At 41.5% G+C, this 140,858-nt stretch overlaps 4 protein-coding genes across 4 annotated transcripts; 1 reads left to right on the top strand and 3 right to left on the bottom strand.

Moving 5' to 3' along the window:
- Positions 1-22,474: 22,474 nt before the first annotated feature.
- dedd1 (death effector domain-containing 1) lies at positions 22,475-36,518 on the bottom strand (the record flags this gene model as incomplete). Its single annotated transcript, XM_083894502.1, has 6 exons — positions 36,463-36,518; positions 35,876-36,084; positions 33,532-34,055; positions 33,299-33,415; positions 31,536-31,685; positions 22,475-22,893 (listed from the first exon to the last, which is right to left on the bottom strand). The coding sequence occupies exons 2-6, from the start codon at positions 35,914-35,916 to the stop codon at positions 22,475-22,477; spliced, it is 1,251 nt and encodes a 416-aa protein (XP_083750628.1). The 5' UTR covers positions 35,917-36,084; positions 36,463-36,518.
- A 796-nt stretch (positions 36,519-37,314) lies between these two features.
- rabac1 (Rab acceptor 1 (prenylated)) lies at positions 37,315-40,118 on the top strand. The gene is made up of 6 exons (XM_083901504.1): positions 37,315-37,358; positions 38,152-38,281; positions 38,377-38,589; positions 38,769-38,866; positions 39,096-39,197; positions 39,398-40,118. Exons 2-6 carry the CDS (start codon positions 38,160-38,162, stop codon positions 39,484-39,486), a joined length of 624 nt encoding a protein of 207 aa, XP_083757630.1. The 5' UTR covers positions 37,315-37,358; positions 38,152-38,159; the 3' UTR covers positions 39,487-40,118.
- Positions 40,119-42,956: 2,838 nt separating this feature from the next.
- Positions 42,957-66,844, bottom strand: atp1a3b (ATPase Na+/K+ transporting subunit alpha 3b). The gene is made up of 23 exons (XM_083887653.1): positions 66,752-66,844; positions 66,516-66,610; positions 55,460-55,537; positions 54,854-54,913; positions 53,782-53,985; positions 52,704-52,817; positions 51,420-51,554; positions 51,154-51,271; positions 50,708-50,976; positions 50,340-50,538; positions 49,995-50,239; positions 49,684-49,876; positions 48,473-48,648; positions 48,211-48,347; positions 47,965-48,115; positions 47,240-47,408; positions 46,941-47,095; positions 46,444-46,567; positions 46,089-46,234; positions 45,784-45,914; positions 45,555-45,656; positions 45,352-45,443; positions 42,957-44,276 (listed from the first exon to the last, which is right to left on the bottom strand). The coding sequence occupies exons 2-23, from the start codon at positions 66,519-66,521 to the stop codon at positions 44,248-44,250; spliced, it is 3,033 nt and encodes a 1,010-aa protein (XP_083743779.1). The 5' UTR covers positions 66,522-66,610; positions 66,752-66,844; the 3' UTR covers positions 42,957-44,247.
- A 33,174-nt stretch (positions 66,845-100,018) lies between these two features.
- LOC310931321 (uncharacterized protein) lies at positions 100,019-108,391 on the bottom strand (the record flags this gene model as incomplete). The annotated part of the gene is made up of 5 exons (XM_083894449.1): positions 100,019-100,228; positions 101,841-101,942; positions 103,387-103,444; positions 104,849-104,984; positions 108,325-108,391. 5 exons carry the CDS (start codon positions 108,389-108,391, stop codon positions 100,019-100,021), a joined length of 573 nt encoding a protein of 190 aa, XP_083750575.1.
- Positions 108,392-140,858: the final 32,467 nt, after the last annotated feature.

The raw sequence follows: 140,858 nt of genomic DNA, 5'->3' as shown, positions 1-140,858 counted from the left end.
AAATATTCTAAAAAGGTTTTTCATCAGCGTGATTCACCTGAAATCTTAAACGCAGCCTCACCTGAGGATGATCTAGTGTCCATTTTCCCCCAGTTCCACATCACATCACATCCCGTGGCTCGTCTTTTCTGTGGGGGTGTCTGTCTTTAAGGGTCAAAGGGGGGGCGACTCAAAAATGACTCTGTGTGGACGCCGGCCTCGCTCTAATTCAGGCTTCATGACCAGCACCAGCCTCCATTAGCAAAAGGATGGAGTATGTGAGTGAGGGTGGGTGTGTTTGCTTGTAACACGGTGCCACATCGCGGGGACACTTCCATACATAGACGTGGACGCCGCATATAAATTATTTTTGAATATCTTGGGCTGTCAAAGTGTAATATATATTTTGCAGACTGCAAATCATGTTTATGTTTTGAAATAATTTTTTGGGCATGTGGCGCCACCTACCGCCATCTATATATATGAATAATGTTCATATAACAAACTGAACTCACCAACAACAACAGTACAGCCAAAATATTTGCATTAAAAATATATATTTTGCAGACTGCAAATCATGTTTAAGTTTTGGAAAAAAAATTTGGGCATGTGGCGCCACCTACCGCCGTCTACCAATCATTGCAGTCAGTAGAGTCTCAGCTGCCGAGCAACCACGGGTTGCCAGTTACGTCTGAGCTACAATGACGGAGAAAACAAAACCTAAAGACGTCGGTATTTTGAATTTGAGTGTAGCAACCGTTTTTGGCCACATTCTTACATATGGCGCCTTTAATTTACATACTTTTTTTATATACAAATACGGAATAGTTCTTCTTCAAATATTCTAAAAGGTTTTTCATCAGCGTGATTCACCTGAAATCTTAAACGCAGTCTCACCTGAGGATGATCTAGTGTCCATTTCCTCCAGTTCCACATCACATCACATCCCGTGGCTCGTCTTTTCTGTGGGGGTGTCTGTCTTTAAGGGTCAAAGGGGGGGCGACTCAAAAATGACTCTGTGTGGACGCCGGCCTCGCTCTAATTCAGGCTTCAGCCACCGTTATGACCAGCACCAGCCTCCATTAGCAAAAGGATGGAGTATGAGAGTGAGGGAGGGTGTGTTTGCCTGTAACACGGGGCCACAGCGTGGGGAAAACTTCCATACATAGACGTGGACGCCGCATAAAAATTATTTTTGAATATCTTGGGCTGTCAAAGTGTAATATATATTTTGCAGACTGCAAATCATGTTTATGTTTTGAAATATTTTTTTTGGGCATGTGGCGCCACCTACCGCCATCTACCAATCATTGCAGTCAGTAGAGTCTCAGCTGCCGAGCAACCACGGGTTGCCAGTTACGTCTGAGCTACAATGACGGAGAAAACGAAACCTAAAAGACCTCGGTATTTTGAATTTGAGTGTAGCAACCGTTTTAGGCCACATTCTTACAAATGGCACCTTTAATTTACATACATTTTTTATATACAAATACAAAATAGTTCTTCTTTAAATATTCTAAAAAGGTTTTTCATCAGGATGATTCACCTGAAATCTTAAACGCAGCCTCACCTGAGGATGATCTAGTGTCCATTTCCTCCAGTTCCACATCACATCACATCCCGTGGCTCGTCTTTTCTGTGGGGTGTCTGTCTTTAAGGGTCAAAGGGGGGGCGACTCAAAAATGACTCTGTGTGGACGCCGGCCTCGCTCTAATTCAGGCTTCATGACCAGCACCAGCCTCCATTAGCAAAAGGATGGAGTATGAGAGTGAGGGAGGGTGTGTTTGCTTGTAACTTCCATACACAGACGTGTACGCTGCATAAAAATTATTTTGAATACCTCGGGCTGTCAAAGTGTTGTGATAATGATCAGCAGACTTCACAGTCACCAGCTCTTAATACAACGGTGATTAGAGAAAAACACAGCACAGAGAAGCCGATGTGTGATTTAAAAAAAAATATATAAAACGTCCGTCAAAAATCATATTAAGGACAATAAATTGCTCCTTTTTTCGTGCCAAAACACCTCACTCCTCAGGAAGATAAAATAATATGTACCTGGCTCTTAAAAGGAGCACTACACAAGGATCATTTTTCAAAAATAACAGCCTGACTAGCTTTCATCCCTTACTTTTGAAAGCCCTCTTGTTTTCCGAGATTGCCTCTCCTTCCTCTGTTCTTCCTCCCCTCCCTCCTCTCCCTCTCCGTTCTCCTTCCCCTCTCTGTCATGTTTTAGTTTTCATATGTTGGTTTTGTTCTTCCTCATTTTCCCCTTGTGTAAAAAAAAAAAAATGAAAGGCTGAAAATGGGATGAGTGAGATGGGGGGTGGGGGGGGGGGGGCGAGGAGGCAGGAGGGGAAAACACAAGCCACTGTACGTCGGTGAAATCACCGTCTGCAGTGCTGAGACACTCGTCTCTGCACTGACAGTTACGGACTACAATGCAGCTCCGAACCCACATCCATATACATCACACGCTGCAAAAGCGAAGCCCTAACCGGAGTCAATGCAAAATGCTCCCTTTGCCCCAGCGCTGAACACTGGAGACTTTCCTGCATGAGCATTGAAACAGCACTGATCAGTCAAAGGCAGCTGCATAAAAAAAAATAGCCTGTAAATCGCATTCAGATGTACAAGTTGTTTGAAAGGCTAAACCCGGGGCCCATGCATGTTTTTTTGAATTAGTTATCAGCCGTGCACATTGTAGTGTGACAGGCGCGGCAATGCGAGGATAACCGTCTGTCCTTTTCTCATCTCTTTTTCCCTTGCTTCTTGACATCCTTTCACCAATCCTTTTTCACACGTTAAAAGCACAAAGAGAGTGAGAGTGAGAGGCGTGCGAGCCGGAGTGGATTTTGTGGGGGGGTTTTTTTTTCTTTCTCTTCATAGCAGTTATTACCATGGTTGACCCAGCGTGAGGGGCAGGCAGTCATGGCATGATTCTACATTTAGGCCTAATCCACACCTCTTCCTCCACACTGTCGTGGATCGTGATGGAGTCGGAGCGAGAAAGTTATCGAAAGAGAGAGAGAGAGACTTAGAGAAATGGGGAAGTGCATTGTTGAGATGTCCAGGCAAGTCTGGATGCATTGGTTCCGTATAACGTTCCTATTCCACTTCAACAGGCGGATGCGACCATTCCGAGAGAACGCTGTCCCGATTTCCTCGCTCGAGACCCAATATCTGCACCATACAAATGGGAGGATATGGAGGGAATGCGATACAGACTGTATGGAATATGGCTCTTTCTTCTTATCCCGCTCAGCCATATTGATGTTTTTTTGAGCCTTTCACTGCTCAGCCAAAATGAAGTCTTTCAGGTCCGGAGCTATTGACAGATTAAGAAAACATATCGTATTTTGTAGGGACATGACAGAGGCTCTCTTGTTATCTGAATAATGTGAGCAGTGCTGAGGTGGCACAGTGGAAACACAACATTGTGCAGTTATAAACTCCCAGACTCCTGTCACAAAAAAAAAAAAAAAAAAAAAGGCAAACTGTCGAAGGGAAACAACTTTTTCAGCGTGCTACAATGAAGTTACCTTTTTATTCGGGTCCTTTTTGTTGTATAATTGTAAAGTCGACCGTGATTATGCTCCAAAAGAGGAAACACTGATAATCACAGTCACACAACAAAGAACCTGAGGAGCTGTAAAAAAAATAAAATAAAAAGGTCTGAATCAAGATTGTTATTATGATTTAACAATATTTGATCTATTGTCTGATGTTGCACCGTAATGTGAAAATGTAATGTTCACTTTTGTTCAGATTAAAGGTGCATTATGTAATAAATCTAAAGCAACCGGCCATAAAATGTTCCTACTATGTCACAGAGACTCAGGAATAATGTTCATATAACAAACTGAACTCACCAACAACAACAGTACAGACAAAATATTTGCATTAAAAATATATATTTTGCAGACTGCAAATCATGTTTAAGATTTGAAAAAAAAAATTGGGCATGTGGCGCCACCTACCGCCGTCTACCAATCATTGCAGTCTCAGCTGCTGAGCAACCACGGATTGCCATGTTCTGAGCTACAATGACGGAGAAAACGAAGACCTCGGTATTTTGAATTTGAGTGTAGTAACCGTTTTTGGCCACATTCTAACATTTGGCGCCTTTAATTTACATACATTTTTTATATATAAAAATACTGAATAGTTCTTCTATTAATATTCTAAAAAGGTTTTTCATCAGCGTGATTCACCTCAAATCTTAAACGCAGTCTCACCTGAGGACGATCTAGTGTCAAAATCAGACCAAAATAAAGTGTCTTTAGTAATAGAGTAAGTGTAAGTGTGTGGGCTCTAACTCTTTTTGAACTTTATATTCTGCGTTTTCTAAAGAAAGGCTGATGTGTGTCTAATTTCCTCGATCCATAAACGCAATTTGTGAACACAACATTGCGTAGTTAAACAACAGCGTCTCGCAACGACAAAATAAAAAGACAAACTATGAAAGAGAAACTAGTTTTTCCACAGCGCTTCTAAAGACAAAATTACCTATTTTTCTCCTTTTTCAATGACCACCTAGCAAAAAGGAAAATAGGTTCATTTTGTTATATAATTGAAAACCAGTCCACGATTATGCTCCAATATCCGCGAGCAAAAGAGGAAATGGTTTAAAAATGTCGAGCTGCACGCGGCAACAACGGAGAACCTGATGGTTCTGCAAATCACTCACGCCAAATCACAGAAAATAGATCACATCCAACAAAATGGCCGCAGTGACGAAAATTGGTGTGAGCTTGAGCTCGGCTCGGGACGGGAGGGGGGGGGGGGGAATAATAATCACCGGCTCCTGCAAAGTGAGAGCTGATTGTTCCTATGCAGTAAAATGACCGTCGTAGTAGAAAAGTCTAATGTTTGTATTTTTTTTGACAGATTATGAGCACATTAAAATCAGGCATCAGAGTGGACAGAGACGTGTGGACACCAAACAAAGGCGGGGGGAAAACAGAAGAAGCTTGAAGAAGAGATGAAGGACAGAAAATAAGGTGCGCTGCAGTCATCTGGAGTGTGTAAAAGGGTTATGCTGAGAGGTGGCATGTTCAGATGCGATAGACTGAGAGGAGGAGGTGGGGTAACAGAGAGGTTACAGTGAGAAAGAGAAAAGGGCCTGCGAGAGAGAGGGAAGAAGAGATTTGGGATTAAGGAATGAGTGTGGGCTAAAAGGAGGAGGATTAGTGGTTCTGGTGAGAGGAGGACAAAGTGAGAGGAAACACCAGGTGAAGACACGGAGAAAGAGGAACTGCACATGGGCTTTTGACGGAGAGAGAGCGAGGGGATGAAAAGATGTATTTTCCCGCTTCCTCTGTTGTCCTCCCCTCTCCTCTGGGTAACTTCCCGCTGCTCCCCCCCCCCCCCCCCCTCTCTCTCTTTCTGTTGCCTTCCTCCTCTGTCTGGCACAGTGTGAAGATAGGTAGGAAACCCTAATGGAGCCAGACACACCGGCTGCTCTCTGCTGACACTCACAGGCGGAAGGCGGACACTGCAAACGCTGCTGACCACACCGGTCCATGATCCAGCTCTCGACTCTCAAACGCTATACAGCGTACCCATCAATCCACTACAATAGCCTGGAGGAGGCCGAGGGATGTGGGATGAGAGGAAAGGGCATGTGCTCCTGTGATACCTCGATGGGTAACCCACGCCTCGGACACTGTCAAGAATACGGGGCTGTGATTTGTGAGGACAGGGATAAAGTGCTGTGGGTGAACTGTGACAACCAGAGCACACACTGTCCTCTAAATATGGACAGAAGAACGTAAATCCTCGACGATCTGATCAGCTGATCGGGAAATAAAATGTAATTGCTATTGATTGCAAATGTAATGTGGAATAAAAACTACCAAACACATGCTGTGTTAGACTTTCAGGACCTTGTTCTCACACTGCAGCGTAACAACTTTCCTTATAGTATTTGTGATGACTTTTATTTTTGCATCATCAGTTATTTAAACTCACTTTTAAAATATATAATCATTATTCTCTGTTGTTCCTTTATGCCTTGAGATTCCACACGTAACCTCTGCTTTTAATGACTTTGTTCTACACAGTGACAAAAAGGGCTTGAGTCTTTTTTTTTATATATAATGTATTATAATATTTTAAGGATGAACCTGATTTTGTGAAAAACTAAATATGAATTAAACCAGTCAACGGATGATTTAATTGTGGCAGATTTTTGGGAAATTTGTAAAATGTTTCATGACTTATTGTGAAATTGTGTTCAAATAAACCAGGGGTTAGGGTAAGGCATTCTAAATATCTGTATTTTTATATCACTCTTATGATATTATTAAATCAGCATGGATACCGACTATAGTGATAATGAATTAATGAATATTTATTTTGACAGATAAGAATACAAGGCAAAGGTGTCTGAAAATCGTCCTCTCGTCCTTAAATAACCAGGTGGTTTCTCATATATTTACATCTAAATAAAATCATAATATACAAACAACTTATCCGTAGCTTAAGTGCAGCCCAAAATAAGAGAATAAACAACTCTCCCACATTTATTTACAACCCAAAACTCCACTACAATCCACTGATGATTCAGTCTGCAAATGTTTCCAGGCCTCTGACACCTCAATTCACAAATTTCTGAAAAACTTAAATGTGTCCCACACTCTGCATTCGTACGCTTTCATTTGGAGTAAAAAAAACCTCTACGGGCACGGAACTAAAGCTGTGGGTCATGAGTGCAGCGAGGTGTCAGGGTGGGAGAACATCCAGGTCCAGAGCTGTGGCAGCGGGAGCCGACGCTCGGCTGCAGAGTCCTGCAGGTAAAATGGATGAGGGTCAGTGTTTGGGAGGAGGAGGAGGAGGAGGAGGTTTGAGTCTCTGTGGTCATTGTGTGGGGGGAGGTGGTCATTACACACTGACCGTTATGGTGACGAGCAGTGACACACGCTGAGGCTTCACTCTGGGGAATTTGGACGGTGGACGGACGTGCAGAGGTTGTGTGGACGACGAGGACGAGGCTGCATTGTTCTATTTTTTATTATTTTACTCTACATTAAGTAGCTGTGTGTGTGTGATTGTGATTGTGATTGTCTCTGTGTGCGACTGTGAACCTGTGTGTGCAGGCCAGATAGCACATATTTGCTAATCTGCAGGGGGGGGTTGCAGGAGGACGGGGTTTAGGGTCATAAGCCGGGGTCAGGTGTTAATTCACTGCTTCAAACCAGAGCCGAGCACCAAAACCAGGGGGGACCAGGGCTGAGGAGAGAGACAGAAACCACATGGATGCAGTGGAGGTGGTGTCTCTCGTCCTGCCCATTTCCTCTCACCTTCCCTTCCTTCCGTCCATAAGTTTGCCTCCTCTAATTCCATCTTTTGCACCTTTCTCTTGAACCTCTTCCCTGGCCAGTCCACTCTGCTGCTTCCTCCCCCAGCTGTTAGATCCTCCCCTCCGCCCCCCCACCCCCCCCCCCCCCACGAAAAAGAGGTCAAGTCCGTGTGCAGGGTCATCAGTCTGGGATGAAGCTGAACTTTGACACCTGAGTCCTTGATGTATTCCAACCACAAAGCCACAGACACACTCACGTAATGGCCATGTGTGGTCTCACAAGAGCCCCCCCCCCCCCCCACCCACCCTGCTTTCATTGTGGTCATTTTTGATCAATTTATCACTTCTCCTTTGTCACTTATTGAAGTCCTGTCTGTGCTGGTGAAGCCTCGAGGTCTGACCAAGCCCTGCTCCACACACACACACACACTCAAACATAGAGGGCGACGACGCCTTTTTCGACGAGAAGAACCCGCCATTTATCAGCTAATCAATGCGGCGATGATTGTGAATTGTCCATTGATTATATTCAATAACGGCGATCGATGGACAAGAAGGGACAAGGTGTTTCCACGAGGGAATCACGAGACCGAGCTCCACGTTAAACACAACAGGAACTGGGCCCTAATTTGCAGGATTTCTGTCACACAACGTGACCTCTATGGAAATATTAGCGTTTCATATTTGCACTGGATTAATGTGCAGATAGATAGATAGATAGATAGATAGATAGATAGATAGATAGATAGATAGATAGATAGATAGATAGATAGATAGATAGATAGATAGATAGATAGATAGATAGATAGATAGATAGATAGATAGATAGATAGAAAATAAATATTAATATGTGAAATACAAGAGAAAACACAATCTATTTAGCAGAAAAATATAAGGAATATTAAAAATGAGACAATTCTTACTGTTTTTTTTAAATGTTGTGCACTTTGTATAACAAAGTTCAGACGTGGATTCATACATTACTCTTACACACACACACACACACACGCGCACACACTCCGTCACTGCTGCTCCCTCCTTATCACAGAAACGATGCATCGTGCAACTGCAATCTTTCCGCCTTAATTGAGGAACTGGCCAAACGACCTTTGACCTGCTGGTCATTACCGCATTGTGCACCGGGCGCAGAAAACTGCCACTCTGTGTGTGTGTGTGTGTGTGTGTGTGTGTGTGTGTGTGTGTGTGTGTGTGTGTGTGTGTGTGTGTGTGTGTGTGTGTGTGTGTGTGTGTGTGTGTGTGTGCGTGTAGTGGGGGTGTCGTGTGCAGAAAATGGATTAATTTCGTATGTGGCCCGTGGTGATTTGACACTGACTGGACGTGTGCACGAACTAAAAAAAATAAAAAATGAGCAGGGGGGAAAGAAAAAAAAAAGACGACTAAGAAGAAGAAGAAGAAGAAGAAGAAGAATCCCTGAAAATCATGAAAGGTTTTAAAAAGCAAAATAAACCGTTTACAGAACGAGCTTCACACAGACTTTAACATAAAGCAGAACATTGAATGTATCGGTTGCGTGGTCTGTTTCAAGTTGATAAGGTGCAGGACACACACACACACACGCACACACGCACACACGCACACGCACACGCGCACGCGCGCACACACACACCCTATTCCTATATAAAATATTACCAATAATAATTGAAGGGAAACTGAGCTTAGATACGATCAGACTGTTTTTTTCTTTTTTAAATAGGAATTTAAGGTGATAACTGGTTAATCTTTCACAATTGTTCTATAATATAATAATATTTGTTTACTTTTGTTGCGTGTCAGACCTTTAAAATAGAAGTTGTGTGTGTTAGAAGCTGAATGATTTGTCCTAGATCAGGGATCAATTTGTCTGAATCTGAAATCAGAGAATCATAAAATAAAAACATCAATTTGAATCCAAATGTGCTGTGATTCTAAAGCCGTTTCAGTATTTTCCATGATTTGACTTTGATCACCTGATTAAAAATAAAAAAGCTTATATAACTGCAGGAATCATAGATTCAGCCTCGTCCCAAACATTTACATGAGACATTTTACCACCATTTTACCAACAATATAGAACATTGCACGTATTAAAATGTAAGTTAAATCATGTATAAACGGTTAAATATCTAACATTTTCTACTTTACTGCCTTACATGCGCATCCACTTTTTATATTTGATATATCTGAATGAAAGCGATATTTTAAAATTCCTCCAAACTTTCTAACACTGTTAAAACTGATTAGAATTAAACACGCGCATTAAGGCCTGCTGTTTTAACACAGTCCTGAACTTTAAATAACATTTGACGCACACTGACGTTTATAATATAATAAGTTTTACCTGAAACAGGATGCAAAAAAAAAAAAAAAAAAGAGGGCTTCATTTTCTTACATTTAAATAATAAGCATATAAATGGATTTAAAGCTAAATGAGAGGCACGAACAGCGACATTGAACACGAGCGCAGAAATAAATCCAGGTCATATACATATGCAAAAAAAAAACATGAATAATAGCAGAAATAAATATGCATTGATATTATTTACATGTCGTCTCTCACGTGGACTGTCAACTAAAATGAGGACTCGAGGTAAAACAGGTCGAGTGTGATCGATATCTGAGGCGGAGATGGATGTTGTTTCAGTTACGAGCGATTTAGGAACAAAACAAAACAAAAACAACTTCTATAGATTATAGATCACATCCCGGCTACAGCAGAATTACACTTTAATTTAAACTCATTACATGTCAAATTCAATTTTTAAAAACAAATGCAAATCACTACAAATATTCACATTCATTTACGCAGATGTTTTTCAAGTGGATTTCTTACTAAAGCGCGCGCGCAAACACACACACACACTTAGGTAAATTGATATTAAATTATTAGTTGAATTATTACTATTATTGCAGATAATATGGGAATAAAACTCAAAGCACAGCTATTGTTTTTTAAATGTGTAAACTGTAAATCCATGTCACTCACACACACACACACACACACACACACACAGCAAAACCCAACATTTTCATGACGCCAGCAATAATGAAACATTTGGACAAGTCCAACAAAAATATGCAGGTTATTATTATCATTCTTGTTATTTCTGTTTAAATGTACTTGTTAATTGATAAACACCTGAACTAGAGTTGAGAGTAACTTTCTCACTGCAGCAGCATCGTGAATAATCAACCGAGTGAGACTTTCCTAACAAATAAAGAGTCCATTATAATGTAAACATTTTATAAATGTGTGTGTTTTTTGGAGCTGCATTATGTTACGAGAACTATGGCAAACACGTGAGTGAGTGAGTGAGTTAGTGAGTGAGTTAGTGAGTGAGTGAGTTAGTGAGGGTCTCAACTGCACCTTAGTCACTATGATGACTTTTGACTGCGACTCTTTTTTCTTACATAAGTTAGATATTTAAAAGGGTGTGATGTACGCACGGGTTCATCATTATCCTGCAAACGCTAAATGACCTAAGTGTTTAAAAACAAACAAGAGTTAACCTCCATAAATGTCACTCTGGGACACTCAGGCCCAGTGACAGCTGTTGACAGAAAAAACATGTTTTAATTATCTAAAATGTAAAAAGTCTATGGTGGAGCAAACATTTGTGATCAAATTTTGTTTTTTGGCACAAACACGTGATGGAAACGCACTTTGCACTGACGTGTGTGTGTTGTGTGAACATATTAACATAGTGTAGCACATGTTTAAGTGAGACTGCGGTGAGCAGCAGTGACGGTCAGTGTTGGTCAGTGTTGTGTTTGACTTGTGCGGTCAGTGAGCAGCGCTGCAGCGGCCAGGCTGAGAGGAGAGGCGGGGAAAGGTGTCCACAGGTCCGCTCTCCTCTCCTCTCCTCTCCTCTCCACTGCGAGCTGCGAGCTGCCTGCCCGGCCTTATATACGCCATAGATCCCCCCTCCTTTTAATTGATTTTCTCATAATTAACTCAGTGTGTTCATCGATTTCCCTTCTGCGGCCGATCAGCCTCTCGCACGGAGCTGAGGTGTTGTTGCGCAATGATCTGCGGGCAGCGTCAGGACACCGAGCGGCAATTGTCGACAACATTGATTTAAAAACCTCAGAGCGCGCGCGGACTGAATTATACTCTCGTTATTAAGACACAGGTTGCACGTGAAGTCACCATCCTGCAATGCATGCATGCGCGTGCACACACACACACACACCTGTGCGTAAAAACCCAAGCCACGCTCTTTCACAATTAAGTATTCGAACAACAAAAGAATGACGACAAAAGCAACAAAACCACGTCTTAAATCTGTGTTTGTGTCTTCGGTGAACAGCTCCACGCAGACACATGCGCATGGATTCAAATGCGTGCGCCATTACGCACGGAATAAAGCCACAGCATTCAGCACCGACGACAACAGACGCAGTCACACTCGTCATGAGGCACAAAATGATGATGATGATGATGATGATGATGATGATGATCGTGTACGTGACAATGGCAGACGCTGAGAGACATTGTCCGGACACTTCCGCATACGCAGAGCGTGTTCCAAATCAAATACTCCCGCGATAATATTCAACATGCAGAGCAGAAGAGAGAACACCACGCTATTCGTCCACGAAGCAAAGGAGCAAGGGAGGAAATAGAGAGAATAGAGAGAGAGAGAGAGAGAGAGAGAGAGTCACAACACCAGGGTTACCCCTCTGAATTCATTTCTTTCTAATCAATAAAAAAAAGCCCAGCCTCTCACAAACCAAAAAAATCATTAGGAGCGACATTTCTCTGCCACTCTGCCTTCACTGCACGAGGAAAAGTCTGTCACCTGACGCCAAGTGGACAACAAGAAAAAAACAACCTGACAGAGAAGAGAAAGAGTGTGGTTTGAGAGAGAGAGAGAGAGAGGGAGAGAGAGAGAGAGAGAGAGGGAGTGCATGATCCAGCTGAGGAGAGGAGAGCTTGGAAAGACACATGGAGGAAAAAAAAGAGTTCAGTCTGCAGCGTGTGTATATCTGAGGAGCCCCCTCACACACACACGCACACGCACACACACACACGCACGCACATGCCCTCTAGGTCCATTCTCTGTTTGTGTTGTTTGTGTTTTTGTTGTTGCATGTGAGAATTTACCAGTGCTTCCATCGGTGAACGTCTCCATCCCCGCCATGCGAGCAGCCCGTCTGGACAAGAGAGGGATGGAGAGCAAAAAGATGGGGGGGGAGAGAGGGTACGGGGGGAGGCAGAGGTGCATGTAAGGGGGGTGGGGGGCAGTGTGTGTGTGTGTGGTGATCTAGGGTTGGGGGCTCAGCATTAAAGTGAGGGGGGGGGGAGGGGGGGTTAGAGGCTGTGGGGATGTTTGGGGGCATATGGTTACACCCTAACCTTTCATGTCCCCCTTTCCCCTCTCTCTCTCTCTTTCTGTCCCTTTCTCTCTCTCCATCCCTCACCCTCGACGTGTGTCTATCAGCGGTTTCCATGGTGACCTGGTGGCTGTGGTGCTGCTGCTGAGGAGAAAGAGGCGCGTGAATTAGAGGCAGGGACGCAGGGTGAGACCATGGTTGTTCCATAGAGTGTAAAGGAGGGTTATTTGTGACACAAACCTGATGTCCTCTAAAGACGGTGTGTCCTCCTCAGGTGAACTCTTAACGCTGGAGGACTCTGGTTTGAAGGTGAAAATGAGCCTGAAACAAAGACGTCATAATAGTGATAAAGAACAACATGAACACGCTGTTTAAGTTAAATTAAATTAAATTATTAAAACACCACCAGTTTGTTCCAGGAGGAGGCTTTAAATCCCCGCAACTCTGTGTGACATAACACGTTTCTGACATGACTGTGGATATTAGGCATGAGCTCAGCTGTTTTGAATATGAGGCCTCACTAAAATTTATCTATGCTGCCACCTGCAGGCCGCAGGAAACACAGGGCTTCCTGAGTCACAATGAGTAATCCCACTCAAATCAGCAGTTGGTTTGCATTTCAAACAGTGAGCGACTTCACACGATTGACCTCTATATATATATATGTATATATATATATATATAAAAAAGCACGATGATGGGTTAAAGGTCCAATATGTAAACTTTTGGATGTTTGACTTATACTTAAAATGAAAAATAGTTTTATTTCCGTAGACTGCATACTGTGTTCCCGATCCACCGAGAGCCACTTCACATTTCTGCATAGAGTACTCTTCATACTTACAGGTGCATTATGTAATAAATCATAAAATCCTCCTAATATGTCACAGAGACTCAGGAATAATGTTCATATAACAAACTGAACTCACCAACAACAACAGTACAGACAAAATATTTGCATTAAAAAAAATATTTTGCAGACTGCAAATCATGTTTATGTTTTGAAATCACGTTTTGGCATGTGGCGCCACCTACCGCCGTCTACCAATCAGTGCAGTCAGTAGAGTCTCAGCTGCAGAGAAACCACGGGTTATATCTGAGCTACAACGACGAAGGAAACAAAACCTAAAAAGACTTGGGTATTGTGAAATTAGTGTACTAACAGTTTTTGGGCACATTCTTACATATTTAAACAAGGCTCCACCTCAGTCTAGCACATGAGTACTTGATATCACATTTCACTCCAGTAGCAACTCATTTTCTCCTGAAGAAACATTGTGATACACGTTGGTCGTCCTCACGCGGTAAACTAGCAAATTTCCACGGCTTAAATGAATATTAACAGCCATAACTTAGGATAAGACACAAACTAGGCAGCTTTCAAGGCTCCCTCCATTGATACCAAAGCACCAGGCATCTGAACCGGATACACTACTACACTCAAGTCTTACTAACCATATCAGACCTGGCACGCTGCACACCAGAATCTGTGATGATACCTCACTGTTCATTGTCAGGAGAATGAAAAATCTCCCTAACACTCCGTGTTTACAATAATACTTATATAATAATAATAATAATAATAATACTCATATAGTGTCATTTTTTTATAAACCTAGTTTGGCCTTTGTTGGGACCGCCTGCTGTAACCACTGTGCAGAGATAAATCAAGGAAGGAAAAGAAGCCAAGACGGCTTTAGAGAAGCTCAACTAATCTAATTTTTTCTACTCAATAAGAGCTGTACAATTTCCCCCATCAGAGGGATGTACCATATGCTGCAGGGTATACATACAATAACAGCAGCCCCAGTGGACCAGCGCAAGGCTATAGTGTCTATCAGCTTTAGATGACACGTTTTGATAGGAGACTGATTTAGGCCTGAGCTACCACAAGATGACTTGAGTCTCCATCCAATCAAGGAGGTGTGAAGAACACCTGCGGACAGTGGAATAAAGTCTGCTGGATGATGATGACCAGTGTCCTGCCACACCAACCCAGCATTACATTATCTTTTCAACACAATACAATTTGCACCAGGGAGCACAAATCCACCTCTGATGTCTCTATGAAGTGTTTTAGGCAATAAACTGAACATTCACCGCACCAAATCTTCACATTGTGTTAGGTTGTTGAAAAGATACGGCTCGTCTGATGTATTTTGCTCCAAGTTATTCCCTGCTGAAGGTAATGGAAAGTGAAAACACACACTGAAACACATTTATTCATTAAAAAAAAAAAAGAAAACAATTTTTTTTCCAATATTGGCTTCACATTGTTTACCTCTTGCCATGTCGTCCATTGGCCATTTGGTCCCCCCCCCAGCCTTTGACATCACAAGACTACTGCCACCATCCTGTTCCTGCTCCATCACCATAGCAACGGGATCTTTGACCCTCGTCTGTGGAATCTTGACCTGGATGTAGATCGGTGAGGCACCAGGGAATTTCTATTGGCTGGACACTGCTGCTGTGTTCAGGCTGCAGAGGAGGGGGTGATGGTGGTGATGGCTGCATCCTGGAGTCTGTCTGCAAACAGACGGGTGTAAGTTATATAATGCATCTATGAAACAACAGTGTGAGCTTTTTGGGAAATAACAAACACAAATAAAGGAACTAAATCGTTTTTTTGGTTGTACGAGTTCTTATTTTAAAATATATTTTTGGGGTCTTTTTTAGATAGGACAGTGAAGCATGAAGGGGCAGAGGCGCAGCTTGTGAGGCAGGCAACTGCTTGGGGCCCCGAGCTGATAGGGGGCCCCCCGACACTCGGAGCCTGAGGGCTGTTTTTTACTGAAATGTGCAGTGAGCAGCCTCCTCCCCGTCCCCCTTAAACAACAATGACATGTCAGTAGTAAACCTCCCTAAAGAGGCCCCACCTCACTTTAACCTGTGTGAAGTTATCGTTCTGCAAGTTGGAAAATGAAGAGGATTATTTACAGTGTAATGCATATCTTTAATACTCAGTTTATATATGTTTTTTTCAGTTATTTACAGTATTTTATTGTTCTATATATTTATATTGTTTTATAATGTGGGTTATATACAGTGTAATGTATTTTTTTTATAAGTTTATATAGTTTTTAAAAAGCTATTTACAGTAATTTATTGTTCTTTTCATTTATATGTTCACATACTTTTTAATTACAAGGTTTTTCCATGTTATTTCATTCATTTTGAAAAAAAAATTATATTTTGAACTCATACATTTTTCGTTGATGTCAGATTATTTGTAACATAATGGTGATGAACACTGGTTGGAAGGAAGGGCCCCCTTGGAATTTTTGCTTAGGGCCCCTACAGACTCTAGAATCGCCTCTGTGAAGGGGGTAGAGACACAGAGCTGAGGACCACAGGTGGAATCAAACCCGGGTCACTGCAGCGGGTCCTTTGCTCTACCAAACTGAGCTCTCTGGCGCCCTCGTTGTATGAGATGTTGACACATTGTCGGCACTAACTTCACCGAGAGTGCATCACTGAGAACCAGCCAGGAACACAGACGCACTGTCGCACTGAAAATATGGCTACCAGCAAGAACACAAGGGGAATAAACACAGATTTAGTCATTTAACAAAAGGTTCACCTGATAAAATCTACATGTGCTTCATTCTACGATATCTTATGATCTCTTGTCAGATAACACATTCTGGCTGGAAACTAAAGATTGTAAACTGCCAACTCTCTCCCACCAAAGTCCACAGGGAAAATCAGCATTTTTAGCCTGCAGTGACTTGTGAGATGCTGGTACTGCTGCTTTATTTGATTTTGAAGGTGCATTATGTAATAAATCTAAAGCAACTGGCCATAAAATACTCCTAATATGTCACAGAGACTCAGGAATAATGTTCATATAACAAACTGAACTCACCAACAACAACAGTACAGACAAAATATTTGCATGGAAAAAAATATTTTGCAGACTGCAAATCATGTTTATGTTTTGAAATCATGTTTTGGCATGTTGGTCAGTAGTGTCTCAGCTGCCGAGCAACCACAGGTTGCCAGTTACGTCAGAAAACGAAACCTAAAAGACCTCGGTATTTTGAATTTGAGTGTAGTAACCGTTTTTGGCCACATTCTTACGGCACCTTTAAGTTTGTGTCAGTAAGGTAAGTCCGAGTGAAGCTTTTCAAACACTGAAGTCACAAAATAACATATTTAAACTAGAGGCAGCAATTGATCAACAGCTCCTCTGCACTGCTGTGTATGTACATGAACATTGGTAAAGGACAGAGGGGTTGACAGTTAGAGAATGCTGTCTGCTGTGAGATGAAGAGGAAGGGTCATTTTAAGATATTACAGACCTGAATGAGCATAGGTTTTATCAGGTGAACCTTTAATCAAGTGGTTTAAAGGCGCCATATGTAAGAATGTGGCCAAAAACAGTTACTACATTCAAATTCAAAACACAGAGGTCTTTTAGGTTTCGTTTTCAGACGTAACTGGCAACCCGTGGTTGCTCGGCAGCCGAGACTCTACTGACTGCAATGATTGGTAGACGGCGGTAGGTGGCGCCACATGAAGCCAAAACATGATTTCAAAACATAAACATGATTTGCAGTCTGCAAAATATACTTTTTAATGCAAATATTTTGTCTGTACTGTTGTTGTTGGTGAGTTCAGTTTGTTATATGGACATTATTCCTGAGTCTCTGTGACATATTAGGAGGATTTTATGGACAGTTTCTTTAGATTTATTACATAATGCACCTTTAAATAAATAAATAAATGTGTTTTTCCTTTATCCACTGACGGCAAAGACAGTACTTCATACGACCACACCTCCAAAAAAACCATAACCACCTCTTCAAAGACATGAAATAAAGATAATAAGCAAGTTTGACAAAGCATGGAGTCATTACATTTACCTCGCACAGTCAGGAAAAAAGCACATAAACACTAATTTTTGTACAGAATAATGAATCAAATAAAGAACACGGTTTTTAGTTCTTACAAAATTGGTATCAATCTTCCTAACTTTTGGCAACGCTTCAAAGTGTCTGCCAAAACAAGCCTTTAAGCATCCTCACATAATGGAGACTGAGTGGAAAACTTGCTAGCCTTTGCACAGATCTGTTTTAGGAGACACGACGTCGGAGGAACAGAGGGGGCTCAGTGATTGCCATATTAACTGGTGCAGCAGCCCAAATAAAAGTTTCACAATATAAAATGAGAGGGGTATAGAGAAATGCCAGCTGTTGTGGAAGTGGGACCAGGACATAGTAATCCAGTTGTTCAAGTAGTTTTCTACTTCAGAGACAAGACCTTCAGAGGTCTGATTCTGTCTGGGAGACAGCAGCACTCTAATGGATGGAAGGGTGTGGGTGTTCTATATGTGCCACAATTTCCTTGACAAATAAATCTCTCGTGATGGCGCCACAAAGAGTGGGTTATTATTCAGGAGGGACACGGCAGCATCTTTGGAGTTCGACCTCTGTAGGTTTTGCAGACTTCTCTGAAAGAGTGCCTCGTTCCTCCCTGTGGGCATCACATCGCTGGTCTCGCTCTGAGGCTGGGTGTGGTGAGAACTGAGCTCTCCCAAAAAAAATCCTCAATTTTCCCCCAGGCAGACCTGGGGCAGTTAAGCTGACCATCAAACAAGACATAGTCTGAATGGGGGAGAAATAGCCCTACAAAGGTTTTTCTTTCCCTTAGATATCAGGTCAATAATAAAACTCTATTTCTACACTTGCCAAAATATTGCAAAGGTGGTTGTGGTCAGAGGACACTTAGCTTAGTTAAAGGTGCATTATGTAATAAATCATAAAATCCTCCTAATATGTCACAGAGACTCAGGAATAATGTTCATATAACAAACTGAACTCACCAACAACAGTACAGACAAAATATTTGCATTAAAAAAATTTATTTTGCAGACTGCAAATCATGTTTATGTTTTGAAATCATGTTTTGTCATGTGGCGCCACCTACCGCCGTCTACCAATCATTGCAGCCAGTAGAGTCTCAGCTGCCGAGCAACCACGGGTTGCCAGTTACGTCAAAAAACGAAACCTAAAAGACCTCGGTGTTTTGAATTTGAATGTAGTAACCGTTTTTGGCCACATTCTTACATATGGCACCTTTAAATATGGTGTCACTATATTAACGTGCAACAAGGAAGCAAGAGCGTCCGCAACAAGACATGACAGATCTGACAGCAGGCAAAAAGAATGGGCCTCTTACATGCTAAATCGCTTTAATTTGTGAGCACAATTGGTTCAATAATATATTATAATTTCTCAAAAGATATACAAGCAAATCAGAAGTAAAGTCTTTATTCCCTTTGGGAATAAATCTTGGTGAATACCCTGAGCAGTAGAGACACTGTTAAGGTAAGAAGTGAATCAGAAGCAGGTTGCACAATACATTTTTCCTATTAATAACTACTACTACTACCTTGGTCCTTATTAATAATAATGATAATAATAACATCTCCAAATGATATATATCTGGACATACGTGACCTAACCATGAACAGCTTGCCTAAAGCCCATTACAGTGGCAGTACAGAGTGATTACGTGGTGACTTTTCACTGTGCCCTTTCGCCGACATTTACATTATTTATTCATGTGCTTGAAGATCGTGATGGTCCACATCAGAGGACTTAATTATGTCCAAGGAGGTCGGTCCAGTGAGTCGCTGAGACCACTTTCCATCGCGGGGACTCAACACTTGCGAAATCACTGCTTTATAATGTAATTATCAGAAATATAATATATTATGGGGCCTGCAGGAGTGAGAAACCCTGCCTCACGACAAGAATGTTGCTGGTTTGCGTCCTTTTGTGGAGTTTACATGTTCTCCCTGTGTGTGTGTGTGTGTGTTCTTGTACTTGTGGCATACTGAGGACCAGTGAGGGTTTTTAACCAACAAAGTGAGGTCATTTTTACGGAGTGAGGACATTTTGGCCAGTCCTCACTTTGTATTCATTGAAATCACTTGCTTAGGTTGCTATAACATGCTATACTCAATTTGTCAAAAAAATATATATATACATTTTGGATGACATAGTATAGTATGACTCTTTCTCAAATTTTGGACCAAAATTTTTTTTTCAAAAAGGTTTTTCACATTTTCTTTTCAAAAAAGTTTTTCACATTTTCTTTTCAAAAAAAAATTCACAATGTTTTTTCAAATTTTTTTTGTCACATTTTTTTTTTTCAAAATTTTTTTATCAAAAAAGATTTTCTAAAAAATTTTTAATTTTTTTTTTCAAATTTTTTTTTCACATTTTTGACAAAAAAAATTGGGTCAAATTTTGTACAAAAAATTTTGGGTCAGATTTTTTTTTTAAATTTTGGTCGGCATTGTATAGTATGACGTTTTTGTTAAGTTTTGGACCAAAAAAATAAAAATAAATAAAGAATCAAAAAAGATGGCTAACATGCTATACTCAATTTTTCAAAAGAAAACATTTAATTTTGGATGACAGTTTAGTATGACTTTTTTTTTCAAATTTTGGACGACATAATGCATTATTATTATATAGTACAGTATGACGTTTATGTCAAATTTTGGACCAAAAAAAAAAAGTTTTCCAGCCCTTCTTGCTCTGGGGCGCTACCACAGACAATTTATGGTACTGCAACCAGTAGTTCTTTGTCATTCATGAAGTAAATATTTGTAATTGTGTTGATTTATGAAGTGGAAAATGCTGGTCCTCACTTTGTCAGCAACCCGGTCCTCAGTATGCAGCAAGTACAAGAATGTGTGTGTGTGTGTGTGTGTGTGTGTGTGGGGGTTTTCTCCAGTACTCATGTTTCCACCCACATGTCCAATAAGATACAGAGGTCAATTGAACACTCTAAATAAGGTGTGTGTGTGTGTGTGTGTGAGAGTTGTTTGCCTCTGTATGTTGGCCCTGCGTTGCACTGGAGATCATTTCAGGGTGTAACTCGCCTTTCACATGGTCAGCTGGGATTGGTGACCCTAATGTGGAGGATAAAGTGGGAGACAATGAACGAATGAATTAATGAATGAACAGCAAGTCGGAGGCTATTAACAGGGTTAAACAAGAATTACACATTTGTAGGCAGTCATAAAAAATATAATAACATATAACTGCATTTATAAAACTTACATTTGTACGTACCATCTGTGAGAAACTAGTTTTTATAATACACTGTAGTAAAGTGAAACGACAGGGAAGAAAAGAAACGGCACAAAAGGCAGTTAAATAAGACATCTCAGGCACTCGTTACACCGTCTTCTTGCCGACTGCTTTGAGCAAAGAGAAATAATTAAGGATTTGATCCACGGTGACCTGCATTCGATGGAACCCTTCTAATCGTCCGAGGGCAGGGAGAGAGGGCACATTTCTGCTAATACAGATACAGAGGCTGAAGAACTGTTCAAAACAGACGTTCGTGGTGAGATCTGGGGATTAGGGAATATGAGAGAGGGTGTGCTGGGTTTGAGAGACAAAAAAAGCTACAGACAGCAACAGCTTTAGGCCATCAAACCTTTAATATTCCCCAGAAATAATTTGTAATATGCAGAGATTTCCACAAAAAAAAACAAAAAAACAACCAACTACTACACCAAAAGCTTTTTTTTTTTTGTTTAAACAATTGTCTCTATATTACAGTTATTTCCCCTGACTGAACAATGCAAACACACGCTAATAAAGTGTTTTACAAACAAAAGTTAACACTGAAAAATTGTCCCTCACTCTGTCAAACCCAGAGTGGTCCCCCCCCCCCCCCACCACAGGCAGCAGCAAGTCCGTCTGCTTAAGTCATGCCTGTATGAAGGGACTTAAGAGTGAGGGGTCTTATTGATCGTCTTCTATGAGTGAAGTCCAGGCATTAGTTCCAGCAGGGTGAATAGACAGCTGTCCGTGAGCCACTCTACTGGGCCTACACACAAGGGCTGAGTGAAGCTGGGATGTGCACTTTTGATTTTGATCTCCCAAACATCGCTTCTATTGACCGACGCACACGTCCTGTGCTTTACTTGCTGAGAGAAGCACTTGCTGGGGGCCTCGCTGAAGTCTGGACACGAGCCACCGTCGCATTATCCGAGTCGATGTTGACAAGCTTGTGATGATGAATCCTCCATGGTCTGCTGAGGCCTAGCCTTAATCACTGCTGTCATCTACTGGCAACTGCCATATCCACCGACCACGGCCATCACAATTTACTTTATCATGGTACACGGGGCTGAGAGTCCTTATGTTTGTTATCAAGGTGTTTGTGTGAGGACCAGGCTCTCAAAAGTTAGACCAAAGGTCAATTCTGACTGAGGGAAGCCCACTTTTTCCATTTCTACTCAATCTCACAGAATTGTTAAAGATTAGAAACTTTTATGGCAAGTTTTTAGGTTGGTTAGTCAGAATGTTACAAATCTCCGCAAGCCAAAAAGGAACTAGGATTGGAACAAAGGCGCACAACAAACACTTTTTTCTTTTTTCTTTACAAATGTGGCCCATTTAGTTTGAACTGAGAGTCTCAACGATGATCATTTCACATAATTAGTGGCAGTCGGTATGTTTAAAAAAAAGGGGGCTTACCACTAAATCTTGACATGTCCCTGCTTCATATCCTGGTTCTCCAACCATGTCGCACACGTGTAGAAAATCCAAATGAAAAGCGCATCGATCCATTAAGATTCAAACCTTTTTTTCGAACAGATACGTTTCAGCGACAAACACATTTTGAAAAACGAAGTGCCTGGTGAAAACTCAAACTAATGGCGAGTGCTGCCATCTAGTGGTTCCAATGTGAAGTGAATCTACAAAGAGAAGACTTAAGTGATTGCATATTTGCCAGGAGCTTTTTCCCCCCCCCACCCCTCAATAACTGTCTATGTAATTCTATTCTTCAGAGTCAGTGTGATGCATCCCAAAGAGTGTCCTCTGCCTACACACCCCAGTGAGTCTCTGTGTGCCCACCATTACAGGACGACGACGACGACGACGACAGCCTCTTGGCCCTCAGCACCCGTCGGCCCTCTTCGTAGTCGTCCTGGTCCACGCCGATCAGGAGGCGGACGCCCTCCGTGCCCGCCGCCATCCGCAGCGAGTCCGTGATGAAGACGCCCTTCAAGGCCTCCAGCAGCGCTCCGCTCAGGTAGTCGCTCCAGAAGGCCTCCAGGTTATCCAGCTCTGTGAACTTGATGTTGCAGATGATGGAGCCCAGGTCTCTGGCGCGCAGCAGCGAGCTGGCCTGACTGAACAGTTCAAACTGCCGCTCTAGCGGCTGCTGCTTGTCCGAGGAGACGCTGTCGCGAAGCGCCGACTCGTGCTCCAGGTATTCAGCCCGGACGCGCAGGCGGATATCTGATGATGGGAAAGGGAGGAGCAAGTAGTGATGGGGAGTGGTGAAATAATGGTAGGAAGAGTAGAGGGGAGAAAGAGAATAATGAGGGCAGGGCAAAGATACAGAGAGTTAAAGAGAGGGGTGAGGAAGGTGAGGAGGGGTCACAGAAAAGTGAGAAGAGGCCAGCAGTAGAAGTCAAAATTGGATAGAGCCACATAAAAAGAAGGGTGGGAGGGAAAGAAAAAGGTAGAGAAACGGGAACAAAACAAAAATCATTAAAGGAGAGCCAATTGAAAATGATCCACAATGGAGCATTAAATTAAGCAGACGTTAAAAAAATAAAGAGTTTGTGAGCACGTGGCTCCTAAAAGGACACTGTGAGCAACACTGATTTGTGTAGGAGTGGAAATGATTCAGTGAAATACTTCAGGATGTTTTTGATAAAGGCTTGTCAAAAGAGCAAATATAGCGGTGTAGCAGTGCAGAGCAAAATTAATAATGTCGAGCACCGTGGGGAAAAAAATGGGGAAAAAACAAAAAACTCCAGCAATTTATTGGTGGGCATTCTTTGTAGTAAATGCTGCTGCAAGCCCTTCAGAGTTAGTTTTAGAGGAATTAAGTTCGACATACTGTACTTCACAAGTAAATGGTGGATGTGAGTTTTCAACCCTACATAAATCAAGGCTGTAGAGATCAGGAATTAATCCATTGACATTTCTTTTTAAGCCTTCAGCAAATTGCATCGGTGAGAGGAAAGCAACTTAGCAGTGACAAGCCCCAGAATGGCCTTTGTTCCAGCGCGGTGTGAAAACACAGCAGATTCATTCCGATCAACACGTTACAGCTGCTGGAGTTCCACATTAACAGGATTTGGCGGTCATGCAACAGCACAGCAAGAAAGATCAGAGGATACATACTGTGCTAAGCAAGAGCACCGCTGAGAACGTCCCCCGTGTCATTATTCCCGGGAACTTCGAGTGGAAACCAGCCGCTGACGACTTTTGCTGCAACAAAAATCCTTTTTTCTGGCTCAAAGTCCTTTTGTTAGAGGTAAGCAGTATTTACTATACCAATAACATCCATTCTCCTGAAATACTCTCTTAAATGTTTTATTGCAAAGCTGTGCAGAATTCACTTTTCAAGCAGTTTTGACGCCATGATTGCATCTTCCAGTCTGTAAAAACAAGCCAATCCAAAATACTTTGTACACCCTCCAAACCCTTTAAAAAGGGGGAAGTCACAATATGGAAACGTGCGTCAATAAGAAATCCTAATCTTCTTCCGGCTTCTCCTATTAGGGGTCGCCACAGTTCATCATTGTCATAGATTAAAATTTGTTTTCACGTAACTCAAACACAGATGTTCTTTATTTGTGTTCACAGACTCTGATGGGCAAAACATGACTAGAGTTTCAGTGACAAGATGCATCAAGGCTGCTTTTTTTTTTTTTTTTTTTTTTTTTTTAAATGTTCCCCTTTTATCCATGCTATAAGTGTATTTCTGCAATTAAATAGTAAATGTTTCAACTCATGAGCCAATTCCCCAGAGAGGAAAAGGTTTGGAAAATGCCAATATTAGAAATGCAAATGTTGAATTAAGGCATTGATTTTGCATCTCTTAACATTTAGCTGCCGAGTGATAACCAAACACCAGTTTAACCATTAATGATTCACGCGGCTGTAATTAGATTACTAATAAAACAGAGAACTGGATCAAAGGGGACGCTTAATCAATAAGGTTTAACAAACGTTTACAAAATGCAGAGTTGGAAAAAGGATCCAATGGAAAACACACTTTCAGAAGACTGTTCAATTTACTGTCATACAAAAATAAATCTTCATCAAAAGGCAACATGGTACAATAACATGAAACTCACAGGCCTTCAGAAAAAAATTGAAATTGAACCAATAAAAGATGCATTTTTTTAAAAAAATAATAAAGATAGACATTTGAAAACTTTATCATGCTGTGACTGAAATTCCTTAATAAATATGTCCCTCCACTTTCCATCTTATTTATTGTTTTAGGTGCTGCTTGAGAAGGTAAACGCTAAACTGAACGAGCAAAAATACAGGGAACATCCTTGAGGTAAACCTGCTGCACTCGGCACAAGAACTGTGGCTCACGTAATTTTTTTGGGGGCAGAATAAACCACATTTAATTTGGACACAGGACTATTGTTGTTTTATTCCGCATCAAAATGCCATCCACTGGGACTAAAAATTATAAAATAATTAGGTTTCTACACGACAGCATGACGAGAAATTGGTCAGAGAATGCGTTTAACTGGAGCACTGAGCAGCATGGAGGTAGAGAAAGTGGTCCTGAGGAGAAGACCAGTTAAGAACCACAGGAACACAGTGATAGTCATTTTGTTAGGGTTACAGAGCACTTCACGCTTCATCAGACACAGAGACATCCACTTAGACAGGACATTAGGAAGCACAGCTTTCATTTTCTCACTTTAAACACCAAGCCCTTTTGGCATCTTCCATCTCAGCCCACAAAAAAAAAAAAAAGTTTAAGTACCCATTTACGAGGAGTCACTTGGAAACGGAGAGAGCTTCAACTCTTTATCGATCCGTTTTTCTGCTGAACGACTGACCGAGAGTGGAGAGTTAGGGGAATATTGAGAAGCTCTCCTACCCCCATAGACAAAATCACCTCTCTGTACTGTTTTGCGTAGTTTGAGCATTTTGTGTTCGTTCTGTCCCTCTCATTGTGTGCAAGGACACTTTTCCTGACACACAGGTTGGTCTGTTTAGAACTGCGAAAGGAAAGAGAGAAAAAAGACAAGCACAAGTGGGTTGGATATCTGTCGACTCAGTTGTTTTCTTTTTCAACATCAAGCAGGCATAGGAATAGCTCACGTCTTAGCTGTAATAAGGTTATAGCTTATATGGTTCATCAGCTCAAAAATGCCTTAGCTGTAGCTCTACAATATTACTTGGTAGCGTCTAAGTGGGATGCTTGGGATTACTCTTAGCTTGATCAACCAGCGCTTGCCCTCACCAATCCAATCTATAGCACTAAGACCAAAATGATCTACATGCAGAAAACCGTTTCAAATCGGTATTTTAAGTAATCTGCATCCATACTAAGTTACTAATACACCTAAAAATGTCTATCGCGCAACCATTCAAGAGCTCTGAGCATGTGTGTGCAGGTCTAAATAAGAAGCTGGTTCTCTCCTTTGGAGGCGTTTGCCTAGTTTCAGAGAGTACTACTAATGAGAAAGAATAACAATGGAAAGTTCTGTTATAAGACTGACAGCGAGGTGAAACAGAAACTGAAGCCTATCAGAACCAATCAAGAAGCAAATGTGAGGAACAGTGAAATTATTTTAACGGTCTCCCTTTCTGTCTATCCAGACTAAAACGTCGGCCCTAAGTTTTAAAACCAAAAGGGAGCCAGCGGCGCTTTTAGACGTCTCTGCTTTTGAGGCTTGAAACTGCTGGAGTAAGATGTACGGCAAGCATATCTGAAGTAGAATTTACAGATAATAATAATAATAATAATAATAACAGAGTAGTCTGGACTTACTTACAATAATCATTAATATGCATTACAACAAGCACCCCATTTAGACTGAATAAAACTCCTAATGAGCGGAGGTTAGAAACATCTTATGGGCATTTATAACATTGTCAGAATGCAACTGAGACACTTTACTGAAAACGATCTGAGAGATGAATCAAGGCAAGAAAGAGTCTTTGAAGTCTAAAGTTTAAGTTTAAATGTTGGGGGCCAGCATTGGATTGAACTGCCCTATCTATCTCTGCTCCCTCTTGACAAATGCACACCCAGAGCTCACACGGGGCACAGAGATAAGATACAGCGAGAGCTTCCTTCAGCAGAGCACTGTTTGGTTATTTTCCTCAGAACTGCCTCAGTAAAGGTTACAGTGGCTACCTGCTGGCGGCCATTTTAGGTTATCTCAGACGGAATACTGGTCTAGTATTAATATCTGGACCAAATTAACATTTCAATAACTTGAGAGTCCACAGAAGGTTTAAGTTTTAGCCAGCCAGTATAGTTTCCAGATGAGTGAATCACAATCACTTTAATGAAGGCGCTGTAAGGGCTTCACATGGTGGAAATCACACTTTCACAAACATGACCAGCATATTTCAGTTTTGTCTTTGAAAGTCTTTCAAAGAACGGACTTGTATGGTTGTATGGTGTCCTCCACTAATCCCTAACAATAAAGCCAGATCCGATCTTAAACACAGGTTATCTCTCGCACAGCATTCGATTAACGTCAAGCATTAGTTTTTCTGTTTCTGTAAACTGAACAGTACGGCAGTAGTAAATAATGATTGCATTACTGTTGCAACCTTGGGCAGAGTCACAGCTTCTGTCAACTTCCTCTGCTGTTTCACCACCGTGATTGTAAATGGTGTCGCTGTGAAAAGCTCGGGTAGACAATGACACGCCGATGTTAGAACGTGTAGTATTCCAACTAGAAAACAGAACATAAGAACAAGAAGTACTTAGTTGGTCAGTTTGTCTTTGTGCTCCAGAAACATCAAACAGATCATTTTCTATCATCTGACACTCAATGATGCCAGAAAGACGATGCATTGCACAGTTTTGCATTCCTGTTTTATATGCTAGCATAAGACGCACACCTCTATTGTCTGCTGCTTTAATTGACACAGGGCTTGCCATACTTTTAAATATGCCGCTGTATTTAACTAAATGCATGAACTCTTTAGAATGTAATCATAATAATAATAATAACAATAATTAATTTAATCATGCATATACAATCCTAACACATATTTCAGAAAAAAAACTGTTGGGGGAAAAAAACAAGACAGTCAATGGATTGGAGAAAAGCAACTTTAGTTTTACTTTGAAACCGGTAGTTAAAATGTTTTTTCTGCAAACTGCTCTTGAAATATAATAAAGGTGCGAGGTCCATTAGAGCAGCCATATGAGGCACATGTGTGCAATATATTGTGCATTCTTAAATGAAAAGAATGACCATTCCATGATGCAGATGTGCTACTCCTGCAACCAATGTGGCCTGTTGTACCTTAATGAGAAGACTTTATAGTCTTGTTGTTGTTGTCTGACAAAGCTAACACATGTTGGTCATATTTGTGAAATTGCATCATGTTTCTCAGGTACTATGTAGTATACCTCAAATTGTTTGAATTTGGCTCTGGTGGGATCAAATTAAGCTGAAGACTTATTTGAAATATCTGTGGCTTATGGCTGAGGACTCAATTCTGTGAAACACAAACAATTCTTTTCAGAAATGGATAGATATGAAATTTGAAAACAGAATATATAATCATCCACTGTGCACAGCAATGTAACATTGCAGGATGATTATTTCTCAGAGCACATGATTGTTGATTTTTCTGAGGGACAGGGTAAGGGGCAGCTATAATACGATACACAGGCATCCAATATATAGAGCAACATTGTAGCTTCAACCCCTGCTGTAATGAGGGGGAGAGCCTCTTTTACCTTAGGCATCGGCCCAGACTTGTGAGAGAGGGCATGACTGAGTCGATCACACACCGCAGTGTGTATGGACAGAGTAGAGTGAGAGACTTTTTTGTATTGTTCCTCAGTCTCCATGATCCAATGTGTCTTAGGTTACTCGAGTCACAATCCTGAGTCAACCTGGTGGAATCAAACGTGGAGTCAAGACAGCGACATGTCACAGGTACATCACTCATCTTGAATAACTACGAGGGGGCTGTCTTCTTCGTTAAATGATTTTTTTTTTTTCATCAATTTGGAATCATGAGGACGATGTTGAAATAAGTACTTCTGACCAACAGGCAATGGTGGGTGGTCGAAAGAAATGCTTGAGAGGATCTACATGAACGACTGAGCAAACTTCACACAAGAGCAACTGATGTTAGCAATCAAGAATATTGTATATTGAGAGTATTGGCTGACTAATAAGACAGACATTATTTCAGATGTGGAACCAGAAATGAATGGTTGATTATGCAGTGCAGCTTTCCATATGGGTTTGTTTTGCACAACTGATCACGTCTCGGGAAGACAAGCGACATTTGACAGTTGACTCTTGTGGCAACTTTGTATCCAGCCTGGATGTAAAAGAGAACTCCTCTCAAGACTAGAGTCTTGCAAATGAGTAAGCAAAAGCACAGGAGGCAACCTACCAGTCCACAGCAGCAGCAGCAGCAGCAGCAGCAGAACAGAGTTCAATGGGTTAGACAAATTGGAAATGAGGGGACAACAACGCAAAGAGGGCCAATGAGGAGGGGAAAAAAAAGGGCAGAACATTTTTGACACTGACGGTGATTAGGGCTGCAACTAATGACTATTTCAATAGTCGACTACTTTAATGACTAGTCAGATTATGAACTGCACGAGAAAACATTAGCTAATTATCTTTCCAGTCGAGGTGCGTCTGAATCATCCAAAATGTGTTTCCGCTATTAACGTCCATGCATTGCTGAAGAGGCACCATGGTACACGCGGTTCAGCTTACATTGAGGCTGTCACTTTTTCCCCAAAATAAGTTTGAATGGAGGAGTGGCTGTGACAGGTATTTTCAACACATCTCACTGCGCACGGAAACAGGCAGCTGCAGCGCAAAAAGCGAGGACAACTTGCGGTACGATGCAGCAGTGCACTGCTGACTGTCCTTTAAATGTGATGTGCCCTGCATATATCGCGTACCAACATGTAATAACAGTTTGAACACAAACTTTTAATCCCACGTTCAAATATGCAGTACTGTGCAAAAGTTTCAGGCACCACCAGCTCTGTCAAATTCTGTGATCATTGGCATTTGGAATGAAGTGATTCGAGCTGATCTGATATATTAGCGAGCTGTCAATGAGTTTAACTCATGCAACATGTCTATGTAATGCTCAAGCATGTCTTGAATAAGCCTGGCATAATAGACATTTTTTTACAGCAGATATTTCTTTTAAAGGAAATAGTAGGACAAACACAGGATTTACCGGTAACATTAATTAAGGTTCCACTCCAGTATATACAGAGCTGTGGTATTGTTAAAGTGTAAGGGTAGATCACAATAAAGGATTAGTAGAGGAATTTTTTTATTTTTTTTTAAATGCTTAAAAAACAAAACAAAACAAAAACAACAACAAAAAAAAACTGCATACATATTTTCTAGATGTGTTCCAGGAAAGTGAAATTGAAAATAATGATCCTCTATTGTCGTTATAGCACTGCTAAAACAACACATCTCATGGTGGCATAAGATTTCTGCACAGTACTGTACATTCAAACTTCAAACAAAAAGTGACAGCTGTAGCGTACATATTTTATATGTGACAGTTTTCTTCGTCGTGTCACATATGACATGTTCCCAAACTGTGGACGGTTTTGTTTCTTGTTAGCTTCACTTCAGCTGCCTCCACGCTGATGCTTCCTATTCTGTTCCTGGTCACTGTGTTGTCAGTGCATCAAAGATTTGGGAAAAAGTGAGGTGTCTCACTCGGAGCTACTACAATTGGCTACGGTGAAACATTGTTTAGCTTAGCATTGCTTGCCGTGGGATATACATGATGACGTCACTAACGACCCGTCGACTACTTAATTGTTCGTCAACTAATTTGCCGTCGACTAGTCATTGCAGCCCTAATGGTGATATTACAGTTAAGGAGATGATTGTCAAAGATGTCAGTAAACTTGGAGGAAAGTGACATCAGTTTTATGTTTCATGTATTACATTTGTATCCAGTGTATGAGAAAGAAGTCAGGCGTTAGTGGATTATTAATAAGTAGTAAATAAAGTAGAAGTAAATACACATTTTATACCCAAGCTGTATCATCAAATTCATATTAAAGACAAATAATTACTTTTAGGTTTTAAAGCTGTCAAAATCTGAAAGAATGCTGCCTTAGAATGATGATCACGCCAGAACATTGGTGTGGCTGGTGCAGTACCAGCTGCTATTTAAGATCAAATAATAAACTGTACAGCAATACCAGTCAATTCTGATCCCAGGAATGTCTTAAAGAAAATAAAAGCTTCCTGCAAAACCATTGGTTATCCCAATGTCAACTGTGATCAAAAGACCAAATGGTGATTTGGCAAATTAGCTTGTTGATGAGTAAACCACCAACAGGTACAGAAAAGTTAGGTAGTGTTAAACATTTTGTGGATCATTAAACTGTTGTTGGTCAGTTTTTAGTCCCCCAGTCAACTCGTATATTAATTGGAATCTATGTATCTAAAGTGAGCCCCACTAGAACAACATTAAACATGGAGGAGATTCATATCGTGAGCAGGACATTTTTAAGAACATTTGTAAATTTTAAGTAGATCCTGGACTCCGCAATGGAAGCACAGTTTTAGCGTTTGATCTGTTTCTTCATAAGCGTGTGTATGTGTCGACTTTCTCTCCCGGTATTTATACTTTCCTTTCACCAGTAAATTATGGTTGAATATTTGGTGTTGAAAAGAAATTAAATGTACGAAAAAACAAAACACTTTGCATGCTCAAACTCAAACTGAGGTTCAGCTGAACAAACATCAGATGTAAGATGACAAAACATGATGATGTTAATAGACTGAATCGGTGAACAAAAACAGAGAATGACCTGTAAGGAAGTGGTGGCAGTAGAGCAAAAGGGAAGACACACACAAAAAAAACAAAATTACACAGGTTAGGAATGCAGGAATGACACTCACCACAGGACATCTTATGTGGTGGCGTTGGTGGTGGTGTTGGAAGTAGCGGCTGGGCATGTCTGCTAGCTCTCTTGGGCCTACGGCTCCAGCCGTTTCCCCTTTTCTTCCTCCTCCTCCTCGCTGGGGGCTCAGGCACTGGAGGGTAAATACCTGAGAAAACACGTATGGTATTCTTTAATATGGGTGTTCTTGTCCTATTTAGTGAGTTACCATTCTTTTCCACATTGTTTTGTGCACTTTTGAATCAACAAGAATGGAAAAATAACTATTTCCAAACATTTGACAATGTTTGAGTTTAATACAAGATTTGTTTAACTCACAACATAAAAGTAAGGTTAATATTATAACCTAGATTACGTTATCTTCGGTTTTATCCAAATTAGTTGAAGAAAAAAAATGAGTATGCCACACAACAACTACTACATCTAGTATTTTGTATCACCTCCATAATCTTTAAAGACTTTAGTTTTCTTGGCATGGAATGAACAAGTTGGCGACATATTGCAACATCAATCTTCCTCTTTTAGTGCCTGGATGCTGTATGGAGAGTGATGCTCAACTTGTATCTTCAGAATTCCCCATAGGTGTTTGATTGTGTTCAAAGCAGGAGACATACTTGGCTACTGAATCACACTGTTCTTCACAAATGCAACAGTGGCTGTAGATGTGCGTTTTGGGTCATTGTCATGTTGGAAAAGTGCACGACGACCAAGGGCAATGTAGAGCAGTACATCTGTGAACTCATGATACCATCAATGAAATGCAGCTCCCCGACACCAGCGGCACTGAGGCAGCCCACATAAAGAGCACCAGCACCATTCACTGTAGGTTCCATGCATTTCCACTTGCAGGTTCCACTTGCATGGTGATTTTCTACCACCTTTCTCATCTGACCCTCCCGTTTAGGCGTTAACTTCTGTGGACGGCTTGGACATCTCTGTGAGATGGTTGCCATACCATCTTAAATCGTTGAATGTTTTCTTTAGTATTCTGATATGTAAAGCTTTGCAGATCTTGTAGCCTTCACCTTCCTTGTGTAAACAAATTATTTATTTTCTCAGGTCTTGTGACATTCATATTCCATGTGGTGCCATTGCTGACAACACGAACTGGGAAAGGGTTTTCTTTGTCAAGTAATGGCTTTTACAACTGTCTGCTTTTGTAGTCAACCTTTTTGCGACATGGTTTTGAATTAATTTGATAGGAAAAATACTTTTTTGTGTGAAAATCAACAAATCTTCAACAAAGGGCCCACATTTGTGGGAGTATTTTGCAGTATAGTGTCACATAGAAAATGCTGATTCTGGGAAGTCCTTTCGTTTGTACTCATTTATGCTGAGCAATGTGGAAAACAGCCCCAGTTTAAACAATGTGAATACACATTCATTGATTATTATTTTTATAGTTAGTGAATCAGCTTCATTATGAAATAAAAACTTAAATATTTTAATATTTTGCCTCAATCTCAGGCCATCTCATGTTGACTTTTGAGAAACAATCATCCTTTTCTTTTTTTTTTTCCTTCATTTTACCGGTAATTTTTTTCCATTTTAAAAAGGAGCACAAGCATACTTAGCAAGAAATAGACACTAATATTGATAATGTTAATAAATACATTACAATAAATCACAATAATACATTTTATTGATAAAGTGCTTTTAAATATTCTCACAGTTGCTTTCTAAGAGAAACCCTAACTTACACTTTATACGCAGTTTGGAATAAGTGTACTTTTGGCCACATAAAGAGAGTAGTAGACTTACTGGTTCTCAGTTGCTGTGTGAAATATGGTAGAGGAATGTCTGTCTGTCGCACTCCAGAGATACACACCGACTCCCTGTTCTCTGTTCCACACCTCCGCCTAGTTCTCTCAGGAGACACTAAAAACCAAAAAAAAAACACAGTTGAGTCATAAGACCATTATACTGAGAAGAAGCAGCCACAGCAGTCACCTTGATCTCAAAATATGATAATAATCTTTGTGAAACGCCCTCACCTGTCCTTCTTTTCTTGGGGGACACTAAAGGTAGAAGATCATGACGAGTGAGAACTCTAAGTAGTTGCAGTAGTGGCTCCAGGTTGCCATCACTGAGGTATCCTCGCCTCTCCAGCTCAAGCAACAGCTCAAGGCCACTCTTGGACCTATACGAGACAACTAAGGGCTGCTGGGAGGCCCGAGGCTTTAGACGCCTCCAGGCTTTTAGCAACTCAGGACTCGGGGACATTCCCAAGTCATCTGGATCACCCTCACAAGGATCAACAGTCCAACCTGCTGGATTGAGAGGGTGTGGTGTAGGGTAGGTTTCATTCAGAATGAATGACAGCACTTCAATGTCAGTCTCTGTTAGCTGAGAGCCAACTATTTCAAAGACTTCATGTAGAGACAGCATTCCATAGTAGTTAAGACAGTCGGTTTCATCCCAGTAAAGTGAATCCCGAATGGGGTAAACTTGGTAATGGACTGCGGCCATGGTCAGCGTCGGCTTATGGCCTCTTTTCACACTCCCACCCGAGTCAAGTCTGTTCAGGATAAAAAAAGAAATAAAACACACAAATATTACATTAAATAGTCATGTAAAGGAAACAACACATGACCCTAATGTCCAGTATCTTAGCCTGATGAGACTTACAAACACCAGAACGTGTCAGAACTCAAAGACACTTATATGCAAACAATTAGAAATGAATTCAGTATCACATTGGAAACCAGAGAGGAGGAAATATGCTCATGCCTGTGAGGTCCTGTTAAGAGGAACAGCAATTTTAGATGAGCTGAAGGCCAGAAACGGAATCCTGGCGAAACCCAGCAACTGAGCTAAGTTGTAATAAAAGCAAGCATCATTCATTTTTCAAAGTCGTGTCTCAACAGAATAGATTTGACCTTGGCTATTTGCCTTAATTGTACAAAAGACATCTTTTTTGGAACAGAGCTAATCTGCCTGTTATTTAAAATCACAGTCTATTAGTACCCCCAGGTTCGTAACCATGGGTTTCCTGTAAGGAGCCAAAGAACTGATGTCAACGGGGGCACTGACAGAGGTACAACCAAGAGTTACTTCTGGTCATGGAAACCTTGAACATTTTAAAGCCATTCATGCTGTGACATCATTGAGACACATACTTCATTCCGTTCAAGACATGTTTCTGAAAGAAGAAAAAGAGCAAGACCAGAAGGAGTCAGAGGACTGAACCCTGTGGTACTTCACAGGGAAGACAAGACAGAGATCACCAATACCAACACATAAGCTTCTCTCTACCAGGTAAGAAGTAAACCATTCCAAGGCTGCACCTTTTATATCCCACCCAGCAGCCCAGACGACAGGTGGATACTATGATCTACTGTATCAAAAGCAGCAGTCAAGTCTAAAAGCACAAGTGACAATGAGTTACAAGAGTACATCTGAGACCTTTAAAAGAGCATATTCAGTACATTGCAGGGTTTTATGCCCAAAAAAGTATTTTAAAGGATTTCTGAAAGTAACAGGAGCTTAAAAAATTGATTCAAACAATTCAAACTGATTAAAAACAGCAGAACAGGGGACAGCGATTGATAGGTCATATGTGGGGGATTTACTTTATAAATCATTGGTAGTTTGGATAAGAAATTTCAGTGTAAATATATAATATAGGAGACAAACACAGAATAAATAAAGTTTATATGATTTCCACTTGTGCTCAGCTCTCCTGCGGTGGGAGGGTGGAACCTATGCTGTTGTCACGCACGGTTTAACCAGACAAGGAAATAAAGGCTATGTTCAGATTGTAAGCAAATCAAAAAAAAATTTAAACGGCATCATCATGCTCTCATAACAATTGCTCCGTTTAAGTCACCGAGCAGAACTCCTCTGTGGCTAACTTTGCTGTATCCTAAAGCACAAATGCATACTTCTGGCACCAATATGGACAGTGTTGTTGTCTCATGTTAAGAGTGACTGGTTTTCTGCACTCATACAGAAAAACTTCTGAAATCTGACCCATTTCTAATCACCTCCAAATGGTTTAAATCAACACTGATTTTTTTTTCTTCTTTCTTCTTTTTTCACCTTTTGTCGTGGTTTTTGCCATTTCTCACAAACGGTCACAACAACATTTTAATGTGTAAAATAATCAATCAATCAATCTACAGAGGCAAATATATTACCACAATATTAACCCTTTATATGTATATATATATTAACATATTATCAGTGATTATTATTACTATCTATTTTAAGCAAAGGTCTTGGGAATGAGGAAAACACACATTAAGCTATGCTAACCGCCTTGTAAACTAACCGTGTGTGCTATACAGAATGAAGCTAGTGTTAATGTGTTTGTTAGCATAGCTCGGCAGTTTGTACCTGTTGTCGCCGTTTACCAACGGGACGTTGTCTTGAAACATGCGGGGGAAGAGTCAGCTGTGAATGTTGTCGTCGTCGTTGTCACAGAATATTTACTCAAAAAGCTACGAAGAATGTTGGTTGTTGTTTAGCAGCAGCAGCAGCAGCAGCAGCCGAAACCGGTGGAGCAAATTACCCCTTTGACACGTTACGTAATCCGTCACGTTTCTCTGAGGAAGAAAAAAACAAAAAAAAAACAACACATCAGAAAAACACATTAGCCGCTGTTTAACCGAAGCGACACGCTTAAAAATAACACCCACTGCCCCCTCTTTCCGCATAACACTGTTTAAGTAAATGTACACAAAAAGTGGTACAACGTTTACCACATGTAGAGGAATTCGTATTTAAAGGGAATTAACAAAGCTAAAAGTCACTCGCTAACAACATTGTTTGCTAAAGGTAGCCGTTGTCGGACCTTGATATACAGTCATGGCGCGCGGTTCACGTCGACGTTAATGCAATAAAACAAGCGGATATAAATGTGTTGTACGGTGTATTTGGAACGCGTTATTTCAAATTCAATAGAAGTAAATACTCAACTCTACCTTCCTTGTTATTTACGCTGTCTGAGCTGGGAGCTGCCACCGTCCTGACAGCTGCGTAATCACAGCGACCGACCAATCACAGAGCTCCGCCTGCACGATGACGCGACGTCACGTTTTAGTGCCACTGATCCGAGGTCAGATTTACTCTGCGAGCTCCACAATGAGACTTGAATCAAGACCTGATCCCAGGACAGCTGACTGAAGTCTATTGTCTGAGCTGTGTTGCTGAAAAAATATAAACAGGAAAAAAACAAAACATTTTACTTCGCATTTATTTATTCAAGAATCTCTAAAATATTAGGCACATAAATAACACGCAAATAGAATATAAGCACTAAAAGTGTTAATTATTTATGTTGTGAATATGTGTATATAATCTCCCACTTATGTCATAGATATACAGTCTATTATGCTCTGTTAATAATATATATCCTGTCAATACACAAACATATATATAACTATAACTATAGCACAGTACTGTCTTTCTGGTTAGATGCTAACTGCATTTCGTTGTCTTTGTAACTGTACTCAGCACAATGACAATATAGTAGAATCTAATTCTAATACATACTGTACATATTATAATACTATGTATATTCTAATGCAATGTTTAATGTATAGAGTAATTAAAACAGTCTAATAAATGCATTCGAGTAATTACACCGAGTATTTGTTTATCTGTCAGAGTCAAAAGAGTTAAAGTCTTGTGTTAAAGAAAGACAAAACTTCATTGCCATTCCATTTGCTGTGGTCATCGAGCACTTCTGTAACCCGCCAGTAGGTGGCAGTGTTTCGCGTCCAGGCCAGACAGCAGGAAGTTAAATAACATCCACATCATATCCGTCAACGAGAGGAGCAACAACAGCTCTGGGGGAGTCAAAGCAAACTTCTGTGTTGTGAGTATGGTGGCTTTAATGAGCATTATTTGACCCTTTTTTATTTTTTTATTTTCGTCTATTCCGCTGAATATTACACAGGTTATATATATATAACAGTGCCGTGATTTAACACCACGTATGGGACTTTTGTCGAGCACATTACAACGTTAGCAGCAAAGCTAGCTGTAATTGTGTTTATGAACAACCAGCAAACTTCTCTTTATCATACCCAAACACAATGCTTCGTGTTTTGTCTGTGTAATAACGTGCATATTGAAAGCGTATAAACGCGATACTAATGTACCGACATACTGATGAGTGAATTGCCGTATGTTGGCAGATAAAAGCCCGTTCAGTGATGTGGCAGTGACCCAGCCTTGCCTTTGTTGACTAAAAGTTTCCACTCCTCCACATACGCAGATTATGTCTAAGTTTATAAGCTTTTTAAATGTTGTCTCGAGGGAAGTGTTTCTTCATATTAAATATTATGAGTCATTTTTATCGTATATACGGATTGATAAATAAACATTTACGGGTAAGTTAGTTTGTGAATACATATATTAATGCTCATTTTTATTGTTTTGTTATTTGTCGAATAATCAAACTTTCTAATCATGTTTCCAATAATAATCACAACAAGCAACCTCTCGCCTGCTATTCAGTTTATAACCTGCCTGGTTTTTAGTAAAAGCTATGACTGATGGCTTTATCTGAATTTAGGGAAAATAGGGAAAACATTTAACAGCTACTCAAAATGTATGCTCATTATATACATGTTTGTATATAATAAGCTCTCGCTCTGCGACAACAGGTCTTTCGATGTCATCTGGAGCTCCAAAGGGGGAGAACTGTCTTGTGGACATGGACAGTAAGGCTGGTGATATGTTCAGTGCTGAAGATGCTCATCCAACTGGCACAGGTGGAGGTGGAGTCCTGGCAAAGTAAGGGCTCGCATCTTTTTATTTTATGTTTTTTAAAGTAAATGCCAAACATTATCTCTTCTGTAATAATATAACATCTATATCTACATTTCCAGGCTCTGGCTCCCTAAAGGCCTCTCAATAACAATGGCTAAAGAATGGATCGACAAGCGCCGCGTGTCCATTCGACCATGGGCCAGCTTTGTGGACCAGCGAAAGTTCTCGAAACCCCGCAACTTCGGAGAGTTGTGTCAGAGGGTGGTGAAAAATGTGGAGACGTTCAACAGCAACTATACCTTCATCTTCATGGGTCTCATCCTCTACTGCATGTGAGGGTCATAAAACAGTTGATGTTGTGCTGTTTTTGTCAGTCTGAATATTTTCTCTTGCTGATTCTGTGGATATAAATAAGTAATCACGACAGAAACATGATAAAACAATTAAAAATGTTCACTGCGGCTCATATTGGCACCAGATTAATTAAGCTGCCGTTGTCTCTTCTCCTCAGTATCAGCTCTCCCATGCTACTGATTGCCTTGGCTGTGTTCGCTGGTGCCTTCTACATAATCCACCTCAAGTCCCTGGAGTCGAAACTGGTTGTCTTTGGTCAGTAAAATTGTAGCAAATTTAAGCCGTATTCGTAAGGGGTTTGTCTGTTGAGAAAAAATAAGCCCTGAAGCATTTACATGGGCTCACTCTGACATTTTCTGAAGATTCTAACATAGTTAGTTTCTGCACGTTAGCCCAAACTGGATAAGAAATGCTGTCAAACTGCAAACAAATGTAGTATCATGCATGTCATTAACTAAAAGAAGGCATGTATCTTGTCAAACAGGTAGGGAGCTGACTGTCCCTCACCAGATGAGCCTGGCTGGAGCTGTGTCACTTCCTGTGTTCTGGTTGGCTGGAGCTGGAGCCGCAGTCTTTTGGGTTCTAGGTAAGTCAAACGGCATCAGTAGTCTTTAATTATTTATTCTGAATTTCTTCATAAATTAAATAATGTTCTGCCGTTGAACGTAATGAAAGAGTGTTCACTTAATTATATAAATGTGGTTGTAAATGCAGTCTTGTACGGACACTAAGAACAAAACCTTTCCCGTCTCATTCCACTTTTCCATTTGTTACGTCTCCCGTCAGGAGCTACACTGTTTGTGATCGGCTCTCACGCTGCGTTCCGGCAGCTGGAATCATCCGACTTGGAAGAGCTCCTGATGGAGCCAGTGTGAGGAGCTGGCTGAACTCTCAGCAGGGATCAGTCTGTATTTTGACCTTGTAATCACGTCAGTCTTGGGGAATCGGGGGGAAAATGCCTCCGAGTCTGTTCCTTGACTACACAATACACATGCATCCTGTACTCCCTGCATTTTTATCATTATCAGCAAATCAAGTAAAGCACCTTGTCCTGCCTCTGAAATAATTGTTACTGTATAGTTATAGTATCGTTTTGGGCATTTAAGCACATTATGTAAATCATTCCTTACACAGTTGGCTTATATATCTGCTATAGTTTGTTGTCAATGTCTCGGGAAATGGCTTTTCTTATGTGAAAAAGTATGTACATGCAATGGTCACACTGCTAAGAAACATTTTTTTTTTTCAAAGTGCCATAAAGCTTTAAAAATGTCAGATAAAATGAAATGCTTTATTCTACCGGATTCAAGAAAACTAATTTGGTAGGTAAGGCTAAGGTCAGTGATGGTGTTTTATGAGGGCCATGATGCTGACAGTTTACATATTGATGAGCTCTGTTTTCAATATTCAGATCTGTAGGTCATGCTAAAATCATGAGATATTTCTTTTTTTGAAATTACATGTAAGGTGTTTTGTGTATTTAAATGACACTTTGGAAGTGCAATAAACCTCTGATGTAAAGAAACCTGGCTGTCTTTTCATGTCCAGTTCTTTGTTTTCTTGCGCGCCAGTCAACACTACAGCTGATTCACGTTTGTGCATGCATGGTACGAGTTGCGCTGAACTCAGTGGCTTTAGGTACTTAGTTTGTACATTTCTTCATTATTCTGCTCTGGTCTGAATACACAATGGAACAGGACAGTTCAACCCTCCTGGCTCCTCTTCTTTATCTGTAGTACACAACACTGCAGTGCTCACCAACCCCCTCTTGTCCCCCCGTTTCATGTGACCCCCATGACCTGTGGTCTGTGACAGCACAGCGAGAGCACCCCATGCTCAGGTTGCTATGGCAATGACCTTGGAGGGGCCCAATTCACACACACACACACACACACACACACACTCGCTTACACACTGCGGCAAAGGCAAGCGATCGATATTCTATTATACGGAGGGAGGCGAGAGAGGAGAGTCGCACTGCAGTGAGCTCACTGCAGAGACACAGGGGAAATTAGAGAGAGGGTGAGGGTGTGAGTGTGTGGGTCAGTGAGTGACAGAAAGTGGGAGTGTGTGTGTGTGTGTGTGTGTGTGTTCTTGTAGTTGCGGCATACCGAGGACCAGTGAGGGTTTTTAACCAACAAAGTGAGGTCATTTTTACGGAGTGAGGACATTTTGGCCGGTCCTCACTTTGTTTTCATTGATATCACTTCCTGAGTTAGGTTGCTATAACATGCTATACTCAATTTGTAAAAAAAAATTCAAATTTTGGACGTTTTTGTCAAATGTTGGACCAACATTTTTTTGTCACACATTTTTTTCAAAAATTTTTCAAAAAATTTTTCAAAATTTTTTTTCAACATTTTTTCAAAAAAAAATTTCAACATTTTTTTCAAAAATGTTTTTCAAATTTTTTGTCAAACATTTTTTTCAAATTTTTTGTCAAACATTTTTTTTCAAATTTTTTGTCATTTTTTTCAAATTTTGGACCGAACATTTTTTTCAAATTTTGGACCAAACATTTTTTTCAAATTTTGGACCAAACATTTTTTTCAAATTTTGGACCAAACATTTTTTGCAAATTTTGGACCAAACATTTTTTGCAAATTTTGGACCAAACATTTTTTTCAAATTTTGGACCAAACATTTTTTTCAAATTTTGGACCAAACATTTTTTTCAAATTTTGGACCAAACATTTTTTTCAAATTTTGGACCAAACATTTTTTTCAAATTTTGGACCAAACATTTTTTTCAAATTTTGGACCAAACATTTTTTTCAAATTTTGGACCAAACATTTTTTTCAAATTTTGGACCAAACATTTTTTTCAAATTTTGGACCAAACATTTTTTTCAAATTTTGGACGACATAGTATAGTATGCCGTTTTTGTCAAATTTTGGACCAAATATAATAATAATAAAAAATAAATAAAAATAAAAGTTTTCCAGCCCTTTTTGCTCTTGGGCTCCACCTGCAGACATGTTATGGTACTGCAACCAGTAGTTCTTTGTAGATGTCATTCATGAAGTAGATATTTTTTAATTGTGTTGATTTATAAAGTGGAAATGCTGGTCCTCACTTTGTCAGCACTTTTACCTGGTCCTCAGTATGCAGCAAGTACAAGAATGTGTGTGTGTGTGTGTGTGTGTGTGTGTGTGTGTGTGTGTGTGTGTGTGTGTGTGTGTGTGTGTGTGTGTGTGTGTGTGTGTGTGTTTGTGTGTATGAGCAGGAGACACTACATTTGTCATTGGACAGCAGTAGACGAGTGTCCAGAAAGTTTTTGTGTCTCTAACTCAAAGGGACGCGTCCTAAATGTTCACTGGATGAAGCACAGTGTCCTGTAACAGTGCTTGGTAACCGCTCTCTCAAAGTGTAGAGCAGTATGTTGTGTATGATTTATTTCACTCGGGCACTAGAGGGGCAATAAAAGGTTCATTTCAAATGAATTAGCCCTGTGGCACAGAGATGTAGCGCACGATTGCACCCTGTTCCCTTAGGATAAGAGATTCTTATTATCCTGTTTGCAGAAAGCCATTTTAGAAATAGCAGCTTTTAGCAATAACAAAATGTACCTTTTTTTTTACCTTTACAGTTAATGCAGGTACTTTTATTTTAATAGTGTTACTGAATAGAGAATGATTCTGTATGTGCTGACGGAAAAGGAATTTTGGTGCATTTCCTTGGGCTCCTGCCAAGTCCTTTTCCTCTGGCGGTTAAATGCGGTGTGCAGGTTGACATGCATAATTAAGTCATGACACTAGGTGGCATCACACCATCATGTTTCTATTTTGTAAGGTTTTTTTATCAGAAATATCGCATGACTCACACAGCTGTAAAGTGTCATTTTAGATATTGTGAGATAATGAGACTGATACTCGAAAACACCTATATGAAGCATATGAGATATGTTGTTTTTGCAGGCCTCTGCATATAGATTATTATTATATGTGCTAAATTGGGTACACCGACACAGACTAGAGTGAGATTAAATATTGTGTTTCAAAAGACAAAAACAGTGACAGAAAGGCACAAACACAGTCTACGTTGTATTAAATGTTCTAAATGTTTTATTGGTGTTGGTTTCATTTATTTGACACACATGTTCTACTAGTTGTGTTTTTATTTTTTTTCTTCTTCTTCTCTTGAATTGCAACGTTCAGCTGTCTGAAGTTAAACCCAGCCTGAGATTGCTGGCCCTTCACTGGTCTCCATCACACACATACATGCACACAGAGACATGGAGTCAAGCGGACCTGGATTTGATCTAAGAATAGGCTCCAGACACATGGACGCATCATCCACCCCCCCCCCCCCCTCACCACAGCACAACAACACACTGCACCACATCATACCGACACACACCTGCAGTGACAGGAACCTGACATCCTTAAAAACACAACCTGAATCCTCGCTCTGCTCAGAGATAGTCGAGACAGTCTCCTGAAAAACCAGCAAAAATTAACCGAAACCAAACAAAACACAAATCGAGAGACACACACACGCATCTCTCATTGTTTCCAGTCTCGCCAACATCTTTAATGTTTTGAGCTGTTTTTCCAACATTGTTTTTTTTTCATTTAAATTCAATTCAGAATTTTATAGATTTCCTAGAGCACACAGAAGAAAAAAAAATGAGTTGCATTTACCAACTTGGGTGTACTGTTATAGTTATTAACAAGAACAATGGTTCACACAGTGCACACAGAGACAAATGGGGCAGGAGGGAGGGGGAGGGAGGGGGAGGGGAGGGGAGGGGAGGGGAGGGGTGTGAGAGACGGAGGGGGAGAGAGGAGGGACAGGACCCCCATGGGATGTGCTTAGTTAGGCCTAAATGAGGAAAAGCAGCTCTCACAAACCCACCCTCCTGTTTGAGAAATAAAAAAGACAAGTCAAACCAGTGATACCCCCCTTACCCCAACCCACATATTTAAAAAAAAAAACAAAAAAACAACAACAACACTGTGGCCATTGAGAACAGAAAAAGAAGGAAAATGGACGCTGTGAGAACAAGAGGGAGATGACCACTCCACTGGTCCTCCACAGACAGGAAACCACGGCAAGAGGTGGCAGTTGAAGTGGTGTCGGTGCTGGGATCTCACTGTGTCATCTTTATATATGTGTGTGTGTGTGTGTGTGTGTGCGTGATTGGAGGACAAGCAAAGGGTTGGCAAGGAGGGATAAGAGAGTGGAACAAAGGTACAGAGAAAGAGGGAGAGGAAGAGGAAGAACAGGGCGAGGAAGGAGCAGGATGGCCCTTTTTGCAGAGCATAGACACTCCATTTGTATCCTTAGCTCATTCAGATCTACTTACACAATATGCAGCTGCCGTTTGGTAGATATATTGGTTTATGTACACAGCTGTGAGAGAACACATGCAAAGAGTATCATAGGAGTTGGGAGAATGTGGGGGAGGAGGGTGGGGGGGGGGGGGGGGGGGGCGGGGTCAGTGTACAAAGTTGTAAAGGTGCTTTTGCTGCTTTTTAATCTTTGGGGCAGTTGAGATGAAAATTGCTTGAAAGCCATTTCTGTCTTTAAGGGGGCAGGACATCCGGAGGCGTGTCTTGCCAGGGATGAAGTGATGGGAGGGAGAAATAAGAGGAAGATGAAGAAGGGAGTTTGAGCCAAGTTGCTCCATCGATCAATAGTATGTCTCCCTTTCCACCCAACCTGGAGTGAAACAAGAGGAATACATTATTACTATCTTTTATTATTTTATTATTTTCTGGACACATTATTAAAGGTGCATTGTGTAATAAATCTAAATCAACTGGCCATAAAATCCTCCTAATATGTCACAGAGACTCAGGAATAATGTTCATATAACAAACTGAACTCACCGACAACAACAGTACAGACAAAATATTTGCAGACTGCAAATCATGTTTATGTTTTGAAAGCCCTCATTTAACGCGAGTATCGCTTGAATATGAATTTACTCGCATGTAAAAGATGACATATGCATAATTATATTCTCTTTTTTTATTTGACTCAAGTGAAAGAAGAGGAGGGAAGCATGCAAAAAAAAAATACCTTTACATATTTTAATAAATGTTTGAATTATACAGAGGAAAAATAATGGCTATTTTGTGACCTGTTTTGTTTAAAGGTGCATTATGTAATAAATCATAAAATCCTCCTAATATGTCACAGAGACTCAGGAATAATGTTCATATAACAAACTGAACTCACCAACAACAACAGTACAGCCAAAATATATGCATTAAAAAATATATTTTGCAGATTGCAAATCATGTGTTGGCATGTGGCGCCACCTACCGCCGTCTAACAATCACTGCAGTCAGTAGAGTCTCAGCTGCCGAGCAACCACGGGTTCGCAGTTACGCCAGAAAACGAAATCTAAAAGACTTCGGTACTTTTGAATTTGAATGTAGTAACTGTTTTTGGCCACATTCTTACATATGGCACCTTTAAAATGTATGACATAGTCTTGGAGTCAGTTTGCCCTGAGTTCCATTTAGGAATCTTTCATATACTTTACATTACACTTATAAATAAATTTAAAAAACTGCAAAACCTGCAAACCTGAGTCAGACACAGAGGGATGCCCTGAAGCTCACTTACTCACACAATACAACTGATTTTTTTTTTTTTATTCCTATACCTATATGACTTGAAATGTTGTTGTCACCATGAGCTGGTGAGTTTGGCAACAAGCACAGTGGATCAAAACTGAGTTTTAAGGGGTAAAGTAAAGCACTTCCTGCGAGAAAACAACACTCACCTCCAGGGTTGCGACGGATGAGCAGTTTTCGGATTTCATCGTAAACAAAAATGAGGAAACTATAGGGGAATGCGCAAAACCACCAGGAAGGTCTGTGGACGAGACGAGAGAACCGCGTTACTTTAAAAGCAACAAACACTAGAACATGGTCATATCAGAGTGAAAGCATGTTGTGATGAGGGGAAATGAGAACGCTGGTTTACTTTAGAGGATACATCCTCAGTGCCACATCCATGCCTGGACAATAGGACAGGAAGGCAGCCAGAGCGGTCTCTTCAAACAGGCCAAAGATCAAGATTTTGTTCCTGGATAGAAAACACAACATATACATTATATATAAGAAGAGAAATGATGCCCTCCTTCTACTGCTTATGTTGGGTTTACCAACTCTAAAGATAAGACACATCAAAGTATAGCAGTTGCTGGACTCACTTCATGCCTTGCTGGAACACAGAGTTACGTCTGGTCTTGCAGATGATGACGTCGGCCCACTGCACGACTACAATACTGACAAAGAAGGCTGTGTGGCACGTGAACTCCACGATCTTCCTCTGCTCATACGTCTGCGAGGTAAATTTGCAAAAACGTTAAATGAACCGACTCATCGCAACCCGTTTCAACAAGAGTAAATTATATTCTCGCCATTTCTGTGTGTACATTCATTCCACAAGGAAAATGACAAGGTTGCAGTCAGCCCTACTTATTAAATGTAGAAATGTCTTTTGCGAAACACTCACCCACTGTTGTCCATAACTGTCTTCCAGGTCGTTGAGGGAGCGGTCGTCCCAGTTTAGCCGAATGCCTATAAGTCCAGAGGGCAGGAAACCGTTTTCAGCCAAGATGACAAAGTAAGCGAAGAAGCCTCCAAGAGCCTGGATCATACCTGAAGAAGAACATAACAGAGAAAGATTAAGTCACAGATTTCTACGTTTTTTCTAACTTCCTTATCTGGTTTTTACCAAAACACAGACAGGTCTAAAGATAATCCAGACAGAAATAGAAGGGATCGAGTAGAGTCGTTTCAACACAAAACGACTTTCATTGCAACCAAGATCAAACTTCAAGGACATTTCACAGCCTGGATCAACGTACCGATCTGTCCATAGGCGATGCTGATAAGCCTTTCATTCACCAACTTGTCTCTGAATGGGTTCCTGGGCTGACGCTTCATGATGTCACTCTCAGCTGCTTCATAAGCCAGAGAGATGGCCGGAACCTAAGAGACAAAGAGGGGATAAACCATCGTTCAGTGTCATCTCTTTAAAGGCTGGACACACTGATTGTGTCCGTATAAACGTATCTTTAAAGGCGCCATATGTAAGAATGTGGCCAAAAACAGTTACTACATTCAAATTCAAAACAACGAGGTCTTTTTAGGTTTCGTTTCCTGACGTAACTGGCAACCCGTGGTTGCTTGGCAGCTGAGACTCTACTGACTGCAATGATTGGTAGGCAGGCGGTAGGTGGCGCCACATGACGCCAAAACATGATTTCAAAACATTAACATGCAATATATTTGATATTATATTTAGATTTATTACATAATGCACCTTTAACATTAAACTGTGAGTGGATCAGTTAGTGCTCACCATGTCAGTTCCCAGGTCAATACACAGGATTGTGATGGTTCCCAGTGGCAGGGGAATGTTGGCGATGATGAACAACAGGAAGGGTGTGATTTCTGGGATGTTGCTGGTGAGTGTGTAGGCGATGGACTTTTTAAGGTTATCAAAGATCAAGCGGCCTAAAGAGGGAGAGACATGCAGAAAGGTTTCATCACATATGAAGTACATCAAACCCCAAACCTTTAGTCTCTAATAAAAGAGAAAACAAACACCATCCCCCTCTTTATACACATTTTCACGTGTCGTCCTTTGCATCCTCTCACCTTCTTCCACTCCTGTGACAATAGACGCAAAGTTATCATCTAATAAGATCATGTCTGCAGCCTGTTTGGACACGTCGGAGCCAGAGATTCCCATGGCAACGCCAATGTCAGCCTTCTTCAGTGCAGGAGAGTCATTCACGCCGTCACCTGTCACAGCCACAATGGCACCCTGGGAGAGACAGACAAGAAGATGCTTTGAAATTTGGTTTTTATTGTTACAATCTCTGCACGAGGCGGACATTAATACTCTTTTATTCATATTAGCAAAATACCATTATATGAATTAGTTTAAAAACAATAGGACAAATACTACAGTATAGTGTTTAAGTGAAAACCAGTTGTTTTTACAGGAAATTATTATATTTAAATAAGCCATCAAAAGGCTGTTTTTATGTATCATTTAAAATGAAAAAAGTATTTACAAATATATTATTTAAGTGTAAATCTGTTTTTTTTTTGCATTTAACTAATAAAAAGAAAAAACATTGGCAGTATAAATGCAACATAAAAATCTCACAGTGAAACGTTCTTTGTGTCTCACACAGGGAATAGTCATTCAAAAGGTGACTAGCGCCATCTGCTGTTGTCAAAGTATATTGTACTTTTTGTTATTTTTAGTGTGATAATATGAACAAGCCTTCCTGCATTGACACAGTTTGATAAAAAAAATAACATATCATATTTTATTGCCTATAATTATCATCATAACGTTAAATAGTTCCAACCTGTCTCTGGCAACCCTCTACAATGATGAGTTTTTGTTGTGGGGAGGTTCTGGCAAACACAATCTCTGTGTGATTCCTCAGGATGTCGTCCATCTGATCCTGAGACAGCTCTTTCAGGTCAGTGCCGTGGATCACGCAGGCCTTGGCGTCCCTGAACACACACACACACACACACACACATTCAAAGTGTCACGTAGGACTCGTATTTTACGGGTATTCATTCGACCGCATCTGAGCGTTCCATACCTGGGGTTGACCTGGCTGACGGGTATATTGAGACGAGCTGCAATGTCCTCCACCGTTTCATTGCCTTCTGAGATGATGCCCACTCCCTTGGCGATGGCCTTGGCTGTGATTGGATGATCTCCAGTGACCATGATGACCTATAACAACAAGAGTAACAGTAAAGACGACGCTTCTTTGTGTTATTTCTAAGGATATTTTATAAAAAAGTGCCCCGGTTTGTAAACGACCCACGAGAAATAACCAGATGGTAAATGAGGATCACCTTGATACCAGCAGATCGACATTTGCCGACAGCATCGGGCACAGCAGCTCGGGGAGGGTCGATCATGGACATGAGGCCCACGAAGCAAAGGTTATCTGTCTGGAAGTTGACATCATCTGTGTCAAAGGCAAAACCCTTGGGGTACTGGTCTTCTGGAAGCATCACGTGGCAGAAACCTGTGAGGAACAGAAATATTATGTGAGTTAATATTTCCTCAGTGATGCCTCTGGATTACTTCTAATAGTACTTGCACTATATTATGGTAAGAAAGTGCTTTGTTTAGAAAATTTAAATCATCATTTGCTAAAAAATAGAGTGAAAATTGAGTGTAAAAACATTGTTCTGTTCCTTATATCAGACATTTACAGGGACTGGGTTGGAATCCACAGAAATATTTCCAGCCTTTCACTCAAGATTTATGTTTATAAATTATATCTATAATGTGCATGAAATGTATGTGATTCATTTGTCGAAAAAAACACCTCTCTTGATTACGACTGATCTACATATCCAAAATAATTTTTACAAAAAAAATGAAAGTAAAATAGCAAGAAATATTATATTATACACAATTTCATATTGTGAAATTACGTTGTAGAAGTTTGTTATCTTTACAAGGTGAACTGTTGATGGTTTTGATAGTAAAAAAAAAAGTGATTTAAATGTTGACACCAATATATAATTTCTTTATTTAATAATTAATTGTGTCTTGTCTACCCGTTATCTGTGTAGAAAAGTACTGGAAAAAGCCACTAGATGGCACAAAGAGCCAAAAGAACCTACATTGACAAAGCTCTTGCAGCTGAGCTGCACATAAGCTAAGCTAGAGCCGCAACTAACGATTATTTTCGTAATCGATGAATCCGTCGATTATTTTCTCGGTGAATCGATGAATCGTTTGGTCCATAAAATGTCAGAAAATGTTAAAAACGTTGATCAGTGTTTGTCAAAGTTGGAAATAAGGATGTTCTCGATTGTCTTGTTTTGTTCACAAACCAAAATAATTCAGTTTTAATGATTTCTTTGTTATGTGGAGCAAAAGAAACCAGGGTGATATTCACATTCAAGAAGCTAAAACAACCAGAAATCTGGTTTAAATCATGAAAAAAGCTTTGTCCTTCTAGACCTCAGGTTTTGGCCATTCTTATCTTCTATCTGGCTCTTCCTCTCCTGACCTTGAACATCCATCATTACCTCTCTGCACATCTTACCCAGAACTCTCTCTCCCAGTCCTCCAAGCTCCATGTAGGCGTTCTGGAACGCTTCCTTCAACTCTTCATCCATGGGCTGCTCCTTGCCCTGCAGCAGGATAGTAGTGCAGCGGTCCAGGATCCTCTCAGGAGCTCCCTTCATCACCAGCAGGTAGCGGTTGTCGTTGAGGTCCTCTGTCTCGTGCACTGACAGCTAAAAGAAAAGAGCCAAAAATCAACGCTGAGATCTAATAACATCCCAGACTTTAAGACTGCGCTGCATTTGCATCATGAGTTGCTAAGCTTTTGAGCGAGCTCAGCTGTTTCCTTACTTGGTATTTGTTGGTGGAGTTGAAGGGGATCTCAGCCACCTTCTTGTTCCTATCTCTCATCGCCCTGACCGAGCCACAGGACAACTCGATGCACTTGAGCAGAGCCGACTCGGAGGCGTCGCCGGCAACGTCGCGCTTCAGGATGGCCACGGAGTCTTGTCCCGCTTTGAACTGAGCGCGGTTACACAGAGCGGCGACGCGTGCCAGATTCTGCCAAGTCACTGACGTCTTGTCAAATGAGGCACCTGGACAACGGAGAAGGAAGTGGCCACTAATTATTGATCCTTTTACAGTATTTCAGACACTATTAGTGCACGCGTGTTCTGGCTCCTCTCCACTACTAACCAGACTGGTCCTCGGTGGTGTCGGCCTCGTGGATCTGGTTGTCGAACCACATGTGGGCCACAGTCATCCTGTTCTGGGTCAGCGTTCCTGTCTTGTCAGAGCAGATGGTGGAGGTGGAGCCTAGGGTTTCCACAGCCTCCAAGTTCTTCACCAGGCAGTTCTTCTTAGCCATACGTTTGGCAGTCAGGGTCAAACATACCTGCAGACAAAGACGTGGTGTTACTGTTAAGCTACAGGCAGCACGTAGCTAAGAAAAAAAAGTGAGTTTATGGTGCAATTAAATGATACCAAATGATATATGATAGTATGATAATTCAGGCTGGAAAGCGGGGCCCAAGGACCAGATCATTATTAAGCCGTCCACTTACAGTGACGGTGGCCAGCAGCCCTTCAGGCACGTTTGCCACAATGATGCCGATGAGGAAGATGACGGCCTCGAGCCAACTGTAGCCCAAGATGATGGCCAGGATGAAAAAGGTGACGCCCAGGAAGACGGCTACGCCCGTGATGATGTGGATGAAGTGCTCGATCTCCTTGGCGATGGGGGTTTTGCCGGTCTCCAGGCCGGAGGTCAGCGTGGCGATGCGTCCCATGACTGTGCGGTCACCGGTGCAGATAACGATGCCACGTGCTGTGCCTGATTTGGGAAAAAATTAAAAAAAAAAAAAAAACATTAGTTTGTACAATTTATGTCTGTGTTTTGTGGGAAAAAGTACTACTAATAACACTCTGTATCAAAAGTAATGTAATCGGCACCGGCACCGGCACACAAGTTAATGACAAAAAGGTAATGCTATTGCCATGGCGACAATACCTTCCACACAGTTGGTGGAGAAGAAAGCAACGTTTCGGGTCTCCAAGGGGTTGTCATGGGTACAGTCAGGTGACCTGCTCTGAGGTTCTGACTCGCCTGTCAGGGAGGAGTTATCCACCTATTCACACAGACAAGGAAGAAAACATGTTGTACATGAAGAAGATGTGTGTGTCTCTCTGTGTGTGTGTGTGTGTGTGTGTGTGTGTGTGTGTGTGTGTGTGTGTGTGTGTGTGTGTGTGTGAAAGAGTGAGTGAGAGAGTATATACCTTGCAGCCATGAGCAGATACCACCCGGATGTCAGCAGGAATCCTGTCTCCACCTTTCACTTCGACCAGATCTCCACCCACCACCTCTTCGGCGTTGATCTGTACCTTTTCACCCTCTCGGATCACCAGTGCTTGCTGCAGGGAAGACATCAGAGGACATTCATCTCAGTAAGAGCCTCACTCGAGGAGAAAACACCAAGGGTCTTCACATTTAAAGGTGCCATATGTAAGAATGTGGCCAAAAACAGTTACTACATTCAAATTCAAAATACCGAGGTCTTTTAGGTTTCGTTTTCTGACGTAACTGGCAACCCGTGGTTGCTCGGGAGCTGAGACTCTACTGACTGCAATGATAGGTAGAAGGCGGTAGGTGGCGCCACATGCCAAAACATGATTTGCAGTCTATTTTTTTTCATGCAAATATTTTGTCTGTACTGTTGTTGTTGGTGAGTTCAGTTTGTTATATGAACATTATTCCTGAGTCTCTGTGACATATTAGGAGGATTTTATGATTTATTACATAATGCACCTTTAAGTATGTATCTGCCTGTCACAGCCTAACCTAATATGTCACATATACCCATGCCACTTGGACATGGGTATATGTGACACGTTTACATAACAGCAAATATGCAATATGTGTGAAATTGGTGGTGCGTAACTGGCTCTTTGCACTGCGGCCATTTTAGCAGGACAGTATGGCAGTGAGTGAGTGTGTGAGTATGCACCTAAAACCCTGAAGAACAGCCAAAGAAGTGCACTGCTGTGCACTTTTAAAGTTTAAAAGTGCATTATGTAATAAATCTAAATCAACTGGCCATAAAATCCTCCTAATATGTCACAGAGACTCAGGAATAATGTTCATATAACAAACTGAACTCACCAACAACAACAACAGTACAGACAAAATATTTGCATTAAAAAAAACATTTTGCAGACTGCAAATCATGTTTATGTTTTGATAAATATGACAATCATTGCAGTCAGTAGAGTCTCAGCTGGCGAGCAACCACGGTTTGCCAGTTACGTCAGAAAATGAAACCTAAAAGACCTCGATATTTTGAATTTGAATGTAGTAACCGTTTTTGGCCACATTCTTACATATGGCACCTTTAAATAAAAATAATGAATAAACTAAATATTAAATACTTTATCACTGTCATAAACAAAGGCACAATATTAATATTTGAACAAACCAAAAGAAAAAATCTTTGTTTCTTTTGGTGCCTTTTCCACAAAGGCACACATACAAACACACGTCTTTGAAGCAAACACATATTGTACCTGAGGCACCATGTTCTTGAAGGACTCCATGATTTTGGAGCTCTTAGCCTCTTGGAAGTATGAGAAGCAGCCAGTGATGACGACAACAGCTGTGAGCACAATTCCCAGGTACAACTAGAAAGAGAGAAAAAGAGAGGGCAAATGGGTACGGTGTGTGTGTGTGTGTGTGTGTGTGTGTGTGTGTGTGTGTGTGTGTGTGTGTGTGTGTGTGTGTGTGTGACAGTCTAATCAGTTCTCTGAGGTGATGTTTATGTCTCTGTGTGGTGGATGTGTTAATGAGGTGTGGAAGTGCCAGATGTGAATACGCTCTTCGGGAATCTGTGTGACTAAATCTGTTTGGGACTCTCTCTGTGTGTGTGTGTGTGTGTGTGTGTGTGTGTGTGTGTGTGTGTGTGTGTGTGTGTGTGTGTCCTTGTACTTGCAGCATACTGAGGACCAGTGAGGGTTTTTAAACCAACAAAGTGAGGTCATTTTTACGGAGTGAGGACATTTTGGCCGGTCCTCACTTTGTATTTATCAAAATCACTTCCTTAGGTCGCTATAACATGCCATACTCAATTTTTTGGTAATTTTGGACCAAACATTTTGGGTCAAATTTTTAATTTTTTTATTTTGGACGACATAGTATAGTATGACGTTTTTGTAAAATTTTGTACAAACACTTTGGGTCAATTTGTTTTTTCAAATTTTGGACGACAGTATGGTATGACGTTTTTGTAAAATTTTAGACCAACAATTTTTGGTCAATTTTAAAAAAAAAATTTGGTTGACATAGTATAGTATGACGTTTTTATAAAATTTGGGACCAAAAATAAAAAAAAAATAAAAAAAATCTAAAAAGTTTTCCAGACGTTTTTGCTCTGGGGCTCCACCTGCAGACATGTTATGGTACTGCAACCAGTAGTTCTTTGTAGATGTCATTCATGAAGTAGATATTTGTAATTGTGTTGATTTATAAAGTGGAAATGCTGGTCCTCAGTATGCAGCATGTACAAGAATGTGTGTGTGTGTGTGTGTGTGTGTGTGTGTGTGTGTGTGTGTGTGTGTGTGTGTGTGTGTGTGTGTGTGTGACGCTCACGTTGTCTCCCGCAGGGTCGTCCTCAGTGGCTGCCTGGATGGCGTAGGCCAGGAAACAGAGGATGGCGCCTAACCACAGCAGGACGGAGAAGCCACCAAACAGCTGGCGACAGAACTTGACCCACTCTGGTGTGGTGGGAGGAGGGGTGAGGGCGTTGGGACCATCCCTCAACAGGAACTCTGCTGCCCTGGCGTTGGTCAGTCCCTGGAGAGGACGGAGAAATTCAAACCTACTACGTCCTTGTTGTCCACTTTACATTATTGAATCATCTTCTTATAGTATGACTATATGCAGAGGCGATTTTAGAGTCTGTAGGGGCCCTAAGCAAACATTCCCAGGGGGCCCTTCCTTCCAACCAGTGTTCATCAACATTATGTTATAAATAATCTGACATCAACGAGAATTGTATGGGTTCAAAAAAAATGTTTTTCCCGAAATGAATGAAATAACATGGAAAAACCTTGTAATTAAAAAGTATGTGAAAATATAAATGTAAAGAACAATAAAATACTGTAAATAGCTTTTTAAAAACTATATAAACTTAGTAAAAAAAATACATTACACTGTAAAGAACCCACATTATAAAACAATATAAATATATAGAACAATAAAATACTGTAAATAACTGAACAAAAACATATATAAACTGAGTAATAAAGATATGCATTACACTGTAAATAATCCTCTTCATTTTCCAACTTGCAGAACGATAACTTCACACAGGTTAAAGTGAGGTGGGGCCCCTTTAGGGAGGTTTACTACTGACATGTCATTGTTGTTTAAGGGGGACGGGGAGGCGGCTGCTCACTGCACATTTCAGTAAAAACAGCCCTCAGGCTCCGAGTGTCGGGGGGGCCCCTATCCGCTCGGGGCCCCAAGCAGTCGCCCGCCTTGCCTGTTCACAAGCTGCGCCCCTGGATCTTCTTATAGTATGACTATTATATGATCAGTCTGTTTCATTGTTAAACCTGAAATATACCATCAAAGGTACGTCCATGCCACCTAGTGGACAACTGGGAGAACAGCTTCACACCACAGATTTACAGCACATACTATAACATCATCAACTCACCTGCACAATATCAGTCTGGAATTTCCGGCAAACTTCCTCTACAGACATCTTATGTTCCGTCTGAAAACATGAAACACGTGAATAATCAGTGATCTGCATATTTCAGAATGTTTAACCATTGTTTTGCATGCAGGACACAAGTGAGGGAAGTCCAGATTAGAATAAGAGGTGATGTGAATAATAATAACAATAATAATAATAATAATTAAAAAAACAGCTTTGAGGTTTGTAGACTTTTAAAAATATCTATAGAAAATGATTAGAAATTGAGTCCAAGCATGCGCTTCACCTGAAAGACAAGAGTATCAGGGCAGCCAGGTGTAGCCACCCTGCTGTCTGTGTCTCGTGCTGAGATGTGGAATCAAGACGACGACTTCTTGACAACAGGTCAAACCTCTTACCGGCAACAAAGACATTCATTTTGCCTTTATTTACCTTCTCAGTTGTGTTTTATAGAAACAAATCCATGTTCTTTTCTCACACTATTTTACGTGGATGGAATAAAAATCATTTTCGAAAAAAAGGGGCTTCAAATCAAATGATCATACCAACATTCAGTTCAGTGTACAGTATATTCAGGAATTAAAGTTTTTTTTTTTTACTCACAATGGGCACTTCCTTCTTCAGGTCATCCATGTCCTTGTTCGCCCCCTTCTTCTTCTTGGGGGATCGTTTATCTTTGTCCTGTGTGGTGGCAACGCGGTAACTGTCTGATCGGCCATACTACAGACACACACACATGTTTTATACATGCCTCGGACTAGATCGGCTATAGACGGAGCGTGGTCTTTGCCCCTTTGCATGTAGCCTTAGCTGTTCCTTGTACATTGACACTGTACGGACACTTTTTTCCCAGCAGCCATCTTGAACTGAGCCATAATTCATTTGATCATTTATGTACCCCTATGATTTTCCTTTTGTGCTCTGTCAAAATGGCTGCTGTGGAAAACGCCCGTTAACTCTAACTTTGCATGCCCTCTCTGTTCAGAGAGCCGTCTTTCCTGCTATTCTATAACAAAATACTGAGCTGCGCTTGAGATTTAGTATAGTGACACTGCATAACCTGTGAAGTGGCCTTGAGAGGTTGCCTGCGTTTAGTCGATAATGTCAATTCTTCTGTGTTTATGAGGAAGATAAAAAACCTAAGATTAAAAGCATCACTGTGACATGAAAAGGAAACTTCATTACACTGGTGGAACATCTGTTTTTGCTGGACTGCACCTGCAGACCGACTTGACGCAAACCGCTCTGATTTAATCATTCTTGCTCTGATGTCCAACAACACGAACATGATGGTTTAATCTGTAGGTTTAAACTGATTGGTTCCTGTTCCCTTTAATTTAAGAAAAAAACATGAGTGAGGCAGAGCAGACAAACTGAGTTTATAGACTCATCAAAGACTTCTGATTGGATTCTGATGTTTCTGTTTTGCCAGAAACCAGACACTTTGATGCCCAGACCCCCTGCACTCACTTCCTGTTTTACTGCTCCTTACTTTAAAGGTGCCATATGTAAGAATGTGGCCAAAAACGGTTACTACATTCAAATTCAAAACACTGATTTCTTTTAGGTTTGGTTTTCAGACGTAACTGGCAACCCGTGGTTGCTCGGCAGCTGAGACTCTACTGACTGCAATGATTGGTAGACGGTGGTAGGTGGCGCCATATGAATAAACATGATTTCAAGTCTGCAAAATATTTTTTTTAATGCAAATATTTTGTCTGTACTGTTGTTGTTGGTGAGTTCAGTTTGTTATATGAACATTATTCCTGAGTCTCTGTGACATATTAGGAGGATTTTATGACCAGTTGATTTAGATTTATTACATAATGCACCTTTAACAATCGGTCTATTAATAACCACAACTTTCTCCACTGCTGCACATTATAGTTCTTCTTCTCCGACAGTAACTGCAGTCCAGAAGGAGAGCATCCTGAACCACAGAACCACATCAATACAAATGTCCATCTTCAGAGGTCAAAGGTGACATGAAGAGGTAGGAATCCCTCTCTGGAGATCTGAGTGAGTGTCTCCGGAGTCCGGACCAGCCCTTTATTGACACAGCAGAGCCATCAGAGAAACTGCCCTTGGTGCCGTGCAATAATACACCAATACCTGGAGGCGGGGGTTTGCATGCATGACATGGAGGTCACATTTAAAAGTCACAAATTTAGCCTCAGATCAGACGTAAAATGTCAATAACTGTCAATCAATGACAGGAAAAATCTGTTGTTTTGTTTTGAGATTCGAATGCAAATGTTAAAACTCTATTCTGGAGGTTGTGTATCCTGGCTGCGGAATCACAGGGTAGCTCGTGATAAGATAAGCAATACACAGTCCACGATACCAAGTGCTGGTTTTCTCTGCAACTCTGTAACAGTGCCACCATGTGGAGACATGAAGTAGCGGCGAGGGAAACTGCCAGGGACTACTTTGTCAACTCTAATGCTGTGCCGTCCTCACACATCTGTTCATTCCATTCTGAAAGTGGAGTCACTCCTCTTTTTGCTCTTTTTCTCCCCATTGGATTCAAGAGTGTCTTGACTTTGCTTGAACTCTCACTATCAGACGACGTAAACTCTCCCTCTAGTGATACAGTAGCAACATTTTTCCAGAAGTGCAAAGTCTGTTTACTTTCAAATAAATGTCAGTATGTTTGCAAAAGTATGGAGGAGAAAGTATGAACCCTATGAGGACAAACACACCCACACCACACACCACACACAAACATCAACCTCCCGCCACATTTACCACTTGAAGCAGCTCTCGTGCGAAGCTGTTGTGAAATCGTGTGTCTTTTACGCATTGAACGTGCACGAGAACCAGTCGTTCTGGTCTCGATGAAGCAACATGTGGATACGATCTGCGGTCGCACCATCAGGACCTCATCAGGGTTCGGTCGTCAAACAGAAAGAAAACAAAGTGATATTTCAGAACACACTGCTCTGTGTCTGATGGAGGACAACATACTGTCTGTTTTCATTCATCATATCAATCACAGGCTTCACGTGGTTGCAGTAAAGAGTTTTTGGCTCAGAAAGTTAGGTCGACTACCAGTCAGTAGTGTCTGTCATTTCCATGGTCACGCCTCTGTTTACAAAGGCCGGGGCTCGTTTGGGAACGGCATTTTTCGGATGTTTCGGTCTTTAAGTCGCTGCACTGCACTGGTGCCAACTCCCACTCACACGGCTGCTCAGAGACCTCTACTGAATGCGAAAACCAAACAACACGACAATTAGTTTGGACTGCGTGGGGGGGGGGGGGGGGGGGGCAGAGAGTCGTATGTCAGTGGGAGGGAGTGGTCGGCAAACGCACGTACAAGTACACACAAGCAGAGGCTCGCTCGCACACACACACACACACACACACACACACACACACACACACACACACACACATCCCTGCAACAAAAGAGCAGGTGAGCAAACCCTGCTGAAGCAAGACCAGGCAGGCCTGGTGAGACAGAGATGTACCGACTGATGCAGTGGAAAAGTACTGCTGCTCAGCCCTCTGAGACAAAGCCCTCACACGTGTGTTCGTCTATGTATTATATGTATTTATGTTTGATTACGTGAACAATCGGTGCCTCTGTAACTTAATTTGATAGATCAGTGGAGTTTAACGTTAAGGTTTTGTATTTATCTTATCAATTACCAATGATCTAAAAGATGACAGACAGATGACAGGCGTGCGGAGGTGGAAAGTAACGAAAAATACATTTACTCAAGTTACTGTATTGAATACTTTTTTTGTGTATTTTGTATTTTTTAAGTACAATTTAAAATCAGGATTTTGTATTTTACTTGAGTACATATTGACTCAAGTATTGTACTTAGTTACTTTATAAATCCTATCGTGAACATGGAGGGCGCGCTCCAAAATAGTTTTGGATTCCTGAGCCCTTGTCATATTTCTACTACCCTCACACCCCTCGCAAAGTAACTAAGTAACTTTTACTTAAAGGGACACTGTGTAGTATTTATGGGTTTATATAACCCAAAATCCACTTTTTTATACATATTATGTGCTCCTGCATTGTCTAGTCGCTGTATAATAGTTTTTGTTTCATTTTCGTAGTGTTTCAAAAAGTCATGTAAAATAACATGGTCGCGGGCCGCAGTTGCATATCCACTGTTAGCAGAGAGACGCCATGTTTCTACCGGAGCCTGTAAGGACAAACGCGAGAGAACAAATCAAGTCCCGCCTCCACTCTCTCCGCTTCGTCTGCTACGGCCGCGGTAGCTCCGCCCTCTCCCTCGCCTCACGAACCTCATCTGCTGACACGGAGAAAAACGACGAGGACGACATTTGACCGGCTGAGGACACCGTAGCGCTCAGGGAAGGGAGGGGGTGAGCAGAGGAGCAGTTCTTTGTTGTAAATTTCAGCCTCTCCTCTAGATGGCACTATAAACTACATACTTCACCTTTAAAGTACATTTCGAATGAACTAATTTTTACTTCTACTTGAGTACATTTTCATCAAAGTACAATATTTTAGTACTTTTTCCACCTCTGCAGGCGTGTTAACGTATATTCATAGATGTAAAACTGCAACTGCCTTTTCCATAGACGGTGAATGCACGGTGTACAAAAGGTGCGCAGTCAACTCTGTGGCACACCTGCACTTCTCAGCATTCAGTGTGATTGTTTAAATATGAACATGTACACACACATACACACACACACAGACCCAGACAAGAGGGTTTGGTTGGGAGGTGGCGAGGCGTGCCAAAGAAAAAACAATATGCGTTGAAAAGCAAAAGACAAAGAGAGACGCATGCGGTAAGGAGCGGATGATGGACGGCATCGAGCACGTAGAGTTAGGGAGGTCAGGTATCAGGGAGGGCAGGTAAAGAGGGAAAGAAAGGGAATGAGAGTAACTGAGTGAAAGAGAGCGGCCACTCTTCTCTTACGCGTCTAATTAGATATTGATGAGCAGTCTTTGTCTGCCGACTCTGTGTGTGTGCGTTTGACCTGCAGTGACCCCACTCTAATAGATTGCACAACCTCACTAATGTCATGTGTGTCATTTGTCACTTCAAGAACGCCAATAGATTGTACTCTCACTGCAGGTTTGTGTCTTGGATACGATGGTAACTGGATCCTGATAACTGGATATTTGCAGTTATCAGGATCACATGGAGCGTTAAGAAGTTGCTGATTTATCATTATGCGTACGTTTACACTGCGATCAGTGTGTTAGCTTTGCGGGTGTGTGTGTGAGTGTGAGTGTGTGTGCTGTGCTTGCCACTCAATCATTAATGACAGAAGGGACAGCTCACCAAACCTCTCGTTTTATTTAAAGGTGCCATATGTAAGAATGTGGCCAAAAACGGTTACTACATTCAAATTCAAAATACCGAGGTCTTTTGGGTTTCGTTTTCTGACCAAACTGGCAACCCGTGGTTGCTCGGCAGCTGAGACTCTACTGACTGCAACGATTGGTAGACGGCGGTAGGTGGCGCCACATGACGCCAAAACATGATTTCAAAACATAAACATGATTTGCAGTCTGCAAAATATTTTTTTTAATGCAAATATTTTGTCTGTACTGTTGTTGTTGGTGAGTTGAGTTTGTTATATGAACATTATTCCTGAGTCTCTGTGACATATTAGGAGGATTTTATCATTTATTACATAATGCACCTTTAAGTTGTGCTATTTAGCAATTAAAAGCAGTTCATTTTGTTCATGTAGTTGTTATCAGACATAAATATCAGAGGAGTCTGGGTTATATGCAGATAATGAATGATAATATTTTGAAAACAAAATATAGTATATGCTTATAAATAACTTTGAGTTACCATGTCTTCGCACTTTTTCAACATAAACAGTCTACGGTTTCTAGTCTGAAATCTAGACCTACACGTACGTAACAGCTGCAGTTCCTTTGTCGTCTTCATTTTGTGCACATCCGCTACATTCAAAAGAGTCATTTGTAATGCAGACAACATTAGAGGGAGCTCTGTGCTGGTGTCCAGCTGTATAACACAGCTCTGCATAATGTAATGAGCCCCCACTGTCCTGAGAGAGAGGAAACAGAGACCTGTGGCTGGAATTACAGACGCACACAAGCAGCACAGAGACAACACACACTGATGTACAGACACATATCTCACATCATTAGGAAATAGAGTTATCACTCACACCTAGTCAGTCAAATATTAGTTTAATAAATATAAATTCACTAACAAAGAACCTGTGTTTTAGCTTTGATCATTATTATTATTCCGTCAGCCTGCTCTGGGTTAACCAAACTAAAACCTTGCGTTATGTCCTCGTGTGAACAACTCTGATGACTGAGTGTGTTTGGAGGGCAACCGCTGTAACCATGGCGACCAGCACAGCCATCGGCACGGTGAGAGAGCTCATCTGTGGCCCAGTACTCGCAGGATCCCCTGATGTGATCTGTGACGAGAAATAATTGATGCATCTGTAACTGGACGCTGTATTTAGTGCTGTATAATACAATCAGGCGAGTGACTCAAGAAGTGAGTGTGGTTTTTCTGTGTGTGTGTGTGTGTGTGTGACTCATTGTGTCGGCTACAGTGCATGTGCAGCGACTGCATGCATTGCGGCAGAGAGACTGAGGCAGATGTAGAGAGAGAATGAGAGGTATCGCTTAAAACTTAGACTGATTTATGTTTAAAAAGTTAATTATAAGTCTCTTATGAACCTTAATACTACATAGACGATTGGTTATTATGACCAAATGGAAACTACTCCTATGTCCTATTTAGCACATCATGTACCAAATAAGTGGCGTGTTATATAAAAAGGAGTGGCAACGACTGACAGAACTGACGTGGTGGGCATGTTCTCGTCTCAGCAGCGGGCCGAGGCTTGTCCACGGTCAACAGGTTTGACTGAGAACGGGTTGCAGCTTTATTTTCGTCCTCCAGGAACGGAAAGTGGCAATAATTGTTGTTCTCTCTCTAATGTGGTCTTTTGTGTGAGTCATATGAGGAAGTGTCGCGGAGCAACTGTTCCACCTTTTGTTCCAACGTTACCAGGCCACGACCCACATCCTCTTTTTGCACAGCGCGGCCACATTAAGCTTCAAATCCACTGCCCATGTGAGGTCCAACATCACGGCCTTATTCTGTGTGCTTTCTATCATATATGTGTGAATGTAAATGATATGCTACCAGGGGGAAATAATAAAAGTCACTCACAGGATCTCTGAGTAAATAAAGTACTTCAGAGATTCTAAAAATTAAATAAAAATAAAATGTGGGGAACACAACATGAATTAATAATCCAGAGGATGCAAAATGTGTGCTTTTAAGTGTTGTGTGTGTGTATGTTGTGTTGTTGTTGTTGTGCGTGTGACCTTGTAAGGTCACAGGACCATCTGCTGTTTCTTACAGCAGGGGGCAGAGCTTCCGGGTCCCAATAGGGCACTCAGGCTGGGGGAACATGGCAGTTGGGATTAACTAGTCTGATTACTACAGTGGATTAGCCCACTCTGATCATCCCTCACTTTGTCTCTCTATCGCTCTTCTCTCTCTCTAGTTAATGACTAAATTACTCATTTAGTTCAATTCAAAATAAATGCATTCAATCTCGATGAGGTCTTGGTGGTGAAAGGTCTCTAACAAGGGAATGATTCGATGGCTATTATTTTGGTTTAGTTGCCTTTTCAACCCTAACCCTTTTCATTATTTGAACTCTAAATCTAAAGTTTATTGGAGTCTGTGGCAAACAAGGCATCAATTAGGACTCGTCATCAGGGAGCTGGTCACACAGTGAGGTGCAGATGTTTGGGGGAAAAATATATAGAGTTTTTATTAATCTGTAAAATAATGGACAGTTCAACGCAGTGGTTCTCAAAGTGTTGATACCTGAGGGCCAATTTAGGAACCCAACATTGGGAAACAAAAAGGGAAAAAAAACAGAAATAAATCCCATTTTAATGACCAGATTGCAGTTCTGCAGTTTACACTTACTGATCTGTATCCAGTAATGTCAAACATTTAACAAGCTTAGTAGCTCCTGTAATAAAACTATCAACTATAATTCATTGCGGGCCAACAGAAATGTTTCTGCGGGCCGCCATTGGCCCGTGGGCCGCGCTTTGAGAACCAATGGTTCAACGATAAAAAAACTATCATTAGTCTGGACTTACCATTCCTTATTCAGAAATATAATTCGTTACTTTTAATCTAACTTTAGGAATATTTTACGTTTACCTGAATGACTGGATTTAATGGTCATGATATATAAATGAATTGCAGCACAACCCGTTTCTTCTGTTGCTCGCAAACCGGTGTGTTACAGCGACGTGGAAACACATGCTCACATAGTTACAGTCTCACACACACACACACACACACATCTCCACGGCAACGTTGTGAATTAGTCATGTTGTTGTATTGCAGGGCGACCTAACCCCCTCTGAATCGTTCTCAATATGAAACCTAGTTAAGACGTTATTGCTGGAAAACTGTTGGTCTTATCAGTCACAGTAAGACAGATGTGACCTTTACGTTTTATTAGCATCACAGCAGCTGCTTCATGAGTTCAGGCTTTTTTTCCCCCGTTAGTCTCACTGTAGTGACGAGAGAAGCTGCCTGCGGGCTTTTTTTTTTTGCTGGGGCGCAAGAAAAGTGTGGACTATGTCCTTCAGAGACTCTCACTAATGACATTGTCCTCATTACAGTGGATATCTATTGATTAGAAGCCCTCAAAGGGCTTGATGAAGACAATGGATTGGTATTTCGAAAGGGTCACCGTATTGACCTTTGTTGACCCCTGCACGCCACATCGTCCCAGCTGGCTGTGGAAAGACTTTGCTTTTTCTACTGCTTCCTGCAAAGTGTGTGTGTGCGTGTGTGTGTGTGTGGGGGGGGGGGGGGGGTGAGCAGAACAGTCGTGGCAACATCACGCAGCAGGTGCAGTGGGGAGGGATGTACAGCACTCTGCACCAAAGTGAGGGCTGGGCCTCTGCAGAGGCCACACACACATACATCTCCTCAACTACCTTTCACTAACTCCTTCACTTCCTCTGCACACACACACACACGCCTCACCACCAGTGCCAACATGAAAGAACACGCTGTTCTACAAACCTTTATACCAGGTAATTAGTACGTCTAATCAAAATCTTAATGTGAACTCGGTGCAAACAGAAGTTTCTCTTCAGCCATTGTCCTCATCATCTGTCTCCATGACCTCCTGACTAAGCCTCCGTGCTACTACTGCTCATTCGTCTTTCTTAAACATTCCACTGACACCACATCCCTCCATCTTCTCCAACATCACCAAAAATCACCTCTTCTGCTCAACATCCTATGACGACCCTGTCGTCCACCCAACCTCATCCCTCCTCTCGCTAACCCTGACCTCCTGTTAACCAATCCCACAGAGAAGCAGAATGAGGAAACAGGAGCCATGGTAATGTGAGCCTCAGGTCATTATCCTGTAACAGGATATGCAGCCATGGCCGCCCTCCCCCACTATACACCACCCCCCATCACTTTAAATCCCTCTGCTTCTCCTGCAGGCTCGTCCCTATACATCCATACATACATACATTCATTCAGTATCTCTTTCTCTCTCAGCTATAGCACCTTCCTTTCTGTCAGTGTCATGAGTCTGAAGGTGACAATGTCCATGCATTTATCAACATCTTTCTCTCCTGCAGTCCCATCAGGAGCTACATTGCAAAAAAAGAAAAAAGCTGCAATGCAGAGAATTTAGAACAAATGTGTTGTTGTCTGTTTGTTAGTGAAACGATTTCCTTGGAGATGCTCTTTCATTTTTAGTCTCTCTTTCTTTTCTCTCCTCGCATCACTGCTGTCACCTTAACTCGGTCTTTCCTACGTGGCACCGCGTTTCAGCCTATCACAGCCCTTTATTGGGAATTTCCACACCAGAGGCCCCGCCCCCGGTTTGACGCAGGAGTCACGTGACAGCGGTGCCCATTGCGGCCTTGGTGAAGGACAGGCGGCTATGCTACATGGCACAGTGAGTGCGCCAGTGCGTAATTCTGACAGAGTGATTAGGGAGTGCGGTGACCGGCGACGCGTAATGATAAGGTACCCACATCCATCCATCCATCCAACTATTCGCCCATCCATCACTTCATCCTCTCCTCCTCCCTCCTCAGGGTCACCTCAGAGCGCTGCTGAGCGAAAAGGCAAGGAAACACCTTCATATTCTTTTTAATAAGCTACAGTCAGCCTCTGGAGAGCTGAGCCATCTTCCGACATGACTCACGACTCTTCCTCACACTGTGAAACCAAACTTCCACACAGCAGCCGCACATACATACGTAAGCACTTTTTTTTTTTTGCAACCCAATCCGCTTTGACGCAGTGCCCACTAATGCTGATACCGTTGCTGATTTCGTGACACGGAGCAGATCTGGAGCGCCTCTCCCGGCACATCAGCTGCTGTCACGCCGGTTTGCGCTAACATAGAGAGCGGCCGGTGCCTCTCAGCAGCACCGCACGGTCCTCTCTCTGCAGCATCATGATGCTGCACCGCATTATTAAACAGACAGATAGAAAGAGAAGATTGTACAGTACAAGGTGATGGGGGCAAAAAAAAAAAATTGCGCAATAGCCCACTGCACTTTCAAGTGGCGCTGTTTTCCCCCCTCTCGTTCCTGCACTGATGCATTTACATAAGGCTCGTACGTTTATCTTAAATAACTCAAACACGTCCGCTGATATTAACAACTGCTCGCACAGGAGATGACGTCTCACCGCAGACACGGATAACTCAACTATACACGCATTATTTCTGTTTAATCCATGGTGAATTTGTGCGTAAATGTGCTCCCTGTTTGGCGATTACCGAGCGCCCGTCTGTTATGTCACAAATTAAAAGGGGGGAAATAAGCTGATGGTGGTGAGGCGCTTATTCTCGGTAACCGCATTATGACGCATGGGTCAGTGAGGTGCTGAGGATGAGACTGCTCGGCTGAAGGTGGAAGACAGGAAGCATCTTCACCGGAGGAGAGGAGAGGAGAGAGGAGAGAGGAGAGAGGAGAGAGGAGAGGGATGGCGTGAAGGAGGTCACACCAGTGTCCTTTCATTACAGGACAAAGTCCTCTACACATTTGAAGAATACCTTCAAATATGAGAAAAGCCACCGTTAAAGCACAGGTTAGTGATGGGGAGAGCGCCCCCTCCTCCCTCACTGTTCCACACGAGATCTCTCTGTGTGACAATAAACCGATTAGGCCCAACACAGCTGACAAGGTTACAGTCAAAGTACGGGCCTATCTGAGCCTTTTTAACGCACAACCCCCCACAGCGATGACCTTTAAACCTGCACGGACCACTGTCACACCACATTTCATTCATATATCACCTTTTTTTTTTTTTTTTTTTTTTAACATTACGTTACATCAGAGCAAGATACGTCATGAGCTAATAATACGTTCTTCAAAAATGCAATGTTACAACCAGGCTGAAGTCACAGTCACAGTCACAGTCACAGAGACGCAGCGGTTTCACTACCGGCTTCCTCGGTTTTGTCGCAGTCTAACAACACATAGTTCCGCATTAGAGTCAATGTCACTCAGACAGAGCACGTTTTAAAATGGAGGGAAATCGAATAAAAAACCTGGACGCATTCATCAGGCTGTCTCTCCTCAGGCCACTTCTGCAGCGCAGTGATAAAAAAAGTTGCAGCGGTCAGTGAGTCTTACCCCCATGTTGGCGCAGTCACTCTTCTCCTCTCAGGTGATGCACGGCTTGAGAGGTGTCAGCCCCTCACGGTCAATTCTAATAAAAATGCCTTTGCCTTGAAAACAAAGAGAGGATATGCTCAGTATTTAAAGTGAGGGCGGCTGAGGAAATACAAACAACGCAGGGATAAAAAATAGAAAATAAACGTCATAGACAAGAATACTTTTCTGGGGCTTCAGTAAATCGTGTCTCAAACCTTGATAAAGGTGAGGCTACAGTCTCTGGCGTCTCTCAGATGAAATGCTGTGGTCTCAAGCGGAGCATCACGCGGGGACGCGCTTTTCCTTCCGTTGCTCTCTGATAGTTGCGGTGAAAGACCAGACGAATCCACGAGCCGCACTGATACCTTCTCACAACACTCGTCTCCCTCCGCGGCTCGGGTTGCTGCCTACTGCCGCATCACTCCCTCCCTCCCCCTCCGCTCCTCCGCTCCTCCGCCGCGGCAAGAAGCGCCGTCGCCGGGAACAGCGCCCGCCCACCGCGCACACCGTCAGCCAATCGCAGCCCTGAGCGTCTCATTACTGATGTGACCGCCGGCCAACTGCGTCGCGCTCCTGCGCCGCGCGGACCAATAGGGAAGGCGGCTCTGCTCCTCCTGCTTTACTGCAGATTTCCGAGGCTCGCAGCCAAAGCAGCGTCGCGCGAGTCTCTAGGCTGACATTTTTTTTTTTTTTTTTTTTGTAGAAATGGACGCACAAGGTTAGACTCTTAGCTGTCGTGGTTGTGTTTGTTCATCGTGTCGTCGTGTGTGTATGTAACGTGCATACGTGTGCGTCGTTGCATGTGATAAGCACCACCTGTGTTGGTCCTGTGTTGTGTCATGTCGTGCACACACATCCATCCATGCGACACTGGACGACAGGGAGGCCTGTGCCTGCAGCAGCACACTCAGTGTGTGTGTGTGAGGCAATAGAATGGAGTTTAACATGACTGCACATTAGTGGCATGAGCAACCTGCCTGTCTATATGAGCAGGTGCAGCATCAGCACTGTCAGGTGGAGACTTGCACTCAATGGTGAAACTGGTTGTTCCTCAAAAAACAAGGAATGCTTGTTTAAGCTATATAATTACGTCTCTTGGCAAACACTTATTTGGAGTATTTGGAGCTTTATGAGGGGCAGTTAAACACATGTAAGTGTCCACACCGAGACAGGAATGAACGTCTGATGCAAATCAAGTTGCTTCCTGTAAACAGGATGGAGAAGCAGAGTGGGGGAGGGTGAGGGTTGGAGAAATGGAGGCACGCCAAGGACACGAAGAGCGAAAGTAACGAGGACAAAGCGCCGAGGACGGGACGCGGGACAGATTGTGTGTTTTGTTGTAACTGTAACAGTGCTAAAGAACGTGAGAACACAGCTGGTCCGTGTGCAGAGCAGTGAGTTTGCCATCGCAGGCCAATTTGGTCACGTTTTTCCTGCAGCGGCGAGAGCACACATGCAAAGTTGCTGACTTGCATACGAGTGTGATTTGCAAGGGAAAGCTGAGAGTCATGGGTTGTGTCCCTGCATCAGATTGTGGGCTCTGCTTCACTGGCTTTTCTCGCCGTGGAGCCTCAACACCAGGGGTCTCAAACTCAAATGACCTGAGAGGACAATGCACATCTATTGTGGTCAAGAGGGAGGAAAAAAAAACAACTATTCACAATATTGCATCATGATATCACACATATGCTTAATAATAGTATTTATGACGCAAAATTAATGTATTAATATCAAAAATGTATTTTAAATTACATAAATAATAGTGTGGAACTACTTTCGAGCCACTGCCATTCGTGGCTCAGGCCCTAACAAGTGTATTTATATATGTAATTGAATGTTGTATATGATACATTTAATAATGGGATAATTATGACCAAATGTCTTATTATTACTGTTATAAATACATTGCTAGCAAACATATTCTATCACCTCGCTGGCAGCTGTGCCTCAGCTACACACACTGTGTTTAAAAGACGGTGAGGTCGTGGGCCATGTTTTCATTATAACATGATATTGAGTGGGGGGGGGGGGGGCTGCATGTGATAGATTGGGGGGGCCGCATGTGGCCCCCGGGCCGCCAGTTTGAGACTCCCTGCTCAACACTGACCAAACATCAGCAGGAAAACAGCAGAACGGCTTCAGCTTAAGAGTCAGAGCAGAGCCAATCAAAACAAGACATGTTGTTGTGCTGCAGCTGGTTTGTATTAGTTATCTGAAACAGGACAGATGATTAAAAAGGTCAATGATTTAATTTTGTAATGAGTAATAATGTGTGTGTGTGTGTGTGTGTGTAATCCTCTGGGGTTATCAGATGGGGAAGGTTAGTGTCTTTGCCCAATGTGGAAAATCCCTCTCATTCATCATGTTAAATGTTATCCCTGTTTGATCCACTTCTGTTTTCAATAACAGCTTTGAAATGACACCGTTTGTATTCATGTTACTGCAGTAAAGGTACAGTTAACAGCCGTAAGCATTAAAAAAATAAATATTATCTTATTATACATATCTTAGAAATTACAGATTAAAAATATCTAAAAGTCTGTAGCCTTGTTGAAGCATGTGATGGTTTTTTTGTGTGATCATAAGGCTTAAAACTGAAGTGCAGAACATTTAAATACAAACAAATGTCTGTTAAATGCAAACCATTGTCAAATTAGATCACACAAAGCTGATAACGCCTATCAACTCCACACAAGTAACGCTACATACCGACATTACGGCGCTGCACACAGGAAGTGGTTTGATTTATGTCGAGGCAGAGGCGACGACAGCATTGTGCTAGTTTGACTGGCACCCACAAAACAACCAGGAAGTGAATTCTAACTGCTCAAAAAAAGCAGTAATTTAGCAGTTTGTGAGCATAAAGGCTTCTTGTCGCCACCCGCCCTGGGGCTGCTGCAGCTCTAAAACACACAAACACCCCTCCCTCAGTCAGGTGTGATAGTATTGCTTGACAGAGCAGTTGACAGTTAACAGATAAAGGACACGGCGTTGAATCGTTTCTCGTCGCTAACAGTTAGAAATCGACAATAAAAATCACCAAATGTTACGCACTGCAGCTTAAGTCAGTTTTAGTTCCTGTAATATGATCAAAAATCCTCCTGAACATGAACATCTTACAAAGATTTCTGCACTGTAAAAGTGTTGAGACATGTACACCACACACAGACAGTAAGGACTCACTAAATATAGGCATCATTGTATCCTGAGGCTGCCCTAAGGGTGACTTTGTCACTGTGCTGTGCTGCTAATAAAGTTCCTTCAATCTCATTTCATCCAAAATGGCTGCCACTACTATCCTGTCGTGACCTCAGTCGTACCTTAATGTTCCTCGCTCCTTCCTTCCTTCTCTCCACCCCACACACACACGCACACACACCCACACAAGCACACACACACACACACACACACACACACACACACACACACACACACACACACACACACACACACACACACACACACCCCTGCAGCACACGAACAGAGGAAAGGGGGGGAAGGGAAAAATCCCCCAATTCAATCTCCACAGCAACAGCAGTCAGATGACCTTGTCTCCGACTCGTTCTGCTGAGTCAGAAATCGAGGAATGGGTGGGGGTGGAGGTAGTGGTGGTGATGGTGGTGATGGTGGTGGGGGGGGGGGGGGGGGGGGGGGTGTGCAGAGAAGCATCGCAGGTATAGAGAAAGCGAGGCAGCGGAAGATGACACGGAGACAAAGCTCGTAGCTTCTTGCCATTCGCACCGATTGTGCCTCCACACGTGTAGACAGTGCTGTGTCACTCACGCCACTGTCATTTACATAAAACTGATGTGTGTTCCTGGATGAGTGGATGACCACACAGGACAGGACTGTGCCAACAGGAAGAGTCACGATCGTGTGAGTGGATGAATCACGTGTGAGTGGATGGTCAGAGATTTTTTATGTGCGAGTCAGGGCTGCTGATGAGTACACTGTGAATAACTCATGTGAATTTACGGCAGAATGTCAACAGTATTAAGGTGTTTTTGCCCTGAACAAGGATGTGTTGAAAATATTTGCAAACCTTTTGAGGAATAATTTTAATGAATTTTTGAAATTCAGGAAATGACAATTACAGTTAAAAGATGGTAATTTTACAGTAACATAATGGCAACCCAGCTGCCAGTTCTTTACTGTTTTTTTACAGGAACATTTCTGGAAACACTGTCATACACCGTGTGTGTAGGAGGCATGTGTGTAAACTAAAATAGCATGTACACTTGATTCAAACGATTGGGCTCACTTAGAAATGTCCTTATTTTCGAAGGAAAAGCACTTTTTCCCCCAATGAATATAACATTAAATTAATCAGAAATACACTCTATACATTGTTAATGTAAATGACTATTCTAGCTGCAAACGTCTGGTTTTTAATGGAATATGTACATAGGTGTATAGAGGACCATTTCCAGTGTTCTAATGGTACATTGTGTTTGCTAATGTCATTAGAAGGCTATTGGATAATTAGAAAACCCTTGAAAACCCTTGAGCAATGATGAAAAAATGAATGAAAACAGTTTTGCTGGTTCTTTGACAAAAGCAACGTTTGAAGGTCAACATTATTATATTGAATAAAAATCATTATTTCTAATCTTGTCAATGTCTTGACTATATTTTCTATTCATTTTGCAACTATTTTGATGAATAAAAGTGTGACTTTTAATGGAAAACACAAGCATTTTTCATAGGTGACCCCAAACGTTTGAATGGTAGTGTATAATGTCTAAGGTATAAATGAGTATGCATACACTGTGTAACTCTGTGTCACACAAAGAATGTGGAACCCATGGCACGTTGTAACCTGGCTGCAGGGATTTGCTCCCATTTAACCCTCACAAGCACTTGTGAGGGGCTTCACTGATAATGGACGATAAGGCGTCGCTTGCAGGAGGAATTACTGGTCCTCTCAAAGTTGTTAGATAAGGAGTCACATTTCTGTGGCGGGCAAATGTATTTTTGCACCTGGCTTTGAGCACAGGGACACTGAAATAAGATTGCTCCTCGCTGAAACTAATGAGTCCATCTTAAGCAGCGTGTGCGGCACCATAAAGTCGTTTGTGTTAAAAGCAGCTCTGCTGATGCTTTTACGGGGCAATTCAGCACGTTCACTCAGCGCCAGCATCCGTCTGTGAGAGTGATCACTGTTATTGGCTGTTTAACTCCAGACAATCATAAGACGAGGGGAGGCAAATAAATGACAAAGCCAACGAGGATCTCATTTACGTCAACCAACTCTCTCCCACGAGATAAACAAACACCAAATAGTTCTTCTAGTTTTCCTTTTTTTTTAATGATGCATACAGACTACTGCCACCTGCTGGAAAGGAGTTTCCTCTCACACAGGTGCAGAATGTATGTACTGGTTGCTTAACACCTGTAGTTGATGCAGTGAACTGTTCACCAATGCAGCTTCATGGTTGGTCATGGCTGTGTACCAGGCTTTGCCGTGGAAATCAGACCAAACTTAAAATTGCCCCTGAGGGTCAGGTACCGTTCTCTATTGGGACCATTCAGTCCCAATATCCAAAGGCATTTTCTTTCTTTATATTGTAATAACAAAAGTAGTCTAAGCTGGGATATATAAGTCCGATCTGAAATCTAAATTTAGATTTAGATTTAGATTTAATTTAGCTCCCACCGTCCAAAAACATGCAATATGTGGATTAGGTAAATTGGACACTCTAAATTGACTGTAGGAGTGTGAGTGAATGGTTGTTTGTCTCTATATGTGTCCCTGTGATGGAGGATAAAGGATAGATTGATGGATTTAATTTAGATTGTTAAATTTAAATCATCCATCCATCCATCCAATATCTACCGCTTTATCCTACCGCTGTGCCTATCTCAGCTGTCATAGAGCGATAGGCGGGGTACACCCATGGATGTATAATATGAACTGGATAGAGCTCCGCCCCCTCTGCCTTGAAGACAATTTTGACATGGTGGCCACTGTGGGTACTGCAACAGAAAACCTCATGGAGCCCAAAAGCAATTTTCCCATTGACCGCAATAGTAAAAGAGACGCCTGTCAAAGTGTCCACAGGACACCTGGAGACATGGTCACAGGCTTTTATAGATCTTTATATGGTAGTGACACTACTATGCATGCTCTATGGGCCCATAACCCGGAAATACACGCGGAATATATGCTTTTTTGGCATATGCGCTGGGTGAGCAGCTTCATAGGAATGAACGGAAGCGAAGGGGCGGAGCTCTATCCAGTTCATATAAAACATCCATGGGTTCACCCTGGACAGTTCACCAGTCCATCACAGGGACACATATAGAGACAAACAACCATTCACTCTCACTCTCACACCTACGGTCAATTTAGAGTGACCAATTCACCTAATCCCCAAATCTACATGTTTTTGGACTGTGGGAGGAAGCCGGAGAAGCCGGAGAAAACCCACGCACACACAGGGAGAACATGCAAACTCCTTGCAGAAAGACCTTTGTTCCAAAGTTGTTCCTAAATTTAAATCAATACCAGATGAAAATCATTAAATCAAAGCAAATGCATCAGGCTCAGCTGACGTCACATATAAAAAAACAACAGAAAGCCTGTCCAGATTTGGGTTGGGCTTGGTGTGAACTGGTTTGGACCGGAGCTCCTCTGAAGCTAACAGATGAAAGGTGGTGTAGTCCATGATTCTCAGTGGAGCAACTTCATATATCACCTTTTTTTACATTACATTACGGAAAAATCTAAGTACTCAGTAGTACCAACATAATTTGGTCAGTGCTATTCAAAAGTAATGAGTTCAGCACCTAACCCTAGCATCTACATACCTTTGTCCACATTGGAATGTTAAAATAAAGGTGTGTGTGTGTGTGTGTGTGTGTGTGTGTGTGTGTGGGGGGGGGACGAATTTAGATTCTAACCGATCTTTGTGCACAACTTTAAATGGCTTTTTGAGGGTTAAGACCTAGTTTTAGGGTTAGGGTTTGAATTGGGTTTATGTTAGGGTTAAGTTAAGGGTTTTATTAAGGGCATTAAATTGTGGTGGTTCAGGTTATAGGCTAAGGGGCTAAGGCATGTCTGCAAGTGTCCTCACTCAGGACACTTTACAAGAATGACAGAGTGTATGGAATGCGTGCGTGTGAAGGTGATCCGACCTAATCCAGTTGTATAAATTCCATAATCTGTGTTCCACTCACAGCGTCCAGAACAGGGAGAAGGGTGAAAAAAAAAAAAAAAAACAAGATGAGAAAGAGAGTGACATAGAGATAGGAAGAAATATGATGAAACGGCTGACATCTCAGGAGGTCGATGGTGAGGAGACACGTGGTATTATGTACTGTAGGAGGATGACAGGAATAAACCATGGGAAGGAAGGAAGCAAGGGGAGAGGGTGAAGAGGACAAGACATGAGTAAGACTGAGTTAAAGGAGGAAAGAAACAGGTGGGGGGAGGAAAATTCCTCAGGGATTTAGCGAGGAAACAATGACATGGGATTGTCAATGAAGGTGTGGTGATGGTGAAATTACAGATGTGTGTTAAAGGGCAAGAGAGAAGAAAGAGACGAGGAGAAAGGCAGGAAGTCAAGCTAAAGACTGGGATATGTCAATATAATGAACTGTGGATTTGTCTGCTATCAAAATCAATTCTTGCACAATTTTGATATGTGTGTGTGTGTGTGTGTTTGTGTGTGTGTGTCAAAGTCGACAACTCCTGACTGAAATATGTCAGGAACATGTCACAACCTGAAGAAGAACGGCTGAAACACACTCAAATCTACTCACAGTTTTAATGTAATACTTACTTAAAGGCGCCATATGTAAGAATGTGGCCAAAAACAGTTACTACATTCAAATTCAAAATACCGAGGTCTTTAAGGTTTTCCTTTTCTGACGTGACTGGCAACCCGTGGTTGCTCGGCAGCTGAGACTCTACTGACTGCAATGATTGGTAGACGGCGGTAGGTGGCGCCACATGACGCCAAAACAAGAATTCAAAACATAAACATGATTTGCAGTCTGGAAAAAAAATTTTTTTAATGCAAATATTTTGTCTGTACTGTTGTTGTTGGTGAGTTCAGTTTGTTATATGAACATTATTCCTGAGTCTCTGTGACATATTAGGAGGATTTTATGATTTATTACATAATGCACCTTTACACAATTCAAACTGTAGATTGAAGGGATAGTTCATGTTTTATGAAGTGTGAAGTAAAACTGTATTTTAACAAGGGCCAGATTTGATAATGTGAAGACGGTCCCTTCAGACCTTTTATTTATATATATATATATATATATTATAAACCACTAGAAGTTACACACAAATGTAATGTTTCATAATAATCATTAATATAATCATCAATCATAATCATTATTGTAACCAAAACTAATCCATGTATGAGTGAAAAACTTCTGCCTTTCTCTCACAGTCAGAAAAGATGAATGGCTGTCTCCTTACCTAATTATATTATTATTATTTCATACTATATGACTCTGCCCTCTTCCATAAATAATACATTATAAAACCCGAAGCTGGGGCCATGGAAAATCTGAGTTGACTTTGTCTGGCTTAAAGTCTGTAGGATGATTGGCCAGATTTCACCATCAATTGTGTGTGACTTCCGATTTTCGGCTGATTGATACAGATTATCTGTCCAAATGATCCTGTAGTGTGAGGGATTAACAGACGTGATTTTAAGGTCACTGGACGCATCAGAGTCTTTCAAAATCGCAAGTATTAAACATGTTTGATACGTATTTACTAGAGCTGCAACTAAAGATTATTTTCGTAATCGATTAATCTGTTGATAATTTTCTCGATGAATCGTTTGGTCCATAAAATGTCATAAAATGTTAAAAAACGTTTGTCAAAGCTGGAAACGATGATGTTCTCCATTGTCTTGTTTTGTCCACAAACCAAAACGATTCAGTTTGAATGATTTCATTGTTATGTGGAGCAAAGAAACCAAGAAAATATTCACATTTAAGAAGCTAAAACAATCAGAAATCTTGTTTTAATCATGAAAAAAGCTTCAAAATAGTTGGCGATTAATTTAGTAATCGAATAATAATCCATTCATCGATCAATCGTTTCAGCTCTAGTGTATTAGTACATTACAGGATTGCACAGTCAACTATGGTATACAGTGCAGTGTCAGTAGTATTTTCATATCTTAATTCCAACATGGCTGAGGTAAACCTGGGGTGCTGAAAATTGTATGGAACTAAAATCTAAAAATCACAGACAAAAACATGATCATTCAAATGCATCGACTGATATAAACTGTAAAATGATTTGACGACAAAATACTCCATCAGTTAAAAGTCACAATGTTGAGAGCTGAACTCAAAGTCCCACAGTTAAGAATCAAAGACTGTCGTCATCACATGCTGAATATGTTATGATTGCAATAGTTATACTTATATATACAATTTACAGTCAATTCACAAACATGACTTATACTCGATGGCGTCACAGGACGCAGCCTTGGAGCGTTACAGAGCTTTTCCACAGCAGAAGCGCAGGTGTTACTAATAACATCAACGATGACATTCATGCTATTCCAGAGTGTCAGTAATCAAACAGCAGAGGCACAGACGCACAGCTCACTCAGCCCCGGTCATGGTATTAATTACACCTGTGACATGACAAAATGTCTGCCATCAAGCAGATATTCAGACTAAATTGGAGGAGACGACTTTACTTTAAGCCTCATGAAATGTAAAGTGCTTTTGACACATATACTTTCAAATATCAATCGAGTGCACACATAGACTTCAATACAGCGACTCCTCCTCCTCCTCCTCCTCCTCCTCGGTGTGTGTTTGGCTAAAACATTGCTTTGAATTCCACTTAAAGGCACGTTTCATTCATCTCTGCAGACGGCAAAGATTTGGAAACTCGATCTAATTTGAAGCTGCAGTCAGCCTGCAATCGTCCCTGAAATGTCGTTTTTTCCTGCAGTTTAACTATAAATAGCTCACAGATGTTCTTTTACGGACGCATTTCGCTGAAAAATCATCAGCGGCTCTTTCCTCCTTCTCCCATCAGTGGTTCATAAACACCGAGTAATGATTGAAAGACGCACGAGCAAAACTAAAAAGCATTTAATAAAGTGAGTCAGTCAGTCAGTCTGCGAGGCCATTAGGAAGCACTTGTTTTCCATTTTAATGTTACTGCCTTTTAGTGCGTATTCATTCTCAGGATGACTTTGAAGCACAATTCCACTTCCATTAAGGTTTCACAAATGTTTATATGCTAATATCCTTCCATTAAAATGGAAATGAAACCCATATCATCATCAAAACCACCATCAAAATCATCATCCCTGACTCATACAAATGTTGAGGAGACGGCTTTGATAAGAGTAAGAAACTTTACTCAGACAACGCTAACGTAACCAAATCACTACTGCAGCTTTATATCTAAATGTACTAAGTACATTTTGTATTATATATATATATAGTCTCAAGCAAGGTTCTGCTGTGCAAAGACTTGATATCACCATCAACATCTATCTTATATCTTCTAAATTAACTCTGCAAGGAATGACATTAGCTTTTTTCAATGTATTTCCATTGAACTAACAGAACATCTTAAGCTCTTCCAGAGTCACAGTAGTTTTATGTATTTAATGAAATAAATTGCAGTTGAAAATGAAAGATAATGACCACGGTTGTTTGAGTCGTGATCCTCTAGATCACACGTGTCAAACTCAAGGCCCGGGGGCCAGATGTGGCCCGCGAGTGATTATTTGGTCTTAAAAATCTGTGTTAAAATAGGTCTATGCTGCTTTAAAGGCGTGTGTTGACCATAAACTACATTTCCCACAATGCACGGCGATTGCATTACCCACAGTGGTGCAGTGTATCATTGTATATGCATCATGCGATGAGTTAAATTGAATAAGTAATAAATACAGAAAGTTATTTATCAATATGTTACGGGGTAGTTACTTTTATTTTGCATTATATTTGGTTACATTTAGTTACATTTATTCTATATGACAGTTACATCTGACCCTTTGAGGGTAACCATGTTGCTGATGTGGCTGAGTTTGACACCCCTGATCTAGGTTAAGTGTTGTTCTGTTCTCATAGAAAAACGTTGCTCGTAATGACAAAACAAATGAATTATGTGAGAGGAAAAAAAAGCACATTAATTTGTATATATTTATTATATATTATTCCCAAAGGTAAATGAGGTAAACAGCGTTCATCATTGTGATTACTCAGCAGATTAAACAGGTGAACTTAACAAATGAGAGGGTGACTGCAGGACTGAGTGTTGTACTTGAGTTGCGGGGATCAGAAATGTACTCGTATTACGTTTTAATGACCGCTCTTAAATCCTCTTTTAGCTCCGAGGCTGCACATGTGGAGCAGGCTTTGTTCACAGCGGCCGCCATTTTGCCGCTTTGAAGAGTCGAGCCGTTCGTGTGCCTAAGCTTGAATGTCACTTTCTCTCATCGTAAGGGGAGAATCAAATGTGATTTTCTTTTTTTTTTTTTTCGTCACTCTTATTAGTGACCAGTCGACACGGAGAACAGCAGCTCTGATTTAAGAGACAGGAGAGTCTATGAATTTGAGATGTTTTGTCAGCATCTTACATTAGCTGAGTGTCTGTCAATTCACTGCTGCACGTACAGTACATGTGAGCGCGTGTGTGTGTGTGTGTGTGTGTGTGTGTGTGTGTGTGTGTAGAGTACAGTGTGCAGCCTCAGGAGAGACGGGCACCATGAGTGTCGTATAGCGTCGCTGGAGTCGAGCCATGCGCTCGCTTCGTGTGAGAACAGGCCCTTTAATAGCTATCAGCCAATCAGGCGGGGGGGATGCTGGGAGCAGGACGTCCTTGGGAACGACCTTGCAGTATAGGGCCGAGGGATGGAGAGATGGAAGAACAGGGATGGACGAAGGAGACGGAGCTTTTAGTACAGCACAGGGCGCTGGCAATGCAGGAAATTCACAGTTGGAAAGACATAAAGAGGTCACAGTGTGAGATATAAAGGTAATTTTTGCGACTACACGAACGGTTAGATGCAGATGAATGAATGAGGGATAGAAATGTGGAAACACTAAGAGGATTAAAAGTACAGCTGTGTAGTTCTGCCTCCGTCTGGGACAGACACGCACACGTCGACCAGATTAAACTGACATCACACACCACGCTCTTACATTACGTAAGGATTTCATCATGAAAACGATGGAAAAAAAGAGAGAAAAGAATAGAGCTGGTGATTAGAGGAGGTAATAATGTGGAGACAAACATGGTGGTGGGAGACAAACGCAGTCCCATTAAGCAACAATGAGCAGAAGCTGCAACAATGGAGATTATTAAGGAGAATGTGTGATGCTTGCAGGTTTATCCTCGAGGTAAACTGAAGACTGCATAGTGAGAGCTGAGCGGGTAATGAAGCACAGGTGCAACTGATGGGGGAGTGGACTGTGTGCACTGAGGAGGTGAATCCAGAAATCTCCCAAAAGAAACTGATAAACTTAAAGGGATAGTTTGGAATTTTGGACATAAGACCTATTTTCCAACTCAGCCCGTGTGATGGAGACGTCTGGAGACGTTTTCAAGAAATTTCATTCAGTTCTTCTAGTTGCCGAGTTCGCTGGTGCTATGGCTAGCGCAAGTCAATGGTACATGTTAGCATGACATTAGAAACACTCATACCGACTCCACAGTGCACCTGAGGCAAATCAATTGTAACGGCAGACTATTGATGTACATATCTGTGTTGATAGAATAATATTTGAAACAAAACTAACCTCGCATTGCATGGAATTATGAGGGACCACTTTCTCAGCAGCGGAATCAGTCCGCCGCTGCTGGAAGTATGACACGCTGCTGCTGCTGAGACATAAATCCTTCAAATTGCAAGGTTGGTTTTATTTCAAACATTCTATCAACACACATATATCTGCCGTTAAAATTGATTTGCCTCAGGTGCACTGTGGAGTCGGTATGAGTGTTTCTAATGCCATGCTAACATGTACCATTGACTTGCGCTACCATAGCACCAGCGAACTCGGCAACAAGAAGAACTGAATGACATTTCTTGAAGACGTCTCCAGACGTCTCCATCACACCGGCTGAGTTGGAAAATAGGTCTTATGTCCAGAATTCCGAACTAACCCTTTGAAGGTGCCATATGTAAGAATGTGGCCAAAAACAGCAAAAAACAGAGGTCTTTTAGGTTTGGTTTTCAGACGTAACTAGCAACCCGTGGTTGCTCGGCAGCAGAGACTTTACTGAATGCAATGATTGGTAGACGGCGGTAGGTGGCGCCACATGCCAAAACATGATTTCAAAACATAAACATGATTTGCAGTCTGCAAAATATATTTTTTAATGCAAATATTTTATCTGTACTGTTGTTGTTGGTGAGTTCAGTTTGTTATATGAACATTATTCCTGAGTCTCTGTGACATATTAGGAGGATTTTATGGCCAGTTGATTTAGATTTATTACATAATGCACCTTTAAATCAGTGGTTTGATATCACTCTCCTGTGTGTACAACAAGCTTAGTGAGGCATGTACATTGAAAACCAGCCCCTTTAAAGCTTATAAATATCAAATAGATTTATTGTTTAATCCATACAAATCTTTAAGAATTACATGTTGTGGGGGAAATAAAATGGACATAGTCTCCCAGTTTGCCAGATGAGTACAACAGGAAGTTAGAATATATTGGATAGCCACAAGGGAGCGACTCCACTGGTTATAAAAAGAAGTCAGTTTAAATGAAAGTCTGTGGGAAAATGAGCTTTTAAAAATGTGGTTTTTAACTCCAGTAAACATTTGCCTGAGGAGCTTCAGTTCATCTTCAGTAGAACATGATGTTCCCACAGGGAAATATATTATATTGGTGGATATGAGTGGACACCAGTGTGATTGACAGCTGCTTTAACCTGGTTGCAGACGACGCCTTGGAATTTGTCGGGTTGTAAAACCCTGAACGTTAACCTGGCGCCAGGTGAGACGCTTGAGGCTTTGTAACAGCAGCTCAGATTCTTCTGGGTGATGTCACAAGAGTGATATCAGTGTATGAATTAAAGTGTCCCAGTGAAACTCTATATGGACGGTATAACTCTAGATCTGGGCAGAAAGTGAGACTCCTGGCTCATTGAACACATTATTTCTAATTAGCATAGATTATAACCTACATAATCTCGGGGATGTGGTCATTTGCCAAAGTGCCAAGTCAGTTCTCCGAGCGTATGTGACGTCAGCAGCAGCAGCAGCAGCAGACACAGCAGTGCTGCAGACCCAGATGCACCCTGTTCTGTCCCCATTCTGTTCCACATGATAGAGTGAGTCTCTGCTGCTGTGAGTTTGTAATTTGGTGTGTGTGCAAGAGGAGGATAGTAACAACGGAACTGAGAGATTAGTGAGCCTTACTATGTTTGTGTGGGTCAGCACTTCTGTATGCACCGTATGCGTCAGTGTGTTCTTTAGCCATGGGGCTAGTGTGTGTTTGTGTGTGTGTGTGTGTGTGTGTGTGTGTGTGTGTGTGTGTGTGTGTATGCTTGGGGGTCTCGATGCTGCTGGGCCCAATCAGTCAGTGTGATGAAGTGTTAGTTCAATGCTATGCTAACAAGGCAACGTAGATGGTCCCATCCCAGACATGGTCTAACAGTGCTGCTCTATTGTATTTGCATGCACGCACACACACACAGAGACAGACACACAGACACACACACACACACACACATTCTTGTACTTTCGGCGTACTGAGGACCGGGTAAAAGAGCTGACAAAGTGAGGACCAGCATTTCCACTTTATAAATCAACACAATTACAAATATCTACTTCATGAATGACATCTACTAAAATTTGACACAAAATGTTTGGTCCAAAATTTTGAAAAAAAAATTTACCCAAAATTTGACAAAAACGTCATACTATACTGTCATCCAAAATTTGAAAAAAAAATTGACCCAAAATTTTTGGTCCAAATTTGAAAAAAAAAATTGATGCAAAATGTTTGGTCCAAAATAATAAAAAAAAAATTTGACCCAAAATGTTTGGTCCAAAATTTAAAAAAAAAATTGACAAAAAAATTGATGCAACATTTTTGGTCCAAAATGTGAAAAAAAAATTTGACCCAAAATGTTTGGTCCAAAATTTAAAAAAAAAAAATTTGACCCAAAATGTTTGGTCAAAAATTTGAAAAAAAAATTGACGCAACATTTTTGGTCCAAATTTGAAAGAAAAATTGATGCAAAATTTTTGGTCCAAAATTTGAAAAAAAAAAATTTGACCCAAAATGTTTGGTCCAAAATTTGAAAAAAATTTGACGCAAAATTGTTGGTGCAAAATTTAAAAAAAAAAAATTGGACCCAAAATGTTTGGTCAAAAATTTGAAAAAAAAATTGATGCAACATTTTTGGTCCAAATTTGAAAAAATAATTGATGCAAAATTTTTGGTCCAAAATTTGAAAAAAAAATGTTTGACCCAAAATGTTTGGGAGAACCCTAAAAATTGACGCAACATTTTTGGTCAAAAATTTGAAAAAAAACTGGACCCAAAATGTTTGGTCCAAAATTTGACAAAAAAAGTTGTACTTCATGAATGACATCCTCACTGGTCCTCAGTATGCCGTAAGTACAAGAACACTGAAACTAACCTAAACCATAACCAGTTAATGTCTAGCCCTAACCTTAAACTAACCAACCATTTACATCTTATTAACTTCATGCAGAATCTCATAAATGAGGTTGGATTACTGGTCCTGCAAAGGTATATCAGATAACACACACACACACACACACACACACACACACGCACACACGCACACACACACACACACACACACACACACACAATAACATAAAATAAATCAACACAATTACAAATTTATACTTCATGAATGACATCTATAAAGAACTACTGGGTGCAGTACCATAAAATGTCCCCAGGTGGAACCAGGTTTTGTACCAAATTGAGGACCTTAGTTCCCCAAAAACAGACTATATGCATGTTTACGACCTAAGGAAGTGATTTCAGTGAAAACAAAGTGAGGACCGGCCAAAATGTCCTCACTTTGTAAAAATTACCTCACTTTGTTGGTTAAAAACACTCAGAGAAGAAGAACCTCATTATGGAGGAAATGGTTAAGATAAAGGCAAATATTTGAATTATGGTTATGGTTATGGTTAAAGTACCTGGTATTCATTATGTTGTGGGGACCTACATCTGTTTACACAGTCACATTATGGGGACTTATCTTCCATATGGGGATAAAAACCAAGTCCCTATAACATAAATGACTAGATTTTAAGGTGAAGATATGTTTTAAAGTTAGGCTTTAAAGCATGTCTTTAAACAAACAAACAAAGTGAGGACCGGCCAAAATGTCCTCACTTCGTAAAAAATGACCTCACTTTGTTGGTTAAAAACACTCAGAGAAGAAGAACCTCATTATGGAGGAAATGGTTAAGATTGGGGCAAATATTTGAATTATGGTTATGATTAAAGTACCTGGTATTCATTATGTCGTGGGGACCTACATCTGTTTACACAGTCGCATTGTGGGGACTTATCTTCCTTATGGGGACAAAAACCCTATAAGTCCCTATAACATAAATGACTAGATTTTAAGGTGAAGACGAAGAAGGTGTTTTAAAGTTAGGCTCAGGGTCAGGATTAGGATTAGGATTAGGCCAGTCATAATTATGGTTAGGGTAAATCTCCAGGAAATTACGTTAATGGAATGTTCTCGGAAGTCATGGAGACCAGTGTGTGTGTGTGTGTGTGTGTGTGTGTTGCCCTTATTCTGTGCTCTGTTTGGACAGAAAGAAGCTGCTGTGTGCTGCTTATTACTTTAAGACTCTCACTGATTCTGTTCCCTCGGTGTGAGCGTGAAGTGTGTGTGTGTGTGTGTGTGTGTGTGTGTGTGTAAGTGATTAGATAATTGGTTCTCCACTGGCCACTGCTCTGTCCCCCTTTGTGCACTCACACTTACAGTCACAGTCCAAATGGAAGCTGACGGTCCGCGAGCGCCAAGACGTCCGTCTGAATGACGGGCACTGTGTTGTACCGCAGTGACGGCGACTGACACTTTTGTTATTCAACAGGCGAAATAAGTGCAGCGTTGAATAGGAAAGTCAACGAAGGTCGTTAGGGTCAGCCTGACAAATGACCCTGGGGAGTGGAGGAGGTCGTCCTGGCATGGACCACGCCTCCTCCTCCTCCTGCTTCCCATCCCCCTGTTATTTTGCTGATCACTGCGTTACTTATCTGTCAGTGCACATAAAAGAGGGAATATGTGAGATACATGCACAATGTCAACGTATGACATCGCTTTCAAAAACGAGGGAAAGAAGGAGATGAAGGTGTTGATGGATTCAACCACACTCACCACCGCAGACCTTCATCTCGTTAAATCCCTCCCCGGTGATGAGAAGCTGCTCTATTTCATCTCCTCAAGGCTGGACTTGTGCAGCGTACAGTCGGATTCCTGCCAGCAGCCTTCAGTCTGCTGCTGGGATACTAATGAGAGTGTTACCTTTCTCCTTCACCGTAGAGTTTCTGATTCCTATCCCGGCCCGTCACTGTGTTGTATGTATAGAAATGTTAGCGCTCACTGGTCACCTAGCAACTGTGCTGACATGAAACCAGTTTGTGTGGCCAAAAAATGTCCAACCTTGTGTTAAAATGATCTTTTTGACACCTCATTATGAGAAATCTGACCTCTTTTACCTTCTAACTGTTCAAACTATTCTATTTATTAAATTTAATTATTTTTTTGAAAAGCAGGGCTTGAGAGGGCTCTGTTGGATTCTGTTTCTTTTGTCTTTGTTTAACCCTTTAAGGTACGCACCAAGAAAAAAGCAAAAGCATTTTTTATTATTTTATTTTATTTACTTATGACAACAATAATGTGAAATTAGACCCTACAGTATTTCAGACACAGGCCTCTACCAAACGGTTGAGATGTCTGTTCATAATAAACCTTGTTTGCATAATTCATAAAGTACAACATTCAGAACAAGTCACATTCATTAAGTGTTAGTGAGTTCAGCTCGATGCATTTTTTAATGAGATATAGTGACTTAAAGTGTGGTCGACCAAATGGTTGAGTCGTACCTTAAAGGGTCAATTTTCCTCTTAAATTTCAAGGTTATTAATTGAAAGTAACATAATAATGAATGATTTATTTATATAAGGTTAAGTTAAACCAGGGGTGTCAAACTCATTTTCACTGAGGGCCACATCAGCATCATGGTTACCCTCAAAGGGTCAGATGTAACTGTCATACAGAATAAATGTAACTAAATGTAACCAAATATAATGTAAAAATAAAGGTAACTACTCTGTAACATATTGATAAATAACCTTCTATATTAAATTTCACTAATCGCATGATGCATATACAATGATACACTGCGATCAAGTGGCGGTGCCGTCACTTTGCGGGTAACACAATCGCCGTGCATTGTGGGAAATGTAGTTGATGGTCAACGCACGCCTTAAAGCAGCATAGACCTATTTTAACACAGATTTTTTAAGAACAATTCATCACTTGCGGGCCACATCTGGCCCCCGGGCCTTGAGTTTGACACGTGTGGGTTAAACTGTCTTTGGCTCATAAATGATTACAAATACACAATTTAAAAAGAAAGAGCTCAGAATTCATTTCAGAGGAAATTAAACTCAGTTTAACCGTTGCATAATTTAACTAGAACAGTTTAATTGCACCGTGTCACGATTTCTCCTCGACATTGTTGCGTGGATTGTAGAAGTATAAAAAAACGGCTCCCTGGAGGGTTATTACTTAATATTTTATCACGTAAAAAAGGCAAATAATAGAAATAGAACTCTGAGTGCCGAGTGCAAATGGTAGAAAATAGCTTAAGTTGCAGTTTTCCCATTTTCTCCTTGCGTCCTCCACACAGTGTTCCTCTCCTTCCTCACTTGACTCTCTGCTCTTTCTCGTTTGAGTGAATTCATGATGAGTCGGATTAGTCCTAACATGTCAAATTTTACTGCTGCATATGTGCACTTCCATGCCAAACGTGTGTGTGTGTGTGTGTGTACTGATGAGTAATGTGATGAGGAGTGAGATGAAAGGGGAGGTATAGGGGGGACACATAAGTCTCTGGAGACATGTGAATGGTATGACCCCTAATGGCTGATTGGCTCATACGTTGTCCTCTGAGCATCATGGGAAACCACAGAGGAGAGAGCTCCCAAGGTTATGCACGGCAACATGGTGGAACATACAGCGCGCACACACACACACACACATGGACAAGTGAAGCAGAACCTTATCCTTGGCTAAGCCTGGGGGACTGTCACATTTCCATTTAAACTGCCACGGACATGTTATAGCAGTAAATCACAGGTCATCCATGTCCTCATGTCCTCAAAGGAGGAAGGTGACAGACAGACAGACAGACAGACAGACAGACAGACAGACAGACAGACAGACAGACAGACAGACAGACAGACAGTGAGGATGAATAAATAAAGAGATGCTGAATTGGCCTGATGGGAAAACACCCCTGTGTCTTTTCTCAAATGTCTTTCTCCATACTGAACAGAACCAGTGCTGAAACTGTATCTGCTAAAGCAGAGGTCACTAACAGGCGGAGCGCGGTCCGAGTCCGGACCCAGACGCCGTCCTGTACGGACCTGGACCTACAGTGAATAAATTATTCAAGTATTTTAAATGTTGACGAGGTGCTTCTATTTTGACCGGCGCAGCTTCTCTAGACTTTACGGTACTGGTTGAGCGAATCGGGAAATCCACTGACCAATTGCACACGACTTGAGCCATCCCACGTGACGCCACTAAAAGCCAATCAAATCTGTGCATCCCGCTAAATAGCGGGTGACAGAGAGGGAGACGAGTGAGCGATACAGTGAGAGAAAACGGAGAGAAAAGTGCGTTTACAGCGAGAGAAGACACAGAGAGAAAAGTGAGTTTACAGCGAGACAAGACCGAGAAAAGTGCGTTTACAGCAAGACAAGACGGAGAAAAGTGCATTTACAGCGAGAGAAGACAGAGGAAAGTGCGTTTACAGCGAGACAAGACAGAGAAAAGTGTGTTTACAGCGAGAGAAGACAGAGGAAAGTGCGTTTACAGCGAGACAAGACGGAGAAAAGTGCATTTACAGCGAGACAAGACAGAGGAAAGTGCGTTTACAGCAAGAAAAGACGGCGAAAAGAGCATTTACAGCAAGAAAAGATGGAGAAAAGTGCGTTTACAGCGAGACCAGACAGAGAAAAGTGCATTTACAGCGAGAGAAGACAGAGAAAAGTGCGTTTACAGCGAGACCAGACAGAGAAAAGTGCATTTACAGCGAGACAAGACAGAGAAAAGTGCGTTTACAGCAAGAAAAGACGGAGAAAAGTGTGTTTACAGCGAGACAAGACAGAGAAAAGTGCGTTTACAGCGAGACCAGACAGAGAAAAGTGCGTTTACAGCGAGACAAGACAGAGAAAAGTGCGATTGATTATCCCTGTGCTAAAGTAAGTAACTAAGTAATCATTTATCGAAATGGGATACATTTACATAAACAATATATAAACAGATACATATTTTTAAAAGGTTTGAAATCTTTTTATACATATTACTACATATTATATTACATTTACTACTAATACCGTCAAAAACATATGTCAAAGTACATTTACTGGCCTTTTCATGGTATTTCCAATGACATTTCACAGTCTGCTCTGATGTTATGGGTAAGACTCGCGTGATGACTGAGAACAACTGACAAGCATGACATTGAATTTCTTCATCTCAAAATTAAAAATATCAAATGAAATGTTCAAGTGTAACAACATTGACTTGGAGCAGAAAACCCACCGAGCAGCAGCTGTTGTTACTGTCACTGATGTGTTCGCCCGCATGATTGAGCCCGAGGACGCTCACAGTGGCAGAGGTCAATTTGGACTCGGTTCTGCCGCAATATTAGAGTGAGGCCTCTAAATTCAAGAGTTTAGACTCGATCAAAACGACAAAAGAAAAGAAGAGACGTCATACTATACTGTCGTCCAAAATTAGATTTTTTTTTTTTTTTTGACAAATTGAGTATAGCATGTTATAGCAACCTAAGGAAGTGATTTTAATGAAAACAAAGTGAGGACCGGCCAAAATGTCCTCACTCCATTCTTGTACTTGCTGCATACTGAGGACCAGCATTTCCACTTTATAAATCAACACAATTACAAATATCTACTTCATGAATGACATCTACAAAGAACTACTGGTTGCAGTACCATAAAATGTCTGCAGGTGGAGCCCCAGAGCAAAAAGGGATGGAAAACTTTTACGATTTTATTTTTTAAATTTTTGGTCCAACATTTTACAAAAACGTCATACTATACTATGTCGACCAAAATTTGAAAAAGAAATTTGACCCAAAATTTAAAAAAGAAATTTGACCCAAAATTTAAAAAAAAAGTTTGACCCAAAATTTGAACAAAAATGTTGACCCAATTTTTTTTCAAATTTTGACCCAAAATGTGAAAAAAAATTTGACCCAAAATTTTTGGTCCAAAATTTGACAAAAACGTCAGTCTATACCATGTCGTCCAAAATGTGAAAACAAAAAAATTACCCAAAACTTTTCGTCCAAAATTTGAAAAAAAGATTTGGTCCATAATTTGAAAAAAAGATTTGGTCCATAATTTGAAAAAAAAAATTTGGTCCAAAATGAAAAAAAAAAAATTGGTCCAAAATTTGAAAAAAAAAATTTGGTCCAAAATTTGAAAAAAAAAATTTGGTCCAAAATTTGAAAAAAAAATTTGGTCCAAAATTTGAAAAAAAAATTTGGTCCAAAATTTGAAAAAAAAATTATGGTCCAAAATTTGAGAAAAAGTATTCCAAAATTAAAATTTTTGACAAATCGAGTATAGCATGTTATAGCAACCTAAGGAAGTGATTTCAATGAAAACAAAGTGAGGACCGGCCAAAATGTCCTCACTCTGTAAAAATTACCTCACTATGTTGGTTTAAAACCCTCACTGGTCCTCAGTATGCTGCAACTACAAGAACACACACACACACACACACACACACACACACAGCAGTATTTCATTAGATTACACCATCTTTAGCAGCACATGCTAACTCTGTGCCGTGCTGCTTAAACTGCGGCTTGTTTACTTTGACTGAATGATGGATTTAGTCGTTCATTACGCTGTGAAAACATGTTGTTATTCAAGTGTTTCCCTGGCAGACGCCTGCATCGATTGGTGCGCAGTTGTACGTTTGCCCAGAAACGTGGCTTTAGACGGAATGAAGTGAGGCTGATGATGATGAAGAGGAGGAGGAGGAGGAGGGGAGTTTGGACGAGGACTCGAGAGGCACTCGTGTTGTTCAAATGTTGTGTCATCGGGCCGCGAGTGAAACATCTGGCAGTGTTTGTGTGTGGAGGCCTCGACTGGGTGTTTACAGGTTTACATGTTCAGCCTTTATGAGTCGTTGAGTCAAAGATATGATCACATTTTTAGCAGCGATGTAAAGTAGTAATAATTCTGAAGAAGTCATAAGAATAGACCCTAACCCATAAAGACGAGCCAAGTGACATTTGTAATGTGATATATTTCCAAATTTCACAAATTAAATCTGATTTTACACATTTTGAGTACTTTTTGTGTTAATATAGTTGGTGAAAATGATTATTTTTGCGTCAGATTGTCTTAGTTGTGCTGAAATAAGGATATAAGACACTCACTATATATTACAATATATATTCTTATACTGTCTGTATATATATTGTATGTTTAAACAGTAATGGAAAAAATGCTCTGTGTTCTAAGTAGAGCTGAAATGATTAATCGATGAATCGATGACTAAATTAATCGTCAACTATTTTGATAATCGATAATCGGTTTTAAGCTTTTTTCATTATTAAAACAAGATTTCTGATTGTTTTAGCTTCTTAAATGTGAATATTTTCTTGGTTTCTTTGCTTCACATAAACAAAGAAATCATTAAAACTGAATCGTTTTGGTTTGTGGACAAAACAAAACCTCCGTGAACATCATCATTTCCAGCTTTGACAAACACTGATCAACGTTTAACATTTTCTGACATTTTATGAACAAAAAGATTAATCGAGAAAATAATCGACAGATTAATCGATTACGTAAATAATCTTCAGTTGCAGCTCTAGTTCTAAGAGTTAAATAATCTATAAAAATAACTTTTATTCTGTGACGCCAGGATAAGAACTCAAAGATATAAATTGCCTACAACATGTTTCACACTAAATGAACATAGAACAATTCATTTGCAGCCTTTCTGATTTGTAAATTGTGTGGTTAAAAATTACAATTTTAATAAATAAATAAATAAATAGTATGTTTATTTGACTACAGGGACAGTGCACATTAATAACACTGCTGTAAATGCGCCAGAATTAGCCAAGAGGCTGTTTTTCATCTCTGTCCCTAGACAGATGTTAAAGTCTCGCTAAAAACAGAACAGAATATTAAAAATAAGATTAAAATGACAAAGTTACTGGCCGAGGCAACCTGCAAAACACGCACAAGCAGTTAACAAGGTGACAAAAATAACATCATATAACATCAATCAGAGAACACGATAAAAACAAGACCACAATAAGACACGACAGACAACAGCAAGATGGCTATACAAATAAATAATAATGAAAAAGAAAGATCTCGCCCCTTTATCATCACAGGTGTTTGAGTATATAACTGATCATATATATACACAAAAACCTAAAAGGGCTGAATTCATGACATCATCATCATCATCATCATCATCTGCCATCTCGTCCTGCTGATGCAAATGCAGCATATTTCACCTTTGCTCTAAGGCGTTCATCCTGTATGCAAATGTCAGAGGCTGTTGTTTGTGATGACAAAAGGTCACTAAAAAACCTTTGCTTTCTCTTTGTCTGTGTCTCTCTGTGTGTCTCTCGTCTAGGCTGCTTAGCAAGGGTAAGAAGAACACCGAGCACGAGCGTGCACACACACCGCTGCACCAGCTGCATCTGCAGTGCAGACCTCATGTCTGTGACTGGAGAGAGAAGACTGGACAAGAGCCGAGACTCAGCAAAACGTGACCGGAGTAAGAGGAATCTTGTGTTGCTGGGCTTAAATGTAGGGGGGGGACATTTAAACCTGAAATGTAGGCACTGGACATTTCACAGATGAGTGGGGGACAGGAGTCAGGTCACCGTCTCCTCACTGAGACTCTCACGCCGAGTCCCAGAACAGCTGATAATAAATGAGTCACTGGTTTTTGTGGACAAACATCATTTGCTGGACTGGCGACGAGCGTAGATTTTAAAGGGCAGGTTTTGGACGTCTCATCCCTTTAAATGAGGAGACATTTACAAACAGAGAGTCACTGTGCAGGTGGCAGAAGAGGGGATGATGCAACCGGAGCTGACGGCATTAAATATTAAAGCATCACTTTAAACCAGTCGGGCGTCACGACTGGGAAACAAGCAGCAGAATGTCACACACACACACACACACAGACACACACATTCTTGTACTTGCTGCATACAGAGGACCGGGTAAAAGTGCTGACAAAGTGAGGACCAGCATTTCCACTTTATAAGTCAACACAATTACAAATATCTACTACATGAATGACATATATAAAGAAGAATGGGTGCAGTACCATAAAATGTCTGCAGGTGGAGCCCCAGAGCAAAAAGTGTGTGAAACACCAGGAAAACGTGTTTTTGTACCAAATTGAAGACATGTTGCTCTGTTAAAAACAGTATAGCATGTTTGAAACCTAAGGAAGTGATTTCAATGAAAACAAACTGAGGACCGGCCAAAATGTCCTCACTTTGTAAAATTGACCTCACTCTGTTGGTTAAAAACCCTCACTGGTCCTCAGTATGCTGCAAGTACAAGAACACACACACACACACTTTTGTACTTGCGGCATACTGAGGACCAGCATTTCCACTTGATAAATCAACACAATTACAAATATCTACTTCATGAATGACATCTATAAAGAACTACTGGGTGCAGTACCATAAAATGTCTGCAGGTGGAACCAGGTTTTGTACCAAATTGAGGACCTTAGTTAAAAACAGACTATATTTTAACCTATTTTGATGTCCTCACTTTGTAAAAATGACCTCACTTTGTTGGTTAAAAACCCTCTCTGGTCCCCAGTATGCAGCAAGTACAAGAACACACACACACACACACACACACACACACACACACAGATCCATTCACTCACATTAGACCAGTGTCATCATCACTACAGTGTTACACATGAAACACGTGTGAGTCTCTCAGTAAATACGTAATATTATAGACATTTAGTTCATTTGATTTACATTTTTTCCGACAGTTACACGACTCGTTTAAGTGCAGCCTTCTTGAGTCGTGAGCAGTTTAAAAAAAAGAGTTGTAACAGACAGAAGAAAGAAAGAACAGATGAGAAAAGATTATTTCCCTTTCATATTTGCCCTTTATGAGACAAATGATCCTGCCTTTGTCCTTAAGAAACTAACATCATCCTTGCAGCAAATCTAAAAGTCTAAAATAATATATATATATATATATATATATATATATATATATATATATATATATATATATATATATATATATATATTTATATATATAATTGTTGGATTGAAATATAATAATTGTCAGTATTATTCAGTATATTCTCACATTTGCAGATGTGAGCTCTCTGTTTACGTTGTGCACCTGATAACACGACTTGCAGATACAGGAACACAGTGAGCTGCAGGTATGAATTGGAAATGCTGACTATTACTGAACAGTAAAGAACATCCAGACCAGAATAGAAGAAAAACATGAGGATCTGCAGTGCAGATGTAGACAAATATAGACGACTTCAAACGCAGAGGAAACTGAAGACAGATTATGTTCATGTGTGTAATTTACTCCCAGACAGAGAAGCAAAGTGAACTTTAGCCAAGGTTTTCGCTAACGATGCTTTTCCACGACACAGTTCTAGCGACGACACGGCTTGGCTCAACTCGACGACACTCAGATTATTTTGCTTTTCCATCAGTGGAGTGGAGTGGAGGTGGGACTTCTGCTACAAGTAAAGAGACGCTTGATTTGTTCTCTCGCGTTTGTCCTTACAGGCTCCGGTAGAAACATGGCGTCTCTCTGCTAACAGTGTCTATGCAACCACGGTCCGCGGTCATGTTATTTTACATGACTTTTTGAAACACTACGAAAATGAAACAAAAACTATTATACAGCGACTAGACAATGCAGGAGCACATAATATGTATAAAAAAGTGGATTTTGGGTTATATAAACCCATAAATACTACACAGTGTCCCTTTAAAGGCTGTTAAACACGTTTATGTCTCTTTAAAAGAAGAAAAAGTTTCAAAGAAACGTCTCACAAATGTAATGATTTGACGTCTGAGTGACATCGTGTTGAATCACTGTGTTTGTTCACTGTGTGTCAGAGCAAAGTGCTGCTCTATTGAATATCTCTGTCCAACACTGTTTGTTCTCGTAGTTTGTTTGCTTGTTTGTTTGTTTGTGCTGTGGCAAACAGTCGCAAAGACAATGATTAACACGTGTTATGAAATGATAACGGCGGCGTCATCGTGGCCTCATTTAAGATGGCCGCCTCAAGAAGCCCTTTGACAGGTATTCACTGATGTGTTAATGTGAAGCATTCATGTTTACATGAATACATTTGTTTTTATATTTGCCCAAACTTTAACCTTCACCAAGGGAGTTAAATATATCAACAGATGGAACAGCCGACACTTAATCCCACTTCTATTTGACTTTAATTTGGATATTATTGCACTTTTTGTTGTTGTTTTTAATCCTTAAAGTGAAAAGTTCACTTTCATGTTGACGTTTGTTGACTTTTTAGAGAGAGTATTCCTTCCTGTGAGTCACTTCAGATTTATTTGATTGATTTTTTGAGTAATAATTTTAGTGAGATAACCTGTAACTAATTACTATTTGATTAATTAAACCATCTGCTCTTTTAATGTATGTATTTGTATCTGCTATGGAGCCGTTTGTGAGCGTTTAATAAAGTTTGAATTGAATTTAATGTATTGCTTGTTTGATTTACTCGCACACGCTGAGCAAATATGTGCTGCTTGATTTGTTTTCATGTTTTAAACAGTGATTTGTTATTAAATTCCTTTATCGTGAGAGTTTTACTTTGTGCTTGAGCTCTAAAATATGATCATTACTGACGTTTGTCTCACAGTCAGCAGGATTATGTAGAGAGCACTGAAAGGACTTCGACAAGAGAAGAATCCATTAAATGTTGATGCAGGTTCTGGTTTTCATCCCTTTCCTTAACACTTAAAGGTGCCATACGTAAGAATGTGGCCAAAAACAGTTACTACATTCAAATTCAAAATACAGAGGTTACTCGGCAGCTGAGACTCTACTGACTGCAATGATTGGTAGACGACGGTAGGTGGCGCCACATGCCAAAACATGATTTGCAGTCTGCAAAATATTTTTTTTAATGCAAATATTTTGTCTGTACTGTTGTTGTTGGTGAGTTCAGTTTGTTATATGAACATTATTCCTGAGTCTCTGTGACATATGAGGAGGATTTTATGATTTATTACATAATGCACCTTTAAGCGATCAGGATTTTACACATATTTTCATCATTTCTACTGGACATTATGTGAAGATCCAGATAATTTGATGCAAATGTCCTCGTGTGTGTGTGTGTGTGTGTTTTCTCTGGTTTTCTTCCACAGTCCAAAATCATGCAGAGGTTAATTGGACACAATAAACTGACCGTATGTGTGAGTGTGAGCGTGAATGGTTGTTTGTCTCTGTGATGGACTGCTGATCTGTCCAGGATGTATCTATGTCAGCTGGGATCGGCTCCAGCTCCCCGTGACCCTCATGTGGAGGATAAAGCGGTAGAAGATGGATGAATAAATTAATTACAAAGCAACATTGTGAAACTAAGAGTTCACATTTAAAGTAAACTGCTCTGCCCTCTGACCTTCAGTCCTCTTTAATCCCAGAACACCCCCCCTCTCCCTCTCTCTCTCTCTCTTCCTGTCTGTTCTGATCAGTTTCTCCTCTCTTTTTTTCTCTCCATCCCTCTCCAGACTCCCATGTTTCCGTGCTGCGAGGGCGTCTCGACAGTGTCACTCACCGCGGTGCCAGTGTTTGCGCCGTTTGTGCCTCCCTCGTCCTCTCGGTGTCCTCTCACGCAGCTCGTCCTTCTGGCCTGGTGTTTACACCGTTAGATGCGTGGAGAGATGATGGAAAACAAGGATTAAACAAACAATTAAAGCAAAGGTTGTTAAAGACAAATATGGAGGTTTTTGTAGAAACACAACACTTAAAAAACTACTCTACTTTATAAACCCAGTACTTGAAAATCTTCACTTCTTCCTCTAAAAGATAAAGATGCAGCTGATTCAGCTTCGTCAAATCACTGCTTAAATATCTCACTTTGCTTTAATCTATTTTTATTTCCTGCTTCTAAAAATAGACATTCAAGAGCATTCAAGGTTTCAACCTTGTCAGGTTTAGACAGGCCTGCATTTGTGTGCATCGTGTGTGTGTGTGTGTGTTAGGGTTAGGGTTGTATTTGTTACGTCTTTGGGACCTTGTCAGGACCAGTACTCCTCACAGAGACCAAAACCTGGTCTTAATGAGGCACAACCTCACTTCTGAAGCTTAGGACAGATATTTGAATTGTGGTTAGGGTTGAAGTTAGGGATCATGGTTTGTTTAAGTCGTCCAAATGGAAAGAAAGTCAACGTGAGTCCTTCAAAGGTAAGCTGCACACACTGTGTGTGTGTTCTGACATTTTGGGAAAGTGAGGACATTTTGGCTGGTCCTCACATTCAGTCACACCATAAAAACATGTTTTTGAGGATTAAGACTTGGTTTTAGGGTTAGAATTGGGTATTTGCGATGGTTAAGGTCAGGGTAAAGGGGTAGGGAATGCATTATGTCCTCACTAGGAATGCTGCACAAACTTGTGTGTGTGTGTTCTGCTATAGGGTATCTATCAGGGACTGAGGAGGGTGGTCCTCACATTCAGTCACTCCATAAAATCAAAGTTTTTTGAGGATTAAGACTTGGTTTTAGGGTTAGAATTTGGTTAAGGGTTTATTTGCGATGGTTAAGGTCAGGGTAAAGGGGTATGGGTTGCATTATGTCCTCACTAGGAATGCTGTACAAACGTGTGTGTGTGTGTGTGTGTGTGTGTGTGTGTAGTTACTCACCAACCAAGTCAACAGCATGCAGCCAAACATGCTGATCACTGTCATACACATGATGAGCACAGGCAGAGATCGTCCATCAGGTCGGGCCAGGAATCACAGTGAGAACATGAGAGAGAGTGTGTGTGTGTGTGTGTGTGTGTGTGTGTTTGTGTGTCTGTGTGTGTGTGTCTTTAACAGGTCGCCACAAACTTGCTTTAGTGGCAGTTCAAGGTCACCCGGTAAATCCCTGCTTGTCTACTTTACTCAGAGTCGAATCAGTCGTTTCCTCCATCCCCCCCCATCTTTTCCTCTCCATCCCGACTCTCTCAATCCCTCTCTTCTGCCTCTATTTTTAACCAGCTTAGCAGCACTGGAGGCAGCAGAGCTTTATTCTCAGCCTTCTCTCTCACTCATTACCTGGCTGCCGGTTCACAAAGACACTTAATCCTGCAACGCCGCGAAATCGCAGCTGCTCGTCAATCACTGCTAGTTTATGAGGAAAGTAAGAAGAGTTTTTCCCTCTTCACGAGTTTGTGCTTTTCCGTCACTCTGCTCTCCACAAAAACAACACAAACACACGTATCGAATTTTCCTGTCTCCAGTTTGAGTGCTGCACTATAACAGACTGTCCATTCCCACCATAGCAATCCAACATTCCTTCAATCAATACACAGTCATTTGAGAGAGAAAGTAACGCCAGCTCAACTCCCAGATCATAGACATCGATCCAATGTTTTTATAAAGACCTTAATGTGCAGAAAGAAGGCATTAGATAATCACACACGTCATCTTTAACTATTTTAAACAACATGCAACACTCAAGATGTCAGGACTTAACTCGGTATAAATATAAACATATAGTAGAGAACAAAAGTCCTTAGTGAGTCACCAGCTCCCAACGACTCTCTCTGCATTTCCCAGGGACATTCTCACACTGCACACAGGAAGTTAAACGTCAAGACAAAGACTGTGGCCAAAAAAAGAATTCTGCACAAGCTAATTCTCCTGCTGCTCAAACGACCCGGTCGTTCAGCAGTTTCGTCTCTGCCCTAGAGCCAACGCTGTATACACAGAGACGCTGCCTGAGCGAGGTCTGGTAGTTTTGCTGGACGGAGTCAACGTTCAGATGAAGGATGCAACGAATTAATACTGTTACATCGTTACAGAGGCAGAACACAAACAACAACAAAAGAAACATCAGACCCTGAAGATAAATATACTCTATAATATGGAGTTGTTTACAGAATTAAAAGGCTACTTAAATAAATAAAAAAAAAAATAAAAAAAAAACATTTCCAGAGATAAATGTGTTATTTGATCATCAGTGGATCTGAGAGACAAGTCTCATTCCCACAACAACAAGGGGAAGTTGGGATTGGGAGGCTTAAACTGCTTATATAAACAATATATATTATAAACAAGTTTTATGAGTAAAAGATCTGGAAAAAAACTGGTCAAATTCAATCCAACTCTCTCATAGAATGTGAATCAAACAAACACAGCAGCATCGTAATTGTGTTCAGTTTAGTCTTCATTTGACCAAGTGGAAAAAAATGGGTGAAACAGTCCTTTAACACTCCACTGTAATTATTCACAAGCTATTACTTCTGTGTTTTGTGAACGCTTGGGGTTCAGAATTTACTACGATCCGTCGCTCCAATTAAACACGACATTAAAGGCGCCATATGTAAGAATGTGGCCAAAAACCGGTACTACACTCAAATCCAAAATACTGAGGTCTTTTAGGTTTAATTTTTTTTTCTCCGCCATTGTAGCGCAGACGTAACTGGCAACCCGTGGTTGCTCGGCAGCTGAGACTCCACTGACTGCAATGATTGGTAGACGGCGGTAGGTGGCGCCATATGCCAAAACACGATTTCAAAACATAAACATGATTTGCAGTCTGCAAAAAAAAATCTTTTAATGCAAATATTTTGTCTGTACTGTTGTTGTTGGTGAGTTCAGTTTGTTATATGAACATTATTCCGGAGTCTCTGTGACATATTAGGAGGATTTTATGATTTATTACATAATGCACCTTTAAACATGAGCTGCTCCAAAGTGACAAAGAACAGTGGTGAGCATGCAGCTGAAGGTGACTCAGAGGGTTACTTCCATAAAGAAGAGATAGAAGAAATATGACGTGCACATTCAGCTACGACTACATACTGGACAAATCAGAGCTACAAAATACAGTAGGTTAGAAATAAACTAATGACACCTTCAAAAAGAAATCACTGTGTATCTGGGTGATGAGATTATAGAGAGGGAACAGAACGCAGAGTCACGTTAGGCTGATATTCAGGCCTCGGCCTCATCTGCAGTAACACACACAGGCTAATCTGCAGCAGGTTCAGTCAGGACACTGCTGCGCCACGTAGCAATTAATATGGATAAGCTGCAAGACACAAGTGGTTTATTTATACACACACACATATATGAGTCAGTGGTGCAACGAGGTGATGCATGTAATCCGTACATCCTGCATCTGTTTGGCGCAGTCTCACCACCGCCGCCGCTGCGAATGAATCACGGCGATCTAAAAAAGGTCTTCCTCTTGTTAGACGTCTCCGTGGGCTGTGATTGGAGGAAGTTGTGGCTTAAGATAGAAAGAGATGACTCAGGCAAATGTAAAAAAAGAAAAACCAGAGTGGAAGCAAGAGAACTGCCGCCTCTGAATCAGCCTCCAGCTGTTTCAGCCTTCCAAATGTGGAGCCCCCACCTGGACATATGTAGGCAGTGCAGATGCAGGGGTCTGCAGTTACTCTGTCCTCATCTGTCATTTTCTGATAACAAAAAAAAACAACAACAATTGACAATATCCAACAATAACCAAATCATTTAAATAGATTATTCAGTACTGTTTTCTGCACTAGTCATCAGATGATGAGAGTGCTGCTGTATTCTCAGTCCACACTGCGACCGTGTGGTGAAACCATGGAGTTACAACAGAGGTGAAACACGTCAGCGTTTACAGTGACACGACAAAAAACTCTACAAATGAATTAACTCTACTAAGGATCACGGTTAAAAACGTTTATTGAATCGACAAACTGTCACGATCACTCTGAATGCTAAAATCAATCATGATAATAATGAACAAACTCAAAAACCTCAAAATCATTCGTTATAAGAGAAAAACAGACACACACCTGCTTGGCACTGACACACATGCAGACATCTGGAAGGTGATGAAGCATCACTGACCTGTTCATGACGGACACATCAGAACACTGACAGTGACTGAGTGACATCAGCTCCAGGAAGACAGATCTAATCCTGAGATGAATTATTACTACAGGTTTTACCGGCTTAATCCAGTTTTATTCTGATCCGTATCAACACAGTGAATAATAAAAGTATTTTTGAAGTAACAGACAACCCGACTCAGTGTTTGAGGGAGGGTTTTAAGGATGGATGCAAGTAAAAAAAACAGAGAGGGACGTTACAGCTGAGAGGCCACGTTGAATAAATCCATAACGATCTTATTGTTGTTGTTTGTTGCTGTGCTGGCCAGATGCAGAAATCACAAAAAAAGTCTAATAAAATACAAACATTAACACATAAATACAGCTTTGACCCAGCAGTTAACTCCCATTCACTGCAGTTTTACAGCTTTGTTGTCGTCAGGCCTCGCCTCGTCCTCGCTTGATGCCTCGATGTGCCCGAGCTAAAAGCTTTAAAAGCTTCTCCACATGCGTCTGCTCTGCGTCTCGCTTCACGCCCTCGACACGAGCAGACGGCTACAAAGAGGTAACGTCAACAACATTGTGCTTTTGCAAACCGACCCATAATGCGTGCGACAGCCGCGCGTTTAATAATGCAGCGCAGTTTAACGTTCGCTCACGCCGACACCGGTTTTATTGCCCTTCGCCGAAAGAATAACATGCTAAAACATTTAAGTAAGGTTTTTAACAAACTGTTTTGTCTCTGATATATTCCCAGTTTAAGAAAAAAATATGTGCTTACAGTGACACTTTGTATCTTGCTGGCTCAATCTGATCAGGATTTTAAAAACGGTCAATGTCACGAAAGGAAACCGACGCGCTTTCAATCTGCTCATAACTCCATCACGGATAAATATTTACGGAAACAAAAATACAAAAACAGAAATCCCCAATCTGCAGTTCATACCTATAGTAAGTATCAAACGTCCACATTCAAATGTTGTCTCTGAGAAATGAGCACTCACTCACTCACTCACTCACTCACTCACTCATTCATTCATTCATTCATTCATATTTACACAGGTCAGTATCCTCTGTGTCTCCTCACACCTCCTCCTCCTCACACCTCCTCCTCCTCACACCTCCTCCTCCTCACACAAACATGGCGGGGGACACGAAGCTGTCCCCGCGGTCGATGTTGAGGCCTCTGTGATCTCGGTCCTGGACGTCGCGGTTCGCGGGCACGTACGGAGGCAGGACCTCGCTGTCCCGAGGGTCGTCCCAGCCAGAGGGGGCGGCAGAGTAATAATGCTCCCTCTCCTCGTCCTCATCGTCACCATCCTCATGGTAGACATCATGGCGCTGAAACAACAACAACAACAACAAAGAAGAAGAAGAAGAAGAAAAGGGTCAGGACATGACATCACTGGTGTACGATGAAAGGTCAAATGTAGGTCAAGCAGAAAAAAAAAGAAAAAAGTCTCCTTGTTTGGAGCAGAGCTCATTTAAAAAGGTCCGGTGTTTAACATTGAATGACAATGAATGATGAGACTGCAGATTTTTCTCCTCCCTTTCCCAAACACACGGATGAACTATGGTGGCCTTCACATACCAGAAAGGATGTAAAAGCACTTTCCACTCCTCCACCATCTTTCTGTAACCTCCTCCTCCTCCTCCTCCTCCATGAATCATCTTTTATGTGGGTTTGTTTCATTCTGCTTCAAAACGCACGTCTGTTTGTGCTACTGTGTTACACGGTGGCACAAGATGGCGGCTCCGTGAAGCCCTTCCCAAAAGCGCATGTACAAGTCTTATATTCTAACAATAACAATATTTATTCTAAAGGGATTAAACGGGGCAGCATTTTCAATTTCAGCAAATAAACTGCTAAAGTAAAACTAAGTAAACTTACTGTTTAGAATTTAAATCTGTGTGTAATTAATTCTGCCATTTCCAATCTTGGCTTGGCGGGCATCATTTTGAGAGAGAGAGAGAGAAAAAAAAGAGCCAATATCCAAGAGGCAATCAGCATCATTCTCTGAAATGTTCTGGCTCTGGTAAAGTGATGTTGATTGTTGCTCCTCGGGCTAATCAGGGTGTTTGTAACAGTGCAACGACGACACAGTGAGACACACCATTCACCAAAGTTTGATGAAAATCCAATCACGACTTTTTTCAGACTTCAGAATCTCTGCCAAATACGGAGAAGAAAAAATGAAGTCTGAAAACAATCAGAGCGAGAAAGTCCACTGATGACGAGACTGAAGCTGAACTTATTCAGTGTTACTTTATTCTGAGCTGTTCTTGTTCCTGTTAGAAAGAAAACATCTGCAGTTTTACCAAGGACACAAGAAAACAAACAGGACCTAAAGAATAAATCAGGTTTAAAGGTTTTGATTATTGAATAAACCGTGAGATTATTGAAGCAACAAAACACAAAACTAGGTCGTAATAAAACTGTAATGAACTTACATGTAATAGATAAATAGTTAAAGGTGCCATATGTAAGAATGTGGCCAAAAACGGTTACTACATTCAAATTCAAAATACAGAGGTCTTTTAGGTTTCGTTTTCTGGCGTAACTGGCAACCCGTGGTTGCTCGGCAGCTGAGACTCTACTGACTGCAATGACTGGTAGACGGCTGTAGGTGGCGCCACATGACAAAACATGATTTCAAAACATAAACATGATTTGCAGTCTGCAAAATATTTTTTTAATGCAAATATTTTGTCTGTACTGTTGTTGTTGGTGAGTTCAGTTTGTTATATGAACATTATTCCTGAGTCTCTGTGACATATTAGGAGGATTTTATGGCCAGTTGATTTAGATTTATTACATAATGCACCTTTAAGTGTCAGATTCTAAAAGTTGAATGGATAACTGTTTGCAAAAATCAGTGCAACTGTATTATAAGTGGACTAAAACAGTAAAACACATAAAACACCATCTTAAGTTTGTTTTTAAATGCATCACCTCTGTGTTCAACATGTGGTCTTGTTCAGAGGACTCAGCAGTGTTCGGCAAAGGCAGAGCTCTGGTGTTGTCGTTGGCTGCAGCATAAGGTAGAGTTCCCTGCTGAGGACACACACACATATATACACACAGTTCATATACATGAGTCAGGAATGACATTAAAGTAGGGCTGGATAATTAATCGAATTTTAATTGTGATTTCGATTTTGTCTTCTCACGATCACAAAAACATTACAATCGAAGAAAAAACGATTAATGTAAATTCCTATGCTAGAAAAACACCTTGAATGCACCCGTGTTACGTGCAGCTGCAGCGAGCGTGTGACGCGTGGATCAATAAATATGAGGAGCGAACGTTTGAAAACATGGCAGAAAGGCAGCCGTTGGTTGAGAAGGAACGTAGGACAATATCAGTTACCCTGGAAACAGCTTCAATTTGACGCACGTCGCGCAAAAGGAAATTGTTTGCAAAGTTTCTCGCAATGTCGCGACACGACCAACTTAAGTTACCCAGGATTCAAGACGCATGTTAAAGGTGAAGTATGTAGTTTATCTAGAGAAAAGGCTGAAATTTACAACAAAGAACTGCTCCTCTGCTCACCCCCTCCCTTCCCTGAGCGCTACGGTGTCCTCAGCTGGTCAAATGTCGTCCTCGTCGTCTTTCTCCGTGTCAGCAGATGAGGTTCGTGAGGCGAGGGAGAGGGCGGAGCTACCGCGGCCGTAGCAGACGAAGCGGAGAGAGTGGAGGCGGGACTTCAGCTACAAGTAAAGAGACGCTTGATTTGTTCTCTCGCGTTTGTCCTTACAGGCTCCGGTAGAAACATGGCGTCTCTCTGCTAACAGTGGCTATGCAACCGCGGCCCGCGACCATGTTATTTTACATGACTTTTTGAAACACTACGAAAATAAAACAAAAACTATTATACAGCGACTAGACAATGCAGGAGCACATAATATGTATAAAAAAGTGGATTTTGGGTTATATAAACCCAGAAATACTACACATTGTCCCTTTAAGACTTTGGACTAGCGTTAAGCCCAATGTATACTCCTACGTAAAGTGCTCTACGTAAGTTACAGAGACCCCTCTCCGTCGCCGGAGAGCCTGAGGGAGTATAGCACTGTTGTTTTTTGGGGGAAAAAAAAAAAAAGAGTATTTTTGTTTTGATTTTGTGTTATTAGTGTTTTTTGCATCTTGTAAATTTTTGCAAGTTGTGCAGCAGTGCAAGTAGATGTAGAAGTATATGTATTTAGAGTTTTTATTGCCATCATTATTTTTATTTACTAGTATTATTATTATTATGTTATTCATTTATTTCTGGCTGTTCTTTTAAGTTATATATAATATATAGATATATATATATATCTATATATATATATATGTATAAGTTGAGTTTTGGTGGTTTAATAAATACTAAAATCAATGAATAATCGTGTATATTAATCGTGACTTCAATATCAATCAAAAATATAATCCTGATTATTATTTTTGCCATAATGGTCCAGCCCTATATTAAAGTGCAGGGATTCGTGGACGGTGACTCACCCCATTATTGATGTTGTTGGTCTTCTTAGGGGGAGGAGGCTTGTACTTGGGTGGACCCCTGAAAAACAAGAACAGATGAAACACAGCGTTCATGTTTGCTGAGTCACTGCACACGTGTTACACAGTGAGTATAGAAAGCACTCAGGACAAAGGGAATAAAAAGAGAATGTCTATTATGAGAATATTTGTAGATGTGACATATATGTATAGATGCCACAAGGGGGAGCCTGCATCTTCCCAGTCGTTCCAAGACCTCATGATTTAGAATAATCTTTTTTAAGAGTCTTATTTTTCACATTAAAATGCATGTTTTTTCCTCGTTAAAATGAGTTAAAAGTGATTTGGAAAACATTATATCGTTGTCCAGATGTTTACAATCAGAGCGACAACATCATGAATCACAATTACGTGCTCTGTTCAGAATATTTGTGACAGGATGTTTTCATACGCTCCATGTCTAACCAACACTTCCTGTCAATTCCTTTCATTTATTTATACGTCTACCCATCCGTCCATAGCACTTCTCATCAAGGACAGTGGGAGCAGTGACCGATCTAGAATATTTGACACGGAGTTGCAAGAGGTCGTTGACGTCCTCATTTGTAAAGCTTTATAAATCTGACCTTATAACATAAGCTTTTAGTGAAATTGTTTGTATTTTATTCTAATCACTGCACTGGGATTTATACACAGAATAAAAACAAAGCATGTGGTGGAGCTGGAATAAAGGCTGGATCCTCCTGACTCTCCATCCTCTGCTTCTGTCCCTCTGTTTGAATCTGAAACCTTCTCATCTTCATCCATCACACTGACATGTTATTATTTCTTATTTCCTCACATGTTGCTCTCAGTGAACCTTGTTCGACTCTGACCTTCCTGGTCTCTCTACCATTCTTTCTTCTTCATTTCTCGTCTTCCTGCTCATTCCTCACTTCCCCCCCCAAAAAAAACTGGATCCACTTCTAAATGTTCCTTTCATTGAGGCTCTGCAAACTGCAGGCGTCAAGATTTGAAAATCTCAGGGTTATTATTAACGGTATGACAGCAGACATGGTTTATCACGCGTCACACAAGCAGTTCTCTTTAGATTTCTTGTTATTTTCTCAGTAATGATGGTTTAATTGTGCAGCCTCATTGCTGTGACATCGATCACATAATCGATCACTGAAGCTTAAGCCTCTGAAACAGCGACCCTCTGGATTCAAACTGCTCTCGTCTTTAATATAATCAAAAACTAATTAAATAGCCAAAATGTGTGTCAAAATACCATTTTAGATTAAATATAGTCCTGACCTACACACATCTTTGTTTCTCACAGCACAGCATCACACAGTATTAATGTAAAGATGTTATTCAAATGAAAATGAGGATAGTTATATAAAAAGTACCATTCCCTCTCATATTGCCGGTTTATCACAGGACCAACAGACAGAACCACCAAAGAAGAAAAACCACGACTCACTCTCCGCTGAGTTTGTTTTTGCGATGTTTCTTGTACATGGCGATGGCCGTTCCAATGATGGCCAACAGCAGGATGACTCCAATGATGGCTCCGATGATGCTGCCTGTGGTCGCGCCCTTCTCTGGAAGACGAGTGTCTGAGGAAGAAGAAGAAGAAGAAGAAGAAGAAGAAGAAGAGAGAGTGTGTCTGTTAGATGAGCGATCACACAGGTGGACATGAATTCAGAGTCATAATTATCTTTGTTCATTTAAAGTTAAACATGTGGTTCTTTTTGCCGCAAAATAAAATGTCAATGAAGCTGTAATTCAGATCATTTAACAACAACAACAGTGCAGCCAAAATATATTTTGCAGACTGCAAATCATGTTTATGTTTTGAAATCATGTTTTGGCATGTGGCGCCACCTACCGCCGTCTACCAATCATTGCTCTCTCAGCTGCCGAGCAACCACGGGTTGCCAGTTACGTCTGAAAACGAAACCTAAAAGACCTCCGTATTTTGAATTTGAATGTAGTAACCGTTTTTGGCCACATTCTTACATGTGGCACCTTTAACATTATGAGGCAATAATTAAAGGACTAGTTTGACAATTTGAATATCTAATGGAAAGTGAGGACATACAGTATGGCGGACAAATGTCTACCGTATCCCCATCTGTAACGCTTAGCAAAGAAACCAACAGCGAGAACTTCCTGGAGCCTTCAACGATTGCCTGGCAACCGCTCAGAACCCGTAACCAGATCACAGAGTGACATCGATCTTCACTGATTATTCTTTAATGAAGGACGATGAAGACGACTGACCAGTGTTTCGGTAAAAACTTAGGAAACGGCAAAGGAAATGAAGCCTGCGTCCGAAACTTCTGTCACTGCAGTGTTTCTTAAAGGAGGACAAATACATCTGTGCTGGAAACTTAATGAAAGGCGGGAAAAAAAAAGGATTCAATTATCTTTTCTCATCCTCCTCATTTGATAATGGTCCTCTGAACACTTGTTTATTTGTACTTCGCTTAGAAGGAAGGAGCCCCGCCCCTAATGTTGGGAACCACTGTACTGTAAGTCTTATGATTAAGTGTGGCCTTGGTGTATAATGAAGAACGATCAGCACGAGGAATAAGTGTGTGTGTGTGTGTGTGTGTGTGTGTGTGTGTGTGTGTGTGTGTGTGCGTGTGTGTGTGTGTGTCCAGGAAGTATATTGATTAGCGTGTGGCGTCGCACGGCTGATTAGGATGAACCAGAGGAATCATGCAGAGGATCCACTAATGAACCATAACCACAATGAACACCAACCAGCAGTCTCTCTACTCTCTCTCTCACACACACACACACACACACACACACGCACACACACACACACCATGTGTTTACTAAAGGTGCAACCCAGCTCATTAGCCCCCCCCCCCCCTCCATATTCCCAGGGGATTATGCTAATGAGGGGGTGGACGAGGGCAGAGAGGATCTGAAGCTCATTTGATGAGAACAAACCCTGGTCCTTGTAATTGGAAGAGTCATGACTGAATGTTGTTAGTCCCCTAATTAGACTTTTCCTCTAACAATAGACTACTTTGAATAACTAAAATACGTCCCATTCTTTTCTTTAGCGCTCATTAATACTCATGTCTTACTGCTGACCTCACACAAGCTGTGGCTCTTTCTCTCTTTTTGTCATTTTGCTCATGTATAAAAACCTGAATTCGCAGGTTTCTCTGTGTCATGGACACAATCGACTTAAAAAAAAAAAAAGCATCATTTATTCATTTATTGGCTGTATTGTTAATGATTGAATTACAGAAACTGAAAGACAAAAACACAGAAAAAAAGAAAATCTTTTAATGAGCAGAACTTAATTATGTTACTGGAATATATTCTGTTGGGTACAAATAACTTTTCCATTGTTTTTTTTGTTTTTTTCCTTTGTGCAAAAACTTATATTCATCTTATCTTGGGAGCAAAACCAACATGTGGTGTCCTCATTGCATCTTAAGTAGTTTTAAGCTTGTGTAGGGACACAAATTACCACAGCAACACAATAAATGTGTTTTATTATTTTATTCTAAAGGATACGACTCAAACTCTTATTCTGTAGTGCATTTGATGACTTTAAGGGGTTTACTTTATTATTGTTAAATAAGATAAGCTCTACTAAAACACCAAGGAACAGAATTCATTTTGAATTAAAGGCTGTATTGTTTTTTATTGATTAATTGTAGCAGCAGCAGTGTTGTTGATGTGGGATTTTGGTGCATTTAACCACTAGTTCCATAATAACCTCTCAGCATAAAGCAAATCAAGTGACCTGAAGGTGAGAGCAACACCTCAGTTCTCTCTTTACAGCCTCTGCAAAATCTGGCCATCGCACAAGACTTCTCATAGCAGGTCATAGAGAGTGCATGTGCTAAACAGTGGACAGATGGCTTCTCCAGCACCAACAACAACAACTACCTACACACATTAAAACCTTAACAACGGGAAAGAGCCGAAAAGAGAATCAGGCAATAAACGCGAAAACACAGATCAGCAGATCAACATCAGCAGAGTTTCAGTGATGGAGAGGTCGCCTTGTGCCATCTGTCTGTATGAAATCAGCTTAAGATAAAGAAAGAAACACGATCCGAAAAACTTCAGGATTTTAATAACCTGCTGATAAAATTCATCAATCGACTATTTTTTTGTTAAGCAAGCTCCCTACTGCAGCTTTGAAGAATGAGCCGATGTCTGTTTTAATCATAATCAACAACAATAATTAAATCTATGGGATTTGCAGCCAAACGGCTTCAAAAACATCTCTAATGAAAGAGATGAGAAAAAAGCAGCTCCGCTGAGGAAAGTCAAGCTGAGCTGCAGGAAATGAGAAGTGACTATTCGTGTCCAACCGGGGGCTTCAGGTTCAAGTGAGGAGTTCAAAAACAACAATAAATAATAATTAGTCAGATTTTTCTGAGGGTCGTCAGGAAGGAAATAATAGAACATTTTACTCTAAGTCATAATGGTTCAGCAGTGGGAGTTTTATTCATTTCCCATATTCACGAAGGTGATTTACATAGAAACAGAGAGAAATAAAAGGCCAGGGAGCCTTCATTAAATCTCATACAATACACAAGCCTTCACATTGGATGTGATGTGATTTACTCCCTGGCATTCAAGTCTTTATTAGATTTCCAGCGGCTGAAAGTGAAATTTGGCATTAAACACGTCACATTAAAACCACACACAAAAATCAACTGCGTGGCGTGTAATGCGACGCAGTTGCCACATGGAGGCGCTGTGCCACTTTAGCACCAAATCCATACGCCGTTTCGTTCTAAACCCGATACCTGCCTCGTCGTCTCAGTGTCTTGTGTTGCTGCTTCCTCATTCCTCTGCCATGTCTGTTTACCATCACACCATCCTCCTCCTCCATTTTTGGTCTCGGGGTTGTTTTAACACACCACAGAGTCCACCCCCCACCCCCCCTCCACCCCCACCCCCTTATCTCACAGGCATCCATTATCAAACCAGTGCCATTTTCACTCAGCAGGTTCAGGTAAAGCTGCTCTTTCTTCATAGATAACTTCTGATAGAGAAGAACAGAGGGGCAGGAAATTGAGGCCAGTGGAGAGGATTTGATGTGTGCCACTTGTGTGTGAATGACTTGAGAACATGGCCTCCGTGTCGACTCTGGATAGCAGCCATGTCTTGTGTTAATGAAATATCCCAGACAGACAGACAGAGAGAGTAAGAGAGAGAAGGATTGTGTCCGTCAATGCGAACACAGCGTCTGCTCGGCCTGTTTAAGTCCCTGCAGCTTGTAGCCAAGGACAAACCACCAGAGAGGTATTTATCCACATACAGCATGGAGAAAACACCCATGCCACACACACCCATGCAAGCACAAAGTACACACACCCACATGCACACACACACACCAACAAAACATTGTATTTGGAGGTGGCTGCCCTATCCTGTGCTGTGCACTCGTCACTCAGTTTGACATATTTACACAAACATGCTTGTGTGCAGCTTGACCTCTGCCCTACAGCCTTCCCTTTCACAGGCACGCACAAAAGATGTCTGTGTGCATGTTTTTTTTTTTTCTTCATAAGACGCAAAACACGCGCACACATAAAAACACCACCACGTGTGTTTCAGTTCACAGTTCTCAAGCCCAGGTGTTGAATTTTGCTTTACGGTGAATAAGATGGCCCACATTCAAAGCTCTGTTAAAGCGGACCTAGACCGGAAGTTCCAATTAACGCTGTTTTTTAATGTGTATCTGCGTCATTACCTTGTTTAAGAAGCCCTGAAGTTTAGAAAAAACAAACAGTTCAGCCACTGCTGAGAACGCTGTGTTTTATTGTAATCTCTGGCTCAAGCCCAATTTATACTTCTGCGTAAAGTGCTCTGCGTAGGCTACGTAGAGACTCTGCTTCGACGCAGAGACTGTCGAAGAGCCTCTGCGTCGTCTCCGTCTTTCGTGCACCACGAAATATTACGAAATAGTGTCCGTCACTCCGTCAAGGGACAACGGAGACGGCAAGAGCTGCGATTGGTCCTCAGGACAGGCCGAGCGAAGCTGCTCTGTGCCGGCTCTCAGTGCGCTCCGGGCGTCCTGACAGAGGCGGAGCTGATCCCTGCCGACAACGCCGCTGCCAAACTATAAATACGTCATATCTTTACACACACAGCACATGTTTAGACTATAAATGGCCAATTTCTCGCCTCAAATTATCTTAAAACTGCGTTCCGTGACACAGAAAAGTGAGAAACGGCCACTGTTTCAACAACAACAGTCTTTCTCTCTCTTTCTTTCTCGGACGCCATTGCTCACTGTAGCCAGAAGCACAACAACCTTGCGCAGCGACCCCTACTGATCGGGCGGGAAATTGCAGCGAGTGTCCGTCACCACGACGCAGAAGTATAAATGCTCGAGGCGTCTCCGTGGTGACGCAGACGGATAACGCATACGCAGTCGGAGAAGTATAATGTGGCCTTCAGCTAGATCTCTGAAAAAACCCGGGCTGGTTACGTAAACAGCATTCCTCCTGAACAGCAGATCCTCCTGCTCCGGGCACTAGTCCGGGCACATCCGGTTGCGTACATTGAACCGCAGAAGAAGAATAACGTCCGTTGTGGAGGTGTTTCACGAGCGACAGTGTCTTCTGACTCTGGGTCTGACTCTGGGTCAAAGGTCGTCAAAGGGACTGAGGCGGGGAGTCGTGAAGAAGCTATTTTTAAACACTGTTAAAACAATGTTTTGATAATGAGGAGCAGTGCATCCACCGTTCCAGAGGGGGGAGCTGCGCTTCTGAGAGCAGGTGTGCTGAATATGTCACTTCCGGGTAATGGCCAATCACAACACAGTCTGTCTTCTGGGTGTGAGAGTTGAGTCTGAAATATCGTGGCTGAGGAACAGCGTCAGAAAAGACCGATTTCTATCGGCTCGTTTACAGCAACTAGGAGGTTTTTGACCACAAAAACAAGTTAATGTATGTAAGTAGACCTCCATAACTAACATGTGCAACAGGACCACTCTATGTGAGCTTTAAAGGTCAACTCCATTCCCGGCACACAGATCAATGCACGGAGCAGCCAGTCAAATTCACATGTATGCCTTCCTATATGATGGGAGCCCTTCATCGCTCACCCATGCCTGTGTGCGTCCAGCCAGTCAACCATAGGCCACCGCGCTCCCACGAGGCACACGGAGACGAGTGGGAGGATGGAGTGGGAGTGAAGGAGGGAGAGGAGATAAGGCTGGATGGTTGACTGCAACTGTCTGAAATGACCACAGAGCCACTCCGACAAGTTAAAATTACCTGCGGAGTCTCATGAGCAGGAGGACGGATGTGCGGCTGAAACTCTGTTAAGTTTTTCAGTTTTACCTCCGTTTCTCTTCATTTCTGTCTCAGAAAAAAAAAAAAAACTTTTCCAGGAGGCGGCTCAACAACTTGGTGAATATGAGTCACTGGCAGGAAAGCTGAACTGATGAGAGGGCACTCGGCGAAAGAGGATTTATTGAGAAACAAGTGGAGGAGAGACGACAGCTTCCAAAAGAGTAAAGTTGGGGGGGGGGGGAGTGATAACATTGGTAGAGGAAGGAGGTGAGGAGAGAGGAATGAGGGAAGGATATGAGGGAGAAGGGAAGCCAAGATACCGTCGATGAAGGCTGTGATTAGGAGGATGGTTTCAGATAAGTACAGAGGGATTTCCCGGCTGATGCCTGCAACTGGCTGATCACACACTGAGAGGATGAAGGAGAGTGGGAAGACAAAGATCTCACATCCCTTTATTTTCCACTCAATCCCGTGTTCTCTCTTCCTGTGTGTTTACTCCTCTCCCTGAAGGGATTAAGGTTAACACGCTGGCCTATCCTCTGCTTCACCCTTACAGGACAGGCTTTTGCTGCATTTATCACTCACCCTCCTCCTCCTCCTCCTCCTCCTCCTCCTCCTCCTGCTCTCCACCTCCACCCCAACACTACCCATCATATTTCCTGTCATCCCGCTCCATTGCTAGTGTAATTTGGAATTTGCCTGTCTGGCCCCGGTAATACAACAGCGCAAATCTGCAGAGTCTCCCGCTGCATCTCTTATCTCCGGTGCCTAATGAGTCGAGATAAGCCTGTTTTTATTACCCCTTCTGACCTCTTCAGCAAAACTGTCCACACACACACACACACATGATTTTTACTTCATGAATGCCTACTAACCAATCTGAAAAATCACAAGTCCACATCTTTCCCAGAGGGAAAAAACATTCAGATATAATACATATCATTGTCCTCAGGCTTAAGAGATTTCAAGGTCACTGGTAAATAAATACATTTTAAGAAGTATTGCAGCAGGAAATCACATTCATTCTTATGGGTCATGGCTTAACTTCTCTTTTTTAAAAGAGAGGAAACTATAATAAGCCTGAGTCTGATACAACGTCAAAGTCAATGTCCAGTAGGTTTTTTGTTTTTTGTTTTTGTAAATTGCGCAAAGTCCATGACATTGCACACATCCAGAGTTTGATCACCGCAGCGACATTTGAAAGAATAAACACTACTTCATTTAATATTCCCTAGATAATTAGTCCTTTGTTGATTATAGTTATCTAGCAGTGGTTTGCTGCTATTACAGCAGAGTCTAAATGCAACAGGACAAACTGGTTTCAGATGAAATTTGACTCTTTTGAACTCACACACACAGGCTACAGTAACGCCCATGCAGCATGAACAAATAACAAAACAAAAAAAAAACCACACAAGGCTGCCACGGTCACAGCGGAGAGCCTGGAGATGAGATTAGGACAGAATGAATTGACGGTCAATGAAAGAGATTAAGATAAAGAACAGTACGTGTAATCTCATTGCTCACTCAGAGGAGAGAGAGAGAAATCCAAGCCTTTAGTTTCAGAGGTTAACTTGGTTTAACACACAATGTGTGTCTATTGACGTGTTCATTCAGGTTGAGCTGTAACACAGTAACCCAATAATCAAGAGCATGGATAACTGCACAGGATGGAATTGGGGGGAAGATGAGAGAGTGAATGACAGAGTGAAAGGAATGAAATGAAAACAGAAAAATGTAAGAGGGAAAATATATATATATATATTTATATATGAGCTGCAGACCTGAACGCACACACGTCTATGCCTGCACACGAACCTTTAAATTATTCACAATCAATGTGAGTGCCACAGTGTAGAGTGCTGCAGCTATACCTCCAACATTCATTTTATGGTGAGATGAAGCTCCGCTTCTACACCCACTACCACAATCACCGCCGTCACCACTGCTCTCATGATGCCATTACCCTTCATTTCAATAATAAACAAATCACACCGCATTGATTGTGCTCAGCTCAGGACAACAAGACCTCGACCCCGGCTCGCCATGACTGAGAATACAGACTCTGTCGATATGACTGGAGGAAAGTCGGACTGAATATATTTGTGTTTGTTGTACGTGACGCTGTGGTTTTTATGAGTCTGAGCAGATCAGGGATGCTGGTCATCTCTAATCTACTGTGCTTCCCCGAGCTCAGCCTTGTTCACGTCAACTGTGGCTGAACCGAGGATTAAATTCATGTCACTGGCACTGAGGCGGCGGTATAATTTCTGCACCCCGAAGGTGCATTTGTCAGAAAAGTAGCCTGCAGTACAGGGATGGTACTTAACGTGATGAATGTGGAACTCTAAACTCAAAATTAAGGTGCAGAAATCATTAGTGACAGCAAATATATTTGCACTTTTAAACAAGCTCCAGGTACAAGAGGGGAGGACGCAGCGAATCAGTGATCACGGAATCATAATTAGAGAGATGGGTTCATTTAAACTTACATCCGATCTTTGATTTGTGAGGCTGGATGGTAATTTTGAGCTTCATTAATAACTTAGCCGAGTGTGAGGCTTAATGATTTCAGCGTGTCTTTATTTGCATTGTTATTATGCAAATCATAATGGGAAAAGATAATTAAATAGTTTTAATAATATTGGGATGGATCGTGATCATGGTTTTTCTATTCAATTGCCAACAGGCGATCGCCCTCGTGTCATTACAACACCAGCAGGGGTTAGTCATGTTGCCGTGTCATCCGTTAATTTCATTTACGGTGCGCGTTTAATGTGGCGCCCGAGACGCGCGGAAATATCGGTTGTTGAGTTAATCACCGACAGTGACGGGATCACACGGGCAAACAGGAGACGCCACATGACAACCAGGGGACACTTTCATCACATCTGATCACTTTTCATCTCGTTATCCATTAGTTCTCGTCGTCTTATCCGTTCCGTAGCCTAGCAACAGGGAACCGCAAAACGATTGATCAGTAAAAATGATTTGACGACAGTCTTCTCTGTTCCTCGGAAATCACTTATTTATAAAGTTTGTTCTGTTTTCACAGATCTGTGGATATGAAATCAATCTAGGAGAGGAAGACATTTGATCAGAATGTTGAAGTTGTCGATGCGTCGCTCTTAATGACCTGTGATGTATTCATGAGCTAAATTGACTCGGAGACATCAAGCTTGTTATGTTTTGCAGCTACACTGTGCTCTCAGTAGCCGTTTTTAATTTTGTTCTGCTAAACAAGACATTTTCAGAAGCGTTGCAACAGTTAGAAAAAGTAGGCCGTTTGCCTGCAGCCCTGAGCTGCCAGGGCCCCCGAGAACAGCTGTTAATGCTAATCCAGCTACGGCAAACACTAGTGAGAACCTCCTTAAACTCTTTCATTGGCTATGTACATGAGATTGCAACGATGCCGTGGTTGTACACTTCCAAATTATGCCCAATTCCATTAGCATATCTAAGCGTGGTTTAATCTAGTCTCCTGAAAATGCCTTCTGGTAATTGGACTGCTAGTTTTCATTTGATTTTATAGAAGTTTTACGGTTTCACTGTTGATCTGCTTTGCATTCTTTTTCTGAATAAATTGATTTTATGCAAAACTCTGCAGACAGAGAATGGACAGTGAAACAGTGGTTCAGTCCACTCGCAACCAGTCCATTCTCATTAGAGTCAGTGTCATACATTAAGGTCTGCCTGGAACGTACAGTAGCTCCTTCCATAGCCTCATAGCCAAGACTAGTGCATCACTATAATGTCATTTAAGAAGAGAATTTGATTTAGTCAGTTCTCCCTGCACTGAGCATGGAGAACTAATCCAAACACGAGCTTTCACAAATGTATTTTTCAACCTTTTTAAAAAATTGTTTCAGTTTGTCACAGACTCGTATACCTAGTGGCTTTCAGTTGTTCAATAGCACATAATTGGCCGACACTGATGCAATCTTCTGAGATTACAGTGGTGGACCAGCTCGCACAAAAATCATCCGTCGTAATAGTCATTGAAACCTTTCTCGAAAATGTCCACATTGGATGATGCTCGACGCCAAAGAACAAAATAGCAAGCTGTCAAAACAGCAGAGTGTCGTGTGAAATGAGATGTAAAAGTGTTATTACCTCCTCTGCTGCTAGAATCTGCGACCTCCACAGACTGTGAAATAATCTTTACACAAAGCGAGAGGTTGATTTTGTTTGCTGCTGCCTTTCAGCTCGGAATCCAAGTAACGCGCAAAAACATTTTTAAGAAACGCAGATCACAATGGAAGGTGATTTTGAAAGGGTAGGCAATGCACCGTCATTGTAAAGTAAGTGGTTGTGTATGTTCAAAGATGTCAAATTACAGGGGCAAAGGGTCTCTGAACTGACTGGAAACAACTTACAGTATGCTGTTAGAAATATCCTGCAATTCAATTAAATTCTTGTTATGAGGTTGGAGTAAAATGTTGTTTCCCATCATCTTCTGACTCACACATTTATGCCAAAATAAACAAAATATTCTGATATGAATGGACTGTGCCATGTAAACAGCACTATATGATTTGGAATATGGTGAATTTGTTATAAATCACTGTGAGATTAAAACACTGAGTATTCTGACTTTATGCCACATTCAGTGTTTTATTATGGGTTTACGAGAGGAGTAACTTATTGGGGTGTTTGATGAATGGTAGGTTTATATTATTGTAATTTTACTCTACTTTTTCATCCATTGCATCACATTACACATTCCCAGTGGAGCCTTCTGGTGTGTTGCTGCTGCCTAGCAATCGTGTTCTTACGACTTTATTATTTATTTGAACAGGACGCTTGTTCGAAGCTTACCATGTTACAAACGCAAGCTTACAAGTCTCTTTTGACGGCACCAATTAGGAGGACCTTTATACGTCTTAATCAGATTATAAGTTTAGGATCGTTGGACTCTTTGCAGCAGGGGATGTCATGTTGACATGGGTCATAATGGGAGTATGCTCTGTAAAAGTTCTTTTTTCATTAGCCATAAACCTCACAAACACGTTTCATGACCAAACTTTTGGCAGATACATGCTTTTTGGAGTGTGGTTGTGTGATGTCCTTACTGACACATAGGCAGCGCTAACCTGCTTTGAGCAGACAAAATGGGGAACATGGATTTTAAGAACTTAACAAAAGGCAAACAAAAGTTAGACAGTGGAAATTAATCTTTGCAACCTGGATACTCTCCTGCACCAAAATCTGTGCATAGCTCATCGAAACACAAGAGCTGCTGCTGCTTTTGGTAAAACTGTGTCACAAAAGATTTGGAACACCAAAGTGACAAAGTTATATTTGAAGGGGTTCATATTATACACTATTTCTCCAAGTTAACCTAGTTCCCTGGTGTCCTAATGAACATGTCTGTGACATGCTTTGGTCAAAATAGCAAAAGGATGAAGCACCACAGCAGTTCGATCACTCTGCCAAAACAGCCCTGTTCAGAACGCTCTGTTTGTGTACGTATATGAAACTAAAGGGAACAGGAAATGACATCAGCCACAGAGGCTACTGGAAGCTAGCAGTAGTTAGCATTTGGAAAAGTGATCATTTGCAGGCTCTGGCAGGCACATTGCCGTCATATATAACATGTATCCACTGGACGGATAAATCCTTGGAGTTTGTGTAGAACTCTGTGCTGCACTGTGGAGCCAAGAATAGAACTTTTTGCGGACTTCCAGGTTTTCGGATATAGTTGCCTTCATCAGCACTCTCGCATGATTTACAAACAAAGCAGAGCTCCGCGAGAAGACAATTCCAGGAATTTAGCGCATTGTGCCGTCCCAGTGAGCGCGGAAGTCAACATCGCGTGTTTTAGGAGCGAGTCATCTTTTTTCACACTGTGCCGACTGATTCTGCTTCTCACCTTCAAGGCCATCCACAACCTCTCTCCCCCATACCTCTCTGACCTCCTTCAGACCAACACCCCTTCTCGGACACTAAGATCTGGCTCATCTATCAGCCTCATTGTGCCTCCTGCCTGTCTGACCACCATGGGGGCCAGAGCGTTCAGCCGATCTGCCCCCCGCCTCTGGAACTCCCTCCCCCCCAGCATCAGGAACATTGTTTCATTTGCCATCTTCAAATCCCACCTGAAAACCCACCTTTTTAAACAGGCCTACTCCCTCTGACTCTTTAACCCTCTACCCGTTGCTCTTACCTTTTTTTATTTTTATTTTGTTTTTGTACGGCGACCTTGAGTGTCTTGAAAGGCGCCTTAAATATAATGCATTATTATTATTATAGGGCCTCCAGAGTCCCAAATATAAGGATTTAAATGATTAAAAAGTTCTTCAACGAATCCTGTGTGCCTTGATGTAAATATCGATGATTTGAGTGGTGGTTTACAAAGCCACACAAACTTCAGTTTTCAGTTAGAAAAGGCTGACTCGTGGAATTCCTAAGATGTCATCAACTTCAGTCGATGTAGATTTTATTGGGGAACCCTTTAACTCAGTGGCGACAATCTGTTGTGCCTTGCGTCCCTGCTGGCAGCCATGTTGTTAGCGAGAGTGAGCACACGGGGTGCGCACAGTGCAGTCGCCGCTGCCGTCGCTGCTTGGTCCAACCACAACTGAATAAACCTGAGCTACACCTTCAAAGTGTAAATGACACACTGCTAATGAATGGCAGGAATAAAGTGTACGCTACACAGTAACTATGCTACAAGTGTGTTGATGCTGTCAGGATAGATGTGTTTAACTGCTCGGGGGGTTGCATTTAAAACCAGTTAATGAGCGGCTCACAAAGCCCGTACTTCCACATTAAGTGTTAAAACACTGAATTAATCGACTCTAACCCTGCATGTGGGTTAAGCATTTGCATAGTGAGTGTACTTTCTACTCAACCTAAATGAAATGAAGTTTTGCTTTTGTTGCACTCAGTCATGATAAATGGTGAACAGCCTTATGCTTCTCACAGAACAATGCGTTGGTTGTAATGAGCTGAAAAGAGATTCATTTAGATGGGAAATGTTTTTGTTTTTTTATGAAAAGATGCAAAATAGTTGGGAGATCATTTAACAGATTTTGATTTAAAGTTGTAAATAATGCTAATAATATACAATAAATGTGTTGTCTGATAAAGTATTCATTTCCAATGGTACATTTTTGGATATTAAAGGTACATTTTTTGTCAGAAATGTTCTATTACAGGTAAAGTACAAAAATGTACCAATGTTCAAATGAGGTACAGAGCTTGTAACCTTCTACAGCAGCAGCAACAAATGGTTTGTACCCTTATAGATCCATTCCTATACCTTGATTTCTAGGTATGTGTGCACGTAAATGTATTCTAGGGTGTGTGCGCATTTTGATATCTTAGAAAGCTGTATATGTGCGAGCGAGACTCCTCTCTCCGTCTCCGAGGAGACGTCGTGTTCCCTGCCACAGTGCATCAAAGAACACTCAGTTGCCTTGAGAGAAAGCAGGAGCTCTCCCTTTCTTTTTCTCCCTCTCCCTCTCTCCACGCCTTCATCATCCCCTCTCCTCCGTCTCCCTCTGACAAGGTTGCTACTCGCTTTCTCGCTGTCTCCCTGTCAATATTTACAGTCCACTTACACTGGCACTGAGGTAGTTGACTGCAGCCAGCAGAGAGAGCACGGCTGCATTAGCCAAATGTAGCTGTCCACTCAGGACATGAATAATCTGTTGTTCTACAAGCACACGTGTCCCGTTTCTCCTCTTTTTGCTCGCTTTCTCACTCTCTCTCTCTCTCTCTCTCTCCATCCCATCCTTCACGTCGAAAAAAAGGTGGAAAAGCAACAGAGGTGAAAAGTGAGCAGACGCTTCACAGAAGAGGAACGAGTGCTCAAAAAGCACAGGTCAGATTGGCAGCACATTTATAAAAACACATCCAAATTCAAGAACAATTTTAGCACTTTCAAATATCAGACACATTAAACAAACAATTTCATTATTATTATTATTATTATGAACACCTGTGCATCCACGGTAATTACCATGGGAATAATACACAACTCCTTATATGGACATCCTGGGGTGTGTTACTAGGTCACATTCAGGCTTTAAATGTTGTTTTGTTGAGTCAAAGTTAGGATTCATTTTATACAATTATTCTGTAAAAGGTTTGCAAATATTTTATCTCGGAGTGACTTGAAATTTACCATCATAACAGTCGGCATCGCCCTGAACAGGGATCCGTTGAAAATATTTGCAAACCTCTTAAAGAATAACTTTAATGAAGTTTTGAAATTCACGAAATGATCCATTTTCCCTGATGCACTTTGACAGTGAGCTGACTTTCTTCTCGTAAACAAAAAGTATCTCTGAATGACTTGAAATTAACCATAATAATAGTCGTCATCACCCTGAACAAGGATCTGTTGAAAATGTTTGCAAAACTCTTAAGGAATAATTTAAATGAACTTTTGAAAATCCGGAAATGATCCATTTTCCCTGATGCACTTTGACAGTGAGCTGACTTCATAAACAAAAAGTATCTCGGAATTACTTGAAATTTACCATCATAATAGTCGGCATTGCCCTGATATACATTTTTTTAATAATTTAGTAGTGATATAAAGTAACAAAAATTGTGCAGAAGTCATAAAATGGCACATTTTCTTTTCTTTTTGTTTATAAAAAACGAGCCAAGTGAACTTTGAACTTCCAAACTTCACAAATTCAATCCAATTTTAAACATTTTGACTGCTTTTTGTTCAAGTGTGTTTATATATTTGTTGAAAAATACTTCTTTTTTTTCATCAGATTGTCTAGGTTCTGCTGAAAAAAGGGATATAACACACTATATCACACTTTCTTATAGGCTCTGTTTATACTGTATGTTTAAACATAGTAATGAAAAAAGCAGCTAATGCTCTGTGTTCTAAGGGTTAAAGTGGTGATGTGAAACTGCTACACATTGCAGTGTGTTAACATACTGAAAAGGTATAGGGTAATAAAAGTTTTTATCATTAAGAGAAATAACGTTGGCTACTGAGATGGACGTAAGCGATAAAAAGCAAAAGCAAAAGTCCAATGAAACGTGCTGTTAAAGCGTTTGTGTGCATCACATCAGACAGGAATACTACTTCATATTCATTCTAGTTAAAAGAAAATCATAAAATCTAATTTACCGCCGCACTAAAAAGTTTAAGCAATTGACAGTGAAAGGAATACATTAACATTTAGTTGAAAGCAAACATCAATAGCACTCTCATGTCTGTATTATCTTAGCTTAGCATAAAGACCAGCAGCAGCAGGGAAACAGCTGCTTTGGCCCAACATTAAAAACAAATAATCAGACAACAACTAAACTCACTAATTAACATGCTGAATTTTTTTAAGCAGATATGTAAATAAATAAATAAATAAAAAAATGAAAATTATAACTGGCTAAGCAAAGCTAACTGTATCCTGGCTCTAGAACTTCAAAGTTTTTTGTTTTTTTTCTTTTCCTTTTGCGTCTGCATGAAAGTGAATATGCTTCATATGCTGCGAGAACAAAAGTAAGAAATTCATGAGCCCTATAAAGACCAGCGGGTGTCCTACATCTACAGTACGTATAAAAACACAGTTTGTTTGCCAGTCTGTAAGAAGGAATCAGGTTATGCTGAAAATCTCACATTCACAGATTACGGATTGAAGACGAGGGAAAGCAGCCGCTTTGATTGTAAGCGATTTTTAGAAAGGAAAGCTCCGACTAAATACCACACTTTACAGTAATCTGAGACTACGCAGCCTCCTATTTTACCTCACACTGCCTTGAGGCCATTCATCCGTCTTCTTGACCTGGTTTTTCCGTACTCCACCGACCCACACCAGCTCTCTCCCCCTCTCTACTAGTGTCAGCGCAGCCTTGAGGCCAGGCACCAGTGTGGTGCAGCTGGTGTGTTTACCTGCCCTCCTAACCACTGCTAACCTCTCCCTGGAAGGGACTCTCACCTCATTACCCACCACTCAGCCACACACACACAGCCTCAGACTCAGTTACCTTCTCAGAGTTCTACCCTACAGCAGGATGCTTCGCTGCAATACCCTTCATGTACTTGCATGCTTGGTAGAAATGTTAGATATAATGACACATGGGGGGGGTGTTGGGGGTTACATGTAGGACTTGGCTACATATAACCCCCCTCTAAAGTGAGGAGAGTAAGTTTTCCTCTCTTTCTCCCCTCGCTGACTCACATGAGAGCACACTTCATGTCGCCCTCCTACCATGTTCCTCACACAGACTGTCAGAGAGGAAACGACGCGCGGAAGAAGAGACGGAGATGGGGAGGAAGGAAGGAGAGTGTAACATATAGGAAAGAACAGACAACTGAGGGAATGGAAGATTCAAGCTGAAGGGGTAAGAGAAGTCGACTGTGAAGAAGTGTGTTGGAGGGAAAAGAATCAAATCAGGGGGAAAAAGTATTTCTGGCACTGGAAAAATTGAAAATGTCCCCTTGCCTTTTTCGCTTGATAACAAACCCAGTGATCGCTATGCACAATTTGTGTTTTCGTTCTTTTTTTTTTTTTTTTTTTTACATGAAAAGCGGTAATAAATTCCATTTAAATGTTTGTTCCTATTGTATGTTTGACCATAACGTAAGCGAGCTAAAAGAGCCTCGCTCGTGGTCCTGGGAGTGCCGTAGCTGTAATAGGCCCCATTTCCCCCACAAACTGCCTCTCATCAGCTACTGATTAATGACACACTGAGCCATAATGGCCCCGCGTGCTCTCCACTTTCATTCACTTTGCTCTTCAGCCAATGCCCCTGGAGAGAAACCACAACAATGCGAGCTGTCGAGACACCCAAAAAAAAAAAAAAAAAAGAAAAGCTACGCTCTTGCAGAACTCAAATTCAGATGCTCGTTAAGAACGGCGTTTCTTGCATTGCCATTCGCTTATGCACTGCCACTGGGAGCTGGTGGACGCGAACAAAAGAATTCAGGAAGGATGGAAAAGAAGAAAGCATACAGAGTTCAATTTATCTGCATCGACATAAAGGATGGTTTCATTAGTGTTTAAATGTGGTCGACTGGCTGCTGGAGATGGAGCGCTGGTGAGGAATGCATTGGTAAAAAAAAAGGATGCAACCTATATTCTGTCACAAGACAAAGATGGATGCACACGCTCTTACTACGCACATCAAATCTGGGCTTCTGTAGATAAATGAGGTGAGGGGGGAAAAAAATAAAGCAGAAATGTGCATCTCATTTGGGTCCTGCGACTGTTTTTCACGTCAAAATTCTCAAAGGTTATCATTGTGTCTATTGTGCGGCTCCGTGGACCGTACGGCACACGTCAGCGCCGCACTGAGTCACAGCCCAGAATCCTTTGACGTGCGAAGGAAACGTGAGCATGCACGCATGTGCGTGTCGATCCCTACAGGAGCTCACCAGCTACGGTGCGCCCACTCATGTCGTGTTTTTGCTGTACAGTGCGCACGTGCGCGGGTGCAAATGCTCATATTTATGGACGTACGTTACCCCCTCGCATGTCGCGAACGACAGACATTTAGCTGCTGAACGTATATCAAACCACATCGAGGCGAGTGGCTGCCATTAAAAAAACCCTCGCAGCATCAATAATGAATCACACTATATTCTTATCCTCACACGTGTTATCGAGAGCGCTGAAGGTAGAGACGCCGAATACGTTTTTGTTATCAGAATTTAAGCTCCGTTCATCTACCGTTACTCAACTCCTCCTCCTCCTCAGTTTGTCCTTTTCCTGCTCTTCCTCTCTGTGCAGGAGTTTGCCAGCGCGCTCGTGCGTGTGTGTGTTTCACAAACGCTGTATTTGTGTTTGAGAGTGTGTGGGGTAATCAATAGTGTTTCAGTGAAGGACACTTACGGGCAGATTGGAGCACAAACGCTCGCCAGCATGAAAGAAAACATGACAGAAACACTCGGTGCTCCATCTGAAGGAGCTCGGTGCGACATCTACTCTGACTGATGTCGAGTGCACGCACGCGCACGCACATAGACAACTATAAGAGTTGATTTCAAATACAGTTAAAAACATTTACACACTACTACATCAAAGCAGACAAACTAATGAGTTATTGACCGATGAGTCTACACACACACACACTGCAATGCATCCATTTCACACAAAACAAACGTGACTAGGGTCCTTGTCACAATGCAGCAGCACACTATAATGAGAGTGTGTATGTGTGTGTGCACATGCATGCATGGACTGAGCTGACTGTGTGTGTACACAAGTCATTATTAGAGGTTTAGTGTGTACTCACCAGTCAGTCAGGCTCCAGTCAGAGGAGTCAGCTTAAGGGCTGATAGCAACTCCCTGAGGAGACACTAAATACCATCAGCCGTTTAAATCCATCCATGACCATTTTAAATATGCAGCACACACTAACTCCATTTTTAATAAGGGCTCCGAGCAAGACACAGGGAGAAAAAGGAGAGAGAAGAGACAGAATAAAACTGGGGAACAGGGAGTAATATGAGGGTAGAGGAGAGGGAGCAGAGTCTGTTGCATTGATTTCTTGGCAGTTTGGCACAAGGCCCTGATTCGCCTGGAAAAGCCACAGATGTGTCAGAGGCAGTTAAGCACACGCAAGAGAGGGAACACGCATATATACACACATACATACATACATAACACATGTGCCTGAAAGACATAGCTATACGCTCGGAGAAGACGGCAGCCCGCGCTCAAACTACCTGCGAGCATGTGTCGATTACTGCAGTGAAGAGAGAGCGAGAGAAGGCCGGGTGACGCAAGGGGTTGTGATGCGGTTCTGAGAAGAAAAACAGGCATTTCTCTCTGAAGTCAGAGTCAAAGGTAGATACGATTATACACACCTAGATGGGCAGTAAATTCTCCTTAATACCTGGCTTAACTTGGCTTTAAAAAGAAACCTGTCTGCTCAGCTCGGCTTTCAAACACACACCTGACAGCGTGTGTGGAACTGCAGTGAAGCCAGATGTACATTTTCATCTATGGGAGGATGAGGCTCAACGTTGGGGACAGGGGATATTTAACTTATCTTAGCACTGAATCCACGCGCATCCTCCAGACAGACTACCTGATTAGCCAGGCATTCATGGCCTATATTCAGCATTGAAAAAAATGAAGGGAATATTGACGATAAAGCCTGAGGCAGAACTGTATTTCTGTCCTCCTGTAGATCAAAAACACAGCAGTTAATGGCAAGTTTAGGAGTTTAGGTCCCAGTGGTGTCACCTGTGTCACCGCATGAAGATTCATAGATGCTTACATCAAATGATTGAGACCTTTTGATGCCATTTTTGCAAATCATTTGATGTTGTATTATTTATTTTGTTTACAAGACAGAGGACCGTATTTTCCACTGCACAATATCTTTGTTTGACTGAATCCTGAGTGGTCGTGACTTGTTAATATTTAAATATGCAATCTTCGTCCGCTTATTGTGTGTGTTTACGCCGAGTTATGAAAACATAAAGGCTTTGTCTGAAGTTCCTCTTGATTCTAACTGCAGTCTTACTGCTTTTTTTTCCTGAATTTATTGATTCAAAATGATGATCAAATCTTAACTGAAGCCTTCAAATCGTCAGACAATCAGCCCAAGACCAGAGATCAAGACGAGCTAAAGCAAATCCCCGCAGCTCTGGTGACTGGAGCTTGATATCGTTTGGCATCTTTGAATGAAAATTTACTTTGATCATTGATCAACGCGATTGCTGTTGATTACATTTTTTTGGTCATTGGCTAATCGCTAAATCAACAAATTGTTTCTGCTCTTATTGAAACTCACATGGTTAAATTAGAGCATAGAGAATAATTGGATATTTTCAAGAAAAACATGGAACTGTGTTAAAGGTGCCATATGTAAGAATGTGGCCAAAAACAGTTACTACATTCAAATTCAAAATACAGAGGTCTTTTAGGTTCCGTTTTCTGACCTAACTGGCAACCCGTGGTTGCTCGGCAGCTGAGACTCTACTGACTGCAATGATTGGTAGACGGCGGTAGGTGGCGCCACATGCCAAAACATGATTTCAAAACATAAACATGATTTGCAGTCTGCAAAATGATTTTTTAATGCAAATATTTTGTCTGTACTGTTGTTGTTGGTGAGTTCAGTTTGTTATATGAACATTATTCCTGAGTCTCTGTGACATATTAGGAGGATTTTATGACCAGTTGCTTTAGATTTATTACATAATGCACCTTTAATATCCATCTTCATAGACGGTAATGAAAAACTTTATGTATAGTCACTGAAATGACAGGTATGCTAAACACAGTGCGATGTCAGCGAAGCCCTTATATATACAGCTTTCACTCAGACGGACCGATGTCATGCTCCGTCTGTACAGAACACCATTTCCTGCCTCAGACAACACTCACTCACACCCACACTTCCATATGCAGAGCCGCTCGCTCTCTCGCTTCAGGTGACAGGTGTGTCACGACAGCGCGACAGGAAACCGATGATATCATGCGACAGCTTGAATGACCGGTTAGTCAGCTTCGTTGGGCTGACTCACTGACCAAGAGCTCGCTCACCGTCACGCTGGCTGCGCCGTGTAAATGCGGGTGCCGTTCTCCGAAGCATAAAAAGGGGCGAGTGTGTGTGTGTGTGTGTGTGTGTGTCGCCCTCAGTTTGCAGACGGCGCATGTAGAGAATCTCAGACACACCGGCAGCCGAGATGGAGATTAGACACGCGGTGTGTTTGTTACCCTCTGTGGCGCAGACGAAACTCGTCCAGAGACCTCTGCTCATTTGGCTGTCAGTGGAGACACAAAAGGACAGTCGCACTTTCTTTGACGTGCCACTCTGGAATGTTAATCACCGCCGAGGCCCATTATCTTCACATCCTCTCACTCCCTCCCTACGTTTGTCTTCCCCCTACTTTTTAAAACCTGACAAAGTCGCTGCTCGTTACTAAAAAAGTGCCATTGTTTCACTGAGTGCACATGTAGAAGAAGACAGAGACATCAGGCAGAGGAGATAAGAGGGAAGGCAGCGGAGAGAGTAGGGCTGCCTTACTGCTGACATAAATTGGGGATCATAAAAGGTGTCGTCGCAGCATTAATCTGCAAAAGAATGAACAAAGTACTGCGCGTGTGTGTGTACGCGCATGACAAAGCTACAACAATGAAGGGAAACATGAAACACGTAAATTCATCAAACGTGATTAAACGCATGTGTAGAACTGATTTTGTTTATTACACAGTGAAGCTATTGCATATGTATATATATGTGCTATGTGTACTCGTTACCTCTTTAAGACCATTTCTGGCATTGACGCTGACCTTGTCAGTACCAGTAGTCCAAAACCTGGTCCTAACAAGGCAGAACCTATTTTTTTAGGAACAGACTATGTTTGGAGGTAAGATGTAGATTGATGTCAGGTCAGGGTAAGTGGTCATGGTTAAGGGATTAGGTTTAAATTGGGCTATAAAAACGGTCCTAAAAAGGATAGCTGTGCGAACGCGTGTGTGTGTGTGTGTCTCATCTGCGACACGCGCTCGCCTCGCTCTCTGCTACAGTGCCTACAGGAAGTGCCACATATATCATGAATTTTATGCATAAGGCTGAATGTCAACACTGCTGCATAATTTCTGCGGAAAAAAATGCTAAATGTCACCAAACACCAGGCCCCCATTTTAACTGATGTCCAAGCTTGTATCACCACAGGACACGCTAGCAGCCAGCGGTCGCCATGGTAGCGTCACAGCGCAACAGAAAGGCTACGACTGTACTGTACACAGTTGTGGCAGCAGCAGTGGAGTAGGCGACAAGAGGCAATGGGAGACAAGGAGGGTAATGAAAGCAGAGTTGAAGGAGAAGGAGACAAGAGCACTGTTTTTGCATTTCTGTTGACCCTGACCTGCACACACGCATTTGCAAAAGAGGCAAAAGACGAGAAGCGGCATCACACACACGTACATGTGATTTGCGATGCCTGAACACAGACTTATCTTTTTGTTTCGCTGTAAAGCTGCAGTGTGCGACCTCTGGTGATTTTTGTGTTGCTATTATTCTCGGTTTGGTCTTCATGGTCAGAAATGATTTATTTGTATTATGGTTCCTTCATCCAACAATGGGCTGTCAAGAAAGACCATCAGATGACTGATGACTGAGGGAGTGTTAGGGTGAATTCCAATTCCTCGCTTAACCCTCAATCTCAAAAATGTGCGCTCCCTCTAGTCCAAGTGCTGTCCCGATTCTCAGAAAAATTTAGTTGAGGGTCAAGTTTAAGGGCTGTATCGCCCTCAATATTGAGATTTTTTCCCAGACCACCCTTGAGAGCAAGGGCTACCCAGAATGCATTGCGTTATTGTTTACCATCTTTTGTCAAAAGCCGGCCGGTGCGGACAAGCGATGGTTTGTTATGGTTTACTTTTCAATAAGTCATGGTGTGTGGTTACTGTCAGCTGAATATTTGTATGAGTATCATCTTATAACTAACTGACAACCTAATAACTTGACTGACAAACGGATCAGAATAAATAATCGTGACGTAAATGTGTTCTTCTTCTTCAGACTGGACGCAGCTTTCGCATTATTCTGCCCCCTACAGTCTGAAGACGTATCTGCATTTAAGGGGTGTCCCATTTCTGAGTGACAAAATAACCCTCAACACTTGGTTTTGAGGACCAGTTAAGATTAAGGGTTGAGCTTGAGGGTTAAGATAGGAATTGGAATTGGCCCATTGTGTGTATAGAATTAGAATTAGTGAGTTGTGAACACATATCACTTAGTGATAGTGAATTTGAACATCTCTGCATTTAACCCATCCTTTTACACACCAGGCCAGGCACAGTGCATGCAATCAGGGAGCAATGGGGATTTGGTGCCATGCTCAGGGGCACCCCAGCCCTGATCCATTGTGAGATTTGAACTGGCCACCTTCCAGTTTGTTCAAGTCCAATCTATTTTCCTCTTGGCCATGGGGCTGCCATCAAAAGGTCAGAGGTGTTTATCCCATTAAACTTTTTTTGAACAGTAGGAGTCACTTCTAAAACTTTGTTGTGGTCACTTCTTTGTGCTCTCAGTCATACTCCAACCTCTCTGCAGACGTCTCATTTCATTAGTGCAGTGTTGCCGTTTCCTTCATCCGTCTTGACATAAAACCAATAACTTATTGTGTTCATCTTAGGAACGTCGCTGGGTGACCTGAGATCTACAACACCACTATACAGAGAAACACCACAGAGAGTTGTGAAGAGCCGAAAAGCTTCATCAGCATTTCACAATGGTCTGAGTTTAAGAGACTTTTTTTTAATGTTTAAAATTTATGCACTGCTGATTTAAGTATCACAATCTCCTCATAAAAATACACTGAATAATATCTTTAATCTTTCTCCATCTTAAGGGTAAAGGGATTTAGAAAGAAAATACTGAAAGGTAGATGAGAGAATGCATTTTTGGCCTTAACACTCCTGAATACACATTGCACATAAGAGGAGACGGTGAAGAAATAACAAATAAACACTAAACACACAAGGGAAGTGAGGAAAGGGTGAAGAGAAGATAGGGAGCGAGAATAAGTAGCCACTGATTTAGATATACGGCTTAAATCCTTCCTCCAAGGCAGGAGCCCACCAGCTGAGCTCCCCGGATGAAAAACTACACTATTAATATGTATGCGGCGAGCCAACATCAAGCATTTTTCCACACACACACACAAATCCAGAATCTGTGCGCGTCCGCACACACAAACACTTTGCTGCGCAGCAACAGTTAGATAAATAGGTTTGATAATTCTTGCACTTTGTGAGAGATGGTGCTCGTGACCTTTAAGGTTGAAAGAGTGAATAATGAGAAGCGGGACGAGTCAGCCAGTCGAGGCTGCAGCCGAGTGAAGGACGGAGATGGAGGGATGGGTGGGGGAGAGAGAGAGAGAGAGAGATGGAGAGTGAAAAGGGGAGGATGAAAGAAAGAAGAAATATGAAGGGTACTGCCATCTCATTTCTCCTCCCTCCGGCTCTCCCAGCTGTTGTTCTCTCTCTCTCTCCTTCGCTCACTTTTCATTGTCACTCATCTCTCCAATCACCCCTAACCACTTGTGCCCCCCCCCCTCCTCTCCTCCTCCTCCTCCTCCCCATGCACGTCCTTCCTTTGCCGTCTCCCTCTCTTTCTTCATCCACACAAATGACTCAGTGAAACAGGTCAAGTGTTACAAAACTCCCCCTGCAGCTCAACCTGCCTAACACGAGGCCTGGCTCGTTGCACCAAGACAAGTAACAGTAATACGCCTCCTCACCGAGGGGGGGGGGGGGGGGGTGCGTATCCAACACACCAGAGAGCCAACACCAACACACACACACACACTGAATACGGGGACATAAAAAGGCATTAAAATTTGCATATATCCATTATCTACATGCACTACCCATCAAAAGTCATCTGGCTACAGTCCTATCTTTCCACTTTGTTATTACTTCAAATTAGTGAGTCAGAGAACACCGCATGCATGCAAACAAGCAGCACAATGTATTTTGTCCACGTGAACATAAATATAACCATCACATCCTCGTCCTGTTATTGGAGCTGAAGCAAAAATAAGCTGCAACTACTTTGATATGTCAAGAAAAAGATGCCCATCATTTCTTTCTAGTACTTTCACCTTTCCTTCTCCAGTCTTGTACACTGCATATATATGAGTTTTTGGTGCACTGTAAAAACATAAAACATAGGGCCAATTCCAGGGTTATTTTGTCACTTAGAAATGGGACACCCCTTAAATGCAGATACGTCTTCAGACTGTAGGGGGCAGAATAACGCGAAAGCTGTGTCCAGTCTGTCAACTCCAAAAAAGAAGAAGAAGAACACATTATTTATTACGATCCGTTTGTCAGTCAAGTTATTAGGTTGTCAGTTAGTTATAAGATGATACTCATACAAATATTCAGCTGACAGTTACCACACACCACGACTTATTGAAAAGTAAACCATAGCAAACCAACGCAAAAGATGGTAAAATAAAAATAAATGTTACGCAACAATGACGTCAGTAATCCATAATATGGGCCTAAACTAAGATAATACAATGGTTTTCATCATTTTTATATCTCTGTTAACAAAGAAAATACTTCATTTGTAGCGTACTCGTTTCACTGCTTTCGGCGCCATCTTTGTTATGTCAAAACATGCAATGCATTCTGGGTAGCCCTTGTCCCTAAGGGTGGTGTCGGAAAATCTCAATATTGAGGGCGATACAGCCCTTAAACTTGCCCCTCAACTTAATTTTTCTGAGAATCAGGACAGCACTTGCACTAGAGGGAGCGCACATTTTTGAGATTGAGGGTTAAGCGAGGAATTGGAATTCACCCATAATCTCCTGTTTAAGCTAAAGACAAAATCACTGTCGCCGTTTTTAAATATTCACATTCCAGTAAATGTTAGTGTAAAAAAACAAAAAAAACCAGGAGTGAAGCCACATTTACACACGGTGCAGTGGTCTCCCCCTCTGCCTCTCCCACCTATCCACACTAATGAATAGCAAATGGGTGACAGAAAACCCTGAAGCTCTGGTGTAAAAGTGGTATTACGAGGACGACAGCAGAGTAAAGGGGCCTTAAAATAGGATAAATGGCCAGGAAAAAAAGTGGAGTCAGCGCACACACTTACCCTTTAACACACACAGAAAAACACCGTGTCAAACCAGGTGCTAGACGCTAGACAATATGCAAGCATGTTTGCTCTGCAGGCAGAGTGTTTTGATATAAAAACCTAACTGCTCCATATATCAGGACGGTGGAAACCTGTGGAGAATAAATGACCTGCGAGCTGTACCTGGACACTGAGTGTAATACACAGATAAATAACAGGGAACTGGGAGCGATATGACACTCACATTCCCGGAGAGCAAGTGAACGGCTGCACCACAGCGCGCAGTGATAAACACAACAAAAACACCAGGTTTGTAAGAGTTGCGTTTCTCTGAATCTCCCAGGAATGATTTGTCGTTTGGGAGGTTAATGGTGTAGGAAAACTGAAATGTACCGGAACATGAATTAATCAAAAACCTGGCTCCATGTTGTTCACGCGTCCTTTGCATGCTTCGTACCGTCTATTTCTTCAGTTTACACTCTATTGTCGCGGCACAACAAAGAAGTCCTCGCTATTGCACACAGCGAGGGGAGCATAATTCTCCATTAACGTCTCCACCCACTGCTTCTGTTGAAGAATGAACGGTCTGATCGGAGCACCGAAGGTGAGATGGACCAGTTATTAGTGTCGAGGCAACAAAGATCGCATACACATTTGCGAGAGCGATGATCGACTCCTGTTTATAAACATTTCACGTAGAGCCCCTGTGACACCAAGAGCCAAATTTGAATACCGTTTAATTTCCTCCTATGTGATAAGACCTTTTGTCCATTCAAGACCATTTATTCCATCACTGACGGCCTACGCTGACAGATGAACAGACAGGAGATGGTGCAGTCCTGTTGTGCTTTGCATCGCAATGCTGACTCTTCCCCCCCCGTCCTCCAACTCTATCTTTCTCACATTATACACCGAGGTGCACTTCAACAGTAAATCGGGGCTGCTCCCGCTGTCGCCTGTGGGCATCGCTGAGTGACAGGCAGCACTGTTGAAATCACTGAGGACCTTGGAGGAGAGGAGGGGTTAACACCAAGGCCAAAGACATACCGGAGACTCACAGCATGTGGTTGCATGGTCACGGATCACTACAGTGGCTCTGCACGACACGTGTATGTACGCGATCGTCGTAGGGAAGCACCTCAGTTCATTCAGGGCATGAAGACGTAGTCGAGGCGAAGCGGCGAAGTTCAAACCGAGCATCGGATCGGAGAAGAAAAGGTGTTAAAGATGACTTTGAACGAGGCATGGTTGTTGGTGCCAGAGAGGCTGGCAGTCCCACCATTTCAGACACTGCTGATCTGCTGGGATTTTCACAAGTGAGTGGCAGTTGTGTGTGAAAGTGAGTTGTTGACGCCAGAGGTCTCTGAACACAACACATCAAACCTTGAAGCAAATGGACAACGACAGCAGAACATCACAACGGGTTCTATTCCTGCCACTTTAGTAGGTTCCCTGTGTACTTAAGAAAATGGCCAGCAAACGTCCACATGAGAGTAAAAGCCGCAATTTACTTCTCCGACTACGTAACCACGGAGACCACTCGAACGCACTGCAATTTCCCGCCCGATCAGTAGGGGTCGCTACGCAAGGTTGTTGTGCTTTTGGCTACAGTGAGCAATGGCGTCCGAGAGAGAAAGACTGTTGTTGTTGTATTTGCAGCTGAATAACATTGAAACAGTGGCCGTTTCTCACTTTTCTCTCTCCCGGAACGCAGTTTTAAAATAATTTGAGGCGAGAAATTAGCCATTTAGAGTCTAAACATGTGCTGTGTGTGTTAAGATATGACGTATTTATAGTTTGGTAGCGACGTGGCGTTAGCTCAGCCTGTCCTGAAGACCAATCTCAGCCCTTGCCTCTCCGTTATCCCTTGACAGAGTGACGGACACTAAGAAAATATTTTGTGCAGCCAGAGACGATGCAGAGTCTCTCCGTCGACGCAGAGGGCTCTGCGTAACCTACGTAGAGCACTTAACGCAGGAGCATAAATTGGGCTTAAAGGACTGTATCCAACGGCTGCTACTGTCACAGTTTGAGGTTTGATTTTGTTTCTTAGAGTAATAGCGAATGGTTTGTAATCAATCCGTGTATTTCCCTGCTACAGTGAAGCCTCTGGGTTCAATAGCAGGAGACTGAAGATGTGTTGGAAATTAGAAAAAGAGGAAGTGGAATGATTAGAAGGGGTTTTCTCCCCCTCAGGACTGTCTGGACAGTGTCGGCTGTGGTAATTCAAAGGATGCATGCAGGGCTACACACACACACACACACACACACACACACACACACACAACGCCCTAATATTTAGCCCACAGCAGACGATATGAAGATAGGGGCAGCAGAAAAGAGGAAGGGGCGGGAGAAGTGATTACAGGGAGAAAGATGTCACGATAACATGACAGACATCTGAAAGACGAACACGGACGCAGTCTGTGGACATGAAGACTGAGCCGACACGTGCACACGAGCAGCCAGACATGCAAATACACACACACTCGCGCATAGATTTTATGAGGTTCTGACAGTTTGCTCTACACTGTGCGTGTTATTTAATGTCAAACAAGAGGAAGAAGAAAAGAAAAGAGGGGTTTTACTCCTCAGTGGAAGCAGCCACAGGAGATAACATCACTGTGGACTGCTGATAAAGGAGCACAGAGTACAGTCTGCTCCATCTCTCCAACACACTACAGACGACTTACAGAGGAAACACAATACTAATAGTACTTAATAGAGAGCTATGCGGTTTTATCTGTGCACATGTGAAATACACAAAGTAAAAAGTCAACATTAGGGACGGCTCAATACTCATTTTCTGTGTTTGATACGATGTCAGTCCAATATTTTATTATTACCCTTTTAAATGACTACGCTGTTAATAAGACACAAATATAGAAATTTCCACTGAAGGAAATATCGTCGTACATTTAGTAATGTATTATCATAAAATAGATTAGCGTTAATATATGTATATATACATATCAAATTATTCACTTGTATATTTCCTTATTAAATCCATAACAGACCATTATTATATGAATAATAACAATAAAAGCACAAGTAATAATGTAAAACGATTGTCTCACGAGGAAAACGCAGCCACCAGCTAAATATTTGTTATTCAACAGCAAACAGAAAACTTCTGCTACTCCCACTCACACAAAACATATGCACATACTGTCAGAAGAGCAAACATCTGCACAGCACTTACACACACACACACACACACACAAACAAACATGAACACAATCATCCGGCATTTTACTAAAGAGTCCGTGTGACTAAATATTTGTGGACTTATTTGTGTTTTCATCTTCTTCATCTTCATCTCTCACTCTGTATGTTCAGATCTGAGTGGATTCGGGGCGAGCATGTGCCAGTGTGTGCATGTACTTTGTAAGAGCTGCCTGTCGAGACGCTGAATTAGACAGCGAGTGCATTTGATCTGCTATGCACTTCAGGGCAAATATACACAAAACGACACACACACGGAGTGAGAGAGAGAGAAAGAGAGGGAGGCTCGCATACAGCATAAAAATCATTTCCGTCACAGGATCTATTCTTAGGAGCAGCAACAAACCATTCTTTCCCTGATATAAATCTCTTTTATTCATACTCGACAAGGGGGTACACACACATGCAAATGTGCGCACACACACACACACACACACTTTGCTAAAAGTTACACTCCCTGGTGGTCATACCGCATTCACATAACCTTATTTGTTTTTTCATTTTCCAGAACAGGATTTGTTCCAGGTAAGTCACTGCATGAAGACCTTTGGGGCCTTAATTTCACTCTCTTTCTCTCACACACACTCAGTCTCACTGCATCTTCCATCTGGTAGAGGCTGGTGTTTGTGCAGATGTGCCGAGGTCAGCGGCATTCGGAGGATGTCAAAGCTTCTTCCCTTCTCTCCATCACACACACACGTGCACACACACGTTATGATCTGTGGAGCTAAATCAACACAGCTGCAACTACTCAGCCCTCATCATCGTCCTCCCTTCACTTGGCCTTCACCACTCCATCTTTAATCAGGCTTCCCCTCCCTTTTTTCCCTCTCTGTTTTTCCCACCCTTTTGCTCTCGCCATCCTTATCAACTCCTCCTCTCTTCTTTTTCCTGTTTATTCAATCTTGCATTAGTCACTGTCAAATTTATACGCCAGCTAACTCTCTGTAGCTTCTGCCAATGCACAAAGCCTCAGATCTCAGCCCTGCAACACCTCTTCACTCTCCACACACACCATCACCCACCCATCATTAAACCGCCCTCACTCCATTGCTCTCTCCTGGCCCTTCTCTGCCCTCACAGCAGTCGGCCAAGCATGTGTTAAACTCGGGGGAGACTTACCTCATCCGCCCAACAATGCACTACAACCACCATGTTACCTCCAGTCCTGTCAGCACAGGACAGGAAGAGTAAACGCCCTGGGTTCTCCAGGGGAAAACAGGAGCATCCATTTCCCCCCCCCGTCTGTCTGCCGTGGTCTCACACACACACACACACACACACACACACGCACACACACACGCCTCAGCAAACCGAATGACAAGAAGCCAGAAGATCAAATGTTATCGGTTACCGCAAAAGGAAGGGAAACGATATGATTTCCAATTTTCTGTTTTTCTATTTACAACGGTAACTTCCTTCGTGCTCCGTTTTCACCTTGATCGACTTGACACCAATACTCTCTTCAGAGTTTTAAGGGCCAGCGCACACAACAGTTAGGACGACGTATTGGCGGAAACAGAATTAGCTGCTTAAAAGTATGTTTGTATGAGTGTTTGAAAGACTTTGAAATGAACATTTTTCAATCTAGAATGTCTTTAATGTGTACTTTGGACGAGGCCTTTGCTTCACCAAGGCCACCATATTCATACAGCAGACAAAAGAACATCATCCTTTCTGGAAGGTCACCACAGTCCTTAAATTTGACTCATTTTTGACATTTTGAAATAATTTAATCCAATCTTTTTGTGGCTCACTATTGTATAAAGTGTCATGGTATTCTCCTAACTTTGCTGCTCGAGGCCCATGTCACTGACAAAACACTCTTTCTGTCAAAATACAGAGCTATTTAACACGTCTTTTCATAAGAGTGTATCACTGACAGCTTTAATCTTCACTAATGCATGTTTCCAGAGCAAACACAAGATAAGTGGTTGTTTACAAACTTTACAAAAGTAACCAAACTAAGGTAAGACATGATGTATTAGCACAGATATGATACAACAGTTTACCCCAAAACAGAAATACAGACAACGTGTGCCATGAGAAATAACTTAATCCAGTTCAGCCTTCACAAATCACCACGGTCAGAAAAAACAATAACTTTCCACCTCCAATTTGTCCCAATCTTTCTCCTCAGACAGTGTGAAATGAAGACGTTATCAAAACCACATCGAGTCAAATTGAATTTAGATAAAACAATGAAGAGTGGAAATTTGCAGAGTGAAAGTAATGACTAGGTGTTGTAAATACAGCAAAGTCATAAAGAATGTAGGAGTCTACGTGATCCAGACAGCAACAACAGTTTCTAGTTCAGACTTTGTGAAGTGACTCAGTGCTCAGTACTATCACTGCTTCAGTCTTAAATATCTTAATAACTAACTAACGGTTAGATTGCAGTGGAATTGCCATGATTCCTTTAAAGTGGACCTAGACCGGAAGTTCCAATTAAGTTGTTTATTGTGTATCTGCGTCATTAACTTGTTTAAGAAGCCCTGAAGGTTCTAAACAAACAGTTCAGTCACTGCTGAGAACACTGTGTTTTATTGTAATCTCGGGCTCAGAGAGATCTCTGAAAAAACCCGGTCCGGTTACGTAAACAGCATTTCTCCTGAACAGCAGATCTTCCTGCTCCGGGCACTAGTCCGGGCACATCCGGTTGCGTACATTGAACCACAGAAGAAGAATAACGTCCGTTGTGGAGGTGTTTCACGAGCGACAGTGTCTTCTGACTCTGGGTCTGACTCTGGGTCAAAGGTCGTCAAAGGGACTGAGGCGGGGAGTCGTGAAGAAGCTATTTTTAAACACTGTTAAAACAATGTTTTGATAATGAGGAGCAGTGCATCCACCGTTCCAGAGGGGGGAGCTGCGCTTCTGAGAGCTGGTGTGCTGAATATGTCACTTCCAGGTATTGGCCAATCACAAAGCAGTTGGGAAGGCTCTATGCTGGCTGGCCAATCACAACACACTCTGTCTTCTGGGTGTGAGATTTATGTCTGAAATATCACAGCTGAGGAGAGCATCAGAAAAGACAGATTTCTATCGGCTCGTTTACAGCAACTAGGAGGTTTTTGACCATAAAAACAAGTTAATGTATGTAATTAGACCTCCATAACTAACATATATGTGCAACAGGACCACTCTATGGGACCTTTAACTCCGTCATGTGGTTTTGGGTGAAAAACCTCAACAGATGAATTTCCATTAAATGAGTAATAATTTCTAACACGTCTCACCTTTCAATCAACTAAAAACCTGTAGTAAATTTTTTAATGAATCCAACATTTATAACTCACCTACAGTATAAATTATATATTAAAGACGAGCAATGATCGTAAACTAAGTTTCCTTTCCTGCTGAACATTAGCTTGTCAGCTTTGTCACTGTGAGCATAATAACACGCCGAGAGTAGTGTTTAACTCAAAGCACCACTTTGCCAAAGAACAGACATAAAGAGCTGCTAGAGCTGCAGACATTTAGTGTTATTATAGCATGGGGGGGAAAAAAGAACTGGAGCTAACACAAACTTTGAAAAAGTCTTTTTAAGCAAGCGACTTTCAGTTACTCGTTATCTCTCCTTGTAATGTGCTGCTGTAACTGCAGACATTTTAGTCTTACTGTCCTCATGAGCTTTTCTCCTTCAGTCTCCTCTTCAGCAAAATAATGTGTGCTTGGATTGAGGTCAGATGAACAGACTCTGCAAGTACATTTCATTGTTTCACTATAAAAACCCCGTAATTGCCTTCTTGCCAAGCTTAGGGTCACCGTCCTAAAACTGGAGGTCCACGTACTCCACTGACAGCTATTAGTCAACAATGAGAAACATATGACTGTGTGTGAAAAGGTAAAAGATAGAAATATAAATATTCCAGTGACTGCGAGAGTCTGTGACTCACTCTGTGTAAAGCCAATACAAATATCCAAGAAACTACTTTGATAATTGAGGTCAGAGGGAGATATTTGCTTTAATTCCCCACATACAATCACTACATTCATCACTAAGGCCTGGACATTCATCACTGACTCTGGGATTTATTATTGCGGTCTGGAGCTGGAGGGTGAGAGGTTAAATGAGGAGCACAGTGTTAGCGGTTATTAGCACACAGAGCTACAAACTGGGTCTTTCTATAACCCCTCAACACACACACACAATCACATGTTTCATTATCATTGTGACTATGGGCCAATTCCAATTCCTATCTTAACCCTCAATCTTAACCCTTAATCTTAACTGGCCTCAAAACCAAGTGTTCAGGGTTATTTTGTCACTTAGAAATGGGACACCCCTTAAATGCAGATACGTCTTCAGACTGTAGGGGGCAGAATAACGGGAAAGCTGCGTCCAGTCTGTCAACTCCAAAAAAGAAGAAGAAGAAGAACACATTTACGTCAGGATTATTTATTCTGATCCGTTTGTCAGTCAAGTTATTAGGTTGTCAGTTAGTTATAAGATGATACTCATACAAATATTCAGCTGACAGTTACCACACACCACGACTTATTGAAAAGTAAACCATAGCAAACCATCGCTTGTCCGCCGGCTATTGACAAAAGATCGTAAAATAAAAATAAATGTTACGCAACAATGACGTCAGTAATCCATAATATGGGCCTAAACTAAGATAATACAATGGTTTTCATCATTTTTATATCTCTATTAACAAAGAAAATACTTCATTTGTAGCGTACTCGTTTCGCTGCTTTCGGCGCCATCTTTGTTATGTGAAAACACGCAATGCATTCTGGGTAACCCTTGCTCCCAAGGGTGGTCTCAGAAAATCTCAATATTGAGGGCGATACAGCCCTTAAACTTGACCCTCAACTTAATTTTTCTGAGAATCGGGACAGCACTTGCACTAGAGGGAGAGCACATTTTTGAGATTCACCCTATAGTTGTCAGAGCTGGGAGGTCAATGTATGGCTAGACACAAAATCTGCATTTCCCACTAAGTGGTACAGTGCAGCTCAGCTTGCCACAGTACGGTTTGGGTTTCCACTATAGTAGATGTACAGGCAGGATGGCAATAAGTGCATCAGCTGTATAATGGCGTGACATTACACGAGTGTGACAGTGTAGTCCACCAATAAATTCAGCGAAGAACAACAACTGAGCAGTGAAAAATAAATGAATCCTCTGTGTCTTGCTCCACTCTAGGTGCTGGAATGTACAGATCAGTTATTTTGGTTTACAACAAAAGTAATTAACTCAAATGTACTGCTTGGTGGAATTGGGGCTAGATGCGCATGCGAGAAGCAGAACCAATACACACATTGATCATACGGTTAACCTTATCCTTCACACACACATGTAATCTGATGACACTTTCCACAGCAAACATTCTGAGACAACTTGAGCCATCTGCAACAGAGTTAAGCACGCAGCAGCAGGTGCCTGAACACATGAACATACTACAACGCTGCATGACACACTTACATGCTCACTCTGTAGAACACACACGGGGCAACAAGCGACTCGCTGGATTGCTCAGGGGCACTGGCACCGTGTCTGATCACTGCAAGTTCATGTTCGGCACAGCAGTTGCGCTTGTGTCGTAGCTGCTGTCACTTTGGCTTCAGATCCAGGTTAGTTCATACAGGCCAGGTTTTACATTGTGGGGTCACCTGCTTCATGTGAAGTGCATACCTGACGAATACGGACAAAAAGGCACGTTGAGCAAGCTTTTGCTCTCATAGGCAGCTCAAAAGCATTTTCTGCTTCATATTCAGACGGAAAAAAGCAAAGGAGTCAGCATGTGTCTGTGTGTAAGTGCTCTCTATCTCACCAGCCTCAAATCCAAAGCAATTAGAGAGGCCAGATGGTGGGCTGGACTCACAGTAAATAGCTGTGCATAGACAGAAGAAGCTCGCAAAAAAAAAATTAACAGTGACAAGGAGCCAGGATGACACACAGAGAACACGGCGGCCTCATCGTGGAAACAACACTGCCACAAAAGACATAAACTGACTATATTGTGTCGTTCGGTGGCGACACAGAGGGACTTTTTGTATATAAACCAAACACGGCAGGTGCACACGCATGCATGACTACACACATGCACCAACATATCAGCACACTGACACATAAACCTACACACACACACACACACACACACACACACACACACACACACACACACACACAGGCATGCCCTTTTGTTAAAATTTAACCAAACCAGTTTGGTTTCGTTACAGTTCAAACAATGCAGCCTTTGAGAGGCGCTCCATTCACCCAGTTTCAGCTTGGCCTGCACATTCCCCCGACTGAAAACACACACACTGCCTCCCTGCAGGAAAAACCACTGCGGCTACAGCGGGGCATTCCTCAGCACCATCCTCTCCTCACTGTGGAAGGATGTGTGGAGTCTCTTTTCCTGAGAAGTCTTCGGGATAAAGTCGATATAAAGACAAACGTATGCATCGTGTGATCTTCGTTGCCGCCGCGCTCAGACGGAAAAAAAAACGTGGAATACGTGCCCTTTTAATAGAGCAGTCTCCCACATACACCTGTTACCAAGGCAGCAAGTTTACTTCAGCCAACCAGGATACATAGACTAAGTAGGTGGAGCTACAGTACAGGACAACTGTAGCTCACAAAATGGCTTCAAATGCTCAGTTTCCCATAAAGACCCAGTTATCGCACTTCTGTTGAAACACACACACACACAAAAACTAATACAAGACAATTTGTGAAACGAGGAAATGAGAGTGAGGGGAAACAAAAACACAGGTTTCTGAGTCTGGAGTGAAAATGATGGGTGACAAGAGACACAGAGGCCACTTCATATCAATCAATTAATCTATAAATCTAATCAGTAAGAATCGATGAGTGGCGCTTCAGTTCACCCTGGCTCCTCAATCATCCCAGCTAAGTGTTTAAGGGACAGAGGGAAGAAACGAAAGAAATAGATACCACAGACTTCAACACCGGGACATTTCAAAAATCAAGAAGTCTTTAATAGCGAAAGAAAAATATAGAAAGACTCGACACAAAATATTGACAACAACTGTAATTCCGTACTCCTCGAAGAACAAAATAAATGTCAAATAAAAAATAAAATAAAAAAAAAAAACAAGAAAAACTTTTACACAAAGCCGTCAACAATAAAAAGCACATTTTGGGACAAAACCGTTTTGTTGCGTGAACAGTTCATTTGTATAGAAGAAGCACATTTGCCAGTTTTGGCAGCAATCACAGCGCAGCAGTCATGAATAAAGCACTCAGAAAACATAAATTATAAAGCACTGCAAAATAACAGAAAGGAGAAACTGTAATAGGAGAAAATAAATTCTTCATGCTTGCTGTCACAGAGAAATACACCAATGTGACACCATAAATTAGTAATTTTTTTCTCTGCTACATATTTATACATTTATACTATGTACACAGGGAGGATTTATCTTTGTGTCTTTTGTGAATGAGACGGAGACTCAAAGGCTTTGATT

Source organism: Microchirus variegatus (genome assembly GCF_963457635.1).
Source record: "Microchirus variegatus genome assembly, chromosome: 1".
Lineage (NCBI taxonomy): Eukaryota > Metazoa > Chordata > Actinopteri > Pleuronectiformes > Soleidae > Microchirus > Microchirus variegatus.
This window is presented reverse-complemented; position numbering and strand designations above follow the sequence as displayed.

What these genes read in the sequence shown, in the direction of transcription:
- atp1a3b (XM_083887653.1), bottom strand. An exon ending in TCAAGAACATGGTGCCTCAG is followed by an intron (nt 51,555 to 52,703) that starts GTACAATATGTG and finishes TCTTCCCTGCAG; the next exon opens with CAAGCACTGGTGATCCGAGA. An exon ending in ACAGTTATGGACAACAGTGG is followed by an intron (nt 45,915 to 46,088) that starts GTGAGTGTTTCG and finishes TTTACCTCGCAG; the next exon opens with ACGTATGAGCAGAGGAAGAT.
- rabac1 (XM_083901504.1), top strand. Translation starts at nt 38,160, where the DNA reads ATGTCATCTGGAGCTCCAAAGGGGGAGAACTGTCTTGTGGACATGGAC. An exon ending in GGTCTCATCCTCTACTGCAT is followed by an intron (nt 38,590 to 38,768) that starts GTGAGGGTCATA and finishes TCTTCTCCTCAG; the next exon opens with TATCAGCTCTCCCATGCTAC. An exon ending in GTCGAAACTGGTTGTCTTTG is followed by an intron (nt 38,867 to 39,095) that starts GTCAGTAAAATT and finishes CTTGTCAAACAG; the next exon opens with GTAGGGAGCTGACTGTCCCT.